The sequence below is a fragment of the Pseudophryne corroboree genome, chromosome 2 (genome assembly GCF_028390025.1).
Source record: "Pseudophryne corroboree isolate aPseCor3 chromosome 2, aPseCor3.hap2, whole genome shotgun sequence".
Classification (NCBI taxonomy): Eukaryota; Metazoa; Chordata; class Amphibia; order Anura; family Myobatrachidae; genus Pseudophryne; species Pseudophryne corroboree.
Window position 1 is genome coordinate 1048543417 of NC_086445.1, and position 144179 is coordinate 1048687595.

A 144179-nucleotide genomic window follows, 5' to 3' on the forward strand; every position below is an offset into this window, starting at 1 on the left:
CAGTGTGGAATTACTGTGGTGGCAGTGGGTGAGAGGGAGGGGCGTATGTGGAATTACTGTGGTGGCAGTGTGGAATTACTGTGAGGGCAGTGGGTGAGAGGGAGGGGTGTATGTGGAATTACTGTGGTGGCAGTGTGTGGAATTACTGTGAGGGCAGTGGTGTGAGGGAGGGGCGTATGTGGAATTACTGTGGTGGCAGTGGGTGAGAGGGAGGGGTGTATGTGGAATTACTGTGGTGGCAGTGTGTGGAATTACTGTGAGGGGAGTGGGTGAGAGGGAGGGGCGTATGTGGAATTACTGTGGTGGCAGTGTGTGGAATTACTGTGAGGGCAGTGTGTGAGAGGGAGGGGCGTATGTGGAATTACTGTGGTGGCAGTGGGTGAGAGGGAGGGGTGTATGTGGAATTACTGTGGTGGCAGTGTGTGGAATTACTGTGAGGGGAGTGGGTGAGAGGGAGGGGCGTATGTGGAATTACTGTGGTGGCAGTGTGTGGAATTACTGTGAGGGCAGTGGGTGGGAGGGAGGGGTGTATGTGGAATTACTGTGGTGGCAGTGTGTGGAATTACTGTGAGGGCAGTGTGTGGGAGGAAGGGGCGTATGTGGAATTACTGTGGTGGCAGTGTGTGGAATTACTGTGAGGGCAGTGTTGGGAGGGAGGGGCGTATGTGGAATTACTGTGGTGGCAGTGTGTGGAATTACTGTGGTGGCAGTGTGTGGAATTACTGTGAGGGCAGTGGGTGGGAGGGAGGGGCGTATGTGGAATTACTGTGGTGGCAGTGTGTGGAATTACTGTGAGGGCAGTGGGTTGGAGGGGCGTATGTGGAATTACTGTGGTGGCAGTGTGTGGAATTACTGTGAGGGCAGTGGTGAGAGGGAGGGGCGTATGTGGAATTACTGTGGTGGCAGTGTGTGGAATTACTGTGAGGGCAGTGTGTGAGAGGGAGGGGCGTATGTGGAATTACTGTGGTGACAGTGTGTGGAATAACTGTGAGGGCAGTGGGTGAGAGGGAGGGGCCTATGTGGAATAACTGTGGTGGCAGTGTGTAGAATTACTGTGAGGGCAGTGGGTGGGAGGTGCATATGTGGAATTACTGTGGTGGCAGTGTGTGGAATTACTGTGGTGGCAGTGGGTGAGAGGGAGGGGCGTATGTGGAATTACTGTGGTGGCAGTGTGTGGAATTACTGTGACGGCAGTGTGTGAGAGGGAGGGGCGTATGTGGAATTACTGTGGTGGCAGTGTGTGGAATTACTGCGAGGGCAGTGGGTGGGAGGTGCGTATGTGGAATTACTGTGGTGGCAGTGTGGAATTACTGTGGTGGCAGTGGGTGAGAGGGAGGGGCGTATGTGGAATTACTGTGGTGGCAGTGTGTGGAATTACTGTGAGGGCAGTGGGTGAGAGGGAGGGGTGTATGTGGAATTACTGTGGTGGCAGTGTGTGGAATTACTGTGAGGGCAGTGGTGGGAGGGAGGGGCGTATGTGGAATTACTGTGGTGGCAGTGTGTGGAATTACTGTGAGGGCAGTGGGTGGGAGGTGCGTATGTGGAAGTACTGTGGTGGCAGTGTGTGGAATTACTGTGGTGGCAGTGGGTGAGAGGGAGGGGCATATGTGGAATTACTGTGGTGGCAGTGTGTGGAATAACTGTGAGGGCAGTGTGTGGGAGGGAGGGGCGTATGTGGAATTACTGTGGTGACAGTGTGTGGAATAACTGAGGGAGGGGCGTATGTGGAATTACTGTGGTGGCAGTGTGTGGAATTACTGTGAGGGCAGTGCGTGAGAGGGAGGGGCGTATGTGGAATTACTGTGGTGGCAGTGTGTGGAATAACTGAGGGAGGGGCGTATGTGAAATTACTGTGGTGGCAGTGTGTGGAATTACTGTGAGGGCAGTGGGTGAGAGGGAGGGGTGTATGTGGAATTACTGTGGTGGCAGTGTGTGAAATTACTGTAAGGGCAGTGGGGGAGAGTGAGGGGTGTATGTGGAATTACTGTGAGGGCAGTGGGTGGGAGGGAGGGGCGTGGGTGGAATTACTGTGGTGGCAGTGTGTGGAATTACTGTGGTGGCAGTGGGTGAGAGGGAGGGGCGTATGTGGAATTACTGTGGTGGCAGTTTGTGGAATTACTGTGAGAGCAGCGGGTGGAAGGGAGGGGCGTATGTGGAATCACTGTGGTGGCAGTGTGTGGAATAACTGTGAGGGCAGTGGGTGAGAGGGAGGGGCGTATGTGGAATTACTGTGGTGGCAGTGGGTGGAATTACTGTGAGGGCAGTGGGTGAGAGGGAGGGGCGTATGTGGAATTACTGTGGTGGCAGTGTGTGGAATAACTGAGGGCAGTGGGTGAGAGGGAGGGGCGTATGTGGAATTACTGTGGTGGCAGTGTGTGGAATTACTGTGAGGGCAGTGGGTGGAGGGAGGGGCGTAAGTGGAATAACTGTGGTGGCAGTTTGTGGTATTACTGTGAGAGCAGTGGGTGGGAGGGGCGTATGTGGAATTACTGTGGTGGCAGTGTGTGGAATAACTGTGAGGGCAGTGGGTGAGAGGGAGGGGCGTATGTGGAATTACTGTGGTGGCAGTGGGTGGAATTACTGTGAGGGAAGTGGGTGGGAAGGAGGGGCGTATGTGGAATTACTGTGGTGGCAGTGTGTGGAATTACTGTGAGGGCAGTGGGTGGGAGGGTCGTATGTGGAATTACTGTGGTGGCAGTGTGTGGAATTACTGTGAGGTCAGAGGGTGGGAGGGAGGGGTGTATGTGGAATTACTGTGGTGGCAGTGTGTGGAATAACTGTGAGGGCAGTGCGTGAGAGGGAGGGGCGTATGTGGAATTACTGTGGTGGCAGTGTGTGGAATAACTGAGGGAGGGGCGTATGTGAAATTACTGTGGTGGCAGTGTGTGGAATTACTGTGAGGGCAGTGGGTGGGAGGTGCGTATGTGGAATTACTGTGGTGGCAGTGTGTGGAATTACTGTGAGGGCAATGGGTGAGAGGGAGGGGCGTATGTGGAATTACTGTGGTGGCAGTGTGTGGAATTACTGTGAGGGCAGTGGGTGAGAGGGAGGGGTGTATGTGGAATTACTGTGGTGGCAGTGTGTGAAATTACTGTAAGGGCAGTGGGGGAGAGTGAGGGGTGTATGTGGAATTACTGTGAGGGCAGTGGGTGGGAGGGAGGGGCGTGGGTGGAATTACTGTGGTGGCAGTGTGTGGAATTACTGTGGTGGCAGTGGGTGAGAGGGAGGGGCGTATGTGGAATTACTGTGGTGGCAGTTTGTGGAATTACTGTGAGAGCAGCGGGTGGAAGGGAGGGGCGTATGTGGAATTACTGTGGTGGCAGTGTGTGGAATAACTGTGAGGGCAGTGGGTGAGAGGGAGGGGCGTATGTGGAATTACTGTGGTGGCAGTGTGTGGAATAACTGTGAGGGCAGTTGGTGAGAGGGAGGGGAGTATGTGGAATTACTGTGGTGGCAGTGTGTGGAATTACTGTGAGGGCAGTGCGTGAGAGGGAGGGGCGTATGTGGAATTACTGTGGTGGCAGTGTGTGGAATTACTGTGAGGGCAGTGGGTGGGAGGTGCGTATGTGGAATTACTGTGGTGGCAGTGTGTGGAATTACTGTGAGTGCAGTGGGTGAGAGGGAGGGGCGTATGTGGAATTACTGTGGTGGCAGTGTGTGGAATTACTGTGAGGGCAGTGGGTGAGAGGGAGGGGTGTATGTGGAATTACTGTGGTGGCAGTGTGTGGAATTACTGTGAGGGCAGTGGTGGGAGGGAGGGGCGTATGTGGAATTACTGTGGTGGCAGTGTGTGGAATTACTGTGGTGGCAGTGGGTGAGAGGGAGGGGCGTATGTGGAATTACTGTAGTGGCAGTGTGTGGAATTACTGTGAGGGCAGTGTGTGAGAGGGAGGGGCGTATGTGGAATTACTGTGGTGGCAGTGGGTGAGAGGGAGGGGCGTATGTGGAATTACTGTGGTGGCAGTGTGTGGAATTACTGTGAGGGCAGTGTGTGAGAGGGAGGGGCGTATGTGGAATTACTGTGGTGACAGTGTGTGGAATTACTGTGAGGGGAGTGGGTGAGAGGGAGGGGCTTATGTGGAATTACTGTGGTGGCAGTGTGTGGAATTACTGTGAGGGCAGTGGGTGGGAGGGAGGGGCGTATGTGGAATTACTGTGGTGGCAGTGTGTGGAATTACTGTGAGGGCAGTGTGTGAGAGGGAGGGGCGTATGTGGAATTACTGTGGTGACAGTGTGTGGAATAACTGTGAGGGCAGTCTGTGAGAGCGAGGGGCGTATGTGGTATTACTGTGGTGGCAGTGTGTAGAATTACTGTGAGGGCAGTGGGTGGGAGGTGCGTATGTGGAATTACTGTAGTGGCAGTGTGTGGAATTACTGTGGTGGCAGTGGGTGAGAGGGAGGGGCGTATGTGGAATTACTGTGGTGGCAGTGTGTGGAATTACTGTGAGGGCAGTGTGTGAGAGAGAGGGGCGTATGTGGAATTACTGTGGTGGCAGTGTGTGGAATTACTGCGAGGGCAGTGGGCGGGAGGTGCGTATGTGGAATTACTGTGGTGGCAGTGTGGAATTACTGTGGTGGCAGTGGGTGAGAGGGAGGGGCGTATGTGGAATTACTGTGGTGGCAGTGTGTGGAATTACTGTGAGGGCAGTGGGTGAGAGGGAGGGGTGTATGTGGAATTACTGTGGTGGCAGTGTGTGGAATTACTGTGAGGGCAGTGGTGGGAGGGAGGGGCGTATGTGGAATTACTGTGGTGGCAGTGTGTGGAATTACTGTGAGGGCAGTGTGTGAGAGGGAGGGGCGTATGTGGAATTACTGTGGTGACAGTGTGTGGAATTACTGTGAGGGGAGTGGGTGAGAGGGAGGGGCGTATGTGGAATTACTGTGGTGGCAGTGTGTGGAATTACTGTGAGGGCAGTGGGTGGGAGGGAGGGGCGTATGTGGAATTACTGTGGTGGCAGTGTGTGGAATTACTGTGAGGGCAGTGTGTGGGAGGAAGGGGCGTATGTGGAATTACTGTGGTGGCAGTGTGTGGAATTACTGTGAGGGCAGTGTGTGAGAGGGAGGGGCGTATGTGGAATTACTGTGGTGACAGTGCGTGGAATAACTGTGAGGGCAGTGTTGGGAGGGAGGGGCGTATATGTGGAATTACTGTGGTGGCAGTGTGTGGAATTACTGTGGTGGCAGTGTGTGGAATTACTGTGAGGGCAGTGGGTTGGAGGGAGGGGCGTATGTGAAATTACTGTGGTGGCAGTGTGTGGAATTACTGTGAGGGCAGTGGGTTGGAGGGAGGGGCGTATGTAGAATTACTGTGGTGGCAGTGTGTGGAATTACTGTGAGGACAGTGGTGAGAGGGAGGGGCGTATGTGGAATTACTGTGGTGGCAGTGTGTGGAATTACTGTGAGGACAGTGGTGAGAGGGAGGGGCGTATGTGGAATTACTGTGGTGGCAGTGTGTGGAATTACTGTGAGGGCAGTGTGTGAGAGGGAGGGGCGTATGTGGAATTACTGTGGTGACAGTGTGTGGAATTACTGTGAGGGCAGTGTGTGAGAGGGAGGGGCGTATGTGGAATTACTGTGGTGGCAGTGTGTGGAATTACTGCGAGGGCAGTGGGTGGGAGGTGCGTATGTGGAATTACTGTGGTGGCAGTGGATGAGAGGGAGGGGCGTATGTGGAATTACTGTGGTGGCAGTGTGTGGAATTACTGTGAGGGCAGTGTGTGAGAGGGAGGGGCGTATGTGGAATTACTGTGGTGACAGTGCGTGGAATTACTGTGAGGGCAGTGGGTGGGAGGGAGGGGCGTATGTGGAATTACTGTGGTGGCAGTGTGTGGAATTACTGTGAGGGCAGTGGGTGGGAGGGAGGGGCGTATGTGGAATTACTGTGGTGGCAGTGTGTGGAATTACTGTGAGGGCAGTGTGTGGGAGGAAGGGGCGTATGTGGAATTACTGTGGTGGCAGTGTGTGGAATTACTGTGAGGGCAGTGTGTGAGAGGGAGGGGCGTATGTGGAATTACTGTGGTGACAGTGCGTGGAATAACTGTGAGGGCAGTGGGTGGGAGGGAGGGGCGTATGTGGAATTACTGTGGTGGCAGTGTGTGGAATTACTGTGGTGGCAGTGTGTGGAATTACTGTGAGGGCAGTGGGTGGGAGGGAGGGGCGTATGTGGAATTACTGTGGTGGCAGTGTGTGGAATTACTGTGAGGGCAGTGGGTTGGAGGGAGGGGCGTATGTGGAATTACTGTGGTGGCAGTGTGTGGAATTACTGTGAGGGCAGTGGTGAGAGGGAGGGGCGTATGTGGAATTACTGTGGTGGCAGTGTGTGGAATAACTGTGAGGGCAGTGGGTGAGAGGGAGGGACGTATGTGGAATTACTGTGGTTGCAGTGTGTAGAATTACTGTGAGGGCAGTGGGTGGGAGGTGCGTATGTGGAATTACTGTGGTGGCAGTGTGTGGAATTACTGTGGTGGCAGTGGGTGAGAGGGAGGGGCGTATGTGGAATTATTGTGGTGGCAGTGTGTGGAATTACTGTGAGGGCAGTGGGTGAGAGGGAGGGGTGTATGTGGAATTACTGTGGTGGCAGTGTGTGGAATTACTGTGAGGGCAGTGGTGGGAGGGATGGGCGTATGTGGAATTACTGTGGTGGCAGTGGGTGAGAGGGAGGGGCGTATGTGGAATTACTGTGGTGGCAGTGTGTGGAATTACTGTGAGGGCAGTGGGTGGGAGGGAGGGGCGTATGTGGAATTACTGTGGTGGCAGTGTGTGGAATTACTGTGAGGGCAGTGGTGAGAGGGAGGGGCGTATGTGGAATTACTGTGGTGACAGTGTGTGGAATAACTGTGAGGGCAGTGGGAGGGAGAGGCATGTGTGTAATTACTGTGGTGGCAGTGGGTGGAATTACTGTGAGGGCAGTGTGTGGGAGGGAGGGGCGTATGTGGAATTACTGTGGTGGCAGTGTGTGGAATTACTGTGAGGTCAGTGGGTGGGAGGAGTGTATGTGGAATTACTGTGAGAGAAGTAGGTGGGAGGGAGGGGCGTATGTGGAATTACTGTGGTGGCAGTGTGTGGAATTACTGAGAGAGCAGTGGGTTGGAGGGAGGGGCGTATGTGGAATTACTGTGGTGGCAGTGTGTGGAATTACTGTGAGGGCAGTGGTGAGAGGGAGGGGCGTATGTGGAATTACTGTGGTGGCAGTGTGTGGAATAACTGAGGGCAGTGGGTGAGAGGGAGGGACGTATGTGGAATTACTGTGGTTGCAGTGTGTAGAATTACTGTGAGGGCAGTGGGTGGGAGGTGCGTATGTGGAATTACTGTGGTGGCAGTGTGTGGAATTACTGTGGTGGCAGTGGGTGAGAGGGAGGGGCGTATGTGGAATTATTGTGGTGGCAGTGTGTGGAATTACTGTGAGGGCAGTGGGTGAGAGGGAGGGGTGTATGTGGAATTACTGTGGTGGCAGTGTGTGGAATTACTGTGAGGGCAGTGGTGGGAGGGATGGGCGTATGTGGAATTACTGTGGTGGCAGTGGGTGAGAGGGAGGGGCGTATGTGGAATTACTGTGGTGGCAGTGTGTGGAATTACTGTGAGGGCAGTGGGTGGGAGGGAGGGGCGTATGTGGAATTACTGTGGTGGCAGTGTGTGGAATTACTGTGAGGGCAGTGGTGAGAGGGAGGGGCGTATGTGGAATTACTGTGGTGGCAGTGTGTGGAATAACTGTGAGGGCAGTGGGAGGGAGAGGCATGTGTGTAATTACTGTGGTGGCAGTGGGTGGAATTACTGTGAGGGCAGTGTGTGGGAGGGAGGGGCGTATGTGGAATTACTGTGGTGGCAGTGTGTGGAATTACTGTGAGGTCAGTGGGTGGGAGGAGTGTATGTGGAATTACTGTGAGAGAAGTAGGTGGGAGGGAGGGGCGTATGTGGAATTACTGTGGTGGCAGTGTGTGGAATTACTGAGAGAGCAGTGGGTGGGAGGGAGGGGCGTATGTGGAATTACTGTGGTGGCAGTGTGTGGAATTACTGTGAGGACAGTGTGTGAGAGGGAGGGGCGGATGTGGAATTACTGTGGTGACAGTGCATGGAATAACTGTGAGGGCAGTGTTGGGAGGGAGGGGCGTATGTGGAATTACTATGGTGGCAGTGTGTGGAATTACTGAGAGAGCAGTGGGTGGGAGGGAGGGGCGTATGTGGAATTACTGTGGTGGCAGTGTGTGGAATTACTGTGAGGACAGTGTGTGAGAGGGAGGGGCGGATGTGGAATTACTGTGGTGACAGTGCATGGAATAACTGTGAGGGCAGTGTTGGGAGGGAGGGGAGTATGTGGAATTACTGTGGTGGCAGTGTGTGGAATTACTGTGGTGGCAGTGTGTGGAATTACTGTGAGGGCAGTGGGTGGGAGGGAGGGGCGTATGTGGAATTACTGTGGTGGCAGTGTGTGGAATTACTGTGAGGGCAGTGGGTGGGAGGGAGGGCCGTATGTGGAATTACTGTGGAGGACAGTGTGTGAAAATACTTTGGGGGCCAATGTGATTGATTACTGTGGGTCACATTTGTAATACTGTGGGGGCCAATGTGATTGATTACTGTGGGTCACATTTGTAATACTGTGGGGGCCAATGTGATTGATTACTGTGGGTCACATTTGTATTACTGTGGGGGCCAATATGATTGATTACTGTGGGTAACATTTGTATTACTATGGGGGGCAATTTGTTTGTATTGCTCTGGTTGACATTGTGTTTTATTACTGTGGGGGCCAATGTGTTTTTTTCCCCATGGGGTCCAATGTGTGTGTTTTTTTTCTTTGTTGGGGACAGAAGGTGTGCCATTTTATAGTCTTGTCTGGTATGCTGCGAGTTGAAAAAGGTTGAAAATCACTGCAATAGAGAAATTATAGAGAGAATCTGATTGGTTGCTTTGGGCAACATCACTTTTTATTTTCAGAAGCTTTAGTAAATATACGCTTATTCCACTCTGCAGGGCACCCATATACAGACAAACAAAGAGGGCACTCTCTGGATGCTACAGAGGGCACACTGGGGATGGAATAAGTCGTATACAGAGGGCACTCTCGGCATGGCAGAAGTCGTCTACAGAGGACACTCTCGGGATGGCAGAAGTAGTCTACAGAGGGCACTCTCGGGACGGCAGAGGTAGTTTACGGTGGGCACTCTCAGGACGGCAGAAGGCATCTACAGAGGGCACACTTGGGATGGCAGAAGTGGTCTACAGAGCGCACTCTCGTGACGGCAGAAGGTGTCTACAGAGCGCACTCTCGTGACGGCAGAAGGCGTCTACAGAGGGCACTCTCGGGACGGCAGAAGTAGTCTACAGAGGGCACTCTTGGGACGGCAGAATTCTTCTACAGAGGACACTCTCGGGATTGCATAAGTGGTCTATAGAGGGCACACTCGGGATAGAATAAGTAGTCTATAGAGGGCACACTCGGGATAGAATAAGTAGTCTACAGAGTGTACTCTCGGGCCGGCAGAAGTCGTCTAAAGAGTGCACTCTCTGGACGGCAGAAGTCGTCCACAGAGGGCACTCTCGGGACGTCAGAGGTCGGCTACAGAGGGCACTCTCGGGACGGCAGAGGACGTCTACAGAGGGCACTCTCGGAACAACAGAAGTGGTCTAGAGGGCACTCTCAGGACGGCAGAAGTCATCTACAGAGGGCACTCTTGGGACTGCAGAAGGCGTCTACAGAGGGTACACTTGGGATGGCAGAAGTGGTCTATAGAGGGCACACTCGGGATAGAATAAGTAGTCTACAGAGGGCATGTCACGAACCGGGTATCTGGACGCCATTACCTGCCTTTCAGATGTCTCCTGAGGCTCGCTCAGCGTTCCAAGGCCGGATCTCATCTGTGTCCACATACTGCACATTCCTCCTGTCACACTGAGATGCTGTCACAGCGGCGCCATGTTTGAATCCTGCATGGCGTCTCCCGTTCTGCGCGGCCTCCGCCGCCGCTCCTGTGTTATAGGTGCAGGTTGTCAGTGTGGTGTTCCATGCCTGCCGCAGCCTCTGTTGTCATCCACGAGTCTCAGCATACATTTGTCAGTCTGGCGTCTCCTGTCCTCTGTGGCCGGCGCCGCCATTACAGTTATGTTTCCACATGGTCTCCCAAGCCAGTTTTCCCTCCAAGTTCTAACATGGGCGCAGCCATGTTGGATCTAATCACATGTCTCAGTTCCTCCAATCCACTGCCTCTGGAAATCTGCATAATTGCCCAGCCAATGCCTGCATGGCTGCAGGTATAAGCATCCTGTGCCTGGGCCAGGAAATGGTCAGTGCTTTGTTTGTCATACCTTGTTCCAGTCTCTCTCCTGTGGTTGTGTTTCCAGGTTCCAGCTCCTGTCTCCAGCATCCACCAAAGAGACCCGCACCTGCCTACCATCCTGCGGTGCAGCCTGACTCTGCAGTCCTCCGTGGCTGATCCAGTTTCCAGCTATTTCATCTGCTTCCAGCAGTATCCACTACCACCGGTAATCATCCTTCAATTCCTCTGTTTCCACGCTCCCTAGCATCTTACTATATTCACTCCGTGTTTCATCACCTGGCTGGTTCCACCCAGCATTCATTCAGTGACTTTATCATCTGGCTGATTCCATTCCGCATCCACTTCGTGTCTTACCACCTGGCTGGTTCCATCCAGCAATTACAACAGCTGATTCAAGTTACCAACTTCATCTGTTCCATCTACTGGCATGTTCCTTGGATATCTTCACTACTACAGCCAGGCCTGGTAAGGTTATTCCATCTAAGGACTGTAACAGCTGTTCTTACCTACCAGTGTCCTGTGTAACCATTTCATGGTCAGAGTGCTCCAGGAATCATATTATTTATCATTGCCATTATTTACCTTGAATGCTGTTTGTTTACACAGAGTCTGTTAATAAACTTTTATTTTGACTTTTACCTGGTTGTCATGGTCACACCTTCGGGTTTCCTTTTAACACTTACATGTCCAGGGGTCTGATTAAACCTCCCCGGTTTAAGTTCCTCTCAGCCCCTACAACTGAGGCTTTCTCCTGTCAGCCAAAACCCTCAGTTGTGACAGTAAGCACTGACCATATGAATCCAGCCGGAGACCAGGATCAAGCGGCTAGGCCGATGCAAGAACTGGCAGCCAGACTCGAACATCAGGAGGCTGCACAAGGCCACATCATCCGCTGTCTCCAGGATCTCTCTACGCGGCTGGATGGGATTCAAACGACCCTCCGTGGACCTGGCACGTCCGGTGCGTCCACTACAGTGACACCAGCTGTAACCCCACCCACCTTACCCATTTCCATTCCACGTCTTCATCTCCCAACGCCAGCAAAGTTTGACGGATCTCCAAGGTTCTGCAGGGGATTTCTTAACCAATGCGAAATCCACTTTGAGCTTCAGCCTGGCAATTTTCCCAGCGACCGTACTAAAATTGCCTATATCATTTCCCTTCTCAGCGGCTCAGCCCTTGACTGGGCATCACCTTTATGGGAGAAGTCTGATCCCCTGCTGTCCTCTTATACGGACTTTGTGGCAACATTAAGGCGCATCTTCAACGAGCAAGGCCGGGTAACCTATGCTTCATCTGAGATTCTCCGTTTACGCCAGGGAACACGTACTGTGGGACAGTATCTCATACAGTTCAAAATCCTGGCATCCGAACTGGCATGGAACGACGAGGCCCTGTATGCTGCATTCTGGCATGGCTTATCAGAACGCATCAAGGATGAGTTAGCTACCAGAGACTTGCCCTCTAAGTTGGATGAGCTAATTTCTCTTTGCACAAAGGTTGATCTACGTTTCAGAAAGAGAGCAACCGAGCGAGGAAGATCGTCTGCTCCAAAATCTTCTGCTCCTCCTCTTCGTCAACCGTCTCTATCCAAGGATGAGCCCATGCAAATTGTCCGTTCCCGTCTATCTCCCGCTGAGCGCCGAAGACGTCTCTCTGAGTCTCTCTGTCTCTATTGTGCAGCTCCGTCTCACATTATCAATGCCTGTCCCAAACGTCCGGGAAACTCCAAATCCTAGCTCGCCAAGGAGAGGGCCGGCTAGAAGTAATGATCTCCTCTCCATCTCCTCATGATTGTAATCTCCCAGTCTCGCTCCAAATTGCTCAACGTTACAGGAACGTCATTGCCCTCCTTGACTCCGGAGCAGCTGGGAATTTCATAACCGAAGCTTATGTTAAACGGTGGTCCCTACCCAACGAGAGACTTCCTTCGTCCATCTCCTTAACTGCAGTAGATGGCAGCAAGATTTTCGACGCAGTTATTTCTCTAAGGACTCTACCAGTTCGTCTGAGAGTGGGAGTTCTTCATGCAGAATTTATTTCCTTCCTAGTGATTCCAAGAGCCACACATCCAGTGGTTTTGGGCCTTCCATGGCTCCGTCTCCACAATCCGTCAATTGACTGGACGACTACGCAAATACTAGCATGGGGTCCCTCCTGTGCTAAGACTTGTTTGTCCAAAGTGCTTCCTGTTCGTTCTTCTTTCCCCAGGTCGTCTGATGTTCCACCTCCTCCATATCAAGACTACACGGACGTGTTCAGTAAGGCTTCTGCTAATATCCTTCCTCCTCATAGAGAATGGGACTGCCCAATTGATCTCATTCCAGGGAAGGTTCCACCTCGAGGCCGAACTTACCCGTTGTCTCTGCCTGAGACGCACTCCATGGAGGAGTACATCAAAGAGAACCTGGCGAAATGTTTTATCCGACCTTCTTCTTCTCCAGCTGGCGCAGGCTTCTTCTTCGTTAAGAAGAAGGATGGTGGTCTGCGACCGTGCATCGATTACAGAGGTTTGAACGACATTACCGTCAAGAACCGGTATCCTTTACCTTTGATTACAGAGCTCTTCGATAGAGTCAGCGGAGCAACCATCTTTACAAAGTTGGATTTGAGGGGTGCCTACAATCTCATCCGGATCCGTGAGGGCGACGAGTGGAAGACCGCTTTTAACACCCGTGATGGACATTATGAGTACCTCGTCATGCCCTTCGGATTGAGCAACGCTCCAGCTGTCTTCCAACATTTCGTGAATGAGATCTTCAGAGACATTTTATACCGCCATGTCGTGGTTTATCTAGATGATATCCTCATCTTTGCCAATAATCTGGAGGAACATTGTTTCTGGGTAAAGGAGGTTCTGTCCCGTCTCCGTGTCAATCATCTCTATTGCAAATTGGAGAAATGTGTATTTGAAGTTAAATCCATTCCGTTCCTAGGTTACATCGTGTCCGGTTCCGGACTAGAGATGGATCCTGAGAAACTACAAGCAATCCAGAATTAGCCGATACCCTTAACCCTCAAAGGGGTCCAGAGGTTCTTAGGGTTCGCCAATTATTACAGAAAGTTCATACGAGACTTTTCCACCATTGTGGCGCCTATCACTGCATTAACCAAGAAGGGTGCTAACCCGTCCAAGTGGTCTGAAGAAGCTACGCAAGCTTTTCATCTTCTAAAACAACGTTTCATCTCTGCACCAGTTCTGAAACAGCCCGACACCGACTCTCCTTTCATCTTAGAGGTGGATGCCTCCTCCGTTGGAGTAGGAGCGGTATTATCCAAGAGGGCTAAAGATGGCCATCTACATCCCTGCAGTTTCTTCTCCCGGAAGTTTTCCCCAGCTGAGCGCAACTATGCCATTGGCGACCAGGAGTTGCTAGCCATCAAGCTCGCTCTTGAGGAGTGGAGATATCTGTTGGAGGGAGCTTCTCATTCAATCACGATACTTACCGACCACAAGAATCTTTTATACCTGAAAGGCGCACAATGTCTTAACCCCCGTCAGGCCAGATGGGCACTTTTCTTTTCCAGGTTCGACTTTAAGATCCAGTTCTGTCCGGGCTCGCAGAATCGCAAGGCCGATGCCCTTTCCCGCTCTTGGGAGCAAGAAAACGAGTCAGAGTCTTCAGACAAGCATCCTATTATTAATCCGTTAGCATTCTCCACGGTAGGGATGGACTCTACCCACCAGGGAAAAGTTTTGTGAAGCCGGTGTTAAGGAAGAAGCTCATGCATTGGGCCCATGCTTCCCGTTTTGCCGGACATACAGGCATTCAGAAAACCCTCGAGTTTATCTCTAGGTCCTACTGGTGGCCAACTCTGAAGAAGGACGTCAAGGAGTTTATTGCCTCTTGCCCAAAGTGTGCCCAACACAAAGTTCCTCGCCAGTCTCCTGCGGGGCAACTGGTTCCATTATCTGTTCCCAGTCGACCATGGACCCATTTGTCGATGGACTTTGTTACAGATCTGCCTATATGCAACAAGTTTAATACCATCTGGGTGGTAATTGACCGGTTAACCAAGATGGCACATTTCATACCCCTTACCGGTCTTCCATCAGCTTCCAAGTTGGCTCAAGCCTTTATCCAAGAGATCTTTCGACTTCACGGTCTCCCTGAAGAAATCATCTCCGTTCGTGGAGTACAATTTGTAGCCAAATTTTGGCGAAGTTTGTGTCAAGCCCTCCAAGTCAAGTTAAAGTTTTCCACAGCTTACCATCCTCAGACCAATGGTCAAACCGAGAGGGTGAATCAGGACTTGGAGGCCTTCCTCCGCATTTACGTGTCTTCCTCCCAAGATGACTGGGTTCAACTCCTTCCCTGGGCCGAGTTTAGCCACAACAATCAATACCATTCCTCATCCTCCTCAACACCATTCTTCATCAACTATGGATTTCACCCTAAGGTTCCAGAATTCCAACCGCTTCCAGCAACTTCTGTTCCAGCAGTGGATGTCACCTTGCGTCAGTTTTCAAACAACTGGAAGAATGTCCGCGCAGCCCTGCTTAAAGCCTCATTTAGGTATAAGAAGTTTGCCGATAGGAAGCGTATAGCGGTTCCGGCTCTCAAGGTGGGTGATCGAGTATGGTTGTCCACGAAGAATTTGAGGTTGAGAGTTCCCAGCATGAAATTTGCTCCTCGTTACATCGGTCCTTTTAAAATTGAACAAGTCATCAATCCTGTTGCTTACAGACTCCAGTTACCTCCCTTCTTAAAAATACCCAGGACATTCCATGTTTCCTTGTTGAAACCGCTGATCCTGAATCGGTTTCATTCTGCACTTCCTCCAGCTCCTAAAGTTCAGACTCAACGGGGAGTCGAGTATGAGGTGGCCAAGATTCTGGACTCACGTTTCCGTTACGGTCAGTTGCAGTATCTTATTGACTGGAAGGGCTATGGTCCTGAAGAACGCTCTTGGACCAATGCGTCTGATGTCCATGCTCCTGCCTTGGTCCGGAATTTCCACTCGAAGTTTCCTCTAAAGCCTAAGAAGCGTCCTGGGGCCACTCCTAAAGGAAGGGGTGCTGTCACGATCCGGGTATCTGGACGCCATTACCTGCCTTTCAGACGTCTCCTGAGGCTCGCTCAGCGTTCCAAGGCCGGATCTCATCTGTGTCCACATACTGCACATTCCTCCTGTCACGCTGAGATGCTGTCACAGCGGCGCCATGTTTGAATCCTGCATGGCGTCTTCCGTTCTCCGCGGCCTCCGCCGCCGCTCCTGTGTTATAGGTGCAGGTTGTCAGTGTAGTGTTCCATGCCTGCCGCAGCCTCTGTTGTCATCCACGAGTCTCAGCATACATTTGTCAGTCTGGCGTCTCCTGTCCTCTGTGGCCGGCGCCGCCATTACAGTTATGTTTCCACATGGTCTCCCAAGCCAGTTTTCCCTCCAAGTTCTAACATGGGCGCAGCCATGTTGGATCTAATCACATGTCTCAGTTCCTCCAATCCACTGCCTCTGGAAATCTGCATAATTGCCTAGCCAATGCCTGCATGGCTGCAGGTATAAGTATCCTGTGCCTGGGCCAGGAAATGGTCAGTGCTTTGTTTGTCATACCTTGTTCCAGTCTCTCTCCTGTGGTTGTGTTTCCAGGTTCCAGCTCCTGTCTCCAGCATCCACCAAAGAGACCCGCACCTGCCTACCATCCTGCGGTGCAGCCTGACTCTGCAGTCCTCCGTGGCTGATCCAGTTTCCAGCTATTTCATCTGCTTCCAGCAGTATCCACTACCACCGGTAATCATCCTTCAATTCCTCTGTTTCCACGCTCCCTAGCATCTTACTATATTCACTCCGTGTTTCATCACCTGGCTGGTTCCACCCAGCATTCATTCAGTGACTTTATCATCTGGCTGATTCCATTCCGCATCCACTTCGTGTCTTACCACCTGGCTGGTTCCATCCAGCAATTACAACAGCTGATTCAAGTTACCAACTTCATCTGTTCCATCTACTGGCATGTTCCTTGGATATCTTCACTACTACAGCCAGGGCTGGTAAGGTTATTCCATCTAAGGACTGTAACAGCTGTTCTTACCTACCAGTGTCCTGTGTAACCATTTCATGGTCAGAGTGCTCCAGGAATCATATTATTTATCATTGCCATTATTTACCTTGAATGCTGTTTGTTTACACAGAGTCTGTTAATAAACTTTTATTTTGACTTTTACCTGGTTGTCATGGTCACACCTTCGGGGTTCCTTTTAACACTTACATGTCCAGGGGTCTGATTAAACCTCCCCGGTTTAAGTTCCTCTCAGCCCCTACAACTGAGGCGTTCTCCTGTCAGCCAAAACCCTCAGTTGTGACAGGGCACTCTCGGGACGGCAGAAGTCGTCTACAGAGGGCACTCTCGGGATGGCAGAAGTAGTCTACAGTGGGCACTCTCGGGATGGCAGAGGTCCTCTACAGATGGCACTCTCAGAACGGCAGAAGTCCTTTACAGAGGGTACACTAGGTACGGCAGAAGTGGTCTACAGAGGGACACTCGGGATGGCAGAAGTCTACAGAGGGTACACTCGGGACTGCAGAAGTTCTCTACAGATGGAACTCTCGGAACGGCAGAAGTCCTCTACAGAGGGCACACTTGGGACGGCAGAAGTGGTCTACAGAGGGAAACTCGGGACGGCAGAAGTCATCTACAGAAGGCACTCTCGGGACGGCAGAAGTGGTCTACAGAGGGCAAAGCATAGCAAAGCAGTTTCAAGAGGGCATTTTTGGGATGCAAATATTCTTTAAATTATAAGTTGTATTATTCTACATTTAAAATTTTATTTTTAAAGTTTTTAACTGGAATGAACACAAAATAAAGATAGAGACACAGTAACATATCTAGATATAGTCCTGGTATGAGGATAAATTATTCTTGAGTTGTAAAATAGGGACTAGAAGCGTAGAAAGTGCTGTTCGGGCGGTATAGCATGATATATTAGTGTGCGTCAGTCTTTAACTTGTGTCCATTCTGCATCACATCCATTTTAATGTAGCCTAATGAAAGCTATATTTTAATTAATATTTGTATACCGAGACTGCCCATTTATAGGGTACTTCTGTGCTGTGTGCATCTTACAGTCATCTACAGACAAGTCACAGACACTGCCCATCCAAGTGTTCGGACACCTTCTGCACAATAAGAGGTTATTAGAAAGGCTCTGCAGAGAGAGTATGGTAGATAGCTGGTGTGTGAGAGGCTCAGGCGGATATTGGGGTCTGCAGAGAGGGTACGGTAGATAGCTGGTGTGTGAGGGGCTTAGCAGATATTCGGGTCTGCAGAGAGGGTATGGTAGATAGCTTGTGTGGGAGGGGCTCAGGCAGATATTGGGGTCTACAGAGCGGGTATGGAAGATAGCTGGTGTGTGAGAGGCTCAGGCAGATATTGGGGTCTGCAGAGAGGGTATGGTAGATAGCTGGTATGCGAGGAGGTCAGGCGGATATTGGGGTCTGCAGAGAGGGTATGGTAGATAGCTGGTATGTGAGGGGCTCAGGCGGATATTGGGGTCTGCAGAGAGGGTATGGTAGATAACTGGAGTGTGAGGGGCGCAGGAGGATATTGGGGTCTGCAGAGAGGGTATGGTAGATAACTGGAGTGTGAGGGGCTCAGGAATATATTGGGGTCTGCAGAGAGAGTATGGTAGATAGCTGGTGTGTGAGGGGCTCAGGCGGATATTGGGGTATGCAGAGCGGGTATGGGAGATAGCTGGTGTGTGAGGAGCTCAGGCGGATATTGGGAAGGGTCTGCGGAGAGGGGACAGGGGATAGATGGAGGATGAGAGCCTCAGGCAGATACTGGGTAGGGTCTGAGGAGAGCAGAGGATAGACGGAGGATGAGGGGCTCAGGCTGATACTGGGAAGGTTCTGAGGAGAGCAGAGGATAGACGGAGGATGAGGGGCTCAGGCTGATACTGGGAAGGGTCTGAGGAGAGGGGACAGGGGATAGATGAAGGATGAGAGCCTCAGGCAGATACTGGGGTCTGTAGAGAGAGGACAGAGGATGAGAGGTTCAGGCTGATACTGGGAAGGGTCTGCAGAGAGGGCACAGTGGATAGATGGAGAATGAGGGACTCAGGCTGATACTGTGAAGGGTCTGAGGAGAGGGGACAGATGGAGGATGAGAGCCTCAGGTTGATACTGGAAATGGTCTGCAGAGAGGGCACAGAGGATAGATGGAGGATGAGAGTCTCAGGCTGATACTGGGGAGGGTCTGAGAGGGCACAGAGGATAGATGAAGGATGAGAGCCTCAGCTGATACTAGTAAGGGTCTGCGGAGAGGGGACAGAGGATAGATGGAGGATGAGAGCCTCAGGCTGATACTGGGAAGGGTCTGAGGAGAGGGCACAGAGGATAGATGGAGGATGAGGGGCTCAGGCTGATACTGGGGTCTAAGGAGAGGAGACAGGGGATAGATGGAGGATGAGGGTCTCAGGCTGATACTGGGAAGGGTCTGTGGAGAGGGGACAGAGGATAGACGGAGGATGAGAGCCTCAGGCTAATACTGGGAAGGGTCTGAGGAGAGGGGACAGAGGATAGATGGAGGATGAGAGCCTCAGGCTGATACTGGGAAGGGTCTGAGGAGAGGGGACAGAGGATAGATGGAGGATGAGAGCCTCAGGCTGATACTGGGAAGGGTCTGAGGAGAGGGCACATAGGAAAGATGGAGGATGAGAGCCTCAGGCCTATACTGGAAAGGGTCTGAGGAGAGGGGACAGAGGATAGATGGAGGATGAGAGCCTCAGGCTGATACTGGGAAGGATCTGAGGAGAGGGGACGGGATAGATGGAGGATGAGGGGCTCAGGCTGATACTGGGGAGGGTCTGAGAGGGCACAGAGGATAGATGAAGGATGAGAGCCTCAGCTGATACTAGTAAGGGTCTGCGGAGAGGGGACAGAGGATAGATGGAGGATGAGAGCCTCAGGCTGATACTGGGAAGGGTCTGAGGAGAGCAAATGATAGATGGAGGATGAGGGGCTCAGGCTGACACTGGGGTCTGAGGAGACAGGGGATAGATGGAGGATGAGGGCCTCAGGCTGATACTGGGAAGGGTCTGAGGAGAGGGGACAGAGACTGGGAAGGGTCTGAGGAGAGGGGACAGAGGATAGATGGAGGATGAGGGACTCAGGCTGATACTGGGAAGGGTCTGAGGAGAGGGCACAGAGGATAGATGGAGGATGAGGGGCTCAGGCTGATACTGGGAAGGGTCTGAGAAGAGGGGACAGAGACTGGGAAGGGTCTGAGGAGAGGGGACAGAGGATAGGTGGAGGATGAGAGCCTCAGGCTGATTCTGGGAAGGGTCTGAGGAAAGGTCACAGAGGATAGATGGAGGATGAGGGGCTCAGGCCGATACTGGAAAGGGTCTGAGGAGAGGGGACAGAGGATAGATGGACGATGAGAGCCTCAGGCTGATACTGGGAAGGATCTGAGGAGAGGGGACAGAGGATAGATGGAGGATGAGAGCCTCAGGTTGATACTGGGAAGGATCTGAGGAGAGGGCACAGAGGATAGATGGAGGATGAGAGCCTCAGGCTGATACTGGAAAGGGTCTGAGGAGAGGGGACAGAGGATAGATGGACGATGAGAGCCTCAGGCTGATACTGGGAAGGATATGAGGAGAGTGGACAGGGGATAGATGGAAGATGAGAGCCTCAGGCTGATACTGGGAAGGATCTGAGGAGAGGGGACGGGATAGATGGAGGATGAGGGGCTCAGGCTGATACTGGGGAGGGTCTGAGAGGGCACAGAGGATAGATGAAGGATGAGAGCCTCAGCTGATACTAGTAAGGGTCTGCGGAGAGGGGACAGAGGATAGATGGAGGATGAGAGCCTCAGCCTGATACTGGGAAGGGTCTGAGGAGAGCAAAGGATAGATGGAGGATGAGGGGCTTAGGCTGACACTGGGGTCTGAGGAGAGGAGACAGGGGATAGATGGAGGATGAGGGTCTCAGGCTGATACTGGGAAGGGTCTGTGGAGAGGGGACAGAGGATAGATGGAGGATGAGAGCCTCAGGCTAATACTGGGAAGGGTCGGAGGAGAGGGGACAGAGACTGGGAAGGGTCTGAGGAGAGGGCACAGAGGCTAGATGGAGGATGAGAGCTTCAGGCTGATACTAGGAAGGGTCTGAGGAGAGGGCACAGAGGAAAGATGGAGGATGAGGGGCTCAGGCTGATACTGGGAAGGATCTGAGGAGAGGGGACAGAGGATAGATGGAGGATGAGAGCTTCAGGCTGATACTGGGAAGGGTCTGAGGATAGATGGAGGATGAGGGGCTCAGGCTGATACTGGGAAGGGTCTGAGGAGAGGGGACAGAGGATAGATGGAGGATGAGGGGCTCAGGCTGATACTGGAAAGGGTCTGAGGAGAGGGGACAGGGGATAGATGGAGGATGAGGGTCTCAGGCTGATACTGGGAAGGGTCTGAGGAGAGGGCACAGAGGATAGATGGAGGATGAGGGGCTCAGGCTGATACTGGGAAGGATCTGAGGAGAGGGGACAGAGGATAGATGGAGGATGATAGCTTCAAACTGATACTGGGAAGGGTCTGCGGAGAGGGGACAGAGGATAGATGGAGGATGAGAGCTTCAGGCTGATACTGGGAAGTCTCAGGCTTAGTGCTGGGTGTTTGTACGCTGCAGAACCAAGCCCGCTTCTCTGTGCACTTCCCTTTCACCTGTGTAATGTTCTCTAACCTTCTATTAATCCCTGGCACCGTCTTCTGGCTGCATCCTCTGCACACACACGGTCACCTCGGCTGTGCTAACACACAATACATGACCCAGCAGCCTTGGATATGGACAGAAGCACCTTTCCCCCGTACATAATGACAGAACACTGGACTTTGCCGGGTGGCTTCGTTTGGTTTAGTGGAAGAGATAATGATAATTATAATAAATTCCTAGAAATGAGTTTTGCTGTGCAGGCTGTAGTCTACAGCTTATATTATTTTATTTTGAGTTTTCTGGCATTGAGAGGATGTCCCGAAAAACCTAGATGCCCCCACCCACCCCAGACACAATGCAGCTGCAAATTCTGTAGGAGAACCGATGGAGAAGGTTCTGATGCTGACTGGTGTAGTGCTGTTAGCACATGTACCGTGTTCTGCACAGTACCCCAGCACACGCACCTTGTTCTGCAGTTCCCCAGCACACGCACCGCGTCCTGCACAGTTCCCCAGCACACGCACCGCGTCCTGCAGTTCCCCAGCACACGCACCGCGTCCTGCACAGTTCCCCAGCACACACACCGCGTCCTGCACAGTTCCCCAGCACACGCACCGCGTCCTGCACAGTTCCCCAGCACACGCACCGCGTCCTGCACAGTTCCCCAGCACACGCACCGCGTCCTGCAGTTCCCCGGCACACGCACAGCGTCCTGCACAGTTCCAAAGCACACGCACAGCGTCCTGCACAGTTCCAAAGCACACGTATGGCGTCCTAAAGTTCGCCAGCACACGCACCGCGTCCTGCACAGTTCCACAGCACACGCACCGCGTCCTGCACAGTTCCACAGCGTCCTGCACAGTTCCAAAGCACACGTATGGCGTCCTAAAGTTCGCCAGCACACGCACCGCGTCCTGCACAGTTCGCCAGCACACACACCGCGTACTGCACAGTTCCCCAGCACATGCACCGTATCCTGCACAATTCCCCAGCACACGCACCAGGTCCTGCACAGTTCCCAAGCACACGCACCACGTCCTGCACAGTTCCCCAGCACACGCACCGCGTCCTGCAGTTCCCCAGCACACGCACCGCGTCCTGCAGTTCCCCAGCACACGCACCGCGTCCTGCACAGTTCCCCAGCACACGCACCGCGTCCTGCACAGTTCCCCAGCACACGCACCGCGTCCTGCACAGTTCCCAAGCACACGCACCGCATCCTGCACAGTTCCCCAGCACACGCACCGCGTCCTGCACAGTTCCCAAGCACACGCACCGCATCCTGCACAGTTCCCAAGCACACGCACCGCGTCCTGCACAGTTCCCAAGCACACGCACCGCGTCCTGCACACGCACCACGTCCTGTACAGTTCCCCAGCACACGCACCGCGTCCTGCACAGTTCCCCAGCACACGCACCGCGTCCTGCACAGTTCCCCAGCACACGCACCGCGTCCTGCACAATTCCCAAGCACACGCACCGCGTCCTGCACAGTAGCCCAGCACACGCACCGCGTCCTGCACAGTTCCCCAGCACACGCTCCGCGTCCTGCACAGTTGCCCAGCACACGCACCGCGTCCTGCACAGTTGCCCAGCACACGCACCGCGTCCTGCACAGTTCCCCAGCACACGCACCGCGTCCTGCACAGTTCCCCAAGCACACGCACCGCGTCCTGCACAGTTCCCCAAGCACACGCACCGCGTCCTGCACAGTTCCCAAGCACACGCACCGCGTCCTGCACAGTTCCCCAGCACACGCACCGCATCCTGCACAGTTCCCCAGCACACGCACCGCGTCCTGCAGTTCCCCAGCACACGCACCGCGTCCTGCACAGTTCCCAAGCACACGCACCGCGTCCTGCACAGTTCCCAAGCACACGCACCGCGTCCTGCACAGTTCCCAAGCACACGCACCGCGTCCTGCACAGTTCCCAAGCACACGCACCGCGTCCTGCACAGTTCCCAAGCACACGCACCGCGTCCTGCACAGTTCCCAAGCACACGCACCGCGTCCTGCACAGTTCCCCAGCACACGCACCGCGTCCTGCACAGTTCCCCAAGCACACGCACCGCGTCCTGCACAGTTCCCCAGCACACGCTCCGCGTCCTGCACAGTTGCCCAGCACACGCACCGCGTCCTGCACAGTTGCCCAGCACACGCACCGCGTCCTGCACAGTTCCCCAGCACACGCACCGCGTCCTGCACAGTTCCCAAGCACACGCACCGCGTCCTGCACAGTTCCCAAGCACACGCACCGCGTCCTGCACAGTTCCCAAGCACACGCACCGCGTCCTGCACAGTTCCCCAAGCACACGCACCGCGTCCTGCACAGTTCCCCAAGCACACGCACCGCGTCCTGCACAGTTCCCCAAGCACACGCACTGCGTCCTGCACAGTTCCCCAGCACACGCAACGCGTCCTGCACAGTTCCCCAGCACACGCACCGCGTTCTGCACAGTTCCCCAGCACACGCACCGCGTCCTACACAGTTCCCCAGCACACGCACCGCGTCCTGCACAGTTCCCCAGCACACGCAACGCGTCCTGCACAGTTCCCCAGCACACGCATTGCGTCCTGCACAGTTCCCCAGCACACGCACCGCGTCCTGCACTGTTCCCCAGCACACGCACCGCGTCCTGCACAGTTCCCCAGCACACGCAACGCGTCCTGCACAGTTCCCCAGCACATGCACCGCGTCCTGCGGTTCGCCAGCACACACACCACGTCCTGCGGTTCGCCAGCACATGCACCGCGTCCTGCACAGTTCGCCAGCACAGGCACCGCGTCCTGCAAAGTTCTCCAGCACAGGCACCGCGTCCTGCAAAGTTCCCCAGCACACGCACCGCGTCCTGCAAAGTTTGCCAGCACAGGCACCGCGTCCTGCAAAGTTCCCCAGCACACGCACCGCGTCCTGCACAGTTCCCTAGCACACGCACCGCGTCCTGCACAGTTCCCCAGCACACGCACCGCGTCCTGCACAGTTCCCCAGCACACGCACCGCGTCCTGCATAGTTCGCCAGCATATGCACCGCGTCCTGCACAGTTCCCCAGCACACGCACCGCGTCCTGCACAGTTCCCCAGCACACACACCACGTCCTGCGGTTCGCCAGCACATGCACCGCGTCCTGCACAGTTCGCCAGCACAGGCACCGCGTCCTGCAAAGTTCCCCAGCACACACACCGCGTCCTGCATAGTTCGCCAGCACAGGCACCGCGTCCTGCAAAGTTCCCCAGCACACGCACCGCGTCCTGCACAGTTCGCCAGCACATGCACCACGTCCTGCACAGTTCCCCAGCACACGCACCGCGTCCTGCGGTTCGCCAGCACATGCACCACGTCCTGCATAGTTCCCCAGCACACGCACCGCGTCCTGCACAGTTCCCCAGCACACACACCACGTCCTGCGGTTCGCCAGCACATGCACCACGTCCTGCAAAGTTCCCCAGCACACGCACCGCGTCCTGCAAAGTTCCCCAGCACACGCACCGCGTCCTGCAAAGTTCCCCAGCACACGCACCGCGTCCTGCACAGTTCTCCAGCACACGCACCGCGTCCTGCAGTTCCCCAGCACACGCACCATGTCCTGCACAGTTCTCCAGCACACGCACCGCGTCCTGCACAGTTCTCCAGCACACGCACCGCGTCCTGCAGTTCCCCAGCACACGCACCGCGTCCTGCCTGCAAAGTTCACAAGCACACGCACCTTGTCCTGCACAGTTTCCCAGCGCGTGCACCTTGTCCTGCACAGTTTCCCAGCGCGTGCACCTTGTCCTGCAAGTTCCCTAGCAGGAATAAGTAGATGTATTGTTCTAGCTATGTATAATATCCAATGGATGTACTAGTGTGGGTGGTACAGGTGGTTTAATTACTAGTTATTGGCAGTGGGGGTGGATGGCATGGAGAAACCCACAGATGACACAAGTGGTGTATGTACAATGTCTTTAATCCCCTGCTTGTTGCATTGCTCATGCCGCTAAAACCCAGAAAGTGAAATAAAAAGGAGAGGAGGTGGAGAGCCGCTGGGGGACGGGGGGGGGGGGGGAGAGAAGGACAGGATACGCGGAGAGCCAGGATGTTCCTGATGAGACTGTGTCTAGTAACCCGGCATTACCGTACAGAGCCGCTCCTTCTCTCCTGGCGATAAGAGTACCATCACTCCGGGTGCCGCATTCTCTTCCACAGTCACGGAATGAGCAGGAAGCTTTGGCAATGTCACGCCTGTTATATGACACAGTGCAAAATCTGACAAAAAAGTGCCATTAAAACACGTGCCGTCTTATCCAAATACCCCCATGTAACTGCCCCAACCCCCACCTTTGGCCCCATAACCCCTGCGGTAGCAGCCTGGACAAGCAGAGCGGTTTGGTCAGTGAATCGCCTCCTTCCGCTGGCAGGTTAATGACGGAAATGGAATTGTGCCTGGGGTCAGCAGGTCGCCCCAGTCTTGTAAGAAAGGTCTCCTTGTGAAAAGCCCCATTAAGTCTGCAGTGGTCCCAGAGAAATGGTCCTATCGCGCCACGTGGCTGCCAGGCAGCGTGCTATTGGCCAGGTGGATGACGGGTAACGGATGCGCCTCTGTGTTGAACACCCAGTTGTCTAATGGCAGAAGGTCGTCGCTGGAGAAGAGGAGGTACAGGTACCTGGGGGTAAGAGAAACAGAGTAATCAGAGGAGGTACAGGTACCCGGGTGTGGGGGAAACAGAGTAATCAGAGGAGGTACAGGTACCTGGGGGTAAGAGAAACAGAGTAATCAGAGGAGGTACAGGTACCCGGGTGTGGGGGAAACAGAGTAATAAGAGGAGGTACAGGTACCTGGGGGTAAGAGAAAAAGTATAATCAGAGGAGGTACAGGTACCCGGGTGTGGGGGAAATAGAGTAATCAGAGGAGGTACAGGTAGCCGGGTGTGGAGGAAACAGAGTAATCAGAGGAGGTACAGGTGTCCGGGTGTGGGGGAAACAGAGTAATCAGAGGAGGTACAGGTACCTGGGGGTAAGAGAAACAGAGTAATCAGAGGAGGTACAGGTACCCGAGTGTGGGGGAAACAGAGTAACCAGAGGAGGTACAGGTACCTGGGGGTAAGAGAAAAAGTATAATCAGAGGAGATACAGGTACCCGGGTGTGGGGGAAACAGAGTAATCAGAGGAGGTACAGGTAGCCGGGTGTGGAGGAAACAGAGTAATCAGAGGAGGTACAGGTGTCCGGGTGTGGGGGAAACAGAGTAATCAGAGGAGGTACAGGTACCTGGGTGTGGGGGAAACAGAGTAATCAGAGGAGGTACAGGTACCCGGGTGTGGGGGAAACAGAGTAATCAGAGGAGGTACAGGTACCCGGGTGTGGGGGAAACAGAGTAATCAGAGGAGGTACAGGTACCCGGGTGTGGGGGAAATAGAGTAATTAGAGGAGGTACAGGTACCCGGGTGTGGGGGAAACAGAGTAATTAGAGGAGGTACAAGTACCCGGGTGTGGGGGAAACAGAGTAATCAGAGGAGAAACAGGTACCCGGGTGTGGGGGAAACAGAGAATTCAGAGGAGGTACAGCTACCCGGGTGTGGGGGAAACAGAGTAATCAGAGGAGAAACAGGTACCCGGGTGTGGGGGAAACAGAGAATTCAGAGGAGGTACAGCTACCCGGGTGTGGGGGAAACAGAGTAATCAGAGGAGGTACAGGTACCCGGGTGTGGGGGAAACAGAGTAATCAGAGGAGGTACAGGTACCCGGGTGTGGGGGAAACAGAGTAATCAGAGGAGAAACAGGTACCCGGGTGTGGGGGAAACAGAAGAATCAGAGGAGGTACAGGTACCCGGGTGTGGGAGAAACAGAGTAATCAGAGGAGGTACAGGTACCCGGGTGTGGGGGAAACAGAGTAATCAGAGGAGGTACAGGTACCCGGGTGTGGGGGAAACAGAGTAATCAGAGGAGGTACAGGTGTCCGGGTGTGTGGGAAACAGAGTAATCAGAGGAGGTACAGGTGTCCGGGTGTGTGGGAAACAGAGTAATCAGAGGAGGTACAGGTGTCCGGGTGTGGGGGAAACAGAAGAATCAGAGGAGGTACAGGTACCCGGGTGTGGGGGAAACAGAGTAATCAGAGGAGGTACAGGTACCCGGGTGTGGGGGAAACAGAGTAATCAGAGGAGGTACAGGTACCCGGGTGTGGGGGAAACAGAGTAATCAGAGGAGGTACAGGTGTCCGGGTGTGTGGGAAACAGAGTAATCAGAGGAGGTACAGGTGTCCGGGTGTGTGGGAAACAGAGTAATCAGAGGAGGTACAGGTGTCCGGGTGTGTGGGAAACAGAGTAATCAGAGGAGGTACAGGTGTCCGGGTGTGGGGGAAACAGAGTAATCAGAGGAGGTACAGGTGTCCGGGTGTGGGGGAAACAGAGTAATAAGTGGAGGTACAGGTACCCGGGTGTGGGGGAAACAGAGTAATCAGAGGAGGTACAGGTACCCGGGTGTGGGGGAAACAGAGTAATAAGAGGAGGTACAGGTACCCGGGTGTGGGGGAAACAGAGTAATCAGAGGAGGTACAGGTACCCGGGTGTGGGGGAAACAGAGTAATCAGAGGAGGTACAGGTACCCGGGTGTGGGGGAAATAGAGTAATTAGAGGAGGTACAGGTACCCGGGTGTGGGGGAAACAGAGTAATTAGAGGAGGTACAAGTACCCGGGTGTGGGGGAAACAGAGTAATCAGAGGAGAAATAGGTACCCGGGTGTGGGGGGAACAGAAGAATCAGAGGAGGTACAGGTACCCGGGTGTGGGGGAAACAGAGTAATCAGAGGAGGTACAGGTACCCGGGTGTGGGGGAAACAGAGTAATCAGAGGAGGTACAGGTGTCCGGGTGTGGGGGAAACAGAGTAATCAGAGGAGGTACAGGTGTCCGGGTGTGGGGGAAACAGAGTAATCAGAGGAGGTACAGGTGTCCGGGTGTGGGGGAAACAGAGTAATAAGTGGAGGTACAGGTACCCGGGTGTGGGGGAAACAGAGTAATCAGAGGAGGTACAGGTACCCGGGTGTGGGGGAAACAGAGTAATCAGAGGAGGTATAGGTACCCGGGTGTAGGGGAAACAGAGTAATCAGAGGAGGTACAGGTACCCGGGTGTGGGGGAAACAAAGTAATCCTAGGAGGTACAGGTACCCGGGTGTGGGGGAAACAGAGTAATCAGAGGAGGTACAGGTACCCGGGTGTGGAGGAAACAGAGTAATCAGAGGAGGTACAGGTACCCGGGTGTGGAGGAAACAGAGTAATCAGAGGAGGTACAGGTACCCAGGTGTGGGGGAAACAGAGTAATAAGAGGAGGTACAGGTACTCGGGTGTGGGGGAAACAGAGTAATAAGAGGAGGTACAGGTACCCGGGTGTGGGGGAAACAGAGTAATCAGAGGAGGTACAGGTACCCGGGTGTGGGGGAAACAGAGTAATCAGAGGAGGTACAGGTACCCGGGTGTGGGGGAAACAGAGTAATCAGAGGAGGTACAGGTGTCCGGGTGTGGGGGAAACAGAGTAATCAGAGGAGGTACAGGTACCCGGGTGTGGAGGAAACAGAGTAATCAGAGGAGGTACAGGTACCCGGGTGTGGGGGAAACAGAGTAATCAGAGGAGGTACAGGTACCCGGGTGTGGGGGAAACAGAGTAATCAGAGGAGGTACAGGTACCCGGGTGTGGAGGAAACAGAGTAATCAGAGGAGGTACAGGTACCCGGGTGTGGGGGAAACAGAGTAATCAGAGGAGGTACAGGTACCTGGGTGTGGGGGAAACAGAGTAATCAGAGGAGGTACAGGTACCCGGGTGTGGGGGAAACAGAGTAATCAGAGGAGGTACAGGTACCCGGGTGTGGGGGAAATAGAGTAATTAGAGGAGGTACAGGTACCCGGGTGTGGGGGAAACAGAGTAATTAGAGGAGGTACAAGTACCCGGGTGTGGGGGAAACAGAGTAATCAGAGGAGAAATAGGTACCCGGGTGTGGGGGGAACAGAAGAATCAGAGGAGGTACAGGTACCCGGGTGTGGGGGAAACAGAGTAATCAGAGGAGGTACAGGTACCCGGGTGTGGGGGAAACAGAGTAATCAGAGGAGGTACAGGTGTCCGGGTGTGGGGGAAACAGAGTAATCAGAGGAGGTACAGGTGTCCGGGTGTGGGGGAAACAGAGTAATAAGTGGAGGTACAGGTACCCGGGTGTGGGGGAAACAGAGTAATCAGAGGAGGTACAGGTACCCGGGTGTGGGGGAAACAGAGTAATCAGAGGAGGTACAGGTACCCGGGTGTGGGGGAAACAAAGTAATCCTAGGAGGTACAGGTACCCGGGTCTGGAGGAAACAGAGTAATCAGAGGAGGTACAGGTACCCGGGTGTGGGGGAAACAGAGTAATCAGAGGAGGTACAGGTACCCGGGTGTGGGGGAAACAGAGTAATCAGAGGAGGTACAGGTACCCGGGTGTGGGGGAAACAGAGTAATCAGAGGAGGTACAGGTACCCGGGTGTGGGGGAAACAGAGTAATCAGAGGAGGTACAGGTACCCGGGTGTGGGGGAAACAGAGTAATCAGAGGAGGTACAGGTGTCCGGGTGTGGGGGAACCTGAGACACTGGAGACATGTTATCTGCGTACAGGTTTACAGACGCTGCCTCAAATATGCTCTGAAAACGGGCGGAACAAATCTGCGTTTTTTGTGGTCACTCCCACTTAACGGTCACTTTAATCAATTACAAATTAATTCTCAATGAAAACGTAATTGCAAGTCAATCGTCGTACATGTGCATTTCATCTGGGGCGCATGACAGACCACCGATAACTGCTCAACTGAGTGAACGCTGGAATAGCGGGCAACTAGGAACCGAGCCCTACGTCCACATTAAACGCATTATGGAATCTATTCTCCTTTTGGGGAATCAGCATATATAAAATAACCCAGCGAACAGTAACGTGTCGCTATCAGGGTGTATTGAGCTTGGTCTAATATAAAATGTGCATGACCCGTTATCTGCTCCATCTAATGCTAATCACCTGGCCGCCTCCGAACGTCTCTCCCTCTTCTACCCCCCTGTGGTCATTTACAAAGATCATCCTCCCCCACCCTCAGTCACTAGCCATCGCCCACTTCTACGACATCTCCATTCCTGCTATCACCTTCCTCCCCTTCATCCGCCCCGGTTCCCTAATCCTTTTCAGACCTCGCTTTACTCCTACCGGCATATGGCATTCTCTAACCAGGCTGCCACCTGTAACGGCCGCTCTCTCTGCCCCTGCTGCATTCTAAAGCTTAACCCTGGCACCCCAAACTGACCCAGATCCCCCACAGATGCCTTGGGCCTAACACGGCAAGGAGTGAATTGGCGCTCCCCACCATGCGACTTTCTGGCAGAGGCAGGTGCACAGGGAACATTCCCAAGTAGTATATGGGCAAGTGGCAGGCGAATAAACAGACGCGCTCTCACGAATCGCCCGTCCACGTTGTGCAGTTTTGGGACAAGCCTCACATACTGTATATACAGGACATCGGAGTAAACGTCAGTAATCACGTCGGATACCACGTGTGGCAGCCTAGACGTTAGTAGCACTCTGGCCGCTCTGTGTACTGCTCTATGTGGGGGTACACTGGGGGAGAAGCCGTTAATGGAGGGATGACATCATTAATAACTGCGCAGCGCTCTCACTTCAGCGTCTCGGCCAGGAAGAAGCTCTGCTGCACGTCATCGTACGCTGGTGCAGAGGAGTACACGTCCTTCAGCCCGGAAAACCCTCCACTGACGCGGCAGTACTTCTCAATGGCCTGTAGGTGGAGACAAAGCCACATGAGTGTCAGTCAGCACACAGTACGTAGCTGGCTACGGCTAGAACCCTGCTGTGCCACTTACCTGAGCCGCTTCCCAGCCCCAAGTCCGGTATTTAGGGTCGTGGGTGAAGCGCCACATGTACCAGTATGTTTCAATCACCTCTGGCCGCAGGATGTAATATTTCTCATTCTGACGCACGGCCACAGCTTCCGCGCCCCCGTCAAACTTAAAAGCTTCAGGGCCCAACTTCAGCACTGAGAAGAGAGGAAGCCACCGGGAAAGCGTCAGAAGCAGAGCAGAGGGGCGGGACTATGTAATATGATATGCAGAGTGGGGGAAACGAGAAACCGCCCGGAGCACAATGGTGGTGCTTCTCTTCCCCGCACATTCCACTGGTAACCGGTGACAAGGAGGGAATAACGGGGGGAGCTGGGTGGTTGGATTTTAACCCCTGCCCGTCACAGTACGGGTATCACAGAGAACAGTTCTGGGCGACATTTTCCATGTTTATTTTTACATTTAATTTGCTGGTGTTTTTGTTTTAGCCAAGTCCACCTTAGTACATTAACCTATGATCTACTAAACCAGAATTGTATCTGAAAAGCCAATGCTGCCAGACTGCCATACCCCTCTTATGTTTAGTCTCCGCTCACCTGTCCGGTCGTAGGACTCATGACACGTGTGGGCAATCTCTGCGCCCAGCTGAAGGTAGTGCCCGGCCTTGTCCCCTGGAGACCCGTCCGCTCCCAGCGCTAACATGCCTCCTGCAAAACAGGTGAGGTGGCCCATCTTCCTCTCCAGGTGACCGTTCTTCCACTCGCCAATAAAGGTCAGCCCGCCGTTTGACTTGCGGACCAGGTGCTTCTCAATGGCCTGTAACACGGCAAGCAGGAATTAAGACACATTCCAATCTCTTATCAATACACAGGGAACAGTCAAACGGCAGCGAGGGCGGCATTCATTTCTCAGAGCTTCCAGTAGGTGGTGCTACAGAGCCAGAAAACAAAACTGTACAGCATGGGAATACCAGCAAACATGAAATGCGGTACTTCACTGGAGAACTATATACGTCTCCAAATCAGAATACAGATCCCGTTATACAGGCCAGGGTACGATATACCATTATTATATTGTGATGCGTAAACACTCACTTCAATGGCGTTGTCATACATCTTCCGAGCATCAATGTCTGACCGGTCAGACACCAGCCAGGCCTTCAGGAGATACTCGTAGAAGCTGTCTCCTAATCCGCCCACCGAGGTGTGGTCTGCGAGGAACAGGAGACGTTAGGAATAAGCCTGCGCAGAATACTATCACACGCAGCCCCTGCTAGCTAGACATCGAAGCCCCGGAAATTGCACATTCTCAGCAGGGTGATTCTGCTCGCAGGCTATGAATAGTGAGCAGAGTCCGTCTGCCGTACCTAGAACCAGAAAACGTGCAATAACAGCGGCCGGCTCTTACCTAAATCTGTATCCTTGTGTCTTCTACTAATGCCTCATCAGTCTCCCTACTATCTATTTTATCTAGCTAAACGCGGCTGTTATTGGTACACTCACGCTGCCCCCAGCGTCCGGTTCTCGGATTCAAGTAGTTTGGGTAGAGCCCATTGGGACGATCCATTTTCTGCAGAAATTTTCGGATATGCATGACCTACAAAATGGACAAGAAATTGATCTAAACTCCTCAGGCTCCTTGTTCCATATAAAACAGTGGATACAGCCACTTCCTCCAGATGGCCGGAAGTAGAGATCTGCCTGGGTCATGATAACATCTCAGCCACCCCAACAGAAGGAGAAGAGGAAGCTGGGATTGGATTCAGGAGGAAGAGGAGAGGAGGCTGGGATTGGAGTAAGAGGACAGGAGGCTGGATTGGAGTCAGGAGCAAGAGGAGGCTGGGATTTGAGTCAGGAGGAAGTGGAGTGGAGGCCGGGACTGGAGTAAGGAGGAAAAGGACAGGAAGCTGGGACTGGAGTAAGGAGGAAGAGGACCGGAAGCTCGGACTGGAGTAAGAAGGAAGATGAGAGGAGGCTGGGATTGGAGTAAGAGGACAGGAGGCTGGATTGGAGTCAGGAGCAAGAGGAGGCTGGGATTGGAGTCAGGAGGAAAGGAGAGGAGGCTGCGATTGGATTCAGGAGGAAGAGGACATGAGGCTGGGATTGGAGTCAGAAGGAAGAGGAGAGGAGGCTGGGACTGGAGTAAAGAGGAAGAGGACAGGAAGCTGGGACTGGACTCAGGAGGAAAGGAGAGGAGGCTGGGATTGGATTAAGGAGGACGAGGACTTGAGGCTGGGATTGGAGTCAGAAGGGAGGCTGGGACTGGAGTCAGGAGGAAGAGGACAGGAAGCTGGGACTGGACTCAGGAGGAAAGGCGAGGAGGATAGGATTGGATTCAGGAGGAAGAGGACATGAGGCTGGGATTGGAGTCAGGAGGGAAGGAGAGGAGGCTGGAAGTGGACAATGATGGAAAGAGAGGAAGCTGGGACTGTATTCAGGAGGAAGAGGAGAGGATGCTGGGATTGGATTCAGGAGGAAGAGGAAAGGCTGGGAACGGATTCAGGAGGAAAGAACAGGAGACTGGGAACGGATTCAGGAGGAAAGAACAGCAGACTGGGAACGGATTCAGGAGGAAAGAACAGGAGGCTGGGAACGGATTCAGGAGGAGAGTACAGGTGGCTGGGAATGGATTCAGGTGGAAAGGACAGGAGGCTGGGAATGGATTCAGGAGAAAAATAGAGGAAGCTGGGAATGGATTCAGGAGGAAAAGAGAGGAAGCTAGGAATAGATTCAGGAGGAAAGGACAGGAGGCTGGGAATGGATTCAGGAGGAAAGGCCAGGAGGCTGGGAATGGATTCAGGGGGAAAGGACAGGAGGCTGGGAATGGATTCAGAGGGAAAGGACAGGAGGCTGGGAATGGATTTAGGAGGAAAGGAGAGGAGGCTGGGAATGGATTCAGGAGGAAAGGAGAGGAGGCTGGGAATGGATTCAGGAGGAAAGGACAGGAGGCTGGGAATGTATACAGGAGGAAAGGACAGGAGGCTGGGATTGGATTCAGGAGGAAGAGGACATGAGGCTGGGATTGGAGTCAGGAGGAAGGGATTGGATTCAGGAGGAAGAAGACATGAGGCTGGGATTGGAGTCAGGAGGAAGAGGACAGAAGGCTGGTATTGGAGTCAGGAGGGAAGGAGAGGAGGCTGGAAGTGGACTCAGGATGGAAAGAGGGGAAGCTGGGATTGTATTCAGGGGAAAGAGGAGAGGAGGCTGGGATTGGAGTTAGGAGGAAGAGTAGAGGAGGCTGGGATTGGAGTCAGGAGGAAGAGGACAGGAAGCTGGAACTGGAGTCAGGAGGAACAGGACAGGTAGCTGGAACTGGAGTCCGGAGGAAGAGGAGAGGAGGCTGGGATTGGAGTCAGGAGGAAGAGGACAGGAAGCTGGAACTGGAGTCAGGAGGAACAGGACAGGTAGCTGGAACTGGAGTCCGGAGGAAGAGGAGAGGAGGCTGGGATTGGAGTCAGGAGGAAAGGACAGGAGGCTGGGAATGGATTCAGACGGAAAGGACAGGAGGCTGGGAATGGATTCAGGAGAAAAGGACAGGAGGCTGGGAATGGATTCAGGAGGAAAGGATAGGGGGCTGGGAATGGATTCAGGCGGAAAGGACATGAGGCTGGGAATGGATTAAGGAGGAAAGGACAGGAGGCTGGGAATGGATTCAGGCGGAAAGGAGGCTGGGAATGGATTCAGGAGGAAAGGACAGGAGGCTGGGAATGGATTCAGGAGGAAAGGACAGGGGGCTGGGAATGGATTCAGGCGGAAAGGACATGAGGCCGGGACTGGAGTAAGGAGGAAAAGGACAGGAAGCTGGGACTGGAGTAAGGAGGAAGAGGACCGGAAGCTCGGACTGAAGTAAGAAGGAAGATGAGAGGAGGCTGGGATTGGAGTAAGAGGACAGGAGGCTGGATTGGAGTCAGGAGCAAGAGGAGGCTGGGATTGGAGTCAGGAGGAAAGGAGAGGAGGCTGCGATTGGATTCAGGAGGAAGAGGACATGAGGCTGGGATTGGAGTCAGAAGGAAGAGGAGAGGAGGCTGGGACTGGAGTAAAGAGGAAGAGGACAGGAAGCTGGGACTGGAGTAAAGAGGAAGAGGACAGGAAGCTGGGACTGGACTCAGGAGGAAAGGAGAGGAGGCTGGGATTGGATTAAGGAGGACGAGGACTTGAGGCTGGGATTGGAGTCAGAAGGGAGGCTGGGACTGGAGTCAGGAGGAAGAGGACAGGAAGCTGGGACTGGACTCAGGAGGAAAGGCGAGGAGGATAGGATTGGATTCAGGAGGAAGAGGACATGAGGCTGGGATTGGAGTCAGGAGGGAAGGAGAGGAGGCTGGAAGTGGACAATGATGGAAAGAGAGGAAGCTGGGACTGTATTCAGGAGGAAGAGGAGAGGATGCTGGGATTGGATTCAGGAGGAAGAGGAAAGGCTGGGAACGGATTCAGGAGGAAAGAACAGCAGACTGGGAACGGATTCAGGAGGAAAGAACAGGAGGCTGGGAACGGATTCAGGAGGAGAGTACAGGTGGCTGGGAATGGATTCAGGTGGAAAGAACAGGAGGGTGGGAATGGATTCAGGAGAAAAATAGAGGAAGCTGGGAATGGATTCAGGAGGAAAAGAGAGGAAGCTAGGAATAGATTCAGGAGGAAAGGACAGGAGGCTGGGAATGGATTCAGGAGGAAAGGACAGGAGGCTAGGAATGGATTCAGGAGGGAAGGACAGGAGGCTGGGAATGGATTCAGGGGGAAAGGACAGAAGGCTGGGAATGGATTCAGGAGGAAAGGAGAGGAGGCTGGGAATGGATTCAGGGGGAAAGGACAGGAGGCTGGGAATGGATTCAGGAGGAAATGACAGGAGGCTGGTAAAGGACAGGAGGCTGGGAATGGATTCAGGAGGAAAGGACGTGAGGCTGGGAATGGATTTAGGAGGAAAGGACATGAGGCTGGGAATGGATTTAGGAGATGAGGCTGGGAATGGATTCAGGACATGAGGCTGGGAATGGATTTAGGACATGAGGCTGGGAATGGATTCAGGACATGAGGCTGGGAATGGATTTAGGACATGAGGCTGGGAATGGATTCAGGCGGAAAGGACAGGAGTCTGGGAATGGATTCAGGAGGAAAAGGACAGGAGTCTGGGAATGGATACAGGAGGAAAGGACAGGAGGCTGGGAATGGATTCAGGAGGAAAGGACAGGAGGCTGGGAATGGATTCAGGAGGAAAGGACAGGAGGCTGGGAATGGATTCAGGAGGAAAGGACAGGAGTCTGGGAATGGATTCAGGAGGAAAGGACAGGGGGCTGGGAATGGATTCAGGAGGAAAGGAGAGGAGGCTGGGAATGGATTCAGGAGGAAGAGGACATGAGGCTGGGATTGGACTCAGGAGGAAGAGGACAGAAGGCTGGGATTGGAGTCAGGAGGGAAGGAGAGGAGGCTGGAAGTGGACTCAGGATGGAAAGAGAGGAAGCTGGGATTGTATTCAGGAGGAAGAGGAGAGGAAGCTGGGATTGGATGGAAGAGGAGAGGCTGGGAACGTTTTCAGGAGGCTGGGAATGGATTCAGGAGGAAAGGAGAGGAGGCTGGGAATGGATTCAGGAGGAAAGGAGAGGAGGCTGGGAATGGATTCAGGAGGAAAGGAGAGGAGGCTGGGAATGGATTCAGGAGGAAAGGACAGGAAGCTGGAACTGGAGTCAGGAGGAACAGGACAGGTAGCTGGAACTGGAGTCCGGAGGAAGAGGAGAGGAGGCTGGGATTGGAGTCAGGAGGAAGAGGACAGGAAGCTGGAACTGGAGTCAGGAGGAACAGGACAGGTAGCTGGAACTGGAGTCCGGAGGAAGAGGAGAGGAGGCTGGGATTGGAGTCAGGAGGAAAGGACAGGAGGCTGGGAATGGATTCAGACGGAAAGGACAGGAGGCTGGGAATGGATTCAGGAGAAAAGGACAGGAGGCTGGGAATGGATTCAGGAGGAAAGGATAGGGGGCTGGGAATGGATTCAGGCGGAAAGGACATGAGGCTGGGAATGGATTAAGGAGGAAAGGACAGGAGGCTGGGAATGGATTCAGGCGGAAAGGAGGCTGGGAATAAATTCAGGAGGAAAGGACAGGAGGCTGGGAATGGATTCAGGAGGAAAGGACAGGGGGCTGGGAATGGATTCAGGCGGAAAGGACATGAGGCCGGGACTGGAGTAAGGAGGAAAAGGACAGGAAGCTGGGACTGGAGTAAGGAGGAAGAGGACCGGAAGCTCGGACTGGAGTAAGAAGGAAGATGAGAGGAGGCTGGGATTGGAGTAAGAGGACAGGAGGCTGGATTGGAGTCAGGAGCAAGAGGAGGCTGGGATTGGAGTCAGGAGGAAAGGAGAGGAGGCTGCGATTGGATTCAGGAGGAAGAGGACATGAGGCTGGGATTGGAGTCAGAAGGAAGAGGAGAGGAGGCTGGGACTGGAGTAAAGAGGAAGAGGACAGGAAGCTGGGACTGGACTCAGGAGGAAAGGAGAGGAGGCTGGGATTGGATTAAGGAGGACGAGGACTTGAGGCTGGGATTGGAGTCAGAAGGGAGGCTGGGACTGGAGTCAGGAGGAAGAGGACAGGAAGCTGGGACTGGACTCAGGAGGAAAGGCGAGGAGGATAGGATTGGATTCAGGAGGAAGAGGACATGAGGCTGGGATTGGAGTCAGGAGGGAAGGAGAGGAGGCTGGAAGTGGACAATGATGGAAAGAGAGGAAGCTGGGACTGTATTCAGGAGGAAGAGGAGAGGATGCTGGGATTGGATTCAGGAGGAAGAGGAAAGGCTGGGAACGGATTCAGGAGGAAAGAACAGGAGACTGGGAACGGATTCAGGTGGAAAGAACAGCAGACTGGGAACGGATTCAGGAGGAAAGAACAGGAGGCTGGGAACGGATTCAGGAGGAGAGTACAGGTGGCTGGGAATGGATTCAGGTGGAAAGAACAGGAGGGTGGGAATGGATTCAGGAGAAAAATAGAGGAAGCTGGGAATGGATTCAGGAGGAAAAGAGAGGAAGCTAGGAATAGATTCAGGAGGAAAGGACAGGAGGCTGGGAATGGATTCAGGAGGAAAGGACAGGAGGCTAGGAATGGATTCAGGAGGAAAGGACAGGAGGCTGGGAATGGATTCAGGAGGAAATGACAGGAGGCTGGTAAAGGACAGGAGGCTGGGAATGGATTCAGGAGGAAAGGACGTGAGGCTGGGAATGGATTTAGGAGGAAAGGACATGAGGCTGGGAATGGATTTAGGAGGAAAGGACATGAGGCTGGGAATGGATTCAGGCGGAAAGGACAGGAGTCTGGGAATGGATTCAGGAGGAAAAGGACAGGAGTCTGGGAATGGATACAGGAGGAAAGGACAGGAGGCTGGGAATGGATTCAGGAGGAAAGGACAGGAGGCTGGGAATGGATTCAGTCGGAAAGGACAGGAGGCTGGGAATGGATTCAGGAGGAAAGGACAGGAGTCTGGGAATGGATTCAGGAGGAAAGGACAGGGGGCTGGGAATGGATTCAGGAGGAAAGGAGAGGAGGCTGGGAATGGATTCAGGAGGAAGAGGACATGAGGCTGGGATTGGAGTCAGGAGGAAAGGACAGGGGGCTGGGATTGGAGTCAGGAGGGAAGGAGAGGAGGCTGGAAGTGGACTCAGGATGGAAAGAGAGGAAGCTGGGATTGTATTCAGGAGGAAGAGGAGAGGCTGGGAACGGATTCAGGAGGAAAGGAGAGGAGGCTGGGAATGGATTCAGGAAGAAAGGAGAAGAGGCTGGGAATGGATTCAGGAGGAAAGGCCAGGAGGCTGGGAATGGATTCAGGGGGAAAGGACAGGAGGCTGGGAATGGATTCAGGGGGAAAGGACAGGAGGCTGGGAATGGATTCAGGAGGAAAGGAGAGGAGGCTGGGAATGGATTCAGGCGGAAAGGAGGCTGGGAATGGATTCAGGAGGAAAGGACAGGAGGCTGGGAATGGATTCAGGAGGAAAGGACAGGGGGCTGGGAATGGATTCAGGCGGAAAGGACATGAGGCCGGGACTGGAGTAAGGAGGAAAAGGACAGGAAGCTGGGACTGGAGTAAGGAGGAAGAGGACCGGAAGCTCGGACTGGAGTAAGAAGGAAGATGAGAGGAGGCTGGGATTGGAGTAAGAGGACAGGAGGCTGGATTGGAGTCAGGAGCAAGAGGAGGCTGGGATTGGAGTCAGGAGGAAAGGAGAGGAGGCTGCGATTGGATTCAGGAGGAAGAGGACATGAGGCTGGGATTGGAGTCAGAAGGAAGAGGAGAGGAGGCTGGGACTGGAGTAAAGAGGAAGAGGACAGGAAGCTGGGACTGGACTCAGGAGGAAAGGAGAGGAGGCTGGGATTGGATTAAGGAGGACGAGGACTTGAGGCTGGGATTGGAGTCAGAAGGGAGGCTGGGACTGGAGTCAGGAGGAAGAGGACAGGAAGCTGGGACTGGACTCAGGAGGAAAGGCGAGGAGGATAGGATTGGATTCAGGAGGAAGAGGACATGAGGCTGGGATTGGAGTCAGGAGGGAAGGAGAGGAGGCTGGAAGTGGACAATGATGGAAAGAGAGGAAGCTGGGACTGTATTCAGGAGGAAGAGGAGAGGATGCTGGGATTGGATTCAGGAGGAAGAGGAAAGGCTGGGAACGGATTCAGGAGGAAAGAACAGGAGACTGGGAACGGATTCAGGAGGAAAGAACAGCAGACTGGGAACGGATTCAGGAGAAAAGAACAGGAGGCTGGGAACGGATTCAGGAGGAGAGTACAGGTGGCTGGGAATGGATTCAGGTGGAAAGAACAGGAGGGTGGGAATGGATTCAGGAGAAAAATAGAGGAAGCTGGGAATGGATTCAGGAGGAAAAGAGAGGAAGCTAGGAATAGATTCAGGAGGAAAGGACAGGAGGCTGGGAATGGATTCAGGAGGAAAGGACAGGAGGCTAGGAATGGATTCAGGAGGAAAGGACAGGAGGCTGGGAATGGATTCAGGGGGAAAGGACAGAAGGCTGGGAATGGATTCAGGAGGAAAGGAGAGGAGGCTGGGAATGGATTCAGGGGGAAAGGACAGGAGGCTGGGAATGGATTCAGGAGGAAATGACAGGAGGCTGGTAAAGGACAGGAGGCTGGGAATGGATTCAGGAGGAAAGGACGTGAGGCTGGGAATGGATTTAGGAGGAAAGGACATGAGGCTGGGAATGGATTTAGGAGGAAAGGACATGAGGCTGGGAATGGATTCAGGCGGAAAGGACAGGAGTCTGGGAATGCATTCAGGAGGAAAAGGACAGGAGTCTGGGAATGGATACAGGAGGAAAGGACAGGAGGCTGGGAATGGATTCAGGAGGAAAGGACAGGAGGCTGGGAATGGATTCAGTCGGAAAGGACAGGAGGCTGGGAATGGATTCAGTCGGAAAGGACAGGAGTCTGGGAATGGATTCAGGAGGAAAGGACAGGGGGCTGGGAATGGATTCAGGAGGAAAGGAGAGGAGGCTGGGAATGGATTCAGGAGGAAGAGGACATGAGGCTGGGATTGGACTCAGGAGGAAGAGGACAGAAGGCTGGGATTGGAGTCAGGAGGGAAGGAGAGGAGGCTGGAAGTGGACTCAGGATGGAAAGAGAGGAAGCTGGGATTGTATTCAGGAGGAAGAGGAGAGGAAGCTGGGATTGGATTCAAGAGGAAGAGGAGAGGCTGGGAACGTATTCAGGAGGCTGGGAATGGATTCAGGAGGAAAGGAGAGGAGGCTGGGAATGGATTCAGGAGGAAAGGAGAGGAGGCTGGGAATGGATTCAGGAGGAAAGGAGAGGAGGCTGGGAATGGATTCAGGAGGAAAGGACAGGAAGCTGGAACTGGAGTCAGGAGGAACAGGACAGGTAGCTGGAACTGGAGTCCGGAGGAAGAGGAGAGGAGGCTGGGATTGGAGTCAGGAGGAAGAGGACAGGAAGCTGGAACTGGAGTCAGGAGGAACAGGACAGGTAGCTGGAACTGGAGTCCGGAGGAAGAGGAGAGGAGGCTGGGATTGGAGTCAGGAGGAAAGGACAGGAGGCTGGGAATGGATTCAGACGGAAAGGACAGGAGGCTGGGAATGGATTCAGGAGAAAAGGACAGGAGGCTGGGAATGGATTCAGGAGGAAAGGATAGGGGGCTGGGAATGGATTCAGGCGGAAAGGACATGAGGCTGGGAATGGATTAAGGAGGAAAGGACAGGAGGCTGGGAATGGATTCAGGCGGAAAGGAGGCTGGGAATGGATTCAGGAGGAAAGGACAGGAGGCTGGGAATGGATTCAGGAGGAAAGGACAGGGGGCTGGGAATGGATTCAGGCGGAAAGGACATGAGGCCGGGACTGGAGTAAGGAGGAAAAGGACAGGAAGCTGGGACTGGAGTAAGGAGGAAGAGGACCGGAAGCTCGGACTGGAGTAAGAAGGAAGATGAGAGGAGGCTGGGATTGGAGTAAGAGGACAGGAGGCTGGATTGGAGTCAGGAGCAAGAGGAGGCTGGGATTGGAGTCAGGAGGAAAGGAGAGGAGGCTGCGATTGGATTCAGGAGGAAGAGGACATGAGGCTGGGATTGGAGTCAGAAGGAAGAGGAGAGGAGGCTGGGACTGGAGTAAAGAGGAAGAGGACAGGAAGCTGGGACTGGACTCAGGAGGAAAGGAGAGGAGGCTGGGATTGGATTAAGGAGGACGAGGACTTGAGGCTGGGATTGGAGTCAGAAGGGAGGCTGGGACTGGAGTCAGGAGGAAGAGGACAGGAAGCTGGGACTGGACTCAGGAGGAAAGGCGAGGAGGATAGGATTGGATTCAGGAGGAAGAGGACATGAGGCTGGGATTGGAGTCAGGAGGGAAGGAGAGGAGGCTGGAAGTGGACAATGATGGAAAGAGAGGAAGCTGGGACTGTATTCAGGAGGAAGAGGAGAGGATGCTGGGATTGGATTCAGGAGGAAGAGGAAAGGCTGGGAACGGATTCAGGAGGAAAGAACAGGAGACTGGGAACGGATTCAGGAGGAAAGAACAGCAGACTGGGAACGGATTCAGGAGGAAAGAACAGGAGGCTGGGAACGGATTCAGGAGGAGAGTACAGGTGGCTGGGAATGGATTTAGGTGGAAAGGACAGGAGGCTGGGAATGGATTCAGGAGAAAAAGAGAGGAAGCTGGGAATGGATTCAGGAGGAAAAGAGAGGAAGCTAGGAATAGATTCAGGAGGAAAGGACAGGAGGCTGGGAATGGATTCAGGAGGAAAGGACAGGAGGCTAGGAATGGATTCAGGAGGAAAGGACAGGAGGCTGGGAATGGATTCAGGGGGAAAGGACAGAAGGCTGGGAATGGATTCAGGAGGAAAGGAGAGGAGGCTGGGAATGGATTCAGGGGGAAAGGACAGGAGGCTGGGAATGGATTCAGGAGGAAATGACAGGAGGCTGGTAAAGGACAGGAGGCTGGGAATGGATTCAGGAGGAAAGGACGTGAGGCTGGGAATGGATTTAGGAGGAAAGGACATGAGGCTGGGAATGGATTTAGGAGGAAAGGACATGAGGCTGGGAATGGATTCAGGCGGAAAGGACAGGAGTCTGGGAATGGATTCAGGAGGAAAAGGACAGGAGTCTGGGAATGGATACAGGAGGAAAGGACAGGAGGCTGGGAATGGATTCAGGAGGAAAGGACAGGAGGCTGGGAATGGATTCAGTCGGAAAGGACAGGAGGCTGGGAATGGATTCAGGAGGAAAGGACAGGAGTCTGGGAATGGATTCAGGAGGAAAGGACAGGGGGCTGGGAATGGATTCAGGAGGAAAGGAGAGGAGGCTGGGAATGGATTCAGGAGGAAGAGGACATGAGGCTGGGATTGGACTCAGGAGGAAGAGGACAGAAGGCTGGGATTGGAGTCAGGAGGGAAGGAGAGGAGGCTGGAAGTGGACTCAGGATGGAAAGAGAGGAAGCTGGGATTGTATTCAGGAGGAAGAGGAGAGGAAGCTGGGATTGGATTCAAGAGGAAGAGGAGAGGAAGCTGGGATTGGATTCAAGAGGAAGAGGAAAGGCTGGGAACGTATTCAGGAGGCTGGGAATGGATTCAGGAGGAAAGGAGAGGAGGCTGGGAATGGATTCAGGAGGAAAGGAGAGGAGGCAGGGAATGGATTCAGGAGGAAAGGACAGGAGGCTGGGAATGGATTCAGGGGGAAAGGACAGGAGGCTGGGAATGGATTCAGGGGGAAAAGACAGGAGTCTGGGAATGGATTCAGGAGGAAAGGAGAGGAGGTTGGGAATGGATTCAGGGGGAAAAGATAGGAGGCTGGGAATGGATTCAGGAGGAAATGACAGGAGGCTGGGAATGGATTCAGGAGGAAAGGACAGGGGGCTGGGAATGGATTCAGGAGGAAAGGACAGGGGGCTGGGAATGGATTCAGGAGGAAAGGACAGGAGGCTGGGAATGTATACAGGAGGAAAGGACAGGAGGCTGGGAATGAATTCAGGAGGAAAGTACAGGAGGCTTGGATTGGATTCAAGAGGAAGAGGACATGAGGCTGGGATTGGAGTCAGGAGGAAGGGATTGGATTCAGGAGGAAGAGGACATGAGGCTGGGATTGGAGTCAGGAGGAAGAGGACAGAAGGCTGGGATTGGAGTCAGGAGGGAAGGAGGGGAGGCTGGAAGTGGACTCAGGATGGAAAGAGGGGAAGCTGGGATTGTATTCAGGGGGAAGAGTAGAGGAGGCTGGGATTGGAGTTAGGAGGAAGAGGAGAGGAGGCTGGGATTGGAGTCAGGAGGAAGAGGACAGGAAGCTGGAACTGGAGTCAGGAGGAACAGGACAGGAAGCTGGGACTGGAGTCCGGAGGAAGAGGAGAGGAGGCTGGGATTGGAGTCAGGAGGAAGAGGACAGGAAGCTGGGACTGGATTCAGCAGGAAGAGGACAGGAAGCTGGGAATGGAGTCAGGAGGAAGAGGACAGGAAGCTAGGATTGGATTCCTGAGGAAGAGGAGAGGAGGCTGGGATTGAAGAGGACTGGAAGCTGGGATTGAAGTCAGGAGGAAAGGAGAGGAGGCTGGGATTGGATTCAGGAGGAAGAGGACCTTAGGCTGGGATTGGAGTCAGAAGGAAGAGGAGAGGAGGCTGGGAATGGATTCAAGGGGGAAGGACAGGAGGCTGGGAATGGATTCAGGAGGAAATGACAGGAGGCTGGGAAAGGACATGAGGCTGGGAATGGATTCAGGAGGAAAGGACAGGGGGCTGGGAATGGATTCAGGAGGAAATGACAGGAGGCTGGGAATGGATTCAGGAGTAAAAGACAGGAGGCTGGGAATGGATTCAGAAAGAAAGTACAGGAGGCTGGGAATGGATTCAGGAAGAAAGTACAGGAGGCTGGGAATGGATTCAGGAAGAAAGGACAGGAGGCTGGGAATGGATTCAGGAGGAAAGTACAAGAGGCTGGGAATGGATTCAGGAAGAAAGTACAGGAGGCTGGGAATGGATTCAGGAGGAAAGTACAAGAGGCTGGGAATGGATTCCGGAGGAAAGTACAAGAGGCTGGGAATGGATTCAGGAAGAAAGTACAGGAGGCTGGGAATGGATTCAGGAGGAAAGTACAAGAGGCTGGGAATGGATTCAGGAGGAAAGTACAAGAGGCTGGGAATGGATTCAGGAGGAAAGTACAAGAGGCTGGGAATGGATTCAGGAGGAAAGTACAAGAGGCTGGGAATGGATTCAGGAGGAAAGTACAAGAGGCTGGGAATGGATTCAGGAGGAAAGTACAAGGGGCTGGGAATGGATTCAGGAGGAAAGTACAAGAGGCTGGGAATGGATTCAGGAGGAAAGTACAAGAGGCTGGGAATGGATTCAGGTTACTGGTAGATTAGTATGGATGGTAAGAAATACACAACTCACCTTATTGTAATATACAGGATTGCCAGTCAGGTAGGTCAAGTGTACAAACTCCAGGTGGAGGGTACCGAACTCAGCGAGGATACTACTACCTGCAGATGCCCACCCCCAGTTCCTTCCAACACCACTAGGGGGAGACAGGAAAGAGCAAGATGCAGAGATCAGATAGATTACAGCACAAAGGCAGATAGACAGCCTGATGGTAACACAATATAGGAAAGGCATGCTGTAACCATACCATCCCTGTATGCCCTGGGCATTAGAGGAAATGGCGATGTGGCCCTGGTGGGGGCGGACATTGGCTGGATCCTATCCGGTGCTGGGCTCTGCATCAGCCAATGGCCAGTACTACATTTCCGTTCCCCAGCGGCGGCCTGCGGTGTCACTGACTGGCTGACAATTCTCATGAGTGTGGAAGAACTAGTATAATGTGTGTGTGTTCTAACAGCAGAGTGTGCAATGACTGTGGGCGAGCGGGGGGAAGGGCTTATACATGCAGTACACATGCAGGGGGAAGGGCTTACACACGCAGTACACATGCAGGGGGAAGGGCTTACACGCAGTACACATGCAGGGGGAAGGTCTTACACACGCAGTACACATGCAGGGGGAAGGTCTTACACACGTAGTACACATGCAGGGGAAAGGGCTTACACACGCAGTACACATGCAGGGGGAAGGGCTTACACACGCAGTACACATGCAGGGGGAAGGGCTTACACACGCAGTACACATGCAGGGGCTTACACACGCAGTACACATGCAGGGGGGAAGGTCTTACACACGCAGTACACATGCAGGGGGAAGGTCTTACACACGCAGTACACATGCAGGGGGAAGGTCTTACACACGCAGTACACATGCAGGGGGGAAGGTCTTACACACGCAGTACACATGCAGGGGGAAGGGCTTACACACGCAGTACACATGCAGGGGGAAGGGCTTACACGCAGTACACATGCAGGGGGAAGGGCTTACACATGCAGTACACATGCAGGGGGAAGGGCTTACACACGCAGTACACATGCAGGGGGAAGGGCTTACACACGCAGTACACATGCAGGGGAAAGGGCTTACACACGCAGTACACATGCAGGGGAAAGGGCTTACACACGCAGTACACATGCAGGGAGAAGGGCTTACACGCAGTACACATGCAGGGGGAAGGTCTTACACACGCAGTACAAATGCAGGGGGAAGGTCTTACACACGCAGTACACATGCAGGGGGAAGGGCTTACACATGCAGTACACATGCAGGGGGAAGGGCTTACACACGCAGTACACATGCAGGTAGAAGGGCTTACACACGCAGTACACATGCAGGGGGAAGGTCTTACACACGCAGTGAAAAAGCAGGGGGAAGGTCTTACACACGCAGTACACATGCAGGGGGAAGGGCTTACACACGCAGTACACATGCAGGGGGGAAGGTCTTACACACGCAGTACACATGCAGGGGGAAGGTCTTACACACGCAGTACACATGCAGGGGGAAGGGCTTACACACGCAGTACACATGCAGGGGGAAGGGCTTACACACGCAGTACACATGCAGGGGGAAGGGCTTACACACGCAGTACACATGCAGGGGGAAGGGCTTACACACGCAGTATACATGCAGGGGGAAGGGCTTACACACGCAGTACACATGCAGGGGGAAGGGCTTACACACGCAGTACATATGCAGGGGGAAGGGCTTACACACGCAGTACACATGCAGGGAGAAGGGCTTACACACGCAGTACACATGCAGGGGGAAGGTCTTACACACGCAGTACACATGCAGGGGGAAGGGCTTACACACGCAGTACACATGCAGGGGGAAGGGCTTACACACGCAGTACACATGCAGGGGGAAGGGCTTACACATGCAGTACACATGCAGGGGGAAGGGCTTACACACGCAGTATACATGCAGGGGGAAGGGCTTACACACGCAGTACACATGCAGGGGGAAGGGCTTACACACGCAGTACATATGCAGGGGGAAGGGCTTACACACGCAGTACACATGCAGGGAGAAGGGCTTACACACGCAGTACACATGCAGGGGGAAGGGCTTACACATGCAGTACACATGCAGGGAGAAGGGCTTACACACGCAGTGTTTATTTAACTATACTTTGACGTGCCGCAGCACTGGACCCTCACTGGCAGCAGCGGCATTGTTTGTTAACCCCAGGTGTGCTGGAGGAGAAGGAACGTAGTCCCAGGCTGCCAGTCTAAGTGCTGACCGTCTGGGTCCGGGAGCAGGGTTTTGTGTGCCGCAAGCTGGGGATCTGGGAGAGCAAGCTCCCTGTACTCCCCAGTGCTGAGTGCAGTGTGGCTGCAGGCTGCGCTGACTGCTGGGGTCCGGGCGCCACAGCAAGGTGAAGCAGCGGGGCTGAGTGACGCACACAGGGGGACCGAGCTAGCCGGCTCCCTGTGCGGCGCGGACTGTAGGGCTAAGCGCCTGCCACTAGGGACCTCACCCATAAAGGGCTTCTGAGCTGCGTGGCTGTCTGCTCGGGGACAGGGAGAACCAGCTACCCGGACCCCCAGCACTGAGGGCAGGCAGGTGATGTGGTTAACCCCCGATGCCCCATGCTGCATTACAAGGCTGCAGGGCTGTGTTACAGAAGCCCAGCGCTGGGCACAGTGTATAAGTAAACTGTATTATATAAGTGTGTGTGCGCACCCTGAGCTGGGAAAGGCAGATCCCCACTACAGCGCTGTGATGACAACACTTATTTATATGTGAAGTGTATTTTAAATGTATTTTAACAGAAAGTACATTTATTGTTTCCTGGAGGTCTAGGGGGAATCTGTTAGAGCCTCCTCACTGGGAGCTATATTGGAAGGCATTGGAAAGAGCGGGCCCCCCAGCCAGCTACGCGTATTCAGGGTGCTCCTAAGAGCTTCCACTTGGTGGGCAGGAGACACTGCCAGGGGGCCTGGACGGCGTCCATCTCTGGCTAGATGGTGAGCTGGGTCCCTGAGCAGATTGCTGGAAGGATTTTCGGCGGGGACTTTCCCCCAACCTTAGATGAGCCGACTCCTGGGTGGCGACTAAAAATCCAGGTGAGCTCAGGCACAGGGGAGTGACCACTGCCCACCTGGATTGAACTGCTGTAATCATCTCTGTATGCTATTCCCCCTGGCAACAGGGGAGGGTCTTTTTTAAGACTTATTTTGAGCAAATAAACATCATTGCCTCAATACAAATGCCTTCATCTAGTGACCAATAGAAATGTAACAAACGCAGTCCTGTTTTCCACCTATCCAAGGGTAAGCCCAGAGTCTCCAAGCTCCGCCCCCTGCCAAGCTACCGTGCGGGACCCGGTCGAGGTCAGCGACCCAATGGGGATCAACCGACGCCAGTCAGGAGGTGTGGCAGAAGCATATCGACACACACAGCAGCCAGCGGCACAGGTGCTGATGGTAAGAGCCTCAGCAGCACATGGTTCCAAGCGTCACCTGTTAGGAGCCTGGTGGCAGCGACATACCCGCCCACTGCGCAGTGGGTGGAGTCAATAACAGGCGGTTACAGACAGTAAGAGGGAATCCCCAATTGGCCACGTCCTGTGTGACCCAAACCCAATCTGTGATCGCCTGGCGCAGGCAGTGAGGGCGCATACGGTCACACAAGCTCCTAGTACATCCTCCCTATACCCCACTAGGTGACAGTCTGAGACCCCGTCTCCTGTACATCCTCTCTATACCCCACTAGGTGACAGTCTGAGACCCCGTCTCCAGTACACCCTCCCTATACTCCACTAGGTGACTGAGACCCTGCACCCACTACACCCCACTAGGTGACAGTCTAAGACCCCGTCTCACTAGGTGACAGTCTGAGACCCCGTCTCCAGTACACCCTCCCTATACTCCACTAGGTGACTGTCTGAGACCCCGCCTCCTGTACACCCTCCCTATACCCCACTAGATGACATTCTGAGACCCCGTCTCCAGTACACCCTCCCTATACTCCACTAGGTGACTGAGACCCTGCACCCACTACACCCCACTAGGTGACAGTCTAAGACCCGGTCTCCACTACACCCCACAAGGTGACAGTCTAAGACCCAGTCTCCAGTACACCCTCCCTATAACCCACTATGTGACAGTCTGAGACCCCGTCTCCAGTACACCCTCCCTATACTCCACTAGGTGACTGTCTGAGACCCCGCCATCTGTACACCCTCCCTATACCCCACTAGGTGACTGTCTGAGACCCCGCCTCCTGTATACCCTCCCTATACCCCACTAGATGACATTCTGAGACCCCGTCCCCACTACACCCTCCCTATACCCCACTAGGTGACTGTCTGAGACCCTGCCTCCAGTACACCCTCCCAATACCCCACTAGATGACATTCTGAGACCCCGCCTCTTATACACCCTCCCTATAACCCACTAGGTGACTGTCTGAGCCCCCGCCTCCAGTACACCCTCCCTATACCCCAATAGATGACATTCTGAGACCCCGCCTCCGGTACACCCTCCCTATACCCCACTAGATGACATTCTGAGACCCCGTCTCCAGTACACCCTCCCTATACCCCACTAGATGACATTCTGAGACACTGCACAATCTACACCCTCCCTATACCCCACTAGATGACATTCTGAGACCCCATCTCCAGTACACCCTCCCTATACCCCACTAGATGACATTCTGAGACCCCGTCTCCAGTACACCCTCCCTATACCCCACTAGGTGACATTCTGAGACCCCGTCTCCAGTACACCCTCCCTATACCCCACTAGATGACATTCTGAGACCCCATCTCCAGTACACCCTTCCTATACCCCACTAGATGACATTCTGAGACCCCGTCTCCAGTACACCCTCCCTATACCCCACTAGGTGACATTCTGAGACCCCGTCTCCAGTACACCCTCCCTATACCCCACCAGGTGATAACCATCTTATTCACCAAGAAAAGAACATTTCAGGCTATAAATCAGATAACTGCTCACCACCAATGGGAATGATCTCCCATTACCTCTACCTGATGGACAAATCTCCTAATTCCACCAACAGGGTACTTACCTCTTTAGATTGACCATGGCCCAGGGGATGCCTGTCGGGGTATTAAATGCAGGGAGCAGTTTCTCTGCCAGCAGCACCGCCTTATTCTTAAACACCTGGAAAAGAAGAAATCTCAGGGGTATTATACAGACCTGTACTACACCTGATGTATAGTGTGTAATACAGTCTGCTCCCTCTATACACCGCTGTGTCTCCTGTGTCACAGTCACCGGTCATACACTGATCACTCTATGGTAACATCACCCGGGGGTATTATACAGACCTGTACTACAACTGATGTATAGTGTGTAATACAGTCTGCTCCCTCTATACACCGCTGTGTCTCCTGTGTCACAGTCACCGGTCATACACTGATCACTCTATGGTAACATCACCCGGGGGTATTATACAGACCTGTACTACACCTGATGTATAGTGTGTAATACAGTCTGCTCCCTCTATACACCGCTGTGTCTCCTGTGTCACAGTCACCGGTCATACACTGATCACTCTATGGTAACATCACCCGGGGGTATTATACAGACCTGTACTACACCTGATGTATAGTGTGTAATACAGTCTGCTCCCTCTATACACCGCTGTGTCTCCTGTGTCACAGTCACCGGTCATACACTGATCACTCTATGGCAGCGGTGGCCAACCTGTGGCTCTTGAGCCGCATGTGGCTCTTTCTTTATTCAAATGTGGCTCCCTACACTCGAAGTCACGTGACCACAACAGATCCGGACAGGCAGCAGCATTACGATGACTGAGAACTGGGGGAGCCAGGCACTAGAGTTGAGACACCCACTGGCAAACAAAGGGCACATAAGGGGCTGCTGCAATGGCACAAGGTGTGTGGTGGGGTCTGTAGTGACACATGAGGGTGCTGCTGGCTGGAATGACACAGTAGGATACTGGCTGGAGTGACCCATGGGGGAACTGAAGTGTATTATGTGAATCTGGCTTTTTCAATATATTTTATGTGGATCTTTCTTTCTCAACTATTTTATGTGGAAGTGGCTTTTTAAATGTATTTTATGTGGGATCTGGCTTTAAAAATGTCTTTTATGTGGATCTGGCTTTTTAAATGTATTTTTTACCAGAGGCGTGGCCTAGCAGGCACAAGGGCGCACCCCATTTTTGCATGTGCGCTTTCAACTCGATGTCGGCTCTTTGACGTGCCTAACAACATTCTTTGGCTCTTTGACTCTGATTGGTTGGCCACCCCTGCTCTATGGTAACATCACCCGGGGGTATTATACAGACCAGTACTACACCTGATGTATAGTGTGTAATACAGTCTGCTCCCTCTATACACCGCTGTGTCTCCTGTGTCACAGTCACCGGACATACACTGATCACTCTATGGTTTCATCACCCGGGTATAATACAGACCTGTACTACACCTGATGTATAGTGTGTAATACAGTCTGCTCCCTCTATACACCGCTGTCTCCCCTGTGTCACAGTCACCGGCCATACACTGATCACTCTATGGTAACATCACCCGGGGGTATTATACAGACCTGTACTACACCTGATGTATAGTGTGTAATACAGTCTGCTCCCTCTATACACCGCTGTGTCTCCTGTGTCACAGTCACCGGTCATACACTGATCACTCTATGGTAACATCACCCGGGTATTATACAGACCTGTACTACACCTGATGTATAGTGTGTAATACAGTCTGCTCCCTCTATACACCGCTGTGTCTCCTGTGTCACAGTCACCGGTCACACACTGATCACTCTATGGTAACATCACCCGGGGGTATTATACAGACCTGTACTACACCTGATGTATAGTGTGTAATACAGTCTGCTCCCTCTATACACCGCTGTGTCTCCTGTGTCACAGTCACCGGTCATACACTGATCACTCTATGGTAACATCACCCGGGGGTATTATACAGACCTGTACTACACCTGATGTATAGTGTGTAATACAGTCTGCTCCCTCTATACACCGCTGTGTATCCTGTGTCACAGTCACCGGCCACACAATGATCACTCTATGGTAACATCACCCGGGGGTATTATACAGACCTGTACTACACCTGATGTATAGTGTGTAATACAGTCTGCTCCCTCTATACACCGCTGTGTCTCCTGTGTCACAGTCACCGGTCATACACTGATCACTCTATGGTAACATCACCCGGGGGTATTATACAGACCTGTACTACACCTGATGTATAGTGTGTAATACAGTCTGCTCCCTCTATACACCGCTGTGTCTCCTGTGTCACAGTCACCGGCCATACACTGATCACTCTATGGTAACGTCACCCGGGGGTATTATACAGACCTGTACTACACCTGATGTATAGTGTGTAATACAGTCTGCTCCCTCTATACACCGCTGTGTCTCCTGTGTCACAGTCACCGGTCATACACTGATCACTCTATGGTAACATCACCCGGGGGTATTATACAGACCTGTACTACACCTGATGTATAGTGTGTAATACAGTCTGCTCCCTCTATACACCGCTGTGTCTCCTGTGTCACAGTCACCGGTCATACACTGATCACTCTATGGTAACATCACCCGGGGGTATTATACAGACCTGTACTACACCTGATGTATAGTGTGTAATACAGTCTGCTCCCTCTACACACCGCTGTGTCTCCTGTGTCACAGTCACCGGTCATACACTGATCACTCTATGGTAACATCACCCGGGGGTATTATACAGACCTGTACTACACCTGATGTATAGTGTGTAATACAGTCTGCTCCCTCTATACACCGCTGTGTCTCCTGTGTCACAGTCACCGGTCATACACTGATCACTCTATGGTAACATCACCCGGGGGTATTATACAGACCTGTACTACACCTGATGTATAGTGTGTAATACAGTCTGCTCCCTCTATACACCGCTGTGTCTCCTGTGTCACAGTCACCGGTCATACACTGATCACTCTATGGTAACATCACCCGGGGGTATTATACAGACCTGTACTACACCTGATGTATAGTGTGTAATACAGTCTGCTCCCTCTATACACCGCTGTGTCTCCTGTGTCACAGTCACCGGTCATACACTGATCACTCTATGGTAACATCACCCGGGGGTATTATACAGACCTGTACTACACCTGATGTATAGTGTGTAATACAGTCTGCTCCCTCTACACACCGCTGTGTCTCCTGTGTCACAGTCACCGGTCATACACTGATCACTCTATGGTAACATCACCCGGGGGTATTATACAGACCTGTACTACACCTGATGTATAGTGTGTAATACAGTCTGCTCCCTCTATACACCGCTGTGTCTCCTGTGTCACAGTCACCGGTCATACACTGATCACTCTATGGTAACATCACCCGGGGGTATTATACAGACCTGTACTACACCTGATGTATAGTGTGTAATACAGTCTGCTCCCTCTATACACCGCTGTGTCTCATGTGTCACAGTCACCGGTCATACACTGATCACTCTATGGTAACATCACCCGGGGGTATTATACAGACCTGTACTACACCTGATGTATAGTGTGTAATACAGTCTGCTCCCTCTATACACCGCTGTGTATCCTGTGTCACAGTCACCGGCCATACACTGATCACTCTATGGTAACATCACCCGGGGGTATTATACAGACCTGTACTACACCTGATGTATAGTGTGTAATACAGTCTGCTCCCTCTATACACCGCTGTGTCTCCTGTGTCACAGTCACCGGTCATACACTGATCACTCTATGGTAACATCACCCGGGGGTATTATACAGACCTGTACTACACCTGATGTACAGTGTGTAATACAGTCTGCTCCCTCTATACACCGCTGTGTCTCCTGTGTCACAGTCACCGGTCATACACTGATCACTCTATGGTAACATCACCCGGGGGTATTATACAGACCTGTACTACACCTGATGTATAGTGTGTAATACAGTCTGCTCCCTCTATACACCGCTGTGTCTCCTGTGTCACAGTCACCGGTCATACACTGATCACTCTATGGTAACATCACCCGGGGGTATTATACAGACCTGTACTACACCTGATGTATAGTGTGTAATACAGTCTGCTCCCTCTATACACCGCTGTGTCTCCTGTGTCACAGTCACCAGTCATACACTGATCACTCTATGGTAACATCACCCGGGGGTATTATACAGACCTGTACTACACCTGATGTATAGTGTGTAATACAGTCTGCTCCCTCTATACACCGCTGTGTCTCCTGTGTCACAGTCACCAGTCATACACTGATCACTCTATGGTAACATCACCCGGGGGTATTATACAGACCTGTACTACACCTGATGTATAGTGTGTAATACAGTCTGCTCCCTCTATACACCGCTGTGTCTCCTGTGTCACAGTCACCGGTCATACACTGATCACTCTATGGTAACATCACCCGGGGGTATTATACAGACCTGTACTACACCTGATGTATAGTGTGTAATTCAGTCTGCTCCCTCTATACACCGCTGTGTCTCCTGTGTCACAGTCACCGGCCACACACTGATCACTCTATAATAACACCACCCGGGGGTATTATACAGACATGTACTACACCTGATGTATAGTGTGTAATACAGTCTGCTCCCTCTAAACACCGCTGTGTCTCCTGTGTCACAGTCACCGGTCATACACTGATCACTCTATGGTAACATCACCCGGGGGTATTATACAGACCTGTACTACACCTGATGTATAGTGTGTAATACAGTCTGCTCCCTCTAAACACCGCTGTGTCTCCTGTGTCACAGTCACCGGTCATACACTGATCACTCTATGGTAACATCACCAGGGGGTATTATACAGACCTGTACTACACCTGATGTATAGTGTGTAATACAGTCTGCTCCCTCTATACACCGCTGTGTCTCCTGTGTCACAGTCACCGGTCATACACTGATCACTCTATGGCAGTGATTTTCAACCTTTTTTCACTCGCGGCACACCGAACAATATTCTAAAATTGCCAAGGCACACCATCCATTCCCCACAGAAAAAAACCTTAAAAACACACATTGGCCCTCACAGTAATAAAAAATCCACACATACATCGGCCTACACAGAAAAAACAATCACATTGCTCCCCACATAAATCAAGTTGCTCCTTACATAAATCCTATTGCTCCCTACATAAATAAATCACATTTCTCCCCTCATAAATCCTATTGCTCCCCACATGAATTAATCACATTGTTCCCCCATAAATATATAAATCCTATTGTTCCCCACAGGAGAACTTAAATAACAAATATTAGCACCTACCAGTCAGCTGTCCTCCTCCCTGTCCCTCAGTGGCAGAGGTTGTTCATAATGGATTGCTGCGAATACTGAGCGGGAGGTCGCGCAGGTGTGGATGTGGGTGGGCAAGGAAAGCTGTGGATGCAGGCGGAAACTGGAAGATGTGTATGTAGGTGGGTGGGCTGGCTGGGTGGTGAGATGCAGCGGCCGTGACCTATGATATCACACCGCCGCGTCATCAATGCATAGGTCATGGTCGAAGCACGACTGATCCTTTAAGACAGGCATGTCCAAACTGCGGCCCTCCAGCTGTTGTGTAACTACATATCCCAGCATGCCCTGACACAGTATTGCTGTCAGAGAATGCTAAAGTTGTGTGCGGGCAAGCTGGGATGTGTAGTTTCTCAACAGCTGGAGGGCCGCAGTTTGGACATGCCTGCTCTAAGAAGAGCCTGGGCCAACAGTTCACTCTGAAGGTGCAGGAAGCTGCTCTGGCTCCGCGGCACACCTTGCAAGTGGTCGCGGCACACTAGTGTGCCACGGCACACTGGTTGAAAAAGCCTGCTCTATGGTAACATCACCCGGGGGTATTATACAGACCTGTACTACACCTGATGTATAGTGTGTAACACAGTCTGCTCCCTCTATACACCGCTGTGTCTCCTGTGTCACAGTCACCGGTCACACACTGATCACTCTATGGTAACATCACCCGGGGGTATTATACAGACCTGTACTACACCTGATGTATAGTGTGTAATACAGTCTGCCTCCCTCTATACACCGCTGTGTCTCCTGTGTCACAGTCACCGGACACACACTGATCACCAGGGCCGGACTGGGACTAAAAATAGGCCCTGGCATTTTTGAAGCACACAGGCCCACCTCTGTGACTCCTCCCCTTACTATTCCTGACTCCTCCCACTTATTAGTCTATGTTCTTACAAATATAATTAATATTCTAACAACATACAGGCGTACATCATTCTCTATTAAAATATACTCAACCAGTGGTTGAAGTGGACATTTTTAAGTGGGGGTATGGAAATGTGAGGTTTGTAATTGAAAAGGGGGCGTGGTCACTCAAAAGGGGCGTGGTCTTCAGTGTAGTTTACCACACTATACACCCCTTATACGCATTATGCACCACAATAGTAGGACCCCTTATACTATCTAGTACTGCTGCCCCTTTCACATTATACCACACAGTATGAGCCAAAATTCACATTACAGCACCCGATATGAGCCGAAATTTACATTATATGCCCCCGATAGTGCAGTGCCAGGTATACAAATGCCCCCACAGTGCAAGGTAAACAATTTCCCCCACAGTGCCAGGTAAACAATTGCCCCCACAGTGCCAAGTATACAAATGCCCCCACAGTGCCAGATATACAGATGCCCCCACAGTGCCAGGTATACAGATGCCCCCACAGTGCCATGTATACAGATGCCCCCACAGTGCCAGGTAAACAATTGCCCCCACAGTGCCAGGTATACAAATGCCCCACAGTGCCAGCCAATTGCCCCCACAGTGCCAGGTATACAAATGCCCCCACAGTGCCAGGTAAACAATTGCCCCCACAGTGCCAGGTATACAAATGCCCCCACAGTGCCAGGTATACAAATGCCCCCACAGTGCAAGGTATACAGATGCCCCCACAGTGCAAGGTATACAGATGCCCCCACAGTGCCAGGTAAACAATTGCCCCCACAGTGCCAGGTATACAAATGCCCCACAGTGCCAGCCAATTGCCCCAACAGTGCCAGGTATACAATTGCCCCCACAGCAGCCAGTGCTGCAGCTACTTACCGCTGCTGCACTGCTGCTGCTGCTCCTCCTCCTCCGGGCTGTGAGGGACGGGGGTGAGAGCGCCGGGCGCCCGCCAGCTGCCCGCTGTGTCTGGCGCGGCAGCGTATAGCGTTCAAACCAGCCGCCGGTTCGTGAGCCAATCAGAGCTCGCGGACCGGCGGCTTCTGATTGGCTGCCGGTCCGCGAGCTCTGATTGGCTCACGAACCGGCGGCTGCTTTGAAGTCCGCTATACGCGCCGCGCCAGACACAGCCGTGCTGGCGGGCGCCCGGCGCTCTCACCCCAGTCCTCACAGCTCTCCAATCCTGACAGCTGAGACGCGCTGCCGCCGGACTGAGCGGCAGCGCGTCTCAGTGACCGCTGGACTGGCCCACGTGGCCATCGGCCCTTCTGGCATTTGCCAGAAGTGCCAGATGGCCAGTCCGGCCCTGCTGATCACTCTATGGTAACATCACCCGGGGGTATTATACAGACCTGTACTACACCTGATGTATAGTGTGTAATACAGTCTGCTCCCTCTATACACCGCTGTGTCTCCTGTGTCACAGTCACCGGCCATACACTGATCACTCTATGGTAACATCACCCGGGGGTATTATACAGACCTGTACTACACCTGATGTATAGTGTGTAATACAGTCTGCTCCCTCTATACACCGCTGTGTCTCCTGTGTCACAGTCACCGGCCATACACTGATCACTCTATGGTAACATCACCCGGGGGTATTATACAGACCTGTACTACACCTGATGTATAGTGTGTAATACAGTCTGCTCCCTCTATACACCGCTGTGTCTCCTGTGTCACAGTCACCGGTCATACACTGATCACTCTATGGTAACATCACCCGGGGGTATTATACAGACCTGTACTACACCTGATGCATAGTGTGTAATACAGTCTGCGCCCTCTATACACCGCTGTGTCTCCTGTGTCACAGTCACCGGTCACACACTGATCACTCTATGGTAACATCACCCGGGGGTATTATACAGACCTGTACTACACCTGATGTATAGTGTGTAATACAGTCTGCTCCCTCTATACACCGCTGTGTCTCCTGTGTCACAGTCACCGGTCACACACTGATCACTCTATGGTAACATCACCCGGGGGTATTATACAGACCTGTACTACACCTGATGTATAGTGTGTAATACAGTCTGCTCCCTCTATACACCGCTGTGTCTCCTGTGTCACAGTCACCGGTCACACACTGATCACTCTATGGTAACATCACCCGGGGGTATTATACAGACCTGTACTACACCTGATGTATAGTGTGTAATACAGTCTGCTCCCTCTATACACTGCTGTGTCTCCTGTGTCACAGTCACCGGCCACACAATGATCACTCTATGGTAACATCACCCGGGGGTATTATACAGACCTGTACTACACCTGATGTATAGTGTGTAATACAGTCTGCTCCCTCTATACACCGCTGTGTCTCCTGTGTCACAGTCACCGGCCATACACTGATCACTCTATGGTAACATCACCCGGGGGTATTATACAGACCTGTACTACACCTGATGTATAGTGTGTAATACAGTCTGCCCCCTCTATAAACCGCTGTGTCTCCTGTGTCACAGTCACCGGTCACACACTGATCACTCTATAATAACACCACCCGGGGGTATTATACAGACCTGTACTACACCTGATGTATAGTGTGTAATACAGTCTGCTCCCTCTATACACTGCTGTGTCTCCTGTGTCACAGTCACAGGTCACACACTGATCACTCTATGGTAACATCACCCGGGGGTATTATACAGACCTGTACTACACCTGATGTATAGTGTGTAATACAGTCTGCCCCCTCTATAAACCGCTGTGTCTCCTGTGTCACAGTCACCGGTCACACACTGATCACTCTATAATAACACCACCCGGGGGTATTATACAGACCTGTACTACACCTGATGTATAGTGTGTAATACAGTCTGCTCCCTCTATACACTGCTGTGTCTCCTGTGTCACAGTCACAGGTCACACACTGATCACTCTATGGTAACATCACCCGGGGGTATTATACAGACCTGTACTACACCTGATGTATAGTGTGTAATACAGTCTGCTCCCTCTATACACCGCTGTGTCTCCTGTGTCACAGTCACCGGTCATACACTGATCACTCTATGGTAACATCACCCGGGGGTATTATACAGACCTGTACTACACCTGATGCATAGTGTGTAATACAGTCTGCGCCCTCTATACACCGCTGTGTCTCCTGTGTCACAGTCACCGGCCATACACTGATCACTCTATGGTAACATCACCCGGGGGTATTATACAGACCTGTACTACACCTGATGTATAGTGTGTAATACAGTCTGCTCCCTCTATACACCGCTGTGTCTCCTGTGTCACAGTCACCGGTCACACACTGATCACTCTATGGTAACATCACCCGGGGGTATTATACAGACCTGTACTACACCTGATGTATAGTGTGTAATACAGTCTGCTCCCTCTATACACCGCTGTGTCTCCTGTGTCACAGTCACCGGTCATACACTGATCACTCTATGGTAACAACACCCGGGGGTATTATACAGACCTTTACTACACCTGATGTATAGTGTGTAATACAGTCTGCGCCCTCTATACACCGCTGTGTCTCCTGTGTCACAGTCACCGGTCATACACTGATCACTCTATGGTAACAACACCCGGGGGTATTATACAGACCTTTACTACACCTGATGTATAGTGTGTAATACAGTCTGCTCCCTCTATACACCGCTGTGTCTCCTGTGTCACAGTCACCGGTCACACACTGATCACTCTATGGTAACATCACCCGGGGGTATTATACAGACCTGTACTACACCTGATGTATAGTGTGTAATACAGTCTGCCCCCTCTATACACTGCTGTGTCTCCTGTGTCACAGTCACCGGCCATACACTGATCACTCTATGGTAACGTCACCCGGGGGTATTATACAGACCTGTACTACACCTGATGTATAGTGTGTAATACAGTCTGCTCCCTCTATACACCGCTGTGTCTCCTGTGTCACAGTCACCGGTCACACACTGATCACTCTATGGTAACATCACCCGGGGGTATTATACAGACCTGTACTACACCTGATGTATAGTGTGTAATACAGTCTGCTCCCTCTATACACCGCTGTGTCTCCTGTGTCACAGTCACAGGTCATACACTGATCACTCTATGGTAACATCACCCGGGGGTATTATACAGACCTGTACTACACCTGATGTATAGTGTGTAATACAGTCTGCTCCCTCTATACACCGCTGTGTCTCCTGTGTCACAGTCACCGGCCATACACTGATCACTCTATGGTAACGTCACCCGGGGGTATTATACAGACCTGTACTACACCTGATGTATAGTGTGTAATACAGTCTGCTCCCTCTATACACCGCTGTGTCTCCTGTGTCACAGTCACAGGTCATACACTGATCACTCTATGGTAACATCACCCGGGGGTATTATACAGACCTGTACTACACCTGATGTATAGTGTGTAATACAGTCTGCTCCCTCTATACACCGCTGTGTCTCCTGTGTCACAGTCACCGGTCATACACTGATCACTCTATGGTAACATCACCCGGGGGTATTATACAGACCTGTACTACACCTGATGTATAGTGTGTAATACAGTCTGCTCCCTCTATACACCGCTGTGTCTCCTGTGTCACAGTCACCGGCCATACACTGATCACTCTATGGTAACGTCACGCGGGGGTATTATACAGACCTGTACTACACCTGATGTATAGTGTGTAATACAGTCTGCTCCCTCTATACACCGCTGTGTCTCCTGTGTCACAGTCACCGGTCACACACTGATCACTCTATGGTAACATCACCCGGGGGTATTATACAGACCTGTACTACACCTGATGTATAGTGTGTAATACAGTCTGCTCCCTCTATACACCGCTGTGTCTCCTGTGTCACAGTCACCGGCCATACACTGATCACTCTATGGTAACATCACCCGGGGGTATTATACAGACCTGTACTACACCTGATGTATAGTGTGTAATACAGTCTGCTCCCTCTATACACCGCTGTGTCTCCTGTGTCACAGTCACCGGTCACACACTGATCACCAGTGGCTTAACTACTGCCCCCGCAGTCCTCGCGGTGGCTTGGGGGCGAGGGGCTGCGGGGGCGCCACTGACTTTGCACAGATTGACATGCGGACGAGCGTCCGCATGTCAATCTGCGGTCTCTTTCCCTCTGCTGCTGTAAGGAGGGACACGGAGCGCACATCGCGCGCCTCTCCTGTGTCCCTCCCTGGCTCTCCCCCGGCCGGTCTAATAAAGGAAGTGCCGTTCGTGAGCTCTGATTGGCTCACGAACCGGCACTTCCTTTATTAGACCGGCCAGAGAGCCAGGAGGGACACAGGAGAGACGCGCTATGCGCTCCGTGTCCCTCCAACACAAAGGGGGGGGGGGGGGGGGAGCAGGCACTGTGGTGGAATATCTGGCACTGGGGGCATATACCTGGCACTGTGGGGGAATATTTGGCACTGGGGGCATATACCTGGCACTGTGGGGGAAGATCTGGCACTGGGGGCATATACCTGGCACTGTGGGGGAAGATCTGACACTGGGGGCAAATACCTGGCACTGTGGGGGAAGATATGGCACTGGGGGCATATACCTGGCACTGTGGGGGAAGATCTGGCACTGGGGGCATATACCTGGCACTGTAGGGGAAGATCTGGCACTGGGGGCATATACCTGGCACTGTGGGGGAATATCTGGCACTGGGGGCATATACCTGGCACTGTAGGGGAATATCTGGCACTGGGGGCATATACCTGGCACTGTGGGGGAATATCTGGCACTGGGGGCATATACCTGGCACTGTGGGGGAATATCTGGCACTGGGGGGGAATATTTGGCACTGGGGGGAGCAGGCACTGAGGGGGCATATGTGGCACTGTGGGGGAATATCTGGCACTGGGGGCATATACCTGGCACTGTGGGGGAATATCTGGCACTGGGGGCACATACCTGGCACTATGGGGGAATATCTGGCACTGGGGGGAGCAGGCACTGAGGGGGCATATGTGGCACTGTGGGGGAATATTTGGCACTGGGGGGAACAGGCATTGAGGGGGCAAATGTGGCACTGGGGGGGGGGTATATGTGGCACTGGGGGCATGTACCTGGCACTGTGGGGGAATATCTGGCACTGGGGGCATATACCTGGCACTGTGGGGGAATATCTGGCACTGGGGGCATATACCTGGCACTGTGGGGGAATATCTGGCACTGTTGGCATATGTGGCACTGGGAGCACGGCCCTAGCAACAAGCACTACCCCCTAGCAACGAGCATGAAACCCCTGGCAACAAGCATGACACCCAGTGCATGAAACCCAGTGCATGAAACCCCTGGCAACGAGCATGACACCCTGAGCATGAAAACCCCTGGCACCGTGCATGGAACCAAGAGCATGAAACCCCTGGCAACGAGCAGGTAATTTAAATTAAGATTTTACTCACCGGTAAATCTATTTCTCGTAGTCCGTAGTGGATGCTGGGACTCCGTAAGGACCATGGGGAATAGCGGCTCCGCAGGAGACTGGGCACAACTAAAGAAAGCTTTAGGACTACCTGGTGTGCACTGGCTCCTCCCACTATGACCCTCCTCCAGACCTCAGTTAGGATACTGTGCCCGGAAGAGCTGACACAATAAGGAAGGATTTTGAATCCCGGGTAAGACCCATACCAGCCACACCAATCACACCGTATAACTCGTGATACTATACCCAGTTAACAGTATGAAATATAACTGAGCCTCTCAACAATAACCCTTTAGTTAGGCAATAACTATAAACAAGTATTGCAGACAATCCGCACTTGGGATGGGCGCCCAGCATCCACTACGGACTACGAGAAATAGATCTACCGGTGAGTAAAATCTTATTTTCTCTGACGTCCTAAGTGGATGCTGGGACTCCGTAAGGACCATGGGGATTATACCAAAGCTCCCAAACGGGCGGGAGAGTGCGGATGACTCTGCAGCACCGAATTAGCAAACTCTAGGTCCTCCTCAGCCAGGGTATCAAACTTGTAGACTCTTGCAAAAATGTTTGAACCCGACCAAGTAACAGCTCGGCAAATTTGTAAAGCCGAGACCCCTCGGGCAGCCGCCCAAGAAGAGCCCACTTTCCTCGTGGAATGGGCTTGTACAGATTTAGGGTGCGGCAGTCCAGCCGCAGAATGTGCAAGTTGAATCGTGCTACAGATCCAGCGAGCAATAGTCTGCTTAGAAGCAGGAGCACCCAGCTTGTTGGGTGCATACAGGATAAATAGCGAGTCAGTTTTCCTGACTCCAGCCGTCCTGGAAACATATACTTTTCAGGCCCTGACTACGTCCAGTAACTTGGAATCCTCCAAGTCCCAAGTAGCCGCAGGCACCACAATAGGTTGGTTCACATGAAAAACTGATACCACCTTAGGAAGGAATTGGGAACGAGTCCTCAATTCCGCCTTATCCATATAAAAAAATCAGATAAGGGCTTTTGCATGACAAAGCCGCCAATTCTGATACACGCCTGGCCGACGCCAAGGCCAACAGCATGACCACTTTCCACGTGAGGTATTGTAGCTCCACGGATTTAAGTGGCTCAACCCAATGCGACTTCAGGAAATCAAACACCACGTTGAGATCCCACGGTGCCACTGGAGGCACAAATGGGGGCTGACTATGCAGCACTCCCTTAACAAAAGTCTGAACTTCAGGCAGTGAAGCCAGTTCTATTTTGGAAGAAAATCGATAGAGCCGAAATCTGGACCTTAATGGAACCCAATTTTAGGCCCATAGTCACCCCTGACTGTAGGAAGTGCAGAAATCGACCTAGCTGAAATTCCTCCGTTGGGGCCTTCCTGGCCTCACAGCACGCAACATATTTCCGCCATATGCGTTGATAATGGTTTGCGTTCACTTCTTTCCTAGCTTTAATTAGCGTAGGGATAACTTCCTCCGGAATGCCCTTTTCCTTCAGGATCCGGCGTTCAACCGCCATGCCGTCAAACGCAGCCGCGGTACGTCTTGGAACAGACAGGCCCCCTGCTGCAGCAGGTCCTGTCTGAGCGGCAGAGGCCATGGGTCCTCTGAGATCATTTCTTGGAGTTCTGGGTACCAAGCTCTTCTTGGCCAATCCGGAACAATGAGTATAGTTCTTACTCCTCTCCTTCTTATTATTCTCATTACCCTGGGTAAGAGAGGCAGAGAAGGGAACACATACACCGACTGGTACACCCACGGTGTTACCAGAGCATCCACAGCTAACGCCTGAGGGTCCCTTGACCTGGCGCAATATCTTTGTAGCTTTTTGTTGAGGCGGGACACCATCATGTCCACCTGTGGCCTTTCCCAACGGTGTACAATCATTTGGAAGACTTCTGGATGAAGTCCCCACTCTCCCGGGTGGAGGTCGTGTCTGCTGAGAAAGTCTGCTTCCCAGTTGTCCACTCCGGGAATGAACACTGCTGACAGTGCTAACACATGATTTTCCGCCTATCGGAGAATCCTTGTGGCTTCTGCCATCGCCATCCTGCTTCTTGTGCCGCCCTGTCTGTTTACATGAGCGACCGCCGTGATGTTGTCTGACTAGATCAGCACCGGACGGTGTTGAAGCAGGGGACTAGCCTGACTTAGGGCATTGTAAATGGCCCTTAGTTCCAGAATATTTATGTGTAGGGAAGTCTGCTGACTTTTCCATAGTCCTTGGAAGTTTCTTCCCTGTGTGACTGCTCCCCAGCCTCGAAGGCTGGCATCCGTGGTCACCAGGACCCAGTCCTGTATGCCGAATCTGCGGCCCCCTAGAAGATGAGCACTCTGCAGCCACCACAACAGCGACACCCTGGCCCTTGGAGACAGGGTTATCCGCCGATGCATCTGAAGATGCGACCCGGACCACTTGTCCAACAGATCCTACTGGAAGATCCTTGCATGGGACCTGGCGAATGGAATTTCTTCGTAAGAAGCTACCATCTTTCCCAGGGCTCGCGTGCATTGATGCACCGACACCTGTATACGTATTAGGAGGTCTCTGTCTAGAGACGACAACTCCTAGGACTTCTCCTCCGGGAGAAACCCTTTTTATCCTGTTCTGTGTCCAGAACAATACCGAGGAACAGTAGACGCGTCGTAGGAACTAGCTGCGACTTTGGAATATTCAGAATCCAGCCGTGCTGTTGTAGCACTTCCCGAGATAGTGCTACTCCAACGAACAACTGCTCCCTGGACCTCGCCTTTATAAGGAGATCGTCCAAGCACGGGATAATTATTTCGGTCATTACCTTGGTAAATACCCTCGGTGCCGGGGACAGACCAACGGCAACGTCTGGAATTGGTAATGACAATCCTGTACCACAATTTTGAGGTACTCCTGGTGAGGAGGGTAAATAGGGACATGCAGGTAAGCATCCTTGATGTCCAGTGATACCATGAAATTCTCCAGGCTTGCAATAATCGCCCTGAGCGATTCCATTTTGAACTTGAACCTTCGTATATAAGTGTTCAAGGATTTCAATTTTAGAATGGGTCTCACCGAACCGTCTGGTTTCGGTACCACAACATTTTGGAATAGTAACCCCGGCCTTGTTGAAGGAGGGGTACCTTGATTTCACCTGCTGGAAGTACAGCTTGTGAATTGCCGCCAGTACTACCTCCCTTTCTCCGAGGGCAGCAGGCAAGGCTGATGTGAGGTAACGGCGAGGGGGAGTCGCCTCGAACTCCAGCCTGTATCCCTGTGATACTACTTGCAGAACCTAGGGATCCACCTGTGGGCAAGCCCACTGGTCCCTGAAGTTCCCGAGACGCGCCCCCACCGCACCTGTCTCCACCTGTGGAGCCCCAGCGTCATGCGGTGGACTCAGAGGAAGCGGGGGAAGATTTTTGATCCTGGGAACAGGCTGTCTGGTGCAGCTTTTTCCTTCTTCCCTTGTCTCTGTGCAGAAAGGAAGCGCCTTTGACCCGCTTGCTTTTCTGAAGCCGAAAGGACTGTACCTGAAAATACGGTGCTTTCTTAGGCTGTGAGGAAACCTGAGGTAAAAATTTTTCTTCCCAGCTGTTGCTGTGGATACGAGGTCCCAGAGACCATCCCCAAACAATTCCTCACCCTTATAAGGCAGAATCTCCATGTGCCTTTTAAAGGCAGCATCACCTGTCCACTGCCGGGTCTCTAATACCCTCCTGGCAGAATGGACATTGCATTAATTCTGGATGCCAGCCGGCAAATATCCCTCTGTGCATCCTTCATATATAAGACGACGTCTTTAATATGCTCTATGTTAGCAAAATATTATCCCTGTCTAGGGTATTAATATTATCTGACAGGGTATCAGACCACGCTGCAGCAGCACTATTTATGCTGAGGCAAATGCAGGTCTCAGTATAGTACCTGAGTGTGTATATACAGACTTCAGGATAGTCTCCTGCTTTTTATCAGCAGGCTCCTTCAAAGTGGCCGTATCCCAAGACGGCAGTGCCACCCTTTTTGACAAACGTGTGAGCGCCTTATCCACCCTAGGGGATATCTCCCAACGTGACCTATCCTCTGGCGGGAAAGGGTACGCCAGCAGTAACTTTTCAGAAATTACCATTTTCTTATCGGGGGAACCCACGCTCTTTACACACTTCATTCACTCATCTGATGGGGGAACAAAACACTGGCTGCTTTTTCTCCCCAAACATAAAACCCCTTTTATGTGGTACTTGGGTTCATGTCAGAAATGTGTAACACATTTTTCATTGCCGAGATCATGCAACGGATGTTCGTAGTGGATTGTGTATATGTCTCAACCTCGTCGACACTGGAGTCAGACTCCGTGCCGACATCTGTGTCTGCCATCTGAGGTAACGGGCGTTTTTTAAGCCCCTGATGGCCTTTGAGACGCCTGGGCAGGCGCGGGATGAGAAGCCGGCTGTCCCACAGCTGTTACGTCATCCAGCCTTTTATGTAAGGAGTTGACATTCTCGGTTAATACCTTCCACCTATCCATCCACTCTGGTGTCGGCCCCACAGGGGGCGACATCCCATTTATCAGCCTCTGCTCCGCCTCCACGTAACCTTCCTCATCCAACATGTCGACACAGCCGTACCGACACACCGCACACACACAGGGAATGCTCTGACTGAGGACAGGACCCCACAAAGTCCTTTGGGGAGACAGAGAGAGAGTATGCCAGCACACACCAGAGCGCTATATAATGCAGGGATTAACACTATAACTGAGTGATTTTTCCCCCAATAGCTGCTTGTATACACATATTGCGCCTAAATTTAGTGCCCCCCCTCTCTTTTTAACCCTTTGAGCCTGAAAACTACAGGGGAGAGCCTGGGGAGCTGTCTTCCAGCTGCACTGTGAAGAAAAAATGGCGCCAGTGTGCTAAGGGAGATAGCCCCGCCCCTTTTTCGGCTGACTTTTCTCCCGCTTTTTTTATGGATTCTGGCAGGGGTAATTTATCACATATATAGCCCTGGGACTATATATTGTGATGATTTGCCAGCCAAGGTGTATTATATTGCCCTCAGGGCGCCCCCCCCCAGTGCCCTGCACCCATCAGTGACCGGAGTGTGAGGTGTGCATGAGGAGCAATGGCGCACAGCTGCAGTGCTGTGCGCTACCTTGTTGAAGACAGAAGTCTTCTGCCGCCGATTTTCCGGAACACTTCTTGCTTCTGGCTCTGTAAGGGGGCCGGCGGCGCGGCTCCGGGACCGAACATCGAGGTCGGGTCCTGTGGTCGATCCCTCTGGAGCTAATGGTGTCCAGTAGCCTAAGAAGCCCAAGCTACCACCAGTTAGGTAGGTTCGCTTCTTCTCCCCTTAGTCCCTCGCTGCAGTGAGTCTGTTGCCAGCAGATCTCACTGTAAAATAAAAAACCTAAAATATACTTTCTTTCTAGGAGCTCAGGAGAGCCCCTAGTGTGCATCCAGCTCAGCCGGGCACAAGATTCTAACCGAGATCTGGAGGAGGGTCATAGTGGGAGGAGCCAGTGCACACCAGGTAGTCCTAAAGCTTTCTTTAGTTGTGCCCAGTCTCCTGCGGAGCCGCTATTCCCCATGGTCCTTACGGAGTCCCAGCATCCACTTAGGACGTCAGAGAAAAGTAATTAGAAGCCTTACTGTAGAACTTAATGTGTAATGGGCATTACGGTGTGTGGCATAATGTATCACGGACATTGCGGTGTGTGTCAATGTGTCAGGCATTACGGTGTGTTGTATACTATATCACGGGCATTGTGGTATGTGGTATAATGTCTCAGGATCATTGTGTGTGTCATACTGTGTCACAGACATTGTATGTGCTATAATGTATCAGGGGCATTGCAGTGTGTAGCATAATGTATAACGGGCATTGCGATTCCTGTCATAATGTGTCACAGGCATTACGGTGTGTGGCATAATGTGTCGGGGGCATTACAGTGTGTGCATATTGTGTCATGTGCATTATTGTGTGTGGCATAATGGCTAAGGCCATTGCAGTATGTGGAATAATGTATACTGGGCATTACTATAAGGAGGAAAAATGACAAATAATGTAAGGGGCATGAATCAGGATTATGCAATGCCACGCCCTTTACGTGAAGCCACACCCATTTCAACGAAGCCACACACCCTTTTTGGCGGCGCGCGCATATTTGTGCCTTTACTAGTGCCAATTATGGGGGGGGGGGGGGGCCCGAAGGATTTTTTGGCTTGGGGGAGAAAAATTTCTAGTTACGCCACTGCTGATCACTCTATGGTAACATCACCCGGGGGTATTATACAGACCTGTACTACACCTGATGTATAGTGTGTAATACAGTCTGCTCCCTCTATACACCGCTGTGTCTCCTGTGTCACAGTCACCGGTCATACACTGATCACTCTATGGTAACATCACCCGGGGGTATTATACAGACCTGTACTACACCTGATGTATAGTGTGTAATACAGTCTGCTCCCTCTATACACCGCTGTGTCTCCTGTGTCACAGTCACCGGTCATACACTGATCACTCTATGGTAACATCACCCGGGGGTATTATACAGACCTGTACTACACCTGATGTATAGTGTGTAATACAGTCTGCTCCCTCTATACACCGCTGTGTCTCCTGTGTCACAGTCACCGGTCATACACTGATCACTCTATGGTAACATCACCCGGGGGTATTATACAGACCTGTACTACACCTGATGTATAGTGTGTAATACAGTCTGCTCCCTCTATACACCGCTGTGTCTCCTGTGTCACAGTCACAGGTCACACACTGATCACTCTATGGTAACATCACCCTTATCAGAGTACTAAAGTGTGTAGGGAGCAGTCCTATGAGAGTAGGAGTAATACGGGAGAGTGTAGAGTAGGGGTGGGCAAAATACGGCCCGCGGGCCGGATGCGGCCCGCAAACCGATCCTGCCCGGCCCACTGCCTCCCACCAGCGAGCAATGACAAGCGGCCCGACTGCTTGTCATTGCTCTGCAGTACCTTAAAGCTGCAGATGCAGTCTCCCCTGCTGCTGCTGCACGGCGCCTCCAGAGTCCCCAGTGACAACGGCTGTGTTCAGCCGAAAAAGGGGCGGAGCCACGGGCCGATGAAGGGGCGTGGCTACACGGGACCTCAGGGGCGGGGCTACAGGGACGAGCAGACTACTACAGATCAATCCTTCCTGCACTGCCAGCCAGATCAGTGAATTACTGGAAAAAGTGAGTGAAAGAAATAAAGTGTGTGTGTGTTAGTGTGTGTATATTTGTGTGTGCGGGCAGTGGTGTCAGACTGTTTTTAGGTTGGGGGTAGAGATCTTTAGCTCTCGCTGTACCAACCCCTCCCGTGTTCTGTCACCATGTCACCCCCCCGTGTTCTGTCACCGTGACACCCCCCGTGTTCTGTCAATATGTCACCCCCCCGTGTTCTGTCACCGTGTCACCCCCCGTGTTCTGTCACTGTGTCACCCCCACCGTGTTCTGTCACCGTGTCACCCCAGTGTTCTGTCACCCCCCTGTGTTCTGTCACTGTGTCACACCCCCGTGTTCTGTCACTCCCACCGTGTTCTGTCACTGTCACCCCAGTGTTCTGTCATCATGTCACCCCCCCGTATTCTGTCACCGTGACACCCCCCGTGTTCTGTCACTGTGTCACCCCCACCGCGTTCTGTCACCGTGTCACCCCCCGTGTTCTGTCACTGTGTCACCCCCACCGTGTTCTGTCACCGTGTCACCCCAGTGTTCTGTCACCCCCCTGTGTTCTGTCACTTTGTCACACCCCCGTGTTCTGTCACCGTGTCACCCCCCGTGTTCTGTCACTGTGTCACCCCCACCGTGTTCTGTCACCGTGTCACCCCAGTGTTCTGTCACCCCCCTGTGTTCTGTCACTGTGTCACACCCCCGTGTTCTGTCACTCCCACCGTGTTCTGTCACTGTCACCCCAGTGTTCTGTCACCATGTCACCCCCCCGTGTTCTGTCACCGTGACACCCCCCGTGTTCTGTCACTGTGTCACCCCCACCGCGTTCTGTCACCGTGTCACCCCCCGTGTTCTGTCACTGTCACCCCCACCGTGTTCTGTCACCGTGTCACCCCAGTGTTCTGTCACCCCCCTGTGTTCTGTCACTGTGTCACACCCCCGTGTTCTGTCACTCCCACCGTGTTCGGTCACTGTCACCCCAGTGTTCTGTCACCATGTCACCCCCCCGTGTTCTGTCACCGTGACACCCCCCGTGTTCTGTCACTGTGTCACCCCCACCGCGTTCTGTCACCCCCCGTGTTCTGTCACTGTGTCACCCCAGTGTTCTGTCACCCCCCTGTGTTCTGTCACTTTGTCACACCCCCGTGTTCTGTCACTGTCACCCCAGTGTTCTGTCACCATGTCACCCCCGTGTTCTGTCACTGTGTCACCCCCACCGTGTTCTGTCACCGTGTCACCCCAGTGTTCTGTCACTGTCACCCCAGTGTTCTGTCACTGTCACCCCAGTGTTCTGTCACTGTCACCCCAGTGTTCTGTCACTGTCACCCCAGTGTTCTGTCACTGTCACCCCAGTGTTCTGTCACTGTCACCCCAGTGTTCTGTCACTGTGTCACCCCCCGTGTTCTGTCACTGTGTCACCCCCCGTGTTCTGTCACTGTGTCACCCCCCGTGTTCTGTCACTGTGTCACCCCCCGTGTTCTGTCACTGTGTCACTCCCCGTGTTCTGTCACTGTGTCACCCCCCGTGTTCTGTCACTGTGTCACCCCTGTGTTCTGTCACTCCCCTGTGTTCTGTCACTGCGTCACACCACCATGTTCTGTCACTTTGTCACCCCCACCGTGTTCTGTCACCGTGTCACCCCAGTGTTCTGTCACCGTGTCACCCCAGTGTTCTGTCACCGTGTCACCCCCCGTGTCCTGTCACTGTGTCACCCACCGTGTTCTGTCACTTTGTCACCCCCACCGTGTTCTGTCACTTTGTCACCCCCACCGTGTTCTGTCACCGTGTCACCCCAGTGTTCTGTCACCGTGTCACCCCAGTGTTCTGTCACCGTGTCACCCCCCGTGTCCTGTCACTGTGTCACCCACCGTGTTCTGTCACTCTGTCACCCCCCCCCCCCCCCCCCCGTGTTCTGTCACCGTGTCATACCCTGTGTTCCATCACCGTGTCCCACCCCCGTGTTCTGTCACTGTGTCACACCTTTCCCCAGGGGCCACAAGACACTGGATAATTTGCTTGCTGCACAATGATTATCCCAAATAAAATGTTAATGTGTAAAAGGGGGCTCTACCTGCTGTAATGTGTAAAAGGGGGCTGTACCTGCTGTAATGTGTAAAAGGGGGCTCTACCATCCATACTGTGTATAAGGGAGCTCTACCTGCCATAATGTGTGTAAAAGGGGCTCTACCTGCCATAATGTGTGTAAAAGGGGCTCTACCTGCCATAATGTGTGTAAAAGGGGCTCTACCTGGTGTAATGTGTGTAAGTGGCGCTACTGTGTGGCGCAATTTGAATAATGGAGCAGCCTAATATGAATCTGTATTATTTGTTGGCCATGCCCCTTCCACACGAAGCCACGTCCCTATATTTTTGGCATGTGGGGGGGAGCTGGGAGCTGCTATTTTATGCGTGGCCCACGGATAGTGTAGAGAGCAGGAGTAATACAAGAGAGTGTAGGGATCAGGAGTAATATGAGAGAGTGTAGGGATCAGGAGTAATACGGGAGAGTGTACGGAGCAGGAGTAATATTAAAGAGTGTAGGGATCAGGAGTAATATGAGAGAGTGTAGGGATCAGGAGTAATATGAGAGAGTGTAGGGATCAGGAGTAATATGAGAGAGTGTAGGGATCAGGAGTAATATGATTGAGTGTAAGGATCAGGAGTAATATAAGAGAGTACGGAGCAGGAGTAATACAGGAGAGTGTAGGGAGCAGGAGTAATACGAGAGAGTGTAGGGATCAGGAGTAATATGGGAGTGTGTAGGGATCCGGAGTAATATGACAGTGTAGAGAGCAGGGGTAATATGGGAAAGTGTAGAGAGCAGGAGTAATACAAGAGAGTGTAGGGATCAGGAGTAATATGAAAGAGTGTAGGGATCAGGAGTAATATGAGAGAGTGTAGGGATCAGGAGTAATATGAGAGAGTGTAGGAATCAGGAGTAATATGAGAGAGTGTACGGAGCAGGAGTAATATGAGAGAGTATAGGGATCAGGAGTAATATGAGAGAGTGTAGGGATCAGGAGTAATTCGAGAGAGTGTAGGGAACAGGAGTAATACGGAAGAGTGTAGAGATCAGGAGTAATACGAGAGAGTGTAGAGAACAGGAGTAATATGTGAGAAAGTAAAGAGCAGGAGTAATACGGGAGAGTGTAGGGAGCAGGAGTAATACGGGAGAGTGTAGGGAGAAGGAGTAATACGAGAGAGTGTAGGGAACAGGAGTAATATGAGTGTAGGGAACAGGAGTAATACGGGAGAGTGTGGGGATCAGGAGTAATACGGGAGTGTAGGGATCAGGAGTAATACGGGAGAGTGCAGAGAGCAGGAGTAATACGAGAGAGTGTAGGGATCAGGAGTAATTTGGGAGAGTGTAGGGATCAGGAGTAATTTGGGAGAGTGTAGGGATCAGGAGTAATATGAGTGTAGGAGTAATATGAGAGTGCGTGGAGAGCAGGAGTAATACGAGAGAGTGTAGGGATTAGGAGTAATACGGGAGAGTGTGGGGATCAGGAGTAATACGGGAGAGTGTAGAGAGCAGGAGTAATACGAGAGAGTGTAGGGATCAGGAGTAATTTGGGAGAGTGTAGGGATCAGGAGTTATACGAGTGTAGGAGTAATATGAGAGTGCGTAGAGAGCAGGAGTAATACGAGAGAGTGTATGGAGCAGAAATAAAACGGAAGTGTAGGGAGCAGAAATAAAACAGAAGTGTAGGGAGCAGGAGTAATACGGGAGTGTAGGGAGCAGGAGTAATACGGGAGTGTAGGGAGCAGGAGTAATACGGGAGTGTAGGGAGCAGGAGTAATACGGGAGTGTAGGGAGCAGGAGTAATACGGGAGTGTAGGGAGCAGGAGTAATACGGGAGTGTAGGGAGCAGGAGTAATACGGGAGTGTAGGGAGCAGGAGTAATACGGGAGTGTAGGGAGCAGGAGTAATACGGGAGTGTAGGGAGCAGGAGTAATACGGGAGTGTAGGGAGCAGGAGTAATACGGGAGTGTAGGGAGCAGGAGTAATACAGGAGAGTGTAGGGAGCAGGAGTAATACGGGAGTATAGGGAGCAGGAGTAATACGGGAGATTGTAGGGAGCAGGAGTAATACGGGAGAGTGTAGGGGTCAGGAGTAATACGAGAGAGTGTAGAGAGCAGGAGTAATACAGGAGAGTGTAGGGAGCAGGAGTAATACTGGAGTATAGGGAGCAGGAGTAATACGAGAGAGTGTAGGGAGCAGGAGTAATACGAGAGAGTGTAGGGAGCAGGAGTAATACAGGAGAGTGTAGGGAGCAGGAGTAATACGGAAGAGTGTAGGGAGCAGGAGTAATACGGGAGTATAGGGAGCAGGAGTAATACGGGAGAGTGTAGGGAGCAGGAGTAATACAGGAGAGTGTAGGGATCAGGAGTAATACGAGAGAGTGTAGAGAGCAGGAGTAATACAGGAGAGTGTAGGGAGAAGTGTAGGGAGCAGGAGTAATACGGGAGTATAGGGAGGGAGTATAGGGAGCAGGAGTAATACGAGAGAGTGTAGGGATCAGGAGTAGTACGAGAGAGTGTAGGGATCAGGAGTAGTACGAGAGAGTGTAGGGATCAGGAGTAATACAGGAGAGTGTAGGGATCAGGAGTAATACAGGAGAGTGTAGGGAGCAGGAGTAATACAGGAGAGTGTGGGGAGCAGGAGTAATACAGGAGAGTGTGGGGAGCAGGAGTAATACGGGAGTATAGGGAGCAGGAGTAATACGGGAGTGTAGGGAGCAGGAGTAATACGAGAGAGTGTAGGGATCAGGAGTAATACGGGAGTGTAGAGAGCCGGAGTAATATGAGTGTAGGGAGCAGGAGTAATACGAGAGAGAGTAGGGATCAGGAGTAATATGAGAGAGTGTAGGGATCAGGAGTAATATGAGAGAGTATAGGGAGCAGGAGTAATATGAGAGAGAGTAGGGATCAGGAGTAATATGAGAGAGTGCAGGGAGCAGGAGTAATATGAGTGTAGGGAGCAGGAGTAATATGGGAGAGTGTAGGAAGCAGGTGTAATACGGGAGAGTGTAGGGAGTAGTAGTAATACAGGAGAGTGTAGGGAGTAGGAGTAATACGGGAGAGTGTAGGGAGCAGGAGATGTTGGGTGGAGAGATATTACACACTGACTCTCTGCAATATATATAACATGTAAGAAGGTATGTGAGAGATTATGTGATATTACTACCATTCATCACACAGATGTGCGCACTAACGTCTAGCCTACCTGCACGTTAAAAGCGTTTTATTCGCAAAACTATGCAGATAGGACGCACAACATCTTATGCTGAGTAAAATGATATGCGGCACGTCTATATTGTGTGTGCGGCTGTATCTGCATCTGTAATGCTACATTACAATGTCAGTGGCTGTTTATATATAGAACACTAACGTAGCATTACGTATGCAGCTACAGCCCGGCTGCACACAGAATATAGACATGCCATATATTATTTTAATCAGCAGAAACTGCTTGTGCGTCTTATTTGCATAGCGTTGCGAATAAGACGAATGTTCTGCAAAAACGGATGTTTGATGCTAACGGATTTGCGCGGGACCTGTCAGCTCGCTTACTCCAGGCATAACCCGCTGCGTGGCATATTGAGGCAAGCTGTATGAGGACACGTGTACATCATTGTCAGACAGTGTGACAGCCATTACCATAAATCATATTACATAGGACGTATGCGATAAGTGGATATAGGACGTATGTGATAAATGCTATAGGACATGGATGGCCTATAATAGAGGATAATAAGATTTTAAACCTACCGGTAAATCTATTTCTCCTAGTCCGTAGAGGATGCTGGGGACTCCGTAAGGACCATGGGGTATAGACGGGCTCCGCAGGAGATAGGGCACCTAAAAAGAACTTTGACTATGGGTGTGCACTGGCTCCTCCCTCTATGCCCCTCCTCCAGACCTCAGTTAGAGTACTGTGCCCAGATGAGATGGACAATACAAGGCAGTATTTAGCAATCCAAAGGCAAGATTCATACCAGCCCACACCAATCATACCATGTAACCTGGAACATACATAACCAGTTAACAGTATGAACAAACAACAGTAATGGTCCAAGACCGATGTCAACTGTAACATAACCCTTATGTAAGCAACAACTATATACAAGTCTTGCAGAGTTTCCGCACTGGGACGGGCGCCCAGCATCCTCTACGGACTAGGAGAAATAGATTTACCGGTAGGTTTAAAATCTTATTTTCTCTTACGTCCTAGAGGATACTGGGGACTCCGTAAGGACCATGGGGTTTATACCAAAGCATCCAATCGGGCGGGAGAGTGCGTATGACTCTGCAGCACCGACTGAGCAAACGCTAGGTCCTCATCAGCCAGGGTATCAAACTTGTAGAATTTAGCAAAAGTGTTTGACCCCGACCAAGTCGCCGCTCGGCAAAGTTGTAATGCCGAGACGCCTCGGGCAGCCGCCCAAGAAGAGCCCACCTTCCTAGTGGAATGGGCTTTAACCGAATTTGGTACCGGCAATCCAGCCGTAGAATGAGCCTGCTGAATAGTATTACAGATCCAGCGAGCAATAGTCTGCTTCGAAGCAGGAGCGCCAATCTTATTAGCAGCATACAGGACAAACAGAGCCTCTGTTTTCCTAATTCTAGCCGTCCTGGCTACATAAATCTTTAAGGCCCTGACTACATCCAGGTATCTGGAATCCTCCAGGTCACCGGTAGCCACAGGCACCACAATAGGTTGATTCATATGGAATGAAGAAACCACTTTAGGCAAAAATTGCGGACGTGTCCTCAATTCAGCTCGATCCACATGAAAAATCAAGTAGGGGCTCTTGTGTGACAAAGCCGCCAATTCTGACACTCGCCTTGCTGATGCTAAGGCCAACAACATGACCACCTTCCAGGTAAGAAATTTCAACTCAACCTTGTTAAGCGGTTTAAACCAGTGTGATTTTAGGAACTGCAGCACCACGTTCAGGTGCCATGGTGCCACTGGAGGCACAAAAGGGGGCTGGATGTGCAGCACTCCCTTTACAAACGTCTGGACTTCTGGAAGAGAAGCCAATTCCTTCTGAAAGAAAATCGAGAGGGCCGAAATCTGTACCTTAACAGAGCCTAATTTCAGGCCCATATCCACTCCTGTCTGTAGGAAGTGGAGAAAACGACCCAGATGAAAATCTTCCGTAGGCGCATTCTTGGACTCACACCAAGACACATACTTTCGCCAGATACGGTGATAATGTTTTACCGTCACCTCCTTCCTAGCCTTTATTAAAGTAGGGATGACCTCTTCCGGAATCCCCTTTTTCGCTAGGATTCGGCGTTCAACCGCCATGCCGTCAAACGCAACCGCGGTAAGTCTTGAAATACACAGGGCCCCTGTTGCAACAGGTCTTCCCTGAGAGGAAGAGGCAAGGGATCTCCTGTGAGCATCTCTTGTAGATCCGAGTACCAGGCCCTTCGAGGCCAGTCTGGGACAACGAGTATCGTCTGTACTCTTCTTCGTCTTATGATCCTCAACACTTTTGTGATGAGAGGAAGAGGAGGAAACACGTAGACCGATTTGAACACCCACGGTGTTAACAGAGTGTCTACTGCTACTGCCTGAGGGTCCCGAGACCTGGCACAATACCTCCGAAGCTTTTTGTTGAGGCGTGACGCCATCATGTCTATTTGAGGAGTTCCTCAAAGACACGTTACGTCTGCAAAGACTTCTTGATGAAGTCCCCACTCTCCTGGATGGAGATCGTGTCTGCTGAGGAAGTCTGCTTCGCAGTTGTCCACTCCCGGAATGAAGACAGCCGACAGAGCGCTTACATGATTTTCCGCCCAGCGAAGGATCCTTGTGGCTTCCGCCATCGCGACTCTGCTTCTTGTCCCGCCTTGGCGGTTCACATGAGCCACTGCTGTGACATTGTCTGATTGAATCAGAACCGGTAGGTTTCGAAGAAGGCTCTCCGCTTGTCGAAGGCCGTTGTAAATGGCCCTGAGTTCCAACACATTGATGTGTAGACCGGACTCCTGGTCTGACCAAAGACCCTGAAAATTTTTTCCCTGTGTGACCGCTCCCCATCCTTGGAGGCTCGTGTCCGTGGTAACCAGGATCCAGTCCTGAATTCCGAACCTGCGACCCTCCAGGAGGTGAGCACTTTGCAACCACCACAGGAGGGACACTCTGGCCCCTGGGGACAGAGTTATTTTCCGATGTAAGTACAGATGGGACCCGGACCACTTGTCCAGAAGGTCCCATTGAAAAGTCCTTGCATGGAACCTTCCGAAGGGAATGGCCTCGTAGGCCGCCACCATTTTTCCCAGAACTCGAGTGCATTGGTGAACTGACAACCTTTTCGGTTTTAGCAGGTCTCTGAGCATGTTCTGGATGTCCTGGGCTTTCTCTATTGGGAGGAAGACCTTCATTTGTTCCGTATCCAGTATCATACCTAGGAACGGTAGTCGAGTTGTCGGAATCAACTGTGACTTCGGTAGATTTAGAATCCAACCGTGTTGCTGGAGCACTCTCAGAGAGAGCGCCACACTGCTCAGCAATTTCTCCCTTGATCTCGCTTTTATTAGGAGATCGTCCAAGTATGGGATAATTGTGACTCCATGCTTGCGCAGGACCACCATCATTTCCGCCATTATCTTGGTGAAAATCCTCAGGCCGTGGAGAGTCCAAATGGCAACGTCTGAAATTGGTAATGACAATCCTGTACAGCGAATCTCAGGTATTCCTGATGGGGGGCATATATGGGGACATGAAGGTACGCATCCTTTATGTCCAGAGACAACATAAACTTCCCTTCCTCCATGTTGGCTATTATCGCTCTGAGAGATTCAATTTTGAATTTGAATCTTTTTATGTACAGGTTTAGGGATTTCAGATTCAAAATAGGTCTGACCGAACCGTCCGGTTTCGGGACCACAAATAGGGTTGAGTAGTAACCTCTTCCCTGCTGGTGCAGGGGAACCTTGATTATCACTTGCTGTATACACAGCGTCTGAATTGCAGCTAACACTATATCCCTTTCCGATGTGGTAGGGCCGATTTGAAAAATCGGCACAGGGGCACCTCCTCGAATTCCAATTTGTAACCCTGGGAAACTATGTACAACACCCAGGGATTCAGGTCTGAACTGACCCAGGCCTGACTGAAAAGGCGAAGACGTGCCCCCACCGGTGCGGACTCCCTCAGGGGAGCCCCAGCATCATGCTGAGGGTTTTGGAGCAGCCGGGGAGGACTTTTGTTCCTGGGCACCTGCCGAAGCAGGTGCTCTTTTGCCTCTGCCCTTACTTCTGGCGAGGAAAGAGGATCCCCGACCTCTTCTGGACTTGTGCGACCGAAAGGACTGCATCTGATAGGGTGTTACTTTCTTTTGCTGTTGGGGAATATATGGTAAAAATGTTGATTTACCTGCTGTAGCTGTGGAAACCAGGTCCGTCAGCCCATCCCCAAACAATACATCACCCTTATAGGGTAGTACTTCCATATGTTTTTTGGAATCCGCATCACCCGTTTATTGGCGAGTCCATAAGGATCTTCTCGCTGAGATAGACATGGCATTGGCCCTAGAAGCTAGCCATCCAATGTCCCTTTGAGCATCCCTCATAAATAAGACTGCGTCTTTTATATGGGCTAGAGTTAGAAATATAGAATCCTTATCCATATTATCAAATTGATCTGTCAGCTCATCTGTCCAAGCTGCAATTGCGCTACACACCCATGCCGACGCAATTGTCGGCCTTAGCACAGCACCTGTATGAGAATAAATACACTTTAAGGTAGTTTCTTGCCTGCGATCTGCAGGGTCCTTAGGGGCCGCTGTGTCAGGAGACGGTAGCGCCACTTTCTTGGACAGGCGCGTCAGTGCCTTGTCCACAGTGGGGGTGATTCCCAAATCTCACTGTCCTGCTTAGGGAAAGGGTATGCCATAAAAATTCTTTTGGGGATCTGCGGTCTCTTTTCCAGAGTCTCCCAAGCTTTTATAAAGAAATCATTTAATTCATGAGATGTGGGAAAGTTAATAATCTGTTTCTTTTCCTTAAACATTTGTACCTTTGTGTCGGGGACCGAGGGTTCATCCTCAATATGCAACACATCCCTTATTGCCACAATCATACACTGAATGGTTTTAGTCACCCTAGGGTGCAATTTTACTTCGTCGTAGTCGACACAGGAATCAGAATCCGTGTCGGTAGTAGTGTCTTGTGTTAAGGGACGCTTTTGAGACCCCGACGTGCCCTGTGAGTCGGTCCAATCCGAGGATTGACCCCCTGATGTCCCCCCTAATTCAGCCTTATCAAGCCTTTTATGTAAAGATGCCACACTTGCATTCAACATATGCCACATGTCCATCCAATCTGGAGTCGGCACAACCGACGGGGACACACCACTCATTTGCTCCACCTCCTCCTTGGAGAAGCCTTCCGCCTCAGACATGTCGACACGCACGTACCGACACCCCACACACACAGGGATTAACCTATAAGGGGACAAAACCCCAACCAGGCCCTAAGGAGAGACAGAGAGAGAGTATGCCAGCACACACCCAGCGCTTAATAACACTGGAAAAAATATGACCAGATAGCGCTTTTCTATATATAATATGCCAATTCCCACTCACTGCATCGCTAATGTGCCCCCCTCCTCTTTTTTCAAGCCTGTGAAGTTCAGCAGGGGAGAGACCAGGGAGCCAGCATTTTCCTCATGCAGCTTCTGTGGAGAAAATGGCGCTGGTTAGTGCTGAGGATCAAGCCCCGCCCACCCGACGGCGGGCTTCGGTCCCAGTGATTTTTCAATTAAAATGGCGGGGGATCATAGATTTACTGCCTCCGCAGCCTAATCAATCTGCATGTGCCCAAATGTGAGGTTTATTGCTGCCCAGGGCGTCCCCCCCCTGCGCCCTGCACCCTTCAGTGCCGCTCTGTGTGTGTGTGACTGGGAGCAATGGCGCGCAGCTTACCGCTGCGCGCCTTACCTCATGAAGATCTGATGTCTTCTGCCGCCTGATGTCTTCTGCCTTCTCATACTCACCCGGCTTCTATCTTCGGCATCTGTGAGGAGGACGGCGGCGCGGCTCCGGGACGAACCCCAGGTGAGACCTGTGTTCCGACTCCCTCTGGAGCTAATGGTGTCCAGTAGCCTTAGAAGCAGTGCCCAACTTAACAAGCCAGCTCTGCTTCTCTCTCCTCTGTCCCACGATGCAGGGAGCCTGTTGCCAACAGGACGCCCTGAAAATAAAAAACCTAACAAAATTCTTCTTCAACAGAAAACTCTGGAGAGCTCTCTGCAGTGCACCCATTCTCCTCTGGGCACAAGATCTAACTGAGGTCTGGAGGAGGGGCATAGAGGGAGGAGCCAGTGCACACCCATAGTCAAAGTTCTTTTTAGGTGCCCTATCTCCTGCGGAGCCCGTCTATACCCCATGGTCCTTACGGAGTCCCCAGCATCCTCTAGGACACAGGTTCTCAAACTTGGTCCTCAGGACCCCACACAGAGCATGTTTTGCAGGTCTCCTCACAGAATAACGAGTGACATAATTAGCTCCACCTGTGGACCTTTTAAAATGTGTTTGTGAGTAATTAATACACCTGTGCAGCTGCTGAGTGAACTGCAAAACATGCACTGTGTGGGGTCCTGAGGACAGAGTTTGAGAACCACTGCTCTAGGACGTAAGAGAAATATAGAATAATAAGAGGTCCTAGCAGTGAGAGTACAATGAGGACGAGCCCCTGGACACAGCAGTGCGGATGTGTATTATGAGGCGTATAAGAGACGTGTGCCATTAGGATAAGCGCTAACCGCAGAGACAGTCAGTAATACTCGGGAGAGCGCAGGGCCGTGTGCGCTAATGATTTACAGGCAGAGGCTGCGGACTGGTGGCGCCACTAAATCACTGTGTAAATGCTTTCCCCGACATCCCAAATCTACAGCACCCTCACAGGCGGCACCGCCGTTACCATTATTATTAATGTTAGTTCTGCCGTGCCTGCGTACTGCACAGCGCTTTACAGCCGGGAACACATGCAGACATAATACCAGACTGGGCAGTCAGGGGGCGCTGTACACAGAGGCTCAGACGCAACCTTACATAAATCTCTGCAATACACAGGAAAAACCAGCGTCCGCTGCAGGTTCTGAAATGCTGACAGAATGGTGGCCGACTGTCTCACCCCAGCAGTGTCGCTGCAGACTGCGCAGAGGCCGGGATGAGATTCTGCAGCCCTGGGAACACTCTATGCTGGACAGTAGTCACTTTGTTTCCATCAGGTTCTTACCTCCTGTCCGGACAGGTAAAATGCCGCCAGCAGACCCCCGATGAAGCGAATATTCACCTCGAACACGGACACCTCGGAGTTCTGCAAGCCAACGAAAGAAATGTATGAGGTGACAGGTACCGGAGATATTACAGAGCGCCGGTCACCATCAGCCCATGTCACCTATATGTATATACGCCTGTGTACAGTGATACGACCTGTAGATAGACAGTCCACCTGACAGAGGACTGCAGGTAGCATTACTAGAACGTCTCATCAGACATTGGAGGAGAAGGAATGACTGAGGAGCAGCCGCTCCTGTGTGCCTGCGACACGGCGTCTCCATTGCAAGGACGAGACATTTACCCAGATGTTCTGTGTGTGGCGTCCCAGAGCCTGGTATGGAGGTCACACTCACCACGCCGAAGTCCAGGTTGTTCTGCACCCACTCCTGTCCATCTCGAAACTCGTCCAGAAGTCCCATAATATACAGGGTGTCCAGAGCGTCCACAATGGTGGCCCCCATCTGTGAGTTTCCTGGGGACAGAGACGTTACATAGTGACGCAGCGGCAGATGCAGAGATGAGGAAACATGCGCGGCTGTTGCTGCAGTGGACAGTACAGATGCACAGTGATGCCAGGCACATAATGGCCACCCCTGGCACAGAGATCTACACTACTAGGTGTAATACTACACTACAGGCATCAATAGAGGAGGGAACAGACCTGCTGACAGGAAGTTATAATACACAGCAGATAGTAATGTCTAGAAAATATTACCTGACAATAATCAGAAAGCTTTCCTGCATGTGGAAATAAATCAGGATACTGCTGCCACTATAACTAAAGGGGAACCGCAGTGTGCTTAATATCTCTATGCAAAACCCATCTCTCCTCCAACCAGCGCAACCAAGGGATCTTCTCCCAGAATCTCACATTCCCCCTGTTACCTGCTGTATATATTATCCCGCCACAGACCCAGCTGCCTGCATACAGGAGGTCTACACTGGCTTGTTACTATGTCCCATGTATATAAATCTCACTGCAGCAGCAACTCTATATACTGTGTGATTACAGGGACATCACCCAGAGTAACTGAGGGCAGCTCTGTATACTGTGTGATTACAGGGACATCACCCAGAGTAACTGGCGGCAGCTCTGTATACTGTGTGATTACAGGGACATCACCCAGAGTAACTGAGGGCAGCTCTGTATACTGTGTGATTACAGGGACATCACCCAGAGTAACTGGGGGCAGCTCTGTATACTGTGTGATTACAGGGACATCACCCAGAGTAACTGGCGGCAGCTCTGTATACTGTGTGATTACAGGGACATCACCCAGAGTAACTGGGGGCAGCTCTGTATACTGTGTGATTACAGGGACATCACCCAGAGTAACTGGGGGCAGCTCTGTGTACTGTGTGATTACAGGGACATCACCCAGAGTAACTGGGGGCAGCTCTGTATACTGTGTGATTACAGGGACATCACCCAGAGTAACTGGGGGCAGCTCTGTGTACTGTGTGATTACAGGGACATCACCCAGAGTAACTGGGGGCAGCTCTGTATACTGTGTGATTACAGGGACATCACCCAGAGTAACTGGCGGCAGCTCTGTATACTGTGTGATTACAGGGACATCACCCAGAGTAACTGGCGGCAGCTCTGTATACTGTGTGATTACAGGGACATCACCCAGAGTAACTGGGGGCAGCTCTGTATACTGTGTGATTACAGGGACATCACCCAGAGTAACTGGCGGCAGCTCTGTATACTGTGTGATTACAGGGACATCACCCAGAGTAACTGAGGGCAGCTCTGTATACTGTGTGATTACAGGGACATCACCCAGAGTAACTGGCGGCAGTTCTGTATACTGTGTGATTACAGGGACATCACCCAGAGTAACTGGGGGCAGCTCTGTATACTGTGTGATTACAGGGACATCACCCAGAGTAACTGGGGGCAGCTCTGTGTACTGTGTGATTACAGGGACATCACCCAGAGTAACTGGGGGCAGCACTGTATACTGTGTGATTACAGGGACATCACCCAGAGTAACTGGGGGCAGCTCTGTGTACTGTGTGATTACAGGGACATCACCCAGAGTAACTGGGGGCAGCTCTGTATACTGTGTGATTACAGGGACATCACCCAGAGTAACTGGCGGCAGCTCTGTATACTGTGTGATTACAGGGACATCACCCAGAGTAACTGGCGGCAGCTCTGTATACTGTGTGATTACAGGGACATCACCCAGAGTAACTGGGGGCAGCTCTGTGTACTGTGTGATTACAGGGACATCACCCAGAGTAACTGGGGGCAGCTCTGTATACTGTGTGATTACAGGGACATCACCCAGAGTAACTGGCGGCAGCTCTGTATACTGTGTGATTACAGGGACATCACCCAGAGTAACTGGGGGCAGCTCTGTATACTGTGTGATTACAGGGACATCACCCAGAGTAACTGGGGGCAGCTCTGTATACTGTGTGATTACAGGGACATCACCCAGAGTAACTGGCGGCAGCTCTGTATACTGTGTGATTACAGGGACATCACCCACAGTAACTGGGGGCAGCTCTGTATACTGTGTGATTACAGGGACATCACCCAGAGTAACTGGGGGCAGCTCTGTATACTGTGTGATTACAGGGACATCACCCAGAGTAACTGGGGGCAGCTCTGTATACTGTGTGATTACAGGGACATCACCCAGAGTAACTGGGGGCAGCTCTGTATACTGTGTGATTACAGGGACATCACCCAGAGTAACTGGGGGCAGCTCTGTGTACTGTGTGATTACAGGGACATCACCCAGAGTAACTGGGGGCAGCTCTGTATACTGTGTGATTACAGGGACATCACCCAGAGTAACTGGCGGCAGCTCTGTATACTGTGTGATTACAGGGACATCACCCAGAGTAACTGGGGGCAGCTCTGTATACTGTGTGATTACAGGGACATCACCCAGAGTAACTGGCGGCAGCTCTGTGTACTGTGTGATTACAGGGACATCACCCAGAGTAACTGGCGGCAGCTCTGTATACTGTGTGATTACAGGGGCATCACCCAGAGTAACTGGCGGCAGCTCTGTGTACTGTGTGATTACAGGGACATCACCCAGAGTAACTGGCGGCAGCTCTGTATACTGTGTGATTACAGGGACATCACCCAGAGTAACTGGCGGCAGCTCTGTATACTGTGTGATTACAGGGACATCACCCAGAGTAACTGGCGGCAGCTCTGTATACTGTGTGATTACAGGGGCATCACCCAAAGTAACTGGCGGCAGCTATGTATACTGTGTGATTACAGGGACATCACCCAGAGTAACTGGCGGCAGCTCTGTATACTGTGTGATTACAGGGACATCACCCAGAGTAACTGGGAGCAGCTCTGTATACTGTGTGATTACAGGGACATCACCCAAGAGTAACTGGGGGCAGCTCTGTATACTGTGTGATTACAGGGACATCACCCAGAGTAACTGGGGGCAGCTCTGTATACTGTGTGATTACAGGGGCATCACCCAGAGTAACTGGGGGCAGCTCTGTGTACTGTGTGATTACAGGGACATCACCCAGAGTAATACCCCTTTTACACTCGCAGGAAAATCCCGGGATATTGCACGTGAACACGCATCATCCCGGGATTCTTCTCAGTGTAAATGGGTACATGGACAATTTCCCGGGACGAGCATCCCGGGATTTCATCCCAGGTCAAAAGCAGGGTTGAACCCGGGACCGTCCCGGGAAGCTGTGTAGTGTAAAAGGGTCCGTCCCGGGATTCACTATCCCGGGACTGTTAAAAGGACTTGGATTGGAGCTTTCTTGGGCTCAGAAAAGCTGATGTCATCTTGTCTGAGCCCAAGGCCATTTCTAATGACATACTAATGCATTTGCAGGGATATCCCGGGATCAGTGTAAATGGGGCTGTCCCGGGTCGATCCCAGGTCTTAATGCAGTGTGAAAGGGGTCAGTCCCGGGAATGCATCCCGGGATGCATCCCGGGAGTGACCCGGGAGTGCGAGTGTAAAAGTGGTATAACTGGGGGCAGCTCTGTATACTGTGTGATTACAGGGACATCACCCAGAGTAACTGGCGGCAGCTCTGTATACCGTATGATTACAGGGACATCACCCAGAGTAACTGGGGGCAGCTCTGTAAACTGTGTGATTACAGGGACATCACCCAGAGTAACTGGGGGCAGCTCTGTATACTGTGTGATTACAGGGACATCACCCAGAGTAACTGGGGGCAGCTCTGTATACTGTGTGATTACAGGGACATCACCCAGAGTAACTGGGGGCAGCTCTGTATACTGTGTGATTACAGGGACATCACCCAGAGTAACTGGGGGCAGCTCTGTATACTGTGTGATTACAGGGACATCACCCAGAGTAACTGGGGGCAGCTCTGTGTACTGTGTGATTACAGGGGCATCACCCAGAGTAACTGGGGGCAGCTCTGTGTACTGTGTGATTACAGGGACATCACCCAGAGTAACTGGGGGCAGCTCTGTGTACTGTGTGATTACAGGGACATCACCCAGAGTAACTGGCGGCAGCTCTGTATACTGTGTGATTACAGGGACATCACCCAGAGTAACTGGCGGCAGCTCTGTATACCGTATGATTACAGGGACATCACCCAGAGTAACTGGGGGCAGCTCTGTAAACTGTGTGATTACAGGGACATCACCCAGAGTAACTGGGGGCAGCTCTGTATACCGTGTGATTACAGGGACATCACCCAGAGTAACTGGGGGCAGCTCTGTAAACTGTGTGATTACAGGGACATCACCAAGAGTAACTGGCGGCAGCTCTGTACACTGTGTGATTACAGGGACATCACCCAGAGTAACTGGGGGCAGCTCTGTATACTGTGTGATTACAGGGACATCACCCAGAGTAACTGGGGGCAGCTCTGTGTACTGTGTGATTACAGGGACATCACCCAGAGTAACTGGGGGCAGCTCTGTATACTGTGTGATTACAGGGACATCACCCAGAGTAACTGGGGGCAGCTCTGTATACTGTGTGATTACAGGGACATCACCCAGAGTAACTGGCGGCAGCTCTGTATACTGTGTGATTACAGGGACATCACCCAGAGTAACTGGGGGCAGCTCTGTATACTGTGTGATTACAGGGACATCACCCAGAGTAACTGGCGGCAGCTCTGTGTACTGTGTGATTACAGGGACATCACCCAGAGTAACTGGGGGCAGCTCTGTGTACTGTGTGATTACAGGGACATCACCCAGAGTAACTGGGGGCAGCTCTGTGTACTGTGTGATTACAGGGACATCACCCAGAGTAACTGGGGGCAGCTCTGTATACTGTGTGATTACAGGGACATCACCCAGAGTAACTGGGGGCAGCTCTGTATACTGTGTGATTACAGGGACATCACCCAGAGTAACTGGCGGCAGCTCGGTATAGTGTGTGATTACAGGGACATCACCCAGAGTAACTGGCGGCAGCTCTGTGTACTGTGTGATTACAGGGACATCACCCAGAGTAACTGGGAGCAGCTCTGTATACTGTGTGATTACAGGGACATCACCCAGAGTAACTGGGGGCAGCTCTGTGTACTGTGTGATTACAGGGACATCACCCAGAGTAACTGGGAGCAGCTCTGTGTACTGTGTGATTACAGGGACATCACCCAGAGTAACTGGGGGCAGCTCTGTATACTGTGTGATTACAGGGACATCACCCAGAGTAACTGGGGGCAGCTCTGTATACTGTGTGATTACAGGGACATCACCCAGAGTAACTGGGGGCAGCTTTGTATACTGTGTGATTACAGGGACATCACCCAGAGTAACTGGGGGCAGCTCTGTATACTGTGTGATTACAGGGACATCACCCAGAGTAACTGGCGGCAGCTCTGTATACTGTGTGATTACAGGGACATCACCCAGAGTAACTGGCGGCAGCTCTGTATACTGTGTGATTACAGGGACATCACCCAGAGTAACTGGCGGCAGCTCTGTATACTGTGTGATTACAGGGACATCACCCAGAGTAACTGGCGGCAGCTCTGTATACTGTGTGATTACAGGGACATCACCCAGAGTAACTGGGGGCAGCTCTGTATACTGTGTGATTACAGGGACATCACCCAGAGTAACTGGGGGCAGCTCTGTATACTGTGTGATTACAGGGACATCACCCAGAGTAACTGGGGGCAGCTCTGTGTACTGTGTGATTACAGGGACATCACCCATAGTAACTGGGGGCAGCTCTGTGTACTGTGTGATTACAGGGACATCACCCAGAGTAACTGGGGGCAGCTCTGTGTACTGTGTGATTACAGGGACATCACCCAGAGTAACTGGGGGCAGCTCTGTGTACTGTGTGATTACAGGGACATCACCCAGAGTAACTGGCGGCAGCTCTGTATACTGTGTGATTACAGGGACATCACCCAGAGTAACTGGCGGCAGCTCTGTATACTGTGTGATTACAGGGACATCACCCAGAGTAACTGGCGGCAGCTTTGTATATTGTGTGATTATAGGGACATCACCCAGAGTAACTGGGGGCAGCTCTGTATACTGTGTGATTACAGGGACATCACCCAGAGTAACTGGCGGCAGCTCTGTATACTGTGCGATTACAGTGACATCACCCAGAGTAACTGGCGGCAGCTCTGTATACTGTGTGATAACAGGGACATCACCCAGAGTAACTGGCGGCAGCTCTGTATACTGTGTGATTACAGGGACATCACCCAGAGTAACTGGGGGCAGCTCTGTATACTGTGTGATTACAGGGACATCACCCAGAGTAACTGGGGGCAGCTCTGTATACTGTGTGATTACAGGGACATCACCCAGAGTAACTGGGGGCAGCTCTGTATACTGTGTGATTACAGGGACATCACCCAGAGTAACTGGCGGCAGCTCTGTATACTGTGTGATTACAGGGACATCACCCAGAGTAACTGGGGGCAGCTCTGTATACTGTGTGATTACAGGGACATCACCCAGAGTAACTGGCGGCAGCTCTGTGTACTGTGTGATTATGGGAACATGATATGGATGTTTAACTAATCATCAAACTCTTACCAAATATGTTGGTGGAGTGCCCCTTCCTTGCGATAGGTTTAAGCTCATTGTGGCCCCAGCCATACTGTTTATAATTATCCCATGCATGCTTCATCATCTGGAAAGAGAAAACATCAAAGTCATATGGCGAAACAGCTGTACTGCAATACCCTATAACAGTGGGGGTAACACAGCTGTGGTGCGATACCCTATAATAGTGGAGGTGACACAGCTGTGGTGCGATACCCTATAATAGTGGAGGTGACACAGCTGTGGTGCGATACCCTATAATAGTGGAGGTGACACAGCTGTGCTGCGATACCCTATAATAGTGGAGGTGACATAGCTGTGCAGCGATGCCCTATAATAGTGGAGGCGACACAGCTATGCTGTGATGCCCTATAATAGTGGAGGTGACACAGCTGTGCTGCAATACCCTATAATAGTGGAGGGGACTCAGCTGTGCTGCAATACCCTATAACAGCGGAGGTGACACAGCTGTGCTGCAATACCCTATAACAGCGGAGGTGACACAGCTGTGCTGCAATACCCTATAATAGTGGAGGTGACACAGCTCTGCTGCGATACCCTATAACAGTGGAGGTGACACAGCTCTGCTGCGATACCCTAGAGTAGTGGAGGTGACAGCTGTGCTGCGATACCCTATAATAGTGGGGGTGACACAGATCTGCTGCGATACCCTATAGTAGTGGAGGTGACAGATGTGCTGCGATACCCTATAATAGTGGAGGTGACACAGCTGTGCTGCAATACCCTATAATAGTGGAGGTGACACAGCTGTGCTGCAATACCCTATAATAGTGGAGGTGACCGCTGTGCTGCAATACCCTATAGCAGTGGAGGTGACACAGCTGTGCAGCAATACCCTATAATAGTACACAGCTGTGTTGCAATACCCTATCATAGTGGAGGTGACACAGCTGTGCTGCGATACCCTATAATAGTGGAGGTGACACAGCTGTGCTGCGATACCCTATAATAGTGGAGGTGACACAGCTGTGCTGCGATGCCCTATAATAGTGGAGGTGACACAGCTGTGCTGCGATACCCTATAGTAGTGGAGGTGACACAGCTGTAGTGCGATACCCTATAGCAGTGGAGGTGACACAGCTGTGCTGCAATACCCTATAATAGTGCACATCACACAGCTGTGCTGCAATACCCTATAGTAGTGGAGGTGACACAGATGTGCTGTGATACCCTATAGTAGTGGAGGTGACACAGCTGTGCTGCGATACCCTATAACAGTGGAGGTGACACAGCTGTGCTGCAATAACCTACAGTAGTGGAGGTGACACACCTGTGTTGCAATACACTATCATAGTGGAGGTGACACAGCTGTGCTGCGATACCCTATAAAAGTGGAGGTGACACAGCTGTGCTCCACTACCCTATAGTAGTGGAGGTGACACAGATGGCTGCGATACCCTATAGTAGTGGAGGTGACACATCTGTGCTCCAATACCCTATAGTAGTGGAGGTGACACAGCTGTGCTGCAATACCCTATAATAGTGGACGTGACAGTTGTGCTGCAATACCCTATAATAGTGGAGGTGACACAGCTGTGCTGTAATACCCTATAATAGTGGAGGTGACACAGCTGTGCTGTAATACCCTATAATAGTGGAGGTGACACAGCTGTGCTGCGATACCCTATAACAGTGTAGGTGACACAGCTGTGCTGCGATACCCTATAACAGTGTAGGTGACACAGCTGTGCTGCGATACCCTATAATAGTGTAGGTGACACAGCTGTGCTGCAATACCCTATAATAGTGTAGGTGACACAGCTGTGCTGCAATACCCTATAGTAGTGGAGGGGACACAGCTGTGCTGCAATACCCTATAGTAGTGGAGGTGACACAGCTGTGCTGCGATACCCTATACTAGTGGAGGTGACAGCTGTGCTGCGATACCCTATAACAGTGGAGGAGACACACCTGTGCTGCAATACCCTATCATAGTGGAGGTGACACAGCTATGCTGCAATACCCTATAGTAGTGGAGGGGACACAGCTGTGCTGCAATACCCTATAGTAGTGGAGGTGACACAGCTGTGCTGCGATACCCTATACTAGTGGAGGTGACAGCTGTGCTGCGATACCCTATAACAGTGGAGGAGACACACCTGTGCTGCAATACCCTATCATAGTGGAGGTGACACAGCTATGCTGCAATACCCTATCATAGTGGAGGTGACAGAGCTGTGCTGCGATACCCTATAATAGTGGAGGTGACAGCTGTGCTGTAATACCCTATAATAGTGGAGGTGACACAGCTGTGCTGCAATACCCTATAACAGTGGAGGTGACACAGCTGTGCTGCGATACCCTATAAAAGTGTAGGTGACACAGCTGTGCTGCGATACCCTATAATAGTGTAGGTGACACAGCTGTGCTGCGATACCCTATAGTAGTGGAGGTGACACAGCTGTGCTGCAATACCCTATAGTAGTGGAGGTGACACAGATGTGCTGTGATACCCTATAGTAGTGGAGGTGACACAGCTGTGCTGCGATACCCTATAACAGTGGAGGTGACACAGCTGTGCTGCAATAACCTATAGTAGTGGAGGTGACACACCTGTGTTGCAATACACTATCATAGTGGACGTGACACAGTTGTGCTCCACTACCCTATAGTAGTGGAGGTGACACAGATGGCTGCGATACCCTATAGTAGTGGAGGTGACACAGCTGTGCTCCAATACCCTATAGTAGTGGAGGTGACACAGCTGTGCTGCAATACCCTATAATAGTGGACGTGACACAGCTGTGCTTCAATACCCTATAGTAGTGGAAGTGATACACCTGTGCTGCGATACCCTATAATAGTGGAGGTGACACAGCTGTGCTGTAATACCCTATAATAGTGGAGGTGACACAGCTGTGCTGCGATACCCTATAATAGTGTAGGTGACACAGCTGTGCTGCGATACCCTATAATAGTGTAGGTGACACAGCTGTGCTGCGATACCCTATAATAGTGTAGGTGACACAGCTGTGCTGCAATACCCTATAGTAGTGGAGGGGACACAGCTGTGCTGCAATACCCTATAGTAGTGGAGGTGACACAGCTGTGCTGCGATACCCTATAGTAGTGGAGGTGACACAGCTGTGCTGCGATACCCTATAATAGTGGAGGTGACACAGCTGTGCTGCGATACCCTATAATAGTGGAGGTGACACAGCTGTGCTGCGATGCCCTATAATAGTGGAGGTGACACAGCTGTGCTGCGATACCCTATAGTAGTGGAGGTGACACAGCTGTAGTGCGATACCCTATAGTAGTGGAGGTGACACAGCTATGCTGCAATACCCTATCATAGTGGAGGTGACAGAGCTGTGCTGCGATACCCTATAATAGTGGAGGTGACAGCTGTGCTGTAATACCCTATAATAGTGTAGGTGACACAGCTGTGCTGCAATACCCTATAATAGTGTAGGTGACACAGCTGTGCTGCGATACCCTATAATAGTGTAGGTGACACAGCTGTGCTGCAATACCCTATAGTAGTGGAGGTGACACAGCTGTGCTGCGATACCCTATAGTAGTGGAGGTGACACAGCTGTGCTGCGATACCCTATAGTAGTGGAGGTGACACAGCTGTGCTGCGATACCCTATAACAGTGGAGGAGACACACCTGTGCTGCAATACCCTATCATAGTGGAGGTGACACAGCTATGCTGCGATACCCTATCATAGTGGAGGTGACACAGCTGTGCTGCAATACCCTATAATAGTGGAGGTGACACAGCTGTGCTCGAATACCCTATCATAGTGGAGGTGACACAGCTGTGCTGCGATACCCTATAATAGTGGAGGTGACACAGCTGTGCTCGAATACCCTATAGTAGTGGAGGTGACAGCTGTGCTGCGATACCCTATAATAGTGGAGGTGACAGCTGTGCTGCGATACCCTATAACAGTGGAGGAGACACACCTGTGCTGCAATACCCTATCATAGTGGAGGTGACACAGCTATGCTGCGATACCCTATCATAGTGGAGGTGACACAGCTATGCTGCGATACCCTATCATAGTGGAGGTGACACAGCTGTGCTGCAATACCCTATAATAGTGGAGGTGACACAGCTGTGCTCGAATACCCTATCATAGTGGAGGTGACACAGCTGTGCTGCGATACCCTATAATAGTGGAGGTGACACAGCTGTGCTCGAATACCCTATAGTAGTGGAGGTGACAGCTGTGCTGCGATACCCTATAATAGTGGAGGTGACACAGCTGTGCTCGAATACCCTATAGTAGTGGAGGTGACAGCTGTGCTGCGATACCCTATAATAGTGGAGGTGACACAGCTGTGCTCGAATACCCTATAGTAGTGGAGGTGACAGCTGTGCTGCGATACCCTATAATAGTGGAGGTGACACAGCTGTGCTCGAATACCCTATAGTAGTGGAGGTGACAGCTGTGCTGCGATACCCTATAATAGTGGAGGTGACACAGCTGTGCTCGAATACCCTATAGTAGTGGAGGTGACAGCTGTGCTGCGATACCCTATAATAGTGGAGGTGACACAGCTGTGCACAAGGGTAGCACGGTCACAGTCTAGTGGGACACAGGCCAGCGCTGGTGAGAGAACGGACTACGCAGGGACCAGGCATTTCTCTGCTCTCTGCCCACGTGCTGCAGGAAGGGTCTGTCCGCTTGTGGCTGGTTACTTAGAGTAATGTGGAGGCGATTCTTCTATCATCCTAACTCAGCAGGGAATATTATTCCATTAACTTTTAAAGGTTACATTACTGCTGTTATTTATCAAGCTGGGTTCTCCGTGTCTTCGCAATAAAAGTAATGCAGATAATTGGAAAGGGCTGATGAGAGATAGGATAATTAGGGGCACACATACAGAGGCTCCCAGTATCCCCATCAGTGGAGGCACGGAATGCCTCTGCTCTCGGGCTGGTACACGTGTACTGGGTGCCAGCTCTTTGCAGCCTCGTACCCTCTCTGATCCCCTCTTCATGGGCGGCTAATGACAGGCAGCTGGCAGCAGCTATTGCAGACCTCCTGCTGGGCTTGAAGCATCGTTAGGAAGAAGAGCTTTTAATTGCCATTAGAGAGAGCTGTGAGTGGTTGGCACAGACACAAGATATTGGTGAGATGCCACAGAGCGCAGTGGGTCAGGAGGAAATGCAGCGGATGCAGAACACAAGGCCGGAGAGAGACCAGGACTGGCAGCAACTGGAAATAACGTGGGCATCAGGTGCCAATGGGAGGGGGGGTCAGTGAAATGAGCGACCCCCCTCAGGAAACAGTAGCGATCATCCATCTCCGGTGGCAGCAAACCCACGGGGGAGGCGAGGTTCTTGTGTGGCAATAACGCCATCATCAGTGGATCAGAAAGTCCACTAATCATTAACACTACAATCTGTCCACTCTTATAGTAGAAGCACGGGCAGGCCGGACCCACGGACACTGGAGTCTCACATTTACTACCCCCACCCCTATGTATCACGCTTCCTCGCATAACTGTACGGGCTTCATATAACATTAGATTAAACGCCTTTTCCTATTAACTAGTTTCACACTCGAGCTGGTAACAAAATGGCCGCCAACTACTCAGAATACAATAAGTAGTGGATGCAGGCAACGCTTATTACTGCGTATATACAGCGCCGGATACCTCTCAGGATGCGACCAGATCCGCTCGGCCAGTGTACGTGCCTCGTCTGTGGCACATCGCCACCAGTGTATATTTCCACCCATCCCTATCTCAAGCGCAGATGATACTAAGCGGCGTACGTATAACTGCGGGCCTGCATAAGACGCATCAGCGTGAACTCGCCCCCCACTGAGCTCTGCCTATAAAAGAGGTGGCCCCTTCCCGCGTTCCCCCTATCTGGCCGTAAAAATGGAAGCGCCCGTTAGCGTCTGTTCTCTTCATGGGCCTGCGCAGAATACGTGACACCAGCTGACCTACAAGTCCGTATCACCATTCCCATGGTCCTACTTCTCCCGCCTCCACCGAACTTATTCTGTACGTAGGATGGACATCCACCTCTCCCCACTCACCCCCATGCCCATCAGGAGCCCCAATCCCAAAAAAGGTCTGAGATAAAGGTAAAATCACTGCAGACAGATAGAGGAAGAGAATAAACAGACGCGGCATCAGGCAGGAAAGTGATATTCCCCTAATGGCGCCTGGCCAAGCACAATAGAACGGTTTTCTTATGTGGAGAGCACTGATTGGGCTGTTGGGCTGTGGTCCAATCAAAACCATGGACACAATTCCCCTGCCTCCGCCGGTTATGGGATAGGATTGTACTTGTGGGTGGTTCATCTTCAGCATCCTGTAATGACAGTGTAGTACCCCCCATGACATGGTCATACTCTGGTACTCTAACGCCGTATCCCTATACAGCCACACATCTCACCTCCTTGATTTTGTCCCTTTTCTCTCGGTTCTCAGGGTCCCCGGGGTCCCCGCTCTTTAGCTCCGGCAGGTTGGGGACCGGAGCCAGCGGCATGGGTTGGTTATCCTTCTTTTTAAGATCTTCCATCAGCTTGTTCTTCTCGGTCTGGATCTCGACCTTGATCTCATCTCGAGACTTCTTCAGCTTCTCCTTGGCCTCTTCTAGAGCGCGCTCGTGGTCGGCTCGGATCTTGTTCCTCAGCTGCTCTTCATCCTCTCTGAAAGACAGGAAGACATGCCGTGGTCTGTAGGACCCAATGAAGTACACAGAGACCACGTTACACACAGGCTGCCACCGGCTAGAGAGACGGACGGAACTCGGCAACTGCACCATGTATCACATCTTGCTTATATACAATACAAGGGAGCAGATGTACTAAGCCTGGAGAAGGGATAAGGCAGTGATAAGCGCTAGGTGATAATGCACCAGCCAATCATTACGGTTTAAAAAATGAGTTAGGAGCTGACTGGCTGGTGCGTTATCACTTCTCCATGCTTAATACATCTGCCCCAAGGTGAGAAACACACAGACAAGGAACACTTGGGGGGGGCAACAGATGAACAGGACATAGATCACATGATAATACAGGGGGACGGCTGCAGGGTGGTACAGTGGAAGGTTGAGGTTTGCAGTGCACAGTATAGACTGGATGTGAATATAGAGTGAATGATAACGCTGGGGCATCTGTATGGGGGGGGACGAGCGGCATTACACAGCCCTTCCTGTGTGAAAGACGACGCACTTCTCGCCGCGGTATGACAGCCAGCTGGGCTTTTTAATAAGCAGTTATAAGACGCGGCAGGAGATCGCTCGCTGAGCTCATTAGGATAGAAATATACAGAAATGACTGATACTCATAATAATACAATTTCACCTCTATCTCCGTGTAAAAGAAAAAGCCGTACCACTGACGCCAGCCCGTAATACGCAGGATTTCCACGTTTTACTGTCAAATCTGAGGGGCAGACGTAGCGAATATTTGAATGATCACACTAAGAACATGGGCGTCACACACTGATGTGACTTGCTGGAAGTCTGATCCAGGCATCCCTACATCTAACTACCGTTATAGGCAATATCACTAGTACAGTACCGTGGCTCCCCCCATTCCTGGCAGCTTGTACAGTACCGTGGCTCCCCCCCATTCCTGGCAGCTAGTACAGTACCGTGGCTCCCCCTTTCCTGGCAGCTAGTACAGTACCGTGGCTCCCCTCATTCCTGGCAGCTAGTACAGTACCGTGGCTCCCCCTTTCCTGGCAGCTAGTACAGTACCGTGGCTCCCCTCATTCCTGGCAGCTAGTACAGTACCGTGGCTCCCCTCATTACTGGCAGCTAGTACAGTACCGTGGCTCCCCCTTTCCTCGCAGCTAGTACAGTACCGTGGCTCCCCTCATTCCTGGCAGCTAGTACAGTACCGTGGCTCCCCTCATTCCTGGCAGCTAGTACAGTACCGTGGCTCCCCTCATTCCTGGCAGCTAGTACAGTACCGTGGCTCCCCCTTTCCTGGCAGCTAGTACAGTACCATGGCTCCCCTCATTCCTGGCAGCTAGTACAGTACCATGGCTCCCCCTTTCCTGGCAGCTAGTACAGTACCATGGCTCCCCTCATTCCTGGCAGCTAGTACAGTACCGTGGCTCCCCCTTTCCTGGCAGCTAGTACAGTACCGTGGCTCCCCCTTTCCTGGCAGCTAGTACAGTACCGTGGCTCCCCCTTTCCTGGAAGCTAGTACAGTACCGTGGCTCCCCCTTTCCTGGCAGCTAGTACAGTACCTTGGCTCCCCCTTTCCTGACAGCTAGTACAGTACCATGGTTCCCCCTTTCCTGGAAGCTAGTACAGTACCGTGGCTCCCCCTTTCCTGGCAGCTAGTACAGTACCGTGGCTCCCCCTTTCCTGGCAGCTAGTACAGTACCATGGCTCTCCCTTTCCTGGCAGGCTAGTACAGTGCCATGGCTCCTCCTTTCCTGGCAGCTAGTACAGTACCGTGGCTCCCCCTTTCCTGGCAGCTAGTACAGTACCGTGGCTCCCCCTTTCCTGGCAGCTAGTACAGTACCATGGCTCTCCCTTTCCTGGCAGGCTAGTACAGTACCATGGCTCCCCCTTTCCTGGCAGCTTGTACAGAACCGTGGCTCCCCCTTTCCTGGAAGCTAGTACAGTACTGTTGCTCCCCCTTTCCTGGCAGCTAGTACAGTACCATGGCTCCCCCCCTTCCTGGCAGCTAGTACAGTACAGTGGCTCCCCCTTCCTGGAAGCTAGTACAGTACAGAGGCTCCCCTCATTCCTGGCAGCTAGTACAGTACCATGGCTCCCCCTTTCCTGGCAGCTAGTACAGTACCGTGGCTCCCCCTTTCCTGGCAGCTAGTACAGTACCGTGGCTCCCCTCATTCCTGGCAGCTAGTACAGTACCGTGGCTCCCCCTTTCCTGGCAGCTAGTACAGTACCGTGGCTCCCCTCATTCCTGGCAGCTAGTACAGTACCGTGGCTCCCCTCATTCCTGGCAGCTAGTACAGTACCGTGGCTCCCCCTTTCCTCGCAGCTAGTACAGTACCATGGCTCCCCTCATTCCTGGCAGCTAGTACAGTACCGCGGCTCCCCTCATTCCTGGCAGCTAGTACAGTACCATGGCTCCCCCTTTCCTGGCAGCTAGTACAGTACCATGGCTCCCCTCATTCCTGGCAGCTAGTACAGTACCGTGGCTCCCCCTTTCCTGGCAGCTAGTACAGTACCGTGGCTCCCCCTTTCCTGGAAGCTAGTACAGTACCGTGGCTCCCCCTTTCCTGGCAGCTAGTACAGTACCTTGGCTCCCCCTTTCCTGACAGCTAGTACAGTACCATGGTTCCCCCTTTCCTGGAAGCTAGTACAGTACCGTGGCTCCCCCTTTCCTGGCAGCTAGTACAGTACCGTGGCTCCCCCTTTCCTGGCAGCTAGTACAGTACCATGGCTCTCCCTTTCCTGGCAGGCTAGTACAGTACCATGGCTCCTCCTTTCCTGGCAGCTAGTACAGTACCGTGGCTCCCCCTTTCCTGGCAGCTAGTACAGTACCGTGGCTCCCCCTTTCCTGGCAGCTAGTACAGTACCATGGCTCTCCCTTTCCTGTCAGGCTAGTACAGTACCACGGCTCCCCCTTTCCTGGCAGCTTGTACAGAACCGTGGCTCCCCCTTTCCTGGAAGCTAGTACAGTACTGTTGCTCCCCCTTTCCTGGCAGCTAGTACAGTACCATGGCTCCCCCCCTTCCTGGCAGCTAGTACAGTACAGTGGCTCCCCCTTCCTGGAAGCTAGTACAGTACAGTGGCTCCCCTCATTCCTGGCAGCTAGTACAGTACCGTGGCTCCCCCTTTCCTGGCAGCTAGTACAGTACCATGACTCCCCCTTTCCTGGCAGCTAGTACAGTACCGTGGCTCCCCCTTCTGCTCCCCCTTTCCTGGAAGCTAGTACATTACCGTGGCTCCCCCTTTCCTGGAAGCTAGTACAGTACCGTGGCTCCTCCTTTCCTGGCAGCTAGTACAGTACCATGGCTCCCCCTTTCCTGGCAGCTAGTACAGTACCGTGGCTCCCCCTTTCCTGGAAGCTAGTACAGTACCATGGCTCCCCCTTTCCTGGCAGCTAGTACAGTACCATGGCTCCCCCTTTCCTGGCAGCTAGTACAGTACCATGGTTCCCCCTTTCCTGGAAGCTAGTAGAGTACCGTGGCTCCCACTTTCCTGGCAGCTAGTACAGTACCGTGGCTCCCCCTTTCCTGGCAGCTAGTACAGTACCGTGGCTCCCCTCATTCCTGGCAGCTAGTACAGTACAGTGGCTCCCCCTTTCCTGGAAGCTAGTACAGTACCGTGGCTCCCCCTTTCCTGGCAGCTAGTACAGTACCTTGGCTCCCTCTTTCCTGGCAGCTAGTACAGTACCATGGCTCCCCCTTTCCTGGCAGCTAGTACAGTACCATGACTCCTCCTTTCCTGGCAGCTAGTACAGTACCGTGGCTCCCCCTTTCCTGGCAGCTAGTACAGTACCGTGGCTCCCCTCATTCCTGGCAGCTAGTACAGTACCGTGGCTCCCCCTTTCCTGGCAGCTAGTACAGTACCGTGGCTCCCCTCATTCCTGGCAGCTAGTACAGTACCGTGGCTCCCCTCATTACTGGCAGCTAGTACAGTACCGTGGCTCCCCCTTTCCTCACAGCTAGTACAGTACCGTGGCTCCCCTCATTCCTGGCAGCTAGTACAGTACCGTGGCTCCCCTCATTCCTGGCAGCTAGTACAGTACCGTGGCTCCCCCTTTCCTGGCAGCTAGTACAGTACCATGGCTCCCCTCATTCCTGGCAGCTAGTACAGTACCATGGCTCCCCCTTTCCTGGCAGCTAGTACAGTACCATGGCTCCCCCTTTCCTGGAAGCTAGTACAGTACCGTGGCTCCCCCTTTCCTGGCAGCTAGTACAGTACCGTGGCTCCCCCTTTCCTGGCAGCTAGTACAGTACCATGGCTCTCCCTTTCCTGGCAGGCTAGTACAGTGCCATGGCTCCTCCTTTCCTGGCAGCTAGTACAGTACCGTGGCTCCCCCTTTCCTGGCAGCTAGTACAGTACCGTGGCTCCCCCTTTCCTGGCAGCTAGTACAGTACCATGGCTCTCCCTTTCCTGGCAGGCTAGTACAGTACCATGGCTCCCCCTTTCCTGGCAGCTTGTACAGAACCGTGGCTCCCCCTTTCCTGGAAGCTAGTACAGTACTGTTGCTCCCCCTTTCCTGGCAGCTAGTACAGTACCATGGCTCCCCCCCTTCCTGGCAGCTAGTACAGTACAGTGGCTCCCCCTTCCTGGAAGCTAGTACAGTACAGAGGCTCCCCTCATTCCTGGCAGCTAGTACAGTACCATGGCTCCCCCTTTCCTGGCAGCTAGTACAGTACCGTGGCTCCCCCTTTCCTGGCAGCTAGTACCGTACCGTGGCTCCCCTCATTCCTGGCTAGTACAGTACCGTGGCTCCCCCTTTCCTGGCAGCTAGTACAGTACCGTGGCTCCCCTCATTCCTGGCAGCTAGTACAGTACCGTGGCTCCCCTCATTCCTGGCAGCTAGTACAGTACCGTGGCTCCCCCTTTCCTGGCAGCTAGTACAGTACCATGGCTCCCCTCATTCCTGGCAGCTAGTACAGTACCGTGGCTCCCCTCATTCCTGGCAGCTAGTACAGTACCATGGCTCCCCCTTTCCTGGCAGCTAGTACAGTACCATGGCTCCCCTCATTCCTGGCAGCTAGTACAGTACCGTGGCTCCCCCTTTCCTGGCAGCTAGTACAGTACCGTGGCTCCCCCTTTCCTGGAAGCTAGTACAGTACCGTGGCTCCCCCTTTCCTGGCAGCTAGTACAGTACCTTGGCTCCCCCTTTCCTGACAGCTAGTACAGTACCATGGTTCCCCCTTTCCTGGAAGCTAGTACAGTACCGTGGCTCCCCCTTTCCTGGCAGCTAGTACAGTACCGTGGCTCCCCCTTTCCTGGCAGCTAGTACAGTACCATGGCTCTCCCTTTCCTGGCAGGCTAGTACAGTACCATGGCTCCTCCTTTCCTGGCAGCTAGTACAGTACCGTGGCTCCCCCTTTCCTGGCAGCTAGTACAGTACCGTGGCTCCCCCTTTCCTGGCAGCTAGTACAGTACCATGGCTCTCCCTTTCCTGTCAGGCTAGTACAGTACCATGGCTCCCCCTTTCCTGGCAGCTTGTACAGAACCGTGGCTCCCCCTTTCCTGGAAGCTAGTACAGTACTGTTGCTCCCCCTTTCCTGGCAGCTAGTACAGTACCATGGCTCCCCCCCTTCCTGGCAGCTAGTACAGTACAGTGGCTCCCCCTTCCTGGAAGCTAGTACAGTACAGTGGCTCCCCTCATTCCTGGCAGCTAGTACAGTACCGTGGCTCCCCCTTTCCTGGCAGCTAGTACAGTACCATGACTCCCCCTTTCCTGGCAGCTAGTACAGTACCGTGGCTCCCCCTTCTGCTCCCCCTTTCCTGGAAGCTAGTACATTACCGTGGCTCCCCCTTTCCTGGAAGCTAGTACAGTACCGTGGCTCCTCCTTTCCTGGCAGCTAGTACAGTACCATGGCTCCCCCTTTCCTGGCAGCTAGTACAGTACCGTGGCTCCCCCTTTCCTGGAAGCTAGTACAGTACCATGGCTCCCCCTTTCCTGGCAGCTAGTACAGTACCATGGCTCCCCCTTTCCTGGCAGCTAGTACAGTACCATGGTTCCCCCTTTCCTGGAAGCTAGTAGAGTACCGTGGCTCCCACTTTCCTGGCAGCTAGTACAGTACCGTGGCTCCCCCTTTCCTGGCAGCTAGTACAGTACCGTGGCTCCCCTCATTCCTGGCAGCTAGTACAGTACAGTGGCTCCCCCTTTCCTGGAAGCTAGTACAGTACCGTGGCTCCCCCTTTCCTGGCAGCTAGTACAGTACCTTGGCTCCCTCTTTCCTGGCAGCTAGTACAGTACCATGGCTCCCCCTTTCCTGGCAGCTAGTACAGTACCATGACTCCTCCTTTCCTGGCAGCTAGTACAGTACCGTGGCTCCCCCTTTCCTGGCAGCTAGTACAGTACCGTGGCTCCCCTCATTCCTGGCAGCTAGTACAGTACCGTGGCTCCCCCTTTCCTGGCAGCTAGTACAGTACCGTGGCTCCCCTCATTCCTGGCAGCTAGTACAGTACCGTGGCTCCCCTCATTACTGGCAGCTAGTACAGTACCGTGGCTCCCCCTTTCCTCACAGCTAGTACAGTACCGTGGCTCCCCTCATTCCTGGCAGCTAGTACAGTACCGTGGCTCCCCCTTTCCTGGCAGCTAGTACAGTACCATGGCTCCCCTCATTCCTGGCAGCTAGTACAGTACCATGGCTCCCCCTTTCCTGGCAGCTAGTACAGTACCATGGCTCCCCCTTTCCTGGAAGCTAGTACAGTACCGTGGCTCCCCCTTTCCTGGCAGCTAGTACAGTACCGTGGCTCCCCCTTTCCTGGCAGCTAGTACAGTACCATGGCTCTCCCTTTCCTGGCAGGCTAGTACAGTGCCATGGCTCCTCCTTTCCTGGCAGCTAGTACAGTACCGTGGCTCCCCCTTTCCTGGCAGCTAGTACAGTACCGTGGCTCCCCCTTTCCTGGCAGCTAGTACAGTACCATGGCTCTCCCTTTCCTGGCAGGCTAGTACAGTACCATGGCTCCCCCTTTCCTGGCAGCTTGTACAGAACCGTGGCTCCCCCTTTCCTGGAAGCTAGTACAGTACTGTTGCTCCCCCTTTCCTGGCAGCTAGTACAGTACCATGGCTCCCCCCCTTCCTGGCAGCTAGTACAGTACAGTGGCTCCCCCTTCCTGGAAGCTAGTACAGTACAGAGGCTCCCCTCATTCCTGGCAGCTAGTACAGTACCATGGCTCCCCCTTTCCTGGCAGCTAGTACAGTACCGTGGCTCCCCCTTTCCTGGCAGCTAGTACAGTACCGTGGCTCCCCTCATTCCTGGCAGCTAGTACAGTACCGTGGCTCCCCCTTTCCTGGCAGCTAGTACAGTACCGTGGCTCCCCTCATTCCTGGCAGCTAGTACAGTACCGTGGCTCCCCTCATTCCTGGCAGCTAGTACAGTACCGTGGCTCCCCCTTTCCTCGCAGCTAGTACAGTACCATGGCTCCCCTCATTCCTGGCAGCTAGTACCGTACCGTGGCTCCCCTCATTCCTGGCAGCTAGTACAGTACCATGGCTCCCCCTTTCCTGGCAGCTAGTACAGTACCATGGCTCCCCTCATTCCTGGCAGCTAGTACAGTACCGTGGCTCCCCCTTTCCGGGCAGCTAGTACAGTACCGTGGCTCCCCCTTTCCTGGAAGCTAGTACAGTACCGTGGCTCCCCCTTTCCTGGCAGCTAGTACAGTACCTTGGCTCCCCCTTTCCTGACAGCTAGTACAGTACCATGGTTCCCCCTTTCCTGGAAGCTAGTACAGTACCGTGGCTCCCCCTTTCCTGGCAGCTAGTACAGTACCGTGGCTCCCCCTTTCCTGGCAGCTAGTACAGTACCATGGCTCTCCCTTTCCTGGCAGGCTAGTACAGTACCATGGCTCCTCCTTTCCTGGCAGCTAGTACAGTACCGTGGCTCCCCCTTTCCTGGCAGCTAGTACAGTACCGTGGCTCCCCCTTTCCTGGCAGCTAGTACAGTACCATGGCTCTCCCTTCCTGTCAGGCTAGTACAGTACCATGGCTCCCCCTTTCCTGGCAGCTTGTACAGAACCGTGGCTCCCCCTTTCCTGGAAGCTAGTACAGTACTGTTGCTCCCCCTTTCCTGGCAGCTAGTACAGTACCATGGCTCCCCCCCTTCCTGGCAGCTAGTACAGTACAGTGGCTCCCCCTTCCTGGAAGCTAGTACAGTACAGTGGCTCCCCTCATTCCTGGCAGCTAGTACAGTACCGTGGCTCCCCCTTTACTGGCAGCTAGTACAGTACCATGACTCCCCCTTTCCTGGCAGCTAGTACAGTACCGTGGCTCCCCCTTCTGCTCCCCCTTTCCTGGAAGCTAGTACATTACCGTGGCTCCCCCTTTCCTGGAAGCTAGTACAGTACCGTGGCTCCTCCTTTCCTGGCAGCTAGTACAGTACCATGGCTCCCCCTTTCCTGGCAGCTAGTACAGTACCGTGGCTCCCCCTTTCCTGGTAGCTAGTACAGTACCATGGCTCCCCCTTTCCTGGCAGCTAGTACAGTACCATGGCTCCCCCTTTCCTGGCAGCTAGTACAGTACCATGGTTCCCCCTTTCCTGGAAGCTAGTACAGTACCGTGGCTCCCACTTTCCTGGCAGCTAGTACAGTACCGTGGCTCCCCCTTTCCTGGCAGCTAGTACAGTACCGTGGCTCCCCTCATTCCTGGCAGCTAGTACAGTACAGTGGCTCCCCCTTTCCTGGAAGCTAGTACAGTACCGTGGCTCCCCCTTTCCTGGCAGCTAGTACAGTACCTTGGCTCCCCCTTTCCTGGCAGCTAGTACAGTACCATGGCTCCCCCTTTCCTGGCAGCTAGTACAGTACCATGACTCCTCCTTTCCTGGCAGCTAGTACAGTACCATGGCTCACCCTTTCCTGGCAGGCTAGTACAGTACCATGGCTCCACTTTTCCTGGCAGCTAGTACAGTACCATGGCTCCCCCTTTCCTGGCAGGCTAGTACAGTACCATGACTCCTCTTTTCCTGGCAGCTGGTACAGTACCATGGCTCCCCCTTTCCTGGCAGGCTAGTACAGTACCATGGCTCCACTTTTCCTGGCAGCTAGTACAGTACCGTGGCTCCCCCTTTCCTGGCAGCTAGTACAGTACCGTGGCTCCCCCTTTCCTGGCAGCTAGTACAGTACCATGGCTCTCCCTTTCCTGGCAGGCTAGTACAGTACCATGGCTCCTCCTTTCTTGGCAGCTAGTACAGTACCGTGGCTCCCCCTTTCCTGTCAGCTAGTACAGTACCGTGGCTCCCCCTTTCCTGGCAGCTAGTACAGTACCATGGCTCCTCCTTTCCTGGCAGCTAGTACAGTACCATGGCTCTCCCTTTCCTGGCAGGCTAGTACAGTACCATGGCTCCCCCTTTCCTGGCAGCTTGTACAGAACCGTGGCTCCCCCTTTCCTGGAAGCTAGTACAGTACTGTTGCTCCCCCTTTCCTGGCAGCTAGTACAGTACCATGGCTCCCCCCACCTTCCTGGCAGCTAGTACAGTACAGTGACTCCCCTCATTCCTGGCAGCTAGTACAGTACCATGGCTCCCCCTTTCCTGGCAGCTAGTACAGTACCATGACTCCCCCTTTCCTGGCAGCTAGTACAGTACCGTGGCTCCCCCTTCTGCTCCCCCTTTCCTGGAAGCTAGTACATTACCGTGGCTCCCCCTTTCCTGGAAGCTAGTACAGTACCGTGGCTCCCCCTTTCTTGGCAGCTAGTACAGCACCATGGCTCCCCCTTTCCTGTCCGCCAGTACAGTACCGTGGCTCCCCCTTTCCTGGCAGCTAGTACAGTACCATGACTCCCCCTTTCCTGGCAGCTAGTACAGTACCGTGGCTCCCCCTTCTGCTCCCCCTTTCCTGGAAGCTAGTACATTACCGTGGCTCCCCCTTTCCTGGCAGCTAGTACAGTACCGTGGCTCCCCCTTTCCTGGCAGCTAGTACAGTACCATGGCTCTCCCTTTCCTGGCAGCTAGTACAGTAACATGGCTCCCCCTTTCCTGGCAGCTAGTACAGTACCATGGCTCCCCCTTTCCTGTCCGCCAGTACAGTACCGTGGCTCCCGCTTTCCTGGCAGCTAGTACAGTGCCATGCCCCCCCCCCCCCTTTTCCTGGCAGCTAGTACAGTACCATGGCTCCCCCTTTCCTAGCAGCTAGTACAGTAACATGGCTCCCCCTTTCCTGGCAGCTAGTACAGTACCATGGCTCCCCCTTTCCTGTCCGCCAGTACAGTACCGTGGCTCCCGCTTTCCTGGCAGCTAGTACAGTGCCATGCCCCCCCCCCCCCTTTTCCTGGCAGCTAGTACAGTACCATGGCTTCCCTTTTCCTGGCAGCTAGTACAGTACCATGGCTCCCCCTTTCCTGGCAGCTAGTACAGTACCATGGCTCCCCCTTTCCTGGCAGCTAGTACAGTGCCGTGCCCCCCCCCCCCCTTTTCCTGGCAGCTAGTATAGTACCATGGCTCCCCCTTTCCTGGCAGGCTAGTACAGTAACATGGCTCCTCCTTTCCTGGCAGCTAGTACAGTACCATGGCTCCCCCTTTCCTGGAAGCTAGTACAGTACCATGGCTCCCCCTTTCCTGGCAGCTAGTACAGTACCATGGTTCCCCCTTTCCTGGAAGCTAGTACAGTACCGTGGCTCCCACTTTCCTGGCAGCTAGTACAGTACCATGGTTTCCCCTTTCCTGGCAGCTAGTACAGTACAGTGGCTCCCCCTTTCCTGGCAGCTAGTACAGTACCATGACTCCCCCTTTCCTGGCAGCTAGTACAGTACCATGGCTCTCCCTTTCCTGGCAGCTAGTACAGTACCATGGCTCCTCCTTTCCTGTCTGCCAGTACAGTACCGTGGCTCCCGCTTTCCTGGCAGCTAGTACAGTGCCGTGCCCCCCCCCCCCTTTTCCTGGCAGCTAGTACAGTACCATGGCTCCCCCTTTCCTAACAGCTAGTACAGTAACATGGCTTCCCTTTTCCTGGCAGCTAGTACAGTACCATGGCTCCCCCTTTCCTGGCAGCTAGTACAGTGCCGTGCCCCCCCCCCCCTTTTCCTGGCAGCTAGTACAGTACCATGGCTCCCCCTTTCCTGGCAGGCTAGTACAGTACCATGGCTCCTCCTTTCCTGGCAGCTAGTAGAGTACCATGGCTCCCCCTTTCCTGGCAGCTAGTACAGTACCATGGCTCCCCTCATTCCTGGCAGCTAGTACAGTACCATGGCTCCCCCTTTCCTGGCAGCTAGTACAGTACCGTGGCTCCCCCTTTCCTGGCAGCTAGTACAGTACCGTGGCTCCCCCTTTCCTGGAAGCTAGTACAGTAACATGGCTCCCCTTTTCCTGGCAGCTAGTACAGTACCATGGCTCCCCCTTTCCTGGCAGCTAGTACAGTACCATGACTCCTCCTTTCATGTGCCAGTTAGTACAGTACCATGGCTCCCCCTTTCCTGGCAGGCTAGTACAGTACCATGGCTCCACTTTTCCTGGCAGCTAGTACAGCACCATGGCTCCTCCTTTCCTGGCAGCTAGTAGAGTACCATGGCTCCTCCTTTCCTGGTAGCTAGTACAGTACCGTGGCTCCTCCTTTCCTGGCAGCTAGTAGAGTACCATTTCTTGTAGTCGTGAAATAATGAATAACTATAAACCGTATGTCTAAATGATAAGATAGTACTGTATAGATGTTAAAATATACTTATTTATTGGTTATAAAATAAGATTTTACTTACCGATAAATCTATTTCTCGTAGTCCGTAGTGGATGCTGGGGACTCCGTCAGGACCATGGGGAATAGCGGCTCCGCAGGAGACAGGGCACAAAAGTAAAAGCTTTAGGATCAGGTGGTGTGCACTGGCTCCTCCCCCTATGACCCTCCTCCAAGCCTCAGTTAGGATACTGTGCCCGGACGAGCGTACACAATAAGGAAGGATTTTGAATCCCGGGTAAGACTCCTACCAGCCACACCAATCACACTGTACAACCTGTGATCTGAACCCAGTTAACAGCATGATAACAGCGGAGCCTCTGAAAAGATGGCTCACAACAATAATAACCCGATTTTTGTAACAATAACTATGTACAAGTATTGCAGACAATCCGCACTTTGGATGGGCGCCCAGCATCCACTACGGACTACGAGAAATAGATTTATCGGTAAGTAAAATCTTATTTTCTCTGACGTCCTAGTGGATGCTGGGGACTCCGTCAGGACCATGGGGATTATACCAAAGCTCCCAAACGGGCGGGAGAGTGCGGATGACTCTGCAGCACCGAATGAGAGAACTCCAGGTCCTCTTTAGCCAGGGTATCAAATTTGTAGAATTTTACAAACGTGTTCTCCCCCGACCACGTAGCTGCTCGGCAGAGTTGTAATGCCGAGACCCCTCGGGCAGCCGCCCAGGATGAGCCCACCTTCCTTGTGGAATGGGCCTTGACAGATTTAGGCTGTGGCAGGCCTGCCACAGAATGTGCAAGTTGAAATGTGCTACAAATCCAACGAGCAATCGTCTGCTTAGAAGCAAGAGCACCCAGTTTGTTGGGTGCATACAGGATAACAGCGAGTCAGTTTTCCTGACTCCAGCCGTCCTGGAAACCTATATTTTCAGGGCCCTGACAACATCTAGCAACTTGGAGTCCTCCAAGTCCCTAGTAGCCGCAGGTACCACAATAAGCTGGTTCAGGTGAAACGCTGACACCACCTTAGGAAGAAACTGGGGACGAGTCCGCAGTTCTGCCCTGTCCGAATGGACAATCAGATATGGCTTTTGTGAGACAAAGCCGCCAATTCTGACACTCGCCTGGCCGAGGCCAGCGCCAACAGCATGGTCACTTTCCATGTGAGATATTTCAAATCCACAGATTTGAGCGGTTTAAAATGTGATTTGAGGAATCCCAGAACTACGTTGAGATCCCACAGTGCCACTGGAGGCACAAAAAGGGGGTTGTATATGCAATACTCCCTTGACAAACTTCTGGACTTCAGGAACTGAAGCCAATTCTTTCTGGAAGAAAATTTACAGGGCCGAAATTTGAACCTTAATGGACCCCAATTTGAGGCCCATAGACACTCCTGTTTGCAGGAAATGCAGGAATCGACCGAGTTGAAAATCCTCCATGGGGGCCTTCCTGGCCTCACACCACGCAACATATTTTCGCCACATGTGGTGACAATGTTTTGCGGTCACCTCCTTCCTGGCTTTGACCAGGGTAGGAATGACCTCTTCCGGAATGCCTTTTTCCCTTAGGATCTGGCGTTCCACCGCCATGCCGTCAAACGCAGCCGCGGTAAGTCTTGGAACAGACCTGGTACTTGCTGAAGCAAGTCCCTTCTTAGCGGCAGAGGCCATGAGTCCTCTGTGAGCATTTCTTGAAGTTCCGGGTGCCACGTCCTTCTTGGCCAATCCGGAGCCACGAGTATAGTTCTTACTCCTCTACGTCTTATAATTCTCAGTACCTTGGTTATGAGAAGCAGAGGAGGGAACACATACACCGACTGGTACACCCACGGTGTTACCAGAACGTCCACAGATATTGCTTGAGGGTCTCTTGACCTGGCGCAATACCTGTCCAGTTTTTTGTTCAGGCGGGACGCCATCATGTCCACCTTTGGTCTTTCCCAACGGTTCACAATCATGTGGAATACTTCCCGATGAAGTCCCCACTCTCCCGGGTGGAGGTCGTGCCTGCTGAGGAAGTCTGTTTCCCAGTTGTCCACTCCCGGAATGAACACTGCTGACAGTGCTATCACATGATTTTTCGCCCAGCGAAGAATCCTTGCAGTTTCTGCCATTGCCCTCCTGCTTCTTGTGCCGCCCTGTCTGTTTACGTGGGCGACTGCCGTGATGTTGTCCCACTGGATCAATACCGGCTGACCTTGAAGCAGAGGTCTTGCTAAGCTTAGAACATTGTAAATTGCCCTTAGCTCCAGTATATTTATGTGGAGAGAAGTCTCCAGACTTGATCACACTCCCTGGAAATTTTTTCCCTGTGTGACTGCTCCCCAGCCTCTCAGGCTGGCATCCGTGGTCACCAGGACCCAGTCCTGAATGCCGAGTCTGCGGCCCTTTAGTAGATGAGCACTCTGCAGCCACCGCAGAAGAAACACCCTTGTCCTTGGAGACAGGGTTATCCGCTGATGCATCTGAAGATGCGATCCGGACCATTTTTCCAGCAGATCCCACTGAAAAGTTCTTGCGTGAAATCTACCGAATGGAATCGCTTCGTAAGAAGCCACCATTTTTCCCAGGACCCTTGTGCAATGATGCACTGACACTTTTCCTGGTTTTAGGAGGTTCCTGACTAGCTCGGATAACTCCCTGGCTTTCTTCTCCGGGAGAAACACCTTTTTCTGGACTGTGTCCAGAATCATCCCTAGGAACAGCAGACGTGTCGTCGGAAACAGCTGCGGTTTTGGAATATTTAGAATCCACCCGTGCTGTCGTAGAACTACTTGAGATAGTGCTACTCCGACCTCCAACTGTTCTCTGGACCTTGCCCCTATCAGGAGATCGTCCATTTTCTTTGAAGAAGAATCATCCTTTCGGCCATTACCTTGGTAAGGACCCGGGGTGCCGTGGACAATCCAACCGGCAGCGTCTGAAACTGATAGTGACAGTTCTGTACCACGAACCTGAGGTACCCTTGGTGAGAAGGGCAAATTGGGACATGGAGGTAAGCATCCCTGATGTCCCGGGACACCATATAGTCCCCTTCTTCCTGGTTCGCTATCACTGCTCTGAGTGACTCCATCTTGATTTGAACCTTTGTATGTAAGTGTTCAACTATTTCAGATTTAGAATAGGTCTCACCGAGCCGTCTGGCTTCAGTACCACAATATAGTGTGGAATAATACCCCTTTCCTTGTTGTAGGAGGGGTACTTTGATTATCACCTGCTGGGAATACAGCTTGTGAATTGTTTCCACTACTGCCTCCCTGTCGGAGGGAGACGTTGGTAAAGCAGACTTCAGGAACCTGCGAGGGGGAGACGTCTCGAATTTCCAATCTGTACCCCTGGGATACTACTTGTAGGATCCAGGGGTCCACTTGCGAGTGAGCCCACTGCGTGCTGAAACTCTTGAGACGACCCCACCCACCGCACCTGAGTCCGCTTGTACGGCCCCAGCGTCATGCTGAGGACTTGGCAGAAGCGGTGGAGGGCTTCTGTTTCTGGGAATGGGCTGCCTGCTGCAGTCTTCTTCCCTTTCCTCTATCCCATGGCAGATATGACTGGCCTTTTGCCCGCTTGCCCTTATGGGGACGAAAGGACTGAGGCTGAAAAGACGTTGTCTTTTTCTCCTTTATACGGCAATACTTCCATGTGCCGTTTGGAATCTGCATCACCTGACCACTGTCGTGTCCATAAACAACTTCTGGCAGATATGGACATCGCACTTACTCTTGATGCCAGAGTGCAAATATCCCTCTGTGCATCTCGCATATATAGAAATGCATCCTTTAAATGCTCTATAGTCGATAAAATACTGTCCCTGTCAAGGGTATCAATATTTTCAGTCAGGGAATCCGACCAAGCCACCCCAGCGCTGCACATCCAGGCTGAGGCGATCGCTGGTCGCAGTATAACACCAGTATGTGTGTATATACTTTTTAGGATATTTTTCAGCCTCCTATCAGCTGGCTCCTTGAGGGCGGCCCTATCTGGAGACGGTACCGCCACTTGTTTTGATAAGCGTGTGAGCGCCTTATCCACCCTAAGGGGTGTTTCCCAACGCGCCCTAACTTCTGGCGGGAAAGGGTATACCGCCAATAATTTTCTATCGGGGAAAACCCACGCATCATCACACACTTCATTTAATTTATCTGATTCAGGAAAAACTACAGGTAGTTTTTTCACACTCCACATAATACCCTTTTTTGTGGTACTTGTAGTATCAGAAATATGTAACACCTCCTTCATTGCCCTTAACAAGTAACGTTTGGCCCTAAAGGAAAATACGTTTGTTTCTTCACCGTCGACACTGGAGTCAGTGTCTGTGTCTGTGTCGACCGACTGAGGTAAAAGGACGTTTTAACGCCCCTGACGGTGTTTGAGACGCCTGGACAGGTACTAATTGGTTTGCCGGCCGTCTCATGTCGTCAACCGACCTTGCAGCGTGTTGACATTATCACGTAATTCCTTAAATAAGCCATCCATTCCGGTGTCGACTCCCTAGAGAGTGACATCACCATTACAGGCAATTGCTCCGCCTCCTCACCAACATCGTCCTCATACATGTCGACACACACGTACCGACACACAGCACACACACAGGGAATGCTCTGATAGAGGACAGGACCCCACTAGCCCTTTGGGGAGACAGAGGGAGAGTTTGCCAGCACACACCAAAAACGCTATAATTATACAGGGACAACCTTTATATAAGTGTTTTTCCCTTATAGCATTTTAATATATATAGTCATATCGCCAAATAAGTGCCCCCCCCCTCTCTGTTTTAACCCTGTTTCTGTAGTGCAGTGCAGGGGAGAGCCTGGGAGCCTTCCCACCAGCATTTCTGTGAGGGAAAATGGCGCTGTGTGCTGAGGAGAATAGGCCCCGCCCCCTTTTTGGCGGGCTTCTTCTCCCGTTTTTCTGAGACCTGGCAGGGGTTAAATACATCCATATAGCCCCCAGGGGCTATATGTGATGTATTTTTAGCCAGAATAAGGTACTATCATTGCTGCCCAGGGCGCCCCCCCCAGCGCCCTGCACCCTCAGTGACCGCTGCTATGAAGTGTGCTGACAACAATGGCGCACAGCTGCAGTGCTGTGCGCTACCTTATGAAGACTGAAAAGTCTTCTGCCGCCGGTTTCTGGACCTCTTCACTTTTCGGCATCTGCAAGGGGGTCGGCGGCGCGGCTCCGGGACGAACCCCAGGGTGAGACCTGTGTTCCGACTCCTTCTGGAGCTAATGGTGTCCAGTAGCCTAAGAAGCCAATCCATCCTGCACGCAGGGGAGTTCACTTCTCTCCCCTAAGTCCCTCGATGCAGTGAGCCTGTTGCCAGCAGGACTCACTGAAAATAAAAAACCTAACAAAACTTTTACTCTAAGCAGCTCTTTAGGAGAGCCACCTAGATTGCACCCTTCTCGGCCGGGCACAAAAATCTAACTGAGGCTTGGAGGAGGGTCATAGGGGGAGGAGCCAGTGCACACCACCTGATCCTAAAGCTTTTACTTTTGTGCCCTGTCTCCTGCGGAGCCGCTATTCCCCATGGTCCTGACGGAGTCCCCAGCATCCACTAGGACGTCAGAGAAATAGCTTTAGTGTGCCAGATGGTGTAGCAGCATAAAGTCTTTCTCAGTCACTTGTAGCTCAATGAGGGATGCGGCGTCCCGCCCCGTGACAGAGCGCGGCGGACAGCGGGAGAAGGTAAGAGGTGAGGCTCTGTGCGCGGTGGGGGGACATCCGATAGGTTAGCTCTGCAGAGCACTATCCGGGATTTCCCCGCAACCCAAGACGGGACCGATACTCCGGCTCACGGGTTCCCGAGGGCGTCTGCACCAGGACGCACCGCGGGTTCCTATGGTCCGGGACAAGGACCTGTCCAGAGCCCTCCTTATCTAATCTTATGCCAAAAGCTGAATGCTCTAGACACCGTGAAGAAAGTGAAAGGACATTATTTATCACAACCAAACACGATCAGTGTTTTATTCAGTTTGAGCCACGTATTAGTAAGTGCACTATAAAAAGGACACATACAAACAGATGGGCGGGACGCCGCATCCCTCATTGAGCTACAAGTGACTGAGAAAGACTTTATGCTGCTACACCATCTGGCACACTAAAGCTATTTATAACCAATAAATAAGTATATTTTAACATCTATACAGTACTATCTTATCATTTAGACATACGGTTTATAGTTATTCATTATTTCACGACTACAAGAAACGGATATCCGTTATATGCATGTGTGGAGAGGTCCACATAACAACACATTATTCCGACATTAATTAGGACTGAGCACTATCCCTCTATTGCACAGTAACTTTTCTGGTTGGTCACCTGTAAGTGCAGCTGCTTGTCCGCACAATAGGTCTCAGTGCGCAGTGAACCACAACGAATAGTAGAGTACCATGGCTCCTCCTTTCCTGGAAGCTAGTACAGTACCATGGCTCCTCCTTTCCTGGAAGCTAGTACAGTACCATGGCTCCTCCTTTCCTGGAAGCTAGTAGAGTACCATGGCTCCTCCTTTCCTAGAAGCTAGTACAGCACCATGGCTCCTCCTTTCCTGGCAGCTAGTACAGTGCCATGGCTCCCCCTTTCCTGGAAGCTAGTACAGTACCATGGCTCCTCCTTTCCTGGAAGCTAGTACAGTACCATGGCTCCTCCTTTCCTGGAAGCTAGTACAGTACCATGGCTCCTCCTTTCCTGGAAGCTAGTAGAGTACCATGGCTCCTCCTTTCCTGGAAGCTAGTACAGTACCATGGCTCCTCCTTTCCTGGAAGCTAGTAGAGTACCATGGCTCCTCCTTTCCTGGAAGCTAGTACAGTACCATGGCTCCTCCTTTCCTGGAAGCTAGTACAGTACCATGGCTCCTCCTTTCCTGGCAGCTAGTACAGTACCATGGCTTCTCCTTTCCTGGAAGCTAGTACAGTACCATGGCTCCTCCTTTCCTGGAAGCTAGTACAGTACCATGGCTCCTCCTTTCCTGGAAGCTAGTAGAGTACCATGGCTCCTCCTTTCCTAGAAGCTAGTACAGCACCATGGCTCCTCCTTTCCTGGCAGCTAGTACAGTGCCATGGCTCCCCCTTTCCTGGCAGCTAGTACAGTACCGTGGCTCCCCCTTTCCTGGCAGCTAGTACAGTACCGTGGCTCCCCCTTTCCTGGCAGCTAGTACAGTACCATGGCTCCCCCTTTCCTGGCAGCTAGAACAGTACCATGGTTTCCCGTTTCATGTCCGCCAGTACAGTACCATGGCTCCCCCTTTCCTGTCACCGGTACAGTGCCATGATTTCACCCTTCATGTCTGCCAGTACAGTACCATCGCTCCCCTTTCCTGTTCGTCGGTACAGTACCATGGTTTCCTCCTTCATGTCTGCCAGTACTGTACCATGGCTTCCCCTTTCCTGTCCGCCGGTACAGTACCATGGTTTTCCCTTTCCGGTCACCGGTACAGTACCATGGTTTCCCCCCTTCATGTCTGCCAGTACAGTACCATCTCTCCCCTTTCCTGTCCGCCAGTACAGTACCATGGTTTCCCCTTTCCTGCCTGCAAGTCACATCAAACAGGTGGCAGGAACTAACCTAGATGGTTATTCAGCTACAAGATGGAGAAGTGTATTCTATGTTTCTACTACCATTAAACGGTTATTTAGTGGCTCCATCTGCAACACTAAGAGAACGGAGACGAAGCATTAATTACCAACACACCGCGCAGTGCACATTAGCAGTAGACCACAGTGATTAATAATTCAAGAGAATGATCTAACTCCAACACATCACGCAGCTTTACTTATTCATATCAGCCCTTGTCCCATGGAGCTTACAGTCTAAATTAACTACTGCACCCAGTATATTACTGGACTTTGGGTGGAAAGCAGAAACCAATACAGGCAGAAATACAAACTCCACACAGAACAGAAAGCGGTCAGACTGCAATGCTAAGCACTGAGTCATTACACCGCCGCTGGTAACGATCTGTATACATCTCTTATTTCACAATAATACACTTATGAGTCATTTGTGTGCTTTCATTTCTATTCTGAGATATAATTTGCTGTACATCTTCCAGATGTCCCGGGAACACATAGGGGCAAGAGGACTGCCCTCATACAGGACAATGTAACCCGTGGAGAATAATTGTTCCTGGAAATGCAGAACAATGTCCTTTCGTCTCTAAAAATAATTTTCTAATGAAATGAAATAATAATGGTGGAAATGGTTATACTCTCAGACTGACTCCTGCAATTTCCGATAACGTACCAAGCCCTGATTGAAACGGCCGCTGCCATAGAAAGGGCCCTCTGTGACGGACAGGCAGGCAGAGCTGGATTGTTTCATACAGTCCTTCAGAGACCGTGATACAGGATTAAGTCAGCAAGTGGAGCCTCTGAGAAGCGTTTAGACATGGCGAGGACGCGGCATGGTGACTGTTCAGCTGCTCTGCTCTAGAAATAGCAGAGGATGGACCAGAACGAAGACTCCGGGGAAGTAAGTCTCAAACAGGATTATCTCAGAGGATCTGCTGGAACATAACCCCAGAGAAGGGAAGAGAAGGAGAAAACTCTTCTAACAGTCAGGAACACTGAAGGACTGCCTTACAGGATTATCTCAGAGGAACTGCTGGAACATAACCCCAGAGAAGGAGAACACTCTACTAACAGTCAGGAGCACTGAAGGACTACCTTACAGGATTATCTCAGAGGAACTGCTGGAACATAACCCCAGTGAAGGAGAACACTCTACTAACAGTCAGGAACACTGAAGGACTACCTTACAGGATTACCTCAGAGGAACTGCTGGAACAGAGTCCCAGGGAAGGGAAGAGAAGGAGAACACTCTACTAACAGTCAGGAACACTGAAGGACTGCCTTACAGGATTATCTCAGAGGAACTGCTGGAACATACCCCAGAGAAGGAGAACACTCTACTAACAGTCAGGAACACTGAAGGACTACCTTACAGGATTACCTCAGAGGAACTGCTGGAACATAACCCCAGAGAAGGAGAACACTCTACTAACAGTCAGGAACACTGAAGGACTACCTTACAGGATTATCTCAGAGGAACTGCTGGAACATAACCCCAGAGAAGGAGAACACTCTACTAACAGTCAGGAACACTGAAGGACTACCTTACAGGATTATCTCAGAGGAACTGCTGGAACATACCCCAGAGAAGGGAAGAGAAGGAGAAAACTCTTCTAACAGTCAGGAACACTGAAGGACTACCTTACAGGATTATCTCAGAGGAATTACTGGAACATACCCCAGAGAAGGAGAACACTCTACTAACAGTCAGGAACACTGAAGGACTACCTTACAGGATTATCTCAGAGGATCTGCTGGAACATAACCCCAGAGAAGGAGAACACTCTACTAACAGTCAGGAACACTGAAGGACTACCTTACAGGATTATCTCAGAGGATCTGCTGGAACATAACCCCAGAGAAGGAGAACACTCTACTATCAGTCAGGAACACTGAAGGACTGCCTTACAGGATTATCTCAGAGGAATTACTGGAACATACCCCAGAGAAGGGAAGAGAAGGAGAAAACTCTACTAACAGTCAGGAACACTGAAGGACTGCCTTACAACAACAAATGTGACCCTACCACTTACAACAGACCCCCGCTGTCTGTATAACCTGGGCACTCGGCACTGAGCTCTCGGCTCGGACACTACAAGAACTTACCACTTCCCCTGTAACTACCTGTGCTGGCTCACAGTCTTTCACAAACATCTGAGTATATAGCAATGCCAATGTCATTTTGCCTTTATACCCCTGAAAGTCTTGTCTGCATAACCAGTGCTTCTTATCCAGCCTCACATCTTCTAACACAGCCTACTGTAAAATACATTTTCTGCAGCCATAAAATCTCCTTTTATTCTGCTTAATACTACATTATTGCTATTAAGCATACTCATTGACTGTACCATCAGTGCACTTTCACCTGCACTTCTGCAAGCCTTACAGGCCCTACACACTGGCCGATTTTTTGAAAGATATGAACGATCTCGTTCATAAATGAACGAGAACTCGTTCATATCTTTCAGTGTGGAGGCTCCAGCGATGAACGATGCGCAGCTCCGCGCTCGTTCATCGCTGGTCCCCCGCCGGCTGTGCATGCAGGCCAATGTGGACGATCTCGTCCATATTTGCCTGAACTTCAATGGAGCCGCGTGACGGGGGGAGTGAAGAAACTTCACTCCCCCCGTCACTGCCCCCCCCCCCGCCGGGTCGCCCGTCGGCCGTATACGCCGTCGGGCAGCTCAGTGGCGGATCGGCTAGTGTGTATGGCCCCTTATTCTTACTTCCAGTTTTACTCCCCCTATTAACCTCATCCACACTGTGTCCAGGTTTACTTCAACTCCCACCATCTCTTGGTGTCTACCTAATCCTTTATTCTGGCCCGATACCGCCTCCCCCCCCCCCCCCCCCCCCCCCAGTCTCTTCCACCTCCTCCTTCCCCTCTCTCCTATCTTCTCCCTTCCTCCCCTATGCTCCCCCCCCCCCCCACATTTTCATTCTCTTCTCTCCTGCCATGGTCCTAGTACCCCCACCACTAAGCCCTGCTTCCTCACACTGAGTTCTCCTTCCCCTTGCCTCCAAACTACTTGAGCATATTGTCCACAACCACCTTTCTTTCCACCCACTCCTTGCTTGACCAATTTCAATCTGTCCTCTACACTGAAACTGCCCTCACGAAAGTCAGCAATGACCTCCTTGATGGTAAATCAAAGCACCACTACTCTCTGCTCAATCTCCTCAACGTCTCTCCTACTTATGGCACCATGGATCACCCTCTCCTTCACTCCTTGGTCTAAGTGATACTGCCCTCTCCTGGCTGTCCTCCTACATCACTGACCGCTCCTTCTCTGTCTCCTCTCATGAGTCCACTCAATCCCCCCCCCCACACACACCAGTAAAGGTAGGTGTCTCCAAAGGTTTTGTTCTGGGGCCTTCCCTATTCTCCCTCTATACATCCTCTCTAGGTCAGCTCATTAGCTCTTTTAACCTCAAATATCATCTCTATGCTAATGATACTATGATCTACCGTTCCTCCAAGGACCTCTCCCCCACTCTCCTCAATAATATCTCCAGGTGTCTCTCTGCTATCTCTTCCTGGATGTGCCAGGTATTTCATACAGTAAACATGTCTAATACCCCTTTTCCACATACTTCAAAATCCCAGGATTTTGCACATGAAAGTGCACAACCCAGGATTTTGGTCAGTGTGTAAACACAACCAACCTGGGACTAACTTCTGGGTCCCTGACAATACTCCCGACTGGGGTCACGGAATTGTGAAGCAGGAAATTGGCAGGTTGATAGACCCACCAATTTCCAGGGTTGCAATAAAAAAGGGGTGTAAGACTGAGCTGATCATCTTCCCACCCACCTGCATAACCTCACCTCCTACTTTCTCATTATATACTGATGGCACTACTATCTCCTCTGGACCCCAAGTGTGCTGTCTTGGAGTAATCCTTGACTCCTCCCTTTCCTTCACACCACACATTCAGTACCTCTTCTCACAGTCCTGCTGTTTCCATCTCAGAAACATCTCCAGGATCAGACCCTTTCTCACCCAGGACGCTACTAAAACCTTCATCCACTCACTGGTCAGCTCTAGACTTGACTACTGTAACCTCCTCTATCTGTACTCTCTGACATACGCCTCTCTCCACTCCAACGCTGCTGCCCGTCTCATATTCCTCACCAAACGCACTACATCCACCTCCCCTCTCCTATAAGCCCTTCACTGGATCGCCTTCAGAGTCCAATTCAAGCTTCTCATACTCGCATACAAAGCCCTCAGCCACTCCTCTCCCAGTTACATCTCTGACCTTATCTCCCTTTACATTCCCGTCCGTACTCTTCACTCCGCTCATGCATGCCGTCTCTCCTGCCTACTGATTACTTCCTCCCACTCCTACCTCCAAAATTTCTCACATGCTGCTCCCTTTCTCTGGAATTCCCTACCTTTCTCCCTCAGACTCTCCAACTCTCTATAAAACATCACAAGGGCTCTCAAGACCCACTTCTTCACCAAACCCAGCTAAATCTCGTCCTAACCCTGTTTCACGCTCTCTGTCTACCTGATGTGTGTCACCCCTGTATGTTGGACCCTCCCCTTAGAATGTAAGCTCTCATGGGCAGGGCCCTCTAACCTCATGTGCCTTTCCTTCTCATACTTAGTCTATCCTCTACTCTATACTCCCTACATTGGCAGCTAATAGTTGGTTGCTGCCGCCCTGTGGCTTACTTGATACTTACCATGAACCTGTCCGACGCTGTCTTGCGCTGTTTTCTTGTTTTGCTCATCTATGTACTTTGATAGACACTGCGGAACCTGTGTTGCGCCATGTAAAGGATAATAATAGTCATGAACACAGACAGACGTGTGTCTGCCGCATATGAGGAGCCATGAACACCGCTGGGGCACAGACAGACGTGTGTCTGCTGCATGTAATACACAGGTGGTGCACAGACAGACGTGTATCTAGTCCCTATAAGTGGGTAAGGCTGGTATTCGGGTATAAGGAGTGACATAAGGTATAAGAGGGATTGTACAGTGGATACTGTGCCCACGGACTCCTGTTTTCACGTATTTGCTATTTTTGTAATGACAGGTTGTAATGAACTCTGAGAGAAGGCAGTGCATTGGCAAATGCTGTAATCAGACATAAGAGACTCTTGGTTACAGCGCCAGTCAGTGAACGCATGCTGACATCGCTATTACACCGGGTCCTCACGGAAGTGGTGTCTGCAGGTAACCGGAAGCTGCGCGGGAACCTGGTTTCTTATTGCGAGTGAGCTGGTAAATCAGTAATAACACAATCTCCCACAGCAGCAAATAATGGGATGTAACAGGACGTATGGAGAATAACGCTGCGCCCAGATCTAGCCGCTGGGGGACAGGCGCTCAGTAACCAGGAGTCCTGGGACGTGACTACGCACCATCAGCAGCGCAGCCCCTACGTACGAGAATTCAGATGCATAGGACAGAGGATGGCGGCTGTGATCTGTCATCAATCAGCGGATGTGATATATTGCTCTGTACTAGGGTATAATTTAGCCCATGCACAGACATCTCATCTGTCACTGTATATGCAGGAGGCTGCGTTGCAGAATGCTGAGCGTGTGCCGTACAGGCCGAGCACATCATCAGCCTCGGAGGAACATTTCACTGACACATCATCTCTATAACATTATACCCGAATACAACCGCACCTGCGGGAAGGTAATTACTGGAGCCAGCGACGTATTACCCCGCAGCACACAGGAAGGGAAATGCTCCAAGTCGTGTTACCCTGCCAAAGCAGAGAAGTGCCGTGCAATCGCCCACATCCAGGGTGTGGTACCTGGGGGAGGGGGGTAACCTTGCCCGGTAATAACAGGAGGACACCTGTCAGGCAGGTGTCATGTCTACAACTATCATCACTAGTAACAGGTTCTTATACAGCGCAGCCTATTCCATTACACATTACAATTTGAACTGTAGCAGAACAAAACTGCGTAATAACAGACCAGCCCCTCCCTTTACTGGACATCGGCTACAGACGATTGGATAAGAAGCGCAGTCAGTTCTCCCAGGACGGATTATCCTGTTATTTACATATTACCAACTAAGGAGTTATATTTGTAGCAAAATCTCTGGTTTGAATAATAACAATATTCTCAAAGAACCAGGCCCTTTAATAAGAAATTTGGGTGATAAGATGCGCTCTACTTTACTGTACTACTGTCTTAGAAAGCGGCTAAATTTAGATCACTTACAAACGGGAAATGCAAAATGGTCCACGGATTTCCCTAACGTTTCCCGCATTTTACTCCTCACTGCATTTACCCGACTCAATAAAACATTAGTGTCTGCTTCCTATGTGGAAATGCAGAACAAGTTACTACGTAGAGCAGTGGTCTCCAACCTTAATTGGGGTGTGAGCTGCTTTCTGAAAAAAAAAACCTCTGGAAGAGCTACCCCCTCCCCCCCAATGCGCGTGCATTGCTGTGAAAGTGGGTGTGGGCTCACAAAAGTGGGTGCGGTCTCAAAAAAGTGGGTGTGGTCTCGCAACAGTAATGCCCCCCCTGCGTAGTGCCTGATACACAAATAATGCCCCCAGCAGTGCCAGATACACAAATAATGCCCTCAGCAGTGCCAGATACACAAATAATGCCCCCAGCAGTGCCAGATACACAAATAATGCCTCCCAGCAGTGCCAGATACACAAATAATGCCTCCCAGCAGTGCCAGATACACAAATAATGCCTCCCAGCAGTGCCAGATACACAAATAATGCCCCAGCAGTGCCAGATACACAAATAATGCCCCCCAGAAGTGCCTGATACACAAATAATGCCCCCAGCAGTGCCAGATACACAAATAATGCCTCCAGCAGTGCCAGATATACAAATAATGCCCCAGCAGTGCCAGATACACAAATAATGCCCCCCAGCAGTGCCTGATACACAAATAATGCCCCCAGCAGTGCCAGATACACAAATAATGCCCCAGCAGTGCCAGATACACAAATAATGCCCCCAGCAGTGCCAGATACACAAATAATGCCCCCAGCAGTGCCTGATACACAAATAATGCCCCCAGCAGTGCCAGATACACAAATAATGCCCCAGCAGTGCCAGATACACAAATAATGCCCCCAGCAGTGCCAGATACACAAATAATGCCCCAGCAGTGCCAGATACACAAAAAATGCCTCCCAGCAGTGCCAGATACACAAATAATGCCCCAGCAGTGCCAGATACACAAAAAATGCCTCCCAGCAGTGCCAGATACACAAATAATGCCCCCAGCAGTGCCAGATACACAGATGCCCCCCAGCAGTGCCAGATACACAAATAATGCCCCTCAGCAGTGCCAGATACACAAAATGACCCCAGCAGTGCCAGATACACAAATAATGCCCCTCAGCAGTGCCAGATACACAAATAATGCCCCTCAGCAGTGCCAGATACACAAAATGCCCCCAGCAGTGCCAGATACACAAATAATGCCCCTCAGCAGTGCCAGATACACAAATAATGCCTCCCAGCAGTGCCAGATACACAAATAATGCCTCCCAGCAGTGCCAGATACACAAATAATGCCCCTCAGCAGTGCCAGATACATAAATAATGCATCCCCCCCCCCCCCCCCGCAGTGCCAGATACACAAATATTGCTCCTCAGCAGTGCCAGATACACAAATAATGCCCCTCAGTAGTGCCAGATACACAAATAATGCCCCTCAGCAGTGCCAGATACACAAATAGAACCCTCAGCAGTGCCAGATACACAAATAATACCCATCAGCAGTGCCTGATACACAAATAATGCCCCTCAGCAGTGCCAGATACACAAATAATACCCATCAGCAGTGCCAGATACATAAGTAATGCCCGTCAGCAGTGCCAGATACACAAACAATGCCCCTCAGCAGTGCCAGATACACAAATAATGCCCCCAGCAGTGCCAGATACACAAATAATGCCCCCCAGCAGTGCCAGATACACAAATAATGCCCCCAGCAGTGCCAGATACATAAATAATGCCCCAGCAGTGCCAGATGCACAAATAATGCCTTCTTAGCAGTGCCAGATACACAAATAATGCTCCAGCAGTGCCAGATACACAAATAATACCTCCCAGCAGTGCCAGATACATAAATAATGCCTCCCAGCAGTGCCAGATACACAAATAATGCCCCCCCCAGCAGTGCCAGATACACAAATAATGCCCCTCAGCAGTGCCAGATACACAAATAATGCCCCTCAGCAGTGCCAGATACATAAAATGCCCTCAGCAGTGCCAGATACACAAATAATGCTCCCAGCAGTGCCAGATACACAGATGCCCCCCAGCAGTGCCAGATACACAAATAATACCCTCAGCAGTGCCAGATACACAAATAATACCCCCCAGCAGTGTCAGATACACAAATAATGCCCCCAGCAGTGCCAGATACACAAATAATGCCCCCAGCAGTGCCAGATACACAAATAATGGCCCCCAGCAGTGCCAGATACACAAATAATGCCCCCAGCAGTGCCAGATACACAAATAATGCCCCCCCCCAGCAGTGCCAGATACACAAATGCCACCCCAGCAGTGCTTGATACACAAATAATGCCCCTCAGCAGTGCCAGATACACATATAATGCCCCCAGCAGTGCCAGATGCACAAATAATGCCTCCCAGCAGTGCCAGATACACAAATAATGTCCCCAGCAGTGCCAGATACACAAATAATTCCCCTCAGCAGTGCCAGATACACAAACAATGCCCTCAGCAGTGCCAGATACACAAATAATGCCCCCCAAGCAGTGCCAGATACACAAATAATGCCCACAGCAGTGCCAGATACACAAATAATGCCTCCCAGCAGTGCCAGATACACAAATAATGCCCCCAGCACTGCCAGATACACAAATAATGCCCCCAGCAGTGCCAGATACACAAATAATGCCTCCCAGCACTGCCAGATACACAATTAGTGCCTCCCAGCAGTGCCAGATACACAATTAGTGCCTCCCAGCAGTGCCAGATACACAATTAGTGCCTCCCAGCAGTGCCAGATACACAATTAGTGCCTCCCAGCAGTGCCACATATACAAATAATGCCCCAGCAGTGCCAGATATACAAATAATGCCCCACTGAAGAGAAACCAGAGTCTAACATACGCATAACACTCATACAGCGCGCACAAAGCCTAACATACGTATAATACTCATACAGCGCACACACAGCCTAACATATGTATAACACTCATACAGCGCGTGCAACACCTAACATACGTATAACGTACATACAGCGCGTGCAACACCTAACATACGTATAACACTCATACAGCGCGCGCAAAACCTAACATAAGTATAACACTCATACAGCGCGTGCAACACCTAACATACGTATAACGTACATACAGCGTGTGCAACACCTAACATAAGTATAACACTCATACAGCGCGCGCAAAACCTAACATAGGTATAATACTTATCCAGCGTGTGCAACACCTAACATACGTATAACGTACATACAGCGTGTGCAACACCTAACATAAGTATAACACTCATACAGCGCGTGCAAAGCCTAACATACGTATAACACACTCGGTATAGAATAGATAAAATATTTTTAGCTCTGATTAAAACACAAACAGATAAATAATCCACAGGCAGGAATAAGAACAGCTGCCTATGTATCATTGCTGCTTAATTCCCCCAGGCACGGTATTTATCTACCTCTGTTGGGTAATCGCCCGTGGCGTGTGGCAGGAGGGCAGGACAGGGCAGCTATAAATTCACTTAACACTGAATATGAGCCCAGTGCTAGAATGAGGCATTAATATTTCACGTCCTCAATCCTCCCCGACCCCAGAGAAATACTCATTAATAATGCTGGGCGGTTATAGGAGAAGGGGCACAGGAGGACACAGAGCTGACGGGTTATATACGATATATATATATATATATATATATATATATATATATATATATATATATATATACACAGTCCTGGTGCCCGCGACGTGTGAAGAAGCAGGGAATAGGCCCCACAGTTACAGGAGAGCAGCTATAGCATTACAGCTTACATATAATAAACATATACATCTATGTTCTACATCTACCTGCTGAAGATGGTACATGTCATTACTCAGCCCCAGGCACGGCCAGCGGGTTCTGCATCTAATGAACGGTGTGGTGATGGTGCACACAGGAATATGCTGGAAACGCTGCAATGAATTGTGGCCACACATAAGACTATATGAGGACTGTGCAGGAGACGGCTCACACATACACACTATATATCTCTATCTCGTCCGTGTCATATACAGAAATGGGCTTTACTAGGTACACCAATGCCAATATCTAATCTGCCTATTACATGGTCAAAAGGTTCAGCTGTTGTACCGACCAATCCCCAGAATGGGGAAAACCAGGTCTCTGATCGTGGAATGCTGTTAGGCTGGTACCACGTACATGACAGCGAGGTCAGTGTCCCCCAATGGCCGCCACAGTCACCAGGTATGAGTACAGTAGAACACCTCCAGGAGAGTCACACCTGCCTCAGCCACCATGAGTGACACAGTGCGAGAAGAGCACAGAGGGTGAAGGTGCATACTCCCTGATGTGGTATAAGGACCAACAGGTGGGAAACTGCTAATCGCAACCTGTAGCCTGGAGCAGCCGCACATGACAGTCATGCTGCAGAGTGTTACACCTGGTCACGCACGTCTCTGAGATCAGCATTGCAGAGAGCACTGGCCATGGAGCAGGTGACATGGGTAGATGAATTACGTACAGCAATGAAGGGTCTGGGTGTTCCGTAGTACAGTCTGACTCTTCCCTGGCACAGTTTGGGTGACATCACCGCTTGGAACACTAAGTCAATGGTAATCCCTAGTTAGTGGTACAGGGGGGATCACCTCTCCTGATTGGATGGGTTTTCCCGGGTGGCAGTGTCACACCCACAGATGACGCATTGATGACATCACACGTATGTGCCCTACATGATACTGCTACATACACAATCCTCTTTACACACAGAATACAGACTGGACTAAGCGCAGGTACCCCTGCCAGCCTGCGCTCCGCAGACAGTCCTCTGGAAAACATACTGCCAGAGGGTAAAGCAATGAAACCAAATTAAAACCATGCTGGGATAATGGGATCGGTAAATCGATTTACAAAATAATCTTATCTGTAATAAGTTGCCTGAGTGTATAATCCTTTTATTCCAGTACAACATGAGCAGTCAGCATACGAGCTCCTGCATACCGAGGTTACATGAGAGGTTACTGTACCTCGTACCCCCTCAGCCGGGCGGTGACAGCCACTGTGTGCACTCCACAGGACTACCCTGCCCTAATGTAGGACCATATTATTCTCATCATCCTTTCTTTATAGGGCGCAACAAGGGTTCCACAGCGCCTAACACAGTACATAAACACACGGGCACACAGGAAACAGCGACTTACAGTACAAGGCAAAGCAAGATAAGTACATCAGTGGTCACAGCACTACCATAACCAGCATGGTGGCAGAAACCAAGGGTTAGGTGCCACCAAACGAAGCATGGACTAGATGATAGTATTAGTAGGGAAGGCCCTGCTCGTAAGAGCTTACATTCTAAAGGGAAGGAAAAGACAGACAGGGGTGACACAGATAGGGTAACAGAGGGTTAGGAGGAGATTTGGCTGGGTTTGGTGAAGAAGTGGGTCTTGAGAGCCCATTTGGCGTTTTGTAGAGAGGTGGAGAGTATGATAGGGAGAGGCGGAGAATCCAAGAGGTAGGGGGCAGCAGGTGCAAAATTTTGGAGGTAGAAGTGGGAAGAAGTAATCAGTTGGCAGGAGAGGCGGCGTGTATTTGTGGCGCAAAGATGGCGGGCAGGAGTGTAAAGGGAGATAAGGTCAAAGATATAAATGCTAGAGCAGAGTTTCCTTAAATGCGGTCCTTAAGGCACCCCAGCGGTACAGGTTTTAGGTATATCCATGGCTCAGCACAGATGATTAAATCCAACTGAGGTACTAACTAAGTCACCTTGGCCAAACATGATTATACCTAAAACCTGGACTGTTGGGGTGGCTTGAGGACCTTGGTTGACAACCTCGGGGCTTGAGGAATGGGTGAGGGCAGTGTAAGTGAGTGTGAGAAGCTTGAATATGATTCTGAGGGGTAAGTTAGAGACAGTGAAGGTCTTGTAGGAGGGGGGAGGTGGACGTAGTGCGTTTGGTGATGAAGATGAGCCGGGCAGCAGCATTGAGGATAGATTGGAGTGGAGAGAGGTATTTGTCAGGAATGCCAGTCAGGAGGAGATTACAGTAGTCCAGTCTGGAGATGACCAGTGAGTGGATGAGGGTCTTAGTAGCATCCTGGGTGAGAAAGGGTCTGATCCTGGAGATGCTTCTGAGATGGAAACGACAGGACTGTGAGAGGTGCTGAATGTGTGGTGTGAAGGAGAGGGAGGAGTCAAGGATTACGCAAGACAGCGCAGTTGGAGGCTAGAGGAGACAGTAGTGCCATCTACAGATAAGGAGATTTTGGGAGGTAAGATTGTGCGGAGGAAGATGATCAGCTTAGTTTAGCGTAATAAAGCGCTGGGACATCCAGGCACATCTCTCCATGTATACATACACAAGGCAGCCACCCCGGACACAAACCATACACACGGTGCCCGTGTCTGACCAAGCCGGGGAGTAAAGCAATTTGTTTGAAATGCACACCAGGGGGTCTCCTGTGTGCCGCTGTGTAACATGTACAACAGGTGTGGAAGTCATATGTGACTTCTATTACGCAGTGGGTGGAGCCAGTAACAGGCGGTTACTGATGGTGAGAGGGAATCCCTAGGAGCGGTAAAGTGACGAGTACCCGCTCTCTATTCTATCAGTGATCGTCTGTCGGAGCGAGGTCATCCGGTCACAGAAACTAATATACCTTTTCTTAGTACCGGCCCCCTATACCGGAGACATCGCCGGCAGCCGGTGCGGTAGGGGGGACTGGCCGCACTAAACACAACCCATCTTTAGAAGCAATACTGTGAGGTCTTATCTCCCAGCACAAAGCGGCTGACGCTTCCTTCCCGTCTATAGACACTTTGCAATGGGAGACGGATGGGCCAGAATTGGATGAGGTTTGACAGGTCAATTTATCAGGTATTTCTGCTGCTCTGTCCTGCGAGATAACAGCGCAGCGCGTGTGACGGGAATGCAAAGTGTCTCCTGTCTGCAATCCGCCGGTGCGAGGGCTTTGAAGCTGTATTTAAGGAGAAACAAACAAGCTGTGTTGTGTAATTGCGAGTGAAGAGGACTCTTCACATGATCACTGTTTGTGTGTAATCAGCCTCCGACAGAAGAGAGTCGGCACATGCGGCACACAGGAGGGAGAGGGGGGGGCGACTGCTCCAGCGTATGAGAGCCTGTATGAAGGGGGACGGGGGGAGGGGAGAGAACGTAACACAAAGGTGTAAGCGGTGATGAATGGGCCGCACCGCCCGGGAACCGAGAGCTGTGTAATAAGACGTTAATGCAGACTGACACGAGATCTCCCGGGAACACAGAGGGCGATTAATAATGATGTGACTGTAAGGACTTCTAGGGGGGACAGACCAGCTCCGTAATGAGGAGTCTGTGCCGCCACGCAGTGTTACACGGTAACACATCCTGCACGTGTCTCTTCCATGCCCTCTGCACATCTGCCCTGCAGATAAAAGGCAATGACGACCTATTAGACCGGCGGCAAATTCCGACGCCGGGAAACGGACACGTGACACGGGATGAGTGTAGTTAGTATAGATTGGGGGGGGAGGGGGGGTCACTCACACTTTTTGGGTAACCCGAGTGGGCTTACTTTGTCACTGGGATACAGGAAATCCCTGTAACCGTAACTAACCGCCTGTTACTGACTCCTCCCACTGCGTCGCAGAAGGGTAAGTCGCTGCAACCACTATACTACTCACTGGGAATGTGTGATCACACTGCTGCGACACTACTGACCAGACAATGGGCCTAATCCAAGGCTGAACGCAAATGTATTAGTAAAAGCAAAGTCGCAATCAATCGCAAAGTGAACGCAAATCTGCACACAATACAGTACACGCCCACAGTGCAAACTAACAAACACAATCCAAATGCACAAAAGAGGAGTCACCCGGAACAATCATACTGCAGTTTGCAGATTAACGTTCAATGCACTAAGAGAACCTCAGCCTTAGTGCTTCCAGTAACAATGTACAGACACAGGATAATGTGCACGTTACTAATGTCCTGTACTGTAATGTATGAACAGTGAGAATGATGCTGTGACCGGAGAGACTAACCAGCCACACGTGTAATGGCAGCCACGTCACTGAAGGGGTTAACCCTTAGTGCACGGCGCCATTAGGAGGACAATGGGCTCTTGGCGCCACTTTTAAACTGTGCACTGGCGCTAGTCGCCATCTTTAAATGTATTGTGGGTGCTAGGCACCGGGTATTTAAAATATGTTTAATAAGGTGTCATATGTTCTATCGCTGCGCAGTGCGCAGTTGGAGAATGATGAACTGATGGACACGGCACTTATGAGGAAAGTACAAGGTATTTTGTTTCTAAAAGACCTTGACAATTGTTGTTCAGCAACTTGTACATAGCCAGTCATATGTTAATTGTCCTAGCTAAAGCAGGGTGTCGATTAGCAGGCCTTTTGGTCGGCAAATGTTTTCTTTCAGGTACAAATGAAGGTTTGGAAAGAAGACTGTGCCTTCAGCATCTCCTGTGGTGTGATGACTCAAAACTGGTTTTGCATGGAGACACAAGGGGCTGCTAAATCAGATTGTGTTTTATGAATGCAAACTAGTGGGTTTCATTCAACAACAGTTTGATGTAAGATTTCTTAGGCTGCATTATGTGTGATGCAGATTATGTTTAATTCACAGTATAAGAACGTTGTCTATGTGTGAGAGGGTGAATGCAATTGAAATGCAAGTTACATTTATATTTGTGAAAGAGACAGGAAGATGATAATCAGATTGTGTTTGGGAAAGCCACTGGTTTCGTTATATATGAAGAGGAGCAGGAATGTGCTTTATCTAATTCTTAACTTTTGAAATGTAACTTGTATTTATTTATATTTTCTGCGATAACCTGATTGGTTGGAGAAGACAGGGAGGGCTTACCCCCCTGTGGTAGTGGGTGTAGAACTGAGATAAAAGAGGAGGCCTGTGAGCCTCCAAGTATTGTATTGTACCATCTTTATTCTGCTGAAACATCTGATTGTATGCTGTTGCCCCTAACAATAGGGAGGAGCCTTTTTAAAGGTTATTTGAGCAATAAACATCTTTGCCTCAAGAAGACTGCTTCATCTTGTGACCAACAGGGTTAGGCCTAACCTAGCCCCGTCCTCCGGCTGTCCAGGGAAGCACCTAACGTCTCCAAGTTCCGCCTTCCGCCAGCTACCGGTAGAGGCCTAGCAAGTGGCTAGTGGGGATTCGTCACCAACACACAAGTGTGGTAAGGCAGTGCGTCGGCACATACAGAGCAGAACTGTGGTTCCAAATGCCACGGCAGGTTAGGAGTTTGGTGGTGGCAGCATAAACCCGCCCACAACGCAGTGGGTGGAGTCAGTAACAGGCGGTTACTGACGGTAAGCGGGAATCCCCTATGTGGTCAGGCCTCGTGTGACTTGACCTTCCATTCTGTGCGCAGCCGACGGGACGCGAAAGCGGCGAGTGCTTTCGTACGGGACCGTCCTGTCACAGAAATTGGTGGCATAGCGGTGGGATAATCCCAGGCGGCTTTTCATCACCCGATTGGAGAAGCCGAGTTACTCAGGAGAGGAGTAACTGCAGCGCAGGAGAACGCACAAGATGGCGGAATTCAGCGGAATGTCCAAGGATGATCTGGAGATCGTGTGCCAGGAGAAGGGTGTGGATATCCCTTTCAACGCGTCCAGAAGCGTCATGAAGGCGGCGCTCATGAGCGTGGAGGAGTCCCATCGGGCGGAGGTGGAAAGCACTGACGGCGTCAGCATCGCAGAGGACGGCTCAACAGTGGACCCTCGTAAGGAACCGGTGAGACCCACAAGCCCCGCCCTCTCTCACAGCAGCAATGTTTCCCAGCAATCCATAGCAGGGCCAGGATCCCAACGTCCCAGGGGGGGCGGCCCGGATACCCTAGCAGATCGGCTAGCGGAATTGGGGGAAAGGGCAACGGAGCAAGAGCGCTTGATCATCATCCAGATGTGGCGTGATGAGCGGGCACCACAGGGCGTGGTACCCCGGGAGCCGTTGTCAGCTGTTGTATACAGATCGGGACGCATTCAGTTTGCCAAGTTTGCAGACAGTGATGGGGATATTGATGGACATTTACAAGTTTTTGAAAGGACTTGTAAACTACATGATTTACCCAAGTCGGAGTGGGTGAGACACCTTGTGCCCACTCTGCATGGAGAGGCATTGGAGGCCTATCGAGGAGTGGCCACGGAGGACTGTCGGGACTACGACGAAGTCTCACGGGCCCTCCTCCAGCGATTCTTCATCACTCCAGAGTCTTACAGGAAGAAGTTCAGAGACTTGCCCAAGAATCCTAGCAGCACCCATGAGCAGTTCGCCAACCAGCTGCGGCAGTACGTGGTGAAGTGGGTGAAGGTTTCGGAAGCCACTACATGGGACGCACTGATTGACCTGATCTGCAGGGAGCAGTTCTACCGCAGGTGCGCCCCAGAAGTGAAGGAGTGGGTGCTAGATCGGGAGCCACCCAGCTTAAAGATGGCTGCCCAGTTAGCAGACAAGTATGTGGCAATTCGGCCACAGGGCCAGAAGCGCCCAGCCAGCAGCCAGCTCCAAAAGACTGTACCACCAAGGGGACACCCCTCTTCAACTCATCACCCCCAAAGACAAGCATCTTCCAACCTGGGTGCTCTTGGCCAGCAACTGCACCGCAGCGTCCCTGCAACTGATCAGAGATCATCGGTGCCACGACTGGAGAAGAAGTGCTACGGCTGTGGGTAAATCGGACATCTGAGGATGAACTGTCTTGCATCCCAAGCACCCCAGACTCGTGCCCCAAATCCGAGTGCTGGAGCCCGGCTCGCTTGTTTGACGAGAGGAGATGAGCCTACAGAGACTGTTCCCCCTCCAGTCAGTCCGATGGAGTGTGGCGAGAGACAGGTGCACTCTGCGGAGAGAGTCACCTGCATGGCCAAACAGCCCCTACACAATATGTGGAGGCACCTGCAGCCGGTCCACGTGGGACCCCTGCAGGGAGAAGGCCTAAGAGACTCTGGGGCCTCAATCACTGTGGTGAGCCCCCACCTTATAGATCCTGCTGCAGTATTGCAGGGTCGCACTGCCACGGTCACCCTGGCAGAAGGAACAGAGAAAGCGGTTCCCATGGCAAGAGTCTACCTGGACTGGGGAGCTGGACCAGAGTTGCGAGAAGTTGCCGTCATGGATGGTCTCCCAACTGATGTGGTCCTAGGAAATGACCTGGGTGGTGGGTTCGTCACCACGTTTGCTGGCGCCATTTCCCGGAGTCAAGTTCCACAACCACCGTTGACATCAGCTACTCCAGCACAGCCCAGCCCAGAGGAAAAGACTACAGCTGCTAGACAACTGCCAGCACAGCCAACCACAGCATCAACCAGCCCAGAGGAAAAGATTACAGCGGCTAGATCGGCACATCGACCCCGCATGCCTTTTGCCTCTGGTATGCCTACGTCCCCTAGCAACGCAGAGGATGTCCGTTCCAGCTCGTTTGATCCTGTGGGTGTGCCCAATGATGCTCCTGACCCCAGTGGTTTGCCAACTCCGGCGGTGAGTATGAGAAACCACACTGACTTTTCCATGACTGACCCCTACCAGACTGACCCTAGTAGTCCCCATCTAGATCCCCCTGTAGAGTGTCCCAATTTAGGAGAGATTGAGGGCCACAGGCAGGAGTTTAGGGAGGCTCAACTCTCTGACCCATCCCCGAAAGGCATGAGGCGCCACTCTGGCAGCGGCCTTGACAGGGTTGGGGCGGGAAGTTTGGCCTGGCGGGAAGGGTTAAGGTACAGGGTAGCCAGGAAAGTGGGAGGGGATAGACCAGATAGGGAATGTGTCCAACTGGTCCCCCCAGGGAACGTTCCTGCGCAACCGGTGTCGGTTGCCAGCGAAACCCCTTTGGACAGTAACCCGGAGACAGACCGTACCCTGAAGTGCCTGTCACAGAGCTTACCCTGGTCTGGAATGTCAGATGACGCCCAGACCAACTGTAAGGCTGGTGCCATGCGTTGGCAGCCGGGGCACTCCAGCGGCTGTGTTGTCTCTGGGCCTCTACCCATAGGAGAACCTTTACAGCAAGTTGCTGTGGACATAGCAGGTCCCCTGCCTGTGCTCAGTAGATCGGGGAAGACACGCAGCCTCACTGTAGTGGATGCCACACAGGATCCAGAGGCTGGTGGTCTGGCCGCCATCACTGTGGCACAGGTAGCGGATGAGGAGGAAGGAGTAGGCCTAGGTGACAGGGTAGGTTTCCCGAGTCATAGGTCGATAGAGGAGGATTGGAGGGCAGGTCTGACAGTTAGGGCAGACAGTTGCCAGACAGGTATGACGGAAGTGCAGTGCCTGGGGCACCATGCGGGAGGAGACAGGGGTAGGCCCAAACCAGAGGGGGTGGAGGCAACCAGAGACTGTCCCCGGCCCACATCACCCAGACAGGTACTGACCTTAGAACCTGTAAGGCCCTACGGACATGTTGTCATTGACTTTAGTCCTGTAGTGAACCCCTTGACAGAGATGGCTAGGAAGGGCATTCCCAAGTCAGTGGACTTTGCACCCGCTTGCGAGTTGGCATTCCAGTCATTGAAGGAGGCTCTGGTACCCGCTCCAGTGCTGATGGCGCACATTCTTGACCAGGACTGTGTGTTACGAACTACTGCGCCACTGCACGGACTGGGAGCAGTACTGAGCCAGAAAGAGCCATATGGGCAGGAGCACCCTGTGGCCTGTTTGAGCAGTATACTGCTATTGTGGGAGGTGGGGTATGCCACAATTGGGACACCGTGGGTGGCACTTGTGTGTAACTGGCCCCCCACCGTGGTGACTTACCACCCACCTGTTAGGTGGCTGCAACCTACCTTGGGAAAATTGGACAGACTTTTGTGGTGGAGCCTTGAACTTGGACTTCAGGTGGACTATTTGAACATTGTGCACCCACGAAGAGAGGCCCACTGCACTATGGATGAACTGTCTAGGCCGGAGCCTACACCCCCCCCCCCCCCCCCCAGGTAGCGTCCCCTTCAACCCAACAGACTGCGGTACCAGGAGTCAAATTGTTGGGACATGGCTCCCTGGTTGACCCGCTTGAATTGGGGGGGGGGGGGGGAGTGTGACCGGAGAGACTAACCAGCCACACGTGTAATGGCAGCCGCGGCACTGAAGGGGTTAACCCCTAGTGCCCGGCGCCATTAGGAGGACAATGGGCTCTTGGCGCCACTTTTAAACTGTGCACTGGTGCTAGTCGCCATCTTTAAATGTATTGTGGGTGCTAGGCACCGGGTATTTAAAATATGTTTAATAAGGTGTCATATGTTCTATCGCTGCGCAGTGCACAGTTGGAGAATGATGAACTGATGGACACGGCACTTATGAGGAAAGTACAAGGTATTTTGTTTCTAAAAGACCTTGACAATTGTTGTTCAGCAACTTGTACATAGCCAGTCATATGTTAATTGTCCTAGCTAAAGCAGGGTGTCGATTAGCAGGCCTTTTGGTCAGCAAATGTTTTCTTTCAGGTACAAATGAAGGTTTGGAAAGAAGACTGTGCCTTCAGCATCTCCTGTGGTGTGATGACTCAAAACTGGTTTTGCATGGAGACACAAGGGGCTGCTAAATCAGATTGTGTTTTATGAATGCAAACTAGTGGGTTTTATTTACCAACAGTTTGATGTAAGATTTCTTAGGCTGCATTATGTGTGATGCAGATTATGTTTAATTTACAGTATAAGAACGTTGTCTATGTGTGAGAGGATGAATGCAATTGAAATGCAAGTTACATTTACATGTGTGAAAGAGACAGGAACACGATAATCAGATTGTGTTTGGGAAAGCCACTGGTTTGGTTATATATGAAGAGGAGCAGGAATGTGCTTTATCTAATTCTTAACTTTTGAAATGTAACTTGTATTTATTTATATTTTCTGCGATAACCTGATTGGTTGGAGAAGACAGGGAGGGCTTACCCCCCCGTGGTACTGTGTGTAGAACTGAGATAAAAAGAGGAGGCCTGTGAGCCTCCAAGTATTGTATTGTACCATCTTTATTCTGCTGAAACATCTGATTGTATGCTGTTGCCCCTAGCAATAGGGAGGAGCCTTTTTAAAGGTTATATTTGAGCAAATAAACATCATTGCCTCAAGAAGATTGCTTCATCTTGTGACCTACAGGGTTATGCCAACCATAGCCCCGTTCTCCAGCTGTCCAGGGAAGCACCTAACGTCTCCAAGTTCCACCTTCCGCCAGCTACCGGTAGAGGCCTAGCAAGTGGCTAGTGGGGATTCGTCACCAACACACAAGTGTGGTAAGGCAGTGCGTCGGCACATACAGAGCAGAACCGTGGTTCCAAACGCCACGGCAGGTTAGGAGTTTGGTGGTGGCAGCATAAACCCGCCCACAACGCAGTGGGTGGAGTCAGTAACAGGCGGTTACTGACGGTAAGCGGGAATCCCCTATGTGGTCAGGCCTCGTGTGACTTGACCTTCCATTCTGTGCGCAGCCGACGGGACGCGAAAGCGGCGAGTGCTTTCGTACGGGACCGTCCTGTCACAGATGCACTCACCAACGTAAGCTGAACAAAGGAATAAACCTGAAATTCACAATGCAGAAGGGTTAGACACCTGCAGCTGATATGGTGAGGCAGCGCACGAGCGGTGTGCGATTATACTAAACTGGCTGTGTGCGATTATTCACTGACTGTGCAGCAACCGCATCAACCATCGATGTTACTGCCGAAATTACAGTGACTTGCAGAGTGTGCATAGCTCTATACCTGCACAGAATCTGCATTGACTATCTGCAGATGTGTGAATGCACCGCCCAGGACCCAGGTACACACTCCCGCTACACTCCCCCGTTACACGCCCAGATTAGTTACCTTGCGGAGACCGCCCACAGACCCTCCTCCACCTCCGCCCACAGACACTCCTCTGCCTCCGCCCACAGACACGCCTCCGGCCCACAGACACTCCTCCGCCTCCAGCCCACAGACACTCCTCCGCCACCCACATTCAGTGTACCCTGCTTACTTCTCTGTTACACCGTCCCTCCGCCACCCACATTCAGTGTACCCTGCTTACTTCTCTGTTACACCGTCCCTCCGCCACCCACATACAGTGTATCCTGCTTACTTCTCTGTTACACCGTCCCTCCGCCACCCACATACAGTGTATCCTGCTTACTTCTCTGTTACACCGTCCCTCCATCACCCACATACAGTGTATCCTGCTTACTTCTCTGTTACACCATCCCTCCGCCACCCACATACAGTGTATCCTGCTTACTTCTCTGTTACACCGTCCCTCCACCACCCATACAGTGTATCCTGCTTACTTTTCTGTTACACCGTCCCTCCATCACCCACATACAGTGTATCCTGCTTACTTCTCTGTTACACCGTCCCTCCGCCACCCACATACAGTGTATCCTGCTTACTTCTCTGTTACTCCGGCCTTCCGCCACCCACATAGAGTGTATCCTGCTTACTTCTCTGTTACACCATCCCTCCATCACCCACATACAGTGTATCCTGCTTACTTCTCTGTTACACCGTCCCTCCGCCACCCACATACAGTGTATCCTGCTTACTTCTCTGTTACACCGGCCCTCCGCCACCCACATACAGTGTATCCTGCTTACTTCTGTTACACCGTCCCTCCGCCACCCACATACAGTGTATCCTGCTTACTTCTGTTACACCGTCCCTCCTCAACCCACATACAGTGTATCCTGCTTACTTCTCTGTTACACCGGCCCTCCGCCACCCACATACAGTGTATCCTGCTTACTTCTGTTACACCGTCCCTCCGCCACCCACATACAGTGTATCCTGCTTACTTCTGTTACACCGTCCCTCCTCAACCCACATACAGTGTATCCTGCTTACTTCTCTGTTACACCGGCCCTCCACCACCCACATACAGTGTATCCTGCTTACTTCTCTGTTACTCCGGCCTTCCGCCACCCACATACAGTGTATCCTGCTTACTTCTCTGTTACACCATCCCTCCATCACCCACATACAGTGTATCCTGCTTACTTCTCTGTTACACCGTCCCTCCGCCACCCACATACAGTGTATCCTGCTTACTTCTCTGTTACACCGGCCCTCCGCCACCCACATACAGTGTATCCTGCTTACTTCTCTGTTACACCGGCCCTCCGCCACCCACATACAGTGTATCCTGCTTACTTCTCTGTTACACCGGCCCTCCACCACCCACATACAGTGTATCCTGCTTACTTCTGTTACACCGTCCCTCCGCCACCCACATACAGTGTATCCTGCTTACTTCTGTTACACCGTCCCTCCTCAACCCACATACAGTGTATCCTGCTTACTTCTCTGTTACACCGTCCCTCCGCCACCCACATACAGTGTATCCTGCTTACTTCTCTGTTACACCGTCCCTCCGCCACCCACATACAGTGTATCCTGCTTACTTCTCTGTTACACCGGCCCTCCACCACCCACATTGTGTATCCTGCTTACTTCTCTGTTACACCGTGCCTCCGCCACCCCCATACAGTGTATCCTGCTTACTTCTGTTACACCGTCCCTCCTCAACCCACATACAGTGTATCCTGCTTACTTCTCTGTTACACCGTCCCTCCGCCACCCACATACAGTGTATCCTGCTTACTTCTCTTACACCGTCCCTCCGCCACCCACATACAGTGTATCCTGCTTACTTCTGTTACACCGTCCCTCCGCCACCCACATACAGTGTATCCTGCTTACTTCTGTTACACCGTCCCTCCTCAACCCACATACAGTGTATCCTGCTTACTTCTCTGTTACACCGGCCCTCCGCCACCCACATACAGTGTATCCTGCTTACTTCTGTTACACCGTCCCTCCGCCACCCACATACAGTGTATCCTGCTTACTTCTGTTACACCGTCCCTCCTCAACCCACATACAGTGTATCCTGCTTACTTCTCTGTTACACCGGCCCTCCACCACCCACATACAGTGTATCCTGCTTACTTCTCTGTTACTCCGGCCTTCCGCCACCCACATACAGTGTATCCTGCTTACTTCTCTGTTACACCATCCCTCCATCACCCACATACAGTGTATCCTGCTTACTTCTCTGTTACACCGTCCCTCCGCCACCCACATACAGTGTATCCTGCTTACTTCTCTGTTACACCGGCCCTCCGCCACCCACATACAGTGTATCCTGCTTACTTCTCTGTTACACCGGCCCTCCGCCACCCACATACAGTGTATCCTGCTTACTTCTCTGTTACACCGGCCCTCCACCACCCACATACAGTGTATCCTGCTTACTTCTGTTACACCGTCCCTCCGCCACCCACATACAGTGTATCCTGCTTACTTCTGTTACACCGTCCCTCCTCAACCCACATACAGTGTATCCTGCTTACTTCTCTGTTACACCGTCCCTCCGCCACCCACATACAGTGTATCCTGCTTACTTCTCTGTTACACCGTCCCTCCGCCACCCACATACAGTGTATCCTGCTTACTTCTCTGTTACACCGGCCCTCCACCACCCACATTGTGTATCCTGCTTACTTCTCTGTTACACCGTGCCTCCGCCACCCCCATACAGTGTATCCTGCTTACTTCTGTTACACCGTCCCTCCTCAACCCACATACAGTGTATCCTGCTTACTTCTCTGTTACACCGTCCCTCCGCCACCCACATACAGTGTATCCTGCTTACTTCTCTTACACCGTCCCTCCGCCACCCACATACAGTGTATCCTGCTTACTTCTGTTACACCGTCCCTCCTCAACCCACATACAGTGTATCCTGCTTACTTCTCTGTTACACCGGCCCTCCGCCACCCCCATACAGTGTATCCTGCTTACTTCTGTTACACCGTCCCTCCTCAACCCACATACAGTGTATCCTGCTTACTTCTCTGTTACACCGTCCCTCCGCCACCCACATACAGTGTATCCTGCTTACTTCTCTGTAACACCGTCCCTCCGCCACCCACATACAGTGTATCCTGCTTACTTCTCTGTTACACCGGCCCTCCGCCACCCACATACAGTGTATCCTGCTTACTTCTCTGTTACACCGTCCCTCCGCCACCCACATACAGTGTATCCTGCTTACTTCTCTGTTACACCGGCCCTCCGCCACCCACATACAATGTATCCTGCTTACTTCTCTGTTACACCGTCCCTCCGCCACCCACATACAGTGTATCCTGCTTACTTCTGTTACACCGTCCCTCCGCCACCCACATACAGTGTATCCTGCTTACTTCTGTTACACCGTCCCTCCGCCACCCACATACAGTGTATCCTGCTTACTTCTGTTACACCGTCCCTCCTCAACCCACATACAGTGTATCCTGCTTACTTCTCTGTTACACCGGCCCTCCACCACCCACATACAGTGTATCCTGCTTACTTCTCTGTTACACCGTCCCTCCACCACCCACATACAGTGTATCCTGCTTACTTCTCTGTTACACCGTCCCTCCACCACCCACATACAGTGTACCCTGCTTACTTCTCTGTTACACCGTCCCTCCGCCACCCACATACAGTGTATCCTGCTTACTTCTCTGTTACACCATCCCTCCATCACCCACATACAGTGTATCCTGCTTACTTCTCTGTTACACCGGCCCTCCGCCACCCACATACAATGTATCCTGCTTACTTCTCTGTTACAGCGGCCCTCCGCCACCCACATACAATGTATCCTGCTTACTTCTCTGTTACAGCGGCAGGTCACGCCGTCCCTCCGCCACCCACATACAGTGTATCCTGCTTACTTCTCTGTTACACCGGCAGGTCACGCCGTCCCTCCGCCACCCACATACAGTGTATCCTGCTTACTTCTCTGTTACACCGGCCCTCCGCCACCCACATACAGTGTATCCTGCTTACTTCTCTGTTACACCGGCCCTCCGCCACCCACATACAATGTATCCTGCTTACTTCTCTGTTACAGCGGCAGGTCACGCCGTCCCTCCGCCACCCACATACAGTGTATCCTGCTTACTTCTCTGTTACACCGGCCCTCCGCCACCCACATACAGTGTATCCTGCTTACTTCTCTGTTACACCGGCCCTCCGCCACCCACATACAGTGTATCCTGCTTACTTCTGTTACACCGGCCCTCCGCCACCCACATACAGTGTATCCTGCTTACTTCTCTGTTACACCGTCCCTCCACCACCCACATACAGTGTATCCTGCTTACTTCTCTGTTACACCGTCCCTCCACCACCCACATACAGTGTATCCTGCTTACTTCTCTGTTACACCATCCCTCCGCCACCCACATACAGTGTATCCTGCTTACTTCTCTGTTACACCGTCCCTCCGCCACCCACATACAATGTATCCTGCTTACTTCTGTTACAGCGGCAGGTCACGCCGTCCCTCCGCCACCCACATTCAGTGTATCCTGCTTACTTCTCTGTTACACCGGCCCTCCGCCACCCACATACAGTGTATCCTGCTTACTTCTCTGTTACACCGGCCCTCCGCCACCCACATACAGTGTATCCTGCTTACTTCTCTGTTACACCATCCCTCCGCCACCCACATACAGTGTATCCTGCTTACTTCTCTGTTACACCATCCCTCCGCCACCCACATACAGTGTATCCTGCTTACTTCTGTTACACCGTCCCTCCGCCACCCACATACAGTGTATCCTGCTTACTTCTGTTACACCGGCCCTCCGCCACCCACATACAGTGTATCCTGCTTACTTCTGTTACACCGGCCCTCCGCCACCCACATACAGTGTATCCTGCTTACTTCTCTGTTACACCGTCCCTCCACCACCCACATACAGTGTATCCTGCTTACTTCTCTGTTACACCGGCCCTCCGCCACCCACATACAGTGTATCCTGCTTACTTCTCTGTTACACCGTCCCTCCACCACCCACATACAGTGTATCCTGCTTACTTCTCTGTTACACCGGCCCTCCGCCACCCACATACACAGTGTATCCTGCTTACTTCTCTGTTACACCGTCCCTCCACCACCCACATACAGTGTATCCTGCTTACTTCTCTGTTACACCATCCCTCCGCCACCCACATACAGTGTATCCTGCTTACTTCTCTGTTACACCGGCCCTCCGCCACCCACATACAGTGTATCCTGCTTACTTCTGTTACACCGGCCCTCCGCCACCCACATACAGTGTATCCTGCTTACTTCTCTGTTACACCGTCCCTCCACCACCCACATACAGTGTATCCTGCTTACTTCTCTGTTACACCGTCCCTCCACCACCCACATACAGTGTATCCTGCTTACTTCTCTGTTACACCATCCCTCCGCCACCCACATACAGTGTATCCTGCTTACTTCTCTGTTACACCGTCCCTCCGCCACCCACATACAATGTATCCTGCTTACTTCTGTTACAGCGGCAGGTCACGCCGTCCCTCCGCCACCCACATTCAGTGTATCCTGCTTACTTCTCTGTTACACCGGCCCTCCGCCACCCACATACAATGTATCCTGCTTACTTCTCTGTTACAGCGGCAGGTCACGCCGTCCCTCCGCCACCCACATACAGTGTATCCTGCTTACTTCTCTGTTACACCGGCAGGTCACGCCGTCCCTCCACCACCCACATACAGTGTATCCTGCTTACTTCTCTGTTACACCGGCCCTCCGCCTGGATGCCGTCTGATTATATACAGCCACAGCAATCAATCACACCCCGCCTTCTTCCCAACACAGTTACAAGTTGATAGCAGATACCTTGTTGGCTGATGCACGCCCTGTGGCTGGCAATGCACGCCGGGCCCCTACGCACCCTGACACCAGTAGTCCTGCACGCCAGGCCCCTGAATGCCCTGCACCCTGGGTCCCTGCACGCCTTAACACTGGTAACCATGCACGCCCCAATACTAGTAGCCCTGGACGTTGGGTGCCTGCACGCCCTGACACTGGTAGCCCTGCGCCCTGGGTCCCCCCAATACTAGTAGCCCTGCACGCCCTGACATCGGTAGCCCTGCACGCCCTGATACCGTCAGTCCTGCACACCCTGACACCGGTAGCCCTGCACACCCAGATACTGGTAGCCCTGCACGCCCCGATACTAGTAGCCCTGCATGCCCTGACACGGGTAGCCCTGCATGCCCCAATACTAGTAGCCCTGCACGCCCTGGCACGAGTAGCCCTGCACGCCCTGGCACGAGTAGCCCTGCACGCCCTGGCACGAGTAGCCCTGCACGCCCCGATACTAGTAGCCCTGCATGCCCTGACACGGGTAGCCCTTCACGCCCCGATACTAGTAGCCCTTCACGCCCCGATACTAGTAGAACTGCACGCCCCGATACTAGTAGCCCTGCATGCCCTGGCACAGGTAGCCCTGCACGCTCCGATACTTGTAGCCCTGCATGCCCCGATACTAGTAGCCCTGCATGCCCCGGCACGAGTAGCCCTGCACGCCCCGATACTAGTAGCCCTGCATGCCCTGACACGGGTAGCCCTTCACGCCCCGATACTAGGAGCCCTTCACGCCCCGATACTAGGAGCCCTTCACGCCCCGATACTAGGAGCCCTGCACGCCCCGATACTAGGAGCCCTGCACGCCCCGATACTAGGAGCCCTGCACGCCCCGATACTAGGAGCCCTGCACGCCCCGATACTAGGAGCCCTGCACGCCCCGATACTAGGAGCCCTGCACGCCCCGATACTAGGAGCCCTGCACGCCCCGATACTAGGAGCCCTGCACGCCCCGATACTAGGAGCCCTGCATGCCCCGATACTTGTGGCCATGCACGACCCGATACTTGTAGCCCTGCACGCCCGATACTAGTAGTCCTGCACGCCCCGACACCGGTAGCCCTGCACGCCCAGATACGGGTAGCCCTGCACGCCCAGACACGGGTAGCCCTGCACGCCCAGATACGGGTAGCCCTGCACGCCCAGATACGGGTAGCCCTGCACGCCCTGACACGGGTAGCCCTGCACACCCCGATACTGGTAGCCCTGCACGCCCTGACACGGGTAGCCCTGCACACCCCGATACTAGTAGCCCTGCATGCCCTGACACGGGTAGCCCTGCACGCCCCGACACGGGTAGCCCTGCACGCCCCGACACGGGTAGCCCTGCACGCCCCGACACGGGTAGCCCTGCATGCCCCGACACGGGTAGCCCTGCACGCCCCGATACTAGTAGCCCTGCACGCCCCGATACGGGTAGCCCTGCACGCCCAGATACGGGTAGCCCTGCACGCCCAGATACGGGTAGCCCTGCACGCCCAGATACGGGTAGCCCTGCACGCCCAGATACGGGTAGCCCTGCACGCCCAGATACGGGTAGCCCTGCACGCCCAGATACGGGTAGCCCTGCACGCTTAGACACGGGTAGCCCTGCACGCCCTGACACGGGTAGCCCTGCACGCCCCGATACTAGTAGCCCTGCACGCCCTGACACGGGTAGCCCTGCACGCCCCGATACTAGTAGCCCTGCACGCCCTGACACGGGTAGCCCTGCACGCCCCGATACTAGTAGCCCTGCACGCCCTGACACGGGTAGCCCTGCACGCCCCGATACTAGTAGCCCTGCACGCCCTGACACGGGCAGCCCTGCACGCCCCGATACTAGTAGCCCTGCACACCCCGATACTAGTAGCCCTGCACGCCCTGATACTAGTAGCCCTGCGCACACTGACACGGGTAGCCCTGCACGCCCCGATACTAGTAGCCCTGCACGCCCCGATACTAGTAGCCCTGCACGCCCTGATACTAGTAGCCCTGCACGCCCCGATACTAGTAGCCCTGCACACCCCGATACTAGTAGCCCTGCACGCCCCGATACTAGTAGCCCTGCACACCCCGATACTAGTAGCCCTGCACGCCCTGATACTAGTAGCCCTGCACGCCCTGATACTAGTAGCCCTGCACACTCTGACACGGGTAGCCCTGCACACTCTGACACGGGTAGCCCTGCACGCCCTGGTACGGGTAGCCCTGCACGCCCTGGTACGGGTAGCCCTGCACGCCCCGATACTAGTAGCCCTGCACGCCCCGATACTAGTAGCCCTGCACGCCCTGGCACGGGTAGCCCTGCACGCCCCGATACTAGTAGCCCTGCACGCCCTGGCACGGGTAGCCCTGCACGCCCCGATACTAGTAGCCCTGCACGCCCTGGCACGGGTAGCCCTGCACGCCCCGATACTAGTAGCCCTGCACGCCCTGGCACGGGTAGCCCTGCACGCCCCTATACTAGTAATACCTGTATATACACCTGGCGCTGTCACTACAGAGTGAGAGCAGCTAGACTCAGGGAACTGATCCCAATTTCCCCAAAAATGTAAAAGACCAAAAAGCAGAATAAGACAGCGCTTCTCACTTTGTATGAATTAGATTCCTTTTACTTTTAAGTATACACAATTAATACAGTAAAATACCGGCCAGTATTAATATACACATTCAATTTAAAAAATACACAATAAAAACAATTGAAAAAGACTAAGAAATTTTATCTAGAGCGCATTGGTGTTATCCAAACAAGATCCATATATATTATATGGCATAATCCCAATGACGCTCTAAATAAGCAACCAGTTTAATTAAATAGTCAGAACT

General features: G+C 52.2%; 1 protein-coding gene across 1 annotated transcript; it reads right to left on the bottom strand.

Moving 5' to 3' along the window:
* Nucleotides 1-24846: 24846 nt before the first annotated feature.
* MAN1A2 (mannosidase alpha class 1A member 2) lies at nucleotides 24847-95260 on the bottom strand. Its single transcript, XM_063956885.1, has 12 exons — nucleotides 95039-95260; nucleotides 88643-88739; nucleotides 81978-82096; nucleotides 81581-81661; nucleotides 49614-49708; nucleotides 44583-44706; nucleotides 32247-32340; nucleotides 31839-31954; nucleotides 31341-31560; nucleotides 30769-30941; nucleotides 30568-30683; nucleotides 24847-25561 (listed from the first exon to the last, which is right to left on the bottom strand). The coding sequence occupies exons 1-12, from the start codon at nucleotides 95162-95164 to the stop codon at nucleotides 25429-25431; spliced, it is 1494 nt and encodes a 497-aa protein (XP_063812955.1). The 5' UTR covers nucleotides 95165-95260; the 3' UTR covers nucleotides 24847-25428.
* Nucleotides 95261-144179: the final 48919 nt, after the last annotated feature.

What these genes read in the sequence shown, in the direction of transcription:
- MAN1A2 (XM_063956885.1), bottom strand. Translation starts at nt 95,164, where the DNA reads ATGGAAGATCTTAAAAAGAAGGATAACCAACCCATGCCGCTGGCTCCG. An exon ending in GCCATGGTCAATCTAAAGAG is followed by an intron (nt 44,707 to 49,613) that starts GTAAGTACCCTG and finishes GTCTCCCCCTAG; the next exon opens with TGGTGTTGGAAGGAACTGGG. An exon ending in ATCCTGTATATTACAATAAG is followed by an intron (nt 32,341 to 44,582) that starts GTGAGTTGTGTA and finishes TCCATTTTGTAG; the next exon opens with GTCATGCATATCCGAAAATT.